Source organism: Hypanus sabinus, chromosome 8 (genome assembly GCF_030144855.1).
Source record: "Hypanus sabinus isolate sHypSab1 chromosome 8, sHypSab1.hap1, whole genome shotgun sequence".
NCBI classification, from domain to species: Eukaryota; Metazoa; Chordata; class Chondrichthyes; order Myliobatiformes; family Dasyatidae; genus Hypanus; species Hypanus sabinus.
The window spans coordinates 91,230,961-91,375,139 of NC_082713.1; the positions used below are offsets into that span (position 1 = coordinate 91,230,961).

The 144,179-nt window shown below is 42.5% G+C and overlaps 1 protein-coding gene across 1 annotated transcript; it reads right to left on the reverse strand.

Annotated features, from left to right (window-relative positions):
* Window positions 1–12,316: 12,316 nt before the first annotated feature.
* LOC132398288 (integral membrane protein 2A-like) lies at window positions 12,317–58,375 on the reverse strand. The gene is made up of 6 exons (XM_059977486.1): window positions 58,215–58,375; window positions 35,938–36,072; window positions 21,418–21,615; window positions 16,672–16,782; window positions 15,401–15,551; window positions 12,317–13,151 (listed from the first exon to the last, which is right to left on the reverse strand). Exons 1-6 carry the CDS (start codon window positions 58,284–58,286, stop codon window positions 13,063–13,065), a joined length of 756 nt encoding a protein of 251 aa, XP_059833469.1. The 5' UTR covers window positions 58,287–58,375; the 3' UTR covers window positions 12,317–13,062.
* Between the last annotated feature and the right edge of the window lie 85,804 nt (window positions 58,376–144,179).

Consider the following 144,179-nt stretch of genomic DNA (forward strand, 5'->3'; position numbering starts at 1 on the left):
GCGTTCAGAAGGAGAGATGTTGGAATTGGAACAAGGTGTGGTGAAGTCGAGACTGTTGATGTCCTGTCAGCAATTAGCAATAAAGGGATACAGAGCAGGTAGAAGACCAGAGCGGGGTGTCCATGAAGAGGAGGAGGGTTGAAGACGGGAGAAGGGATCATCGGTGGGGGTAGGAGAGCCCTTGCCAAAGAAATAAGCTTGGAGACGGTGTCTGCAGAAGAAGAGTTCAGTGTCATGGTGTATGCAGAACTCACTGAGGTGTGGGCGAAGGGGGACAAAGGTGAGGCCCTTACTGAGGACAGAGCACTCTGCCTCAGAGAGTTGAAGGTCGGAGGGAATGGTAAAGACCCGGCACCGATAAGAGATGGGATCAGAGGGGGGAGGGAGGCTGGTAGTGTCAGTGGAGAGGGAAGGGTTGGGGTGAGAGGAAGATGGAGCCTCTGAGGGCCCAGGAGCTGACGATGGGATCTGAGGGAGAGGGGATTGCAGGGTGGTGGTGGGGGAAGGGGAGACGGGAGTTACAATCACAGCCTGTGAAGACCCGGCCTGGAGTTCAAGGCTGGAGTCACAGTCGGTGGTTGCGCAATCGCTTTGAAGCTGTCCATGGTCGTTGGAACAGACGTTGATGGTGCTGGAGTCCAGGTTTTGAATATGCCCTGGGTTGCTGGGGCAGCTGAGATCGACGGCTGGGCCCGGGGCTGTGATATGAAGTCCATGCCTGCTTGTGGTAGAGCCAGCAGGCTCTGGGGTCTGCGGATGGAAGATCTTGCAATCCTTGCAGGACGTGATAAAGTCAAAGAAACGGTGATTACACGCATGGATCTGACGGAGGATGAAATAATGGACAGGTCCATTACAAACGGAGAAAAAGGTGTCCCGGAGGCATGGAAGGGATTGTGATAGGGACGCCAGGTACCTTCTCATGGCGGGAAGTGTTGCCCTCAGAGCTTATGGGGTGTTAGCTTTCATAAGTGGAGGGATAGAGTTTAAAAGTCGCGAGGTAATGATGCAGCTCTATAAAACTCTGGTTAGGCCACACTTGGAGTACTGTGTCCAGTTCTGGTCGCCTCACTATAGGAAGGATGTGGAAGCATTGGAAAGGGTACAGAGGAGATTTACCAGGATGCTGCCTGGTTTAGAGAGTATGGATTATGATCAGAAATTAAGGGAGCTAGGGCTTTACTCTCTGGAGAGAAGGAGGATGAGAGGAGACATGATAGAGATGTACAAGATATTAAGAGGAACAGATAGAGTGGACAGCCAGCGCCTCTTCCCCAGGGCACGACTGCTCAGTACAAGAGGACATGGCTTTAAGGTCAGGGGAGGGAAGTTCAAGGGGGATATTAGAGGAAGGTTTTTCACTCAGAGAGTGGTTGGTGCATGGAATGCATATCCTGAGTCAATGGTGGAGGCAGATGCACTAGTGAAATTTAAGAGACTACTAGACAGGTATATGGAGGAATTTAAGGTGGGGAGTTATATGGGAGGCAGGGTTTAAGGGTTGGCGCAACATTGTGGGCTGTAGGGCCTGTACTGTGCTGTACTATTCTATGTTCTATTCTGGCTGGCTGCCGGTTACCAGAGGAGTTCCACAGGGGTTAGTGTTGGGACCACTGCTTTTTACAATGTATGTACTGTGGGATTAATGGATTTGTGGCTAAATTTGCTGATGATACAAAGATAGTCAGAGGAGCGGGTAGTGTTGAGTAAACAGAGAGCCTGTAGAGATACTTAGATAGTTTAGGGGAATGGGGAAAGAAGTGGCAAATGAAATACAATGTTGGAAAGTGTATGATCATGCACTTTGGTGGAAGAAATAAATGGGCAGACTATTATTTAGGTGGGGAGAGAATTCAAAATGCAAAGGGACTTGGGAGTCCTTGTGCAGGATACGCTACCGGTTAACCTCCAGGCTGAGTTGGTGATGAAGAAGGCAAATACAATGTTAGCACTCAGTTCTAGAGGTATAGAATATAAAATCAGGGAATTGATGCTCTATAAGTGCTCCATAAGGCTCTTGTGAGACCACACTTGGAGTATTGTGTGTAGTTTTGGGCTCCTTATTTTAGAAAGGATACATTGATATTGGAGAGGGTTCAGTGAAGATTTACGAGAATGATTCCAGGAATGAAAGGGTATGAGGAACATCTGGCAGCTCTTGGGTCGTATTCCCCAGAGTATTTCATAGAAACATTCTGAACGTTAAAAGGCCTGAACAGATTAGATATGGCAAAGTTATTTCCCATGGTAAGGGAGTCTTGGACAAGACGGCACGACTTCAGGATTGAAGGGCGTCATTTACAACAGAGATGCGGAGAAATTACTTCAGTCAGAGCATAGTAAATCTGTGGAATTTGTTGTCACGAGTGGCTGTGGAGGCGGTCATTGGGTGCATTTAAGGCAGAGATAGGTAGGTTCTTGATTAGCCAGGGCATCAAAGGGCATGGAGAGAAGGCAAGGGAGTGGGGATGACTGGAAAAATTGAATCAGCCGTGACTGAACAGTGGAGCAGACTCGATGAGCCAAATGGCCTATTTCTGCTCCTGTACCTTATGGACTTAAACAACTTGGGCCAGCTCTTCTCCTGTGTTTCTGTAATTCCCTTTACTCCACTGTATAACATATACCTCCGATTTCAGCTTCTCCTTCTCAAGTGGGGCAGACGCTTGTGGAACACACATAAAGCAGCAGTAGCCATGATCTATACCAAGGGCTGGAAGCAACGTCCTTTGAAAGGACACAATATAGCCATTGGAAATATGACTTCAGATCTGGCTATTGGAGGATGAACTTTACCTCAGCCAGCAGTCTACTGATTCCACACAACTGCAAACTGGATACAAGTTGCGGAGAAGGTAAGGGAGATAATGGATTAATGGATTGATGTTTTACTTAAAAAAATAATTGAAACTTGTTTAAAAATCAAATAAGGTAATACGTGACACAGAAGTTTGGAACACATTTTGGAATTGGAGATCTATTGTTCTAATGCATCTGTGGATAAGGATACAGTACTTTCTTATTCTGTTGGGATGCTAATTTTATGCACATTGACAGTTGTAGTGCTTAATGTATATCAGCTTAGAAGGTAAATGACTGAAATTGTGCAAAGGTTAAAAGATGATGCTCCAATAAACAATTGTTTGTATAAAAGAGAAGTGTGTGAACTCATTGGGTAATTTTTTAATATAATGCAAAAGTAGCATATTTGCTGGAGGCCTATTGCAGTTCCATGAGTAGTCAACTGAATGAGAAGAGAATAAGTGATCCAAAGATAAATATCCTTGGAACAAGAGTGGGGATATGTTGATCAGAAGAAAATTAAGTCTTCAGATCAGCAAAGTCGAATGAGTTAAGGAATGTGGAAGTAGACAAACTAAATGTCTTTGTTATTGCCAAATGGTCAAATGAATGCAGGCTGCCATTTTGTGAGTGTTCTTGCAGCCAGTTTGTGAACTATTTTCCAAATTGTTTCTTGCTCAGGGATAACTTAATCAGACCAATTGAAACTGGATACAGTAAGGTTCTACTAAACTTGAGATAATTTTCAAAGAGGAAATTGTTTATTAGGTTATATAAAAAGGACAGCCTATGACTTGCAATAGTGTGAGACCATTGCTTATCTGACCTAGCTAAACTGGTTTGAATTGGTCTGATTCAGATGGAACAATGAAAGGCACATGAATCATAAGTTTGGGGAAAGAAAAGTAATATACTTGTAATCTGGCACAAGCTAAGCAAATAAGCCTGGGCCAACAAAATCAAAACTAAGAAAGAGGATAAGAATGGAGTATTTTTGGAATACAGGCAGCAAAAGCTCTGGACAACAATCATCAAACAAATGGAGATTATATTAGGTTCAAGAGAACTGCATAGCCGGAATAAACTCCTATTCCTGGGCATCCATTTTCTATTCTTTGACTATTCAGGATGGTCAGAGAAACCTTCTGGGTAGCTGCACAGATATTTAGTTTTATATGACTTGCACGTTTGTTTTTAAACAAACTGCAATTGTCAGTTATTATAGATTCACTTTGTTGCAAGTCAATTATTGTTGTTGAGGGTGAATACCTGCAACAGAGTTAAATCAATAGAGATATTTGGGGCATGTTTTTTACACAGAGGTGTGTGTTGCTGAGGTGGTGGTGGATGTAGTTGCAATAGAGGTTTTTAAGAGGCTTAGACAGGCCCACAAATGTGCAGAGAATGGAGTGAAATAGATCCTGTGCAGGAATTGGTTTAACTAGGCATAACATAGCCAATTCCTGTTCCTTGTAGACAGAAATCTGAAACAAGAACAGCAAATGATTGAAATTCTCTGCATGCTCAAGCAGCATTGTGAAGAGAGCAAGAGAGAAAGAAGTTCAGTTCAATGGCTGTTGAACTGATTTTGATAGATGTACCATGGAGAGCATACTGATTGTTTGCATTGCTGCCTGGTGTGGAGGCTCCAGTGCACAGGACTGAGAAAAGCTGCAGAGGGTTGTAGACTCAGCACCTTCATGGGCACTAATCTCCTCAGCATCAAGGGCATCTGGATTGGGTGTTATGTAATGAACCGGAGGCGATCAGGGAGCTTAAGGTAAAAGAACCCTTAGGAACCAGTGATCACAATATGATTGAGTTCAACTTGAAATTTGATAGGGAGAAAGTAAAATCTGGTGCAGTAGTATTTCAGTGGAGTAATGAAAATTACAGTGGTATGAGAGAGGAGCTGGCCAAAGTAAATTGGAAGGAGATGCTGGCAGGGATGTCAGCAGAGCAGCAATAGCATGCATTTCTGGGAAAAATGAGGAAGGTGCAAGACAAAAATGAAGAAATACTCAAATGGTAAAGTAGTACAACCATGGCTGACAAGAAAAGTCAAAGCTAATGTAAAAGCAAAAGAAAGGGCATACCACAAAGTAAAAATTAGTAGAAAGATAAAGAATTGGTAAGTTTGGAGGGGCAGGTAGTGTTGAGGAAATAGGTAGGATGCAGAGGAACTTAGACAGATAAGGAGAATTGGTAAGAAAGTGGCAAATGAAATGCAATGTTGGAAAATGCATGGTCATGCACTTTGGTAGTAGAAATAAATGTGTGGACTATTTTCTAAATGGGGAGAAAATCCAGGAATCTGAGATGCAGAGTGACTTGGGATTCCTTGTGCAGAGCACCCTGAAGGTTAACTTGCAGGTTGAGTTGGTGATGAGGAAGGCAAATGCCATGTTAGCATTCATTTCAAGAGGTCTAGAATACAAGAGGGATGTGATAAGGTTTTATAAGGCACTGGTGAGGTCTCACCTTGAGTATTGTGAACAGTTTTGAGCCCCTCATCTTAGAAAAAATGTGCTGGCATTGGAGAGGGTCCAGAGGATGATTCCACATTAAAAGGGTTATCATACAAGGAACGTTTGATGGCTCCGGGTCTGTACTAGCTGGAATTCAGAAGGATGAGGGGGAATCTCATTTAAATTTTTCAAATGTTGAAAGGCCCAGACAGAGTAAATGTGGAAAGGATATTTCCCATGATGGGAGAGTCTAGGACAAGAGGGCACAGCCTCAGGATAGAGGGGTGCCCTTTCAAAACAGAGATGTGGAGAAATTTCTTTAGCCAAAGGGTGGTGAATTTGTGGAATTTGTTGCCACATGCAGCTGTGGAGGCCAGATCATTGGGTGCATTTGAAGCAGAGATTGATAGGTTCTTGATTGGACATGGCTTCAAAGGTTACAGGGAAAAGACCGGAAACTGGGGTTGAGGAGGAGATAGAAAAAGGATCAGCCACGATTGAAAGGTGGAGCAGACTTGATGGGCCAGATGGCCTAATTCTGCTCCTATGTTTTATGGTCTCATGGTCTATCTTCAAGAGATGGTGTTCAATAAGGTTCAGTAAGGACACGCACCAGCCAGCACATGCCCTCTTCTAATTACTATCAACAAGAAGGTGGTACAGGAGCCTGAAAATGCAGGGTCTCCCCCTCTACTGTCAGATTTCTGAACGGTACGTGAACCTATGAACATTCTTGCATTAATTCATCTATTCAGCTATTTATTTATTTATTCTAACTTATAGTACATTTTTCTGCATAGCACTGCATGCTGCAGCAAAACAATAAAATTCAGTAATAACAAACCTGATTCTGAAACATGGATGTGCATTGTATAAATAGTTTCAGTGCCGCCTCCTCATTCTACATGACTGTTACTAAATGGACTCTGGATGAATACTGGACTAAGTGACTGATAAAGAAAGCTTTTTAATTCTATTTTGAAATACTGCTTGCAACGTGTGCGTAGCAGCACATGTATTTGAACTTCATCTATTTTACCCATACTCCTTGTACAGCTGTTTTTTTTTATCCCTGTCTGAGGACTGTGAAGTGTGTTTAGGAAAGGGAAGGCAGGTAGGAGGAGGGAATTCTGAATGACGAAGGATATTGAGGCTCCTGACAGGATAAAAGAAATGTGGTAGCTGGGATCAATTGAATCTCTGTAGTAGCATAGAGGATGCAGGGTTATTCTTAAAAATGAAATTAGAAGGCAAAGTGGCTCCTGGAAAGGGTTACTGGGATATGGGCTAAATATGGGCAAATGGGACTTAATTTAGACGGGAATCTTGGTCTGCATAGATGGGTCAGGCTAAAGGACCTGTTTCCATTCTCTGGGAATTTTCTGAGGTGTCTGCACCATCATGTTAGGATGATGCTATTACAGCTCGGGGCATCGGAGCTCAGAGTTCAATTTCAAAGTAACCTGTAAGGAGCCTGCATTTCCTCCCCATGGAATGCATGGATTTCCTCTGGGTGCTCCAGTTTCTTCTCCCAGTCCAAAGGTAACTTGGTTAGAAGGTTAATCAGTCATTGTATATTGTCCTGATTATACTAGGGTTGAATCAGGGCATTACTGGATAGCGCAGCTTGAAGGACTGGAAGGTTGATTAAATAAAAAGTGAACTCTGATGGAAATAAGAAAATAGGAAGTGGAATTGCAATGATGTCTTTTCAATGTATTTTTTGTGTGTGTTGGTGTCTTTCTCCTAAATTCAGTATCAAGGGAGTGAATGGCTAATACTTTTTGGTTGGCCAGGTAGATTGCAGTCCCCTGTGGTTTTTGCTAAGAAACAAATGCCTTTCTAAAATTGGTAGAATAGTCCAAAGACAATTATCATAATGAAAATCAGAATCAGGTTTATTGTCACTGACATAAGTCATGAAATGTGTTGTTTTGTGGCAGCAGTACAGTGCAGGCAGAACAAATTATTATGTTACAATAAAATAAATAAGTAATGCAAAAGAGGAATAGTGAGGTAGTGTCATGGGTTCAAGGACTATTCAGAAATCAGATGGCAGAGAAGAAGCTGTTCTGAAAATGTTGTGGGTCTTCAGGCTCTTCTCTAATACTGGCAATGAGAAGATATATCCTGGAGAGTGAGGGTTCTTAATTATGGATGCCAGTTTCTTGAGGCACCTCCTTTAGAAGATGTCCTTGATAGTGGAGAACTTTGTGCCTATGATGGTGCGGGCTGAGTCTGCAGCCTTTTGATGCCTCCATACTAGACAGTGATGCAACCAGTCAAAATTCTTTTCACAGTACATCTAAAGAAATTTGCTTGAGACTTTGGTGAAATACTAAATCTCTTCAAACTCCTAATGAAGTATAGTTGTTGGTGAGCTTTTGTTGTGATTGCATCATTTTGATAGGCCCAGAGACAGAACTTCTCAGATGTTGACACTGGGAACTTGCAATTGCTCATCTTTTCCACCACTGACCGCTCAATGAGGATTGGTGTGTGTTTTCCGGCTTCCCCTCCCTGAAGTCTATAACCAATTCCCTAGTCTCCCTGACCTTGAATATAAGGTTGTTGTTGCGACACTACTCGATCAGCTAATCAATTTTGCTCCATGCACGAGATTCTGTCAGTTGCTGTCCTTGTCCTGTTCAAAGGTTGTAAAAACTGTGTGATGTTGCATCCAATGGAGGAATTTAGGGTGGGGGGTTATACGGGAGGCAGGGTTTAAGGGTCAGCACAACATTGTGGGCTGAAGGCCCTGTACTGTGCTGTATTGTTCTATGTTGTATTATAAAAATTGATCAAAGAAGCAATCTTCTTTAACAGATTCCAGAATTCATCAGTATTTTTTATGGTATTAAATCTTCATAGCCTATAAAACATAATCCTCTGTAAACAATGTGATTATTTCAAGTCGTGTTCCTTCTTCCTTTCTATCAGAAGTGATCTGAAGAACACAAATCCTTCCAGACCATAACTTACAGCTCTGCATAATTCAGAGCTGAACTCTTTATCCATGCTTTGCTAACCTCTGGACAAATGTTAGTTTAGTGCTCTCTTACTCAACCTTTCATCCTGCACTATACGGTTTGAGAAGAAATTATGTTGTATATTACAAAATATTGTAATATATGTTGGTCAGAAAAGTAAAACCCTGTGGGATCTAAATAAAAGATTAAAGATTGGTCAGCAGAAGTTTTGGTGGCTGAAGAGCTATTATCAGTGTGTTTCTGCAGTTCAATGTCTCTTGCTTTTTGAAACTTCAAAAATCTATTACATATATTAAAACATATTGAATTTAGAGTAGGTTAAAAGCTCAGCACATCTAATGGCCTACTGTCATGGCATGGAATGTGAAATGTTGCTTGAGAACCTGATAGTTACCAGTGAATGGCAAAGATAAAGATGTGATGTAAACTGCAATAGACTAACAGGGAAGGAGGTAACAAGCACTTGAACAATGAAGCTACATTTTAAAGACTCATTGACATTGAGAAGACAAATGTGTCCAAAAGGATGTAACTGGAAGAAGAGATCTGAATGAAGGGCATCTTCCCTGTCCTACTTAATTAGATCCTCAAAGTCTGGCCTGTCTAGAACAGCAAGGGGAGGGTATGTTGGGGTGTATTTTCGAGATATGTGAGCTTTTGAGCAGAGGCCAATCAGCGATCTGAAGCATGAAAAGGTGTAGCTTACTCAGGTTCACAAACTGAGTATGTAAGACATTGACTTGTGGCAGTTTCGCCTATCAGTGATAGGGATTTATTAGCAAGAACAAATTAAGATAAGGCAGGGATAAGCACAGCAGCCTTTGTTGGAGTGGACAGTGTTAGTGTGGGCATTTTGAGGCTTTAACTTTGAGGCTTCAGTGGGGATAGGCTTAAGTGAGAGAAGGTGAAAAGACTGTGTGTAGATTTTTTCCCCTCACAATTTATTTATTGTTTTTCCTTCTTTATATTTGCACAGTTAGAAGGGTAGGGATGACACAGGATAGTGGAATGCTCCCCTCAGGATGTGGGAAGGTAGAGGGACCTGATGACTTCACCAGCAAGAAGTGCATCCAGCTGCAGCTTCTAACACTCTGTTCAGGAGTTGGAGCTGGAACTGGATGAACTCTGGATCATTTGAGAGGCTGAGTGGATGATAGGAGATGTAAAGAGATAATTAATCTCGAGGTACAGGTTTTAGGGGACTGGAAAGAGGTTAAACAGCCAGCCAGAGTACTCCTGTGGCCACCCCCCCTAAACAATAGGTATAAAGCTTTGGATACTGTTGGAGTTGGGGTGGTTTGGGGGGCGGGGAGGAAGAGATTAACCTAGCAGAAGAAAGTCACAGTGGTCAAGTCTCTGGCTCTGGGAGGGGAGAAGAGGTGAGCTGTGGTGATATGGGGTTTGTTAGTTAGGGGAATATAAAGGGCATTGTCTTCACTTAGAGGGTTTGAGACTGGAATAAGCAGACATGCAAGGTTGATTTCAACGTTTAGGAGAAGTTTGGATAGGTACACAAACTGTAAGGGTATAGAGGGCTATGGTTCCGGTGCAGGTCGATGGGAGTAAGCAGTTTGAATTGAAATCTTAATCTAAATAAATACATACATATTAGAGAGAGGTTAATTTAGATTAAGATTTAATATAACAATACTTAAAACTATATAAAACTTAAGTCAGACAGCACTTATTAAACATGAGAAAGTCTGCAGATGCTAGAAATCTAAAGAATAGCCCTTAACTCAGCAGTGGAGTTATCGGGGCACTGTCATGACGGTGTTTCCATAGCAAGCTATCCTTGTTTTTACGAGGCTGAATTGCTAGCTCGACGCTCAACCCGACCTGGATTTGAACTCTGGAACCTTTGCTCCGGAGTCCGGTGCTGATATTATTATGCCACCAAGTGGGGAGAAATCTAAAGTAACACACACAAAACCCAGCAGGTCAGGTAGCATCCATGGAAATGAATAAACAGTCAATGTTTTGGGTTGGGACCCTTCTTCAGGACATATTTAGTGAAACAGTTCAAGATCAGAGAAACATCATCTGCTGAGTGGCCTGTCCAGTACTGTTCAATACATTGAACAACCATTATTTTTTTCTTAGTAAGCCTCTAGGAGAAATATTCATTAAAAATCTTACTGATCTATGTAGACAATCCTGCTAATCTCTAAGGAAACCTACTCTCTCCCTAGCCACCCCTTGTACTTTTAATATACCTATAGAACCTCTTGGGAGTTTCCTTAACCTTATGAGGTTTATAAAAAGATTAAATTTTTGCCAGAATAGTGGAATTTAAAACTAGAGGACATGGTGAGAGAAGAAACTTACTGGAGACTTGAGATGAAATTCTTCCCCCTACCCTCCCCCCCCCCCCCCACACACACACAAACGCACACAGGTAATGGATATATGAAACAGCTGCCACAGGAAGTGGGTGAGGCCAGAACATTTAAAAGACATACAGGCAGCAAGATTTAAATTTTTCACTGTCAGACGATGTATGGGATTCAGTTCTCAAGTTAGTTAACAACCGCTGTATGTGCCCACCACTACCTGTTATGGATCAAGGTTATACACAGGGCCCATATGTCTAAAACTAAATTATCTCACATTACCCAGATGTTAATCCCTGCTGTGACAAATGCAAAAGGTTGCGAGGTTTCCCTTATTCATATGTACTGGACATGCCCTAGCTTGGAAAAATACTGGAAAGATGTTTTCCAAACTCTTATCCCAAATATTTAATTACAATCTGGAACCTGACCCTTACAATGCTCTTTTCAGCACCTCCAGAGAGGGGGACACACACCTAAGTCCAACCAAATGTCACATACTGTTTTCTGCCTCTCTTTTGGGCAGGCACCCAGTCTTGCTCAGGTGGAGGGATGCTGCTCTGCCCACCCATACTCAGGGGCTTAGGGACATCATGTCCAGTCTATACCTTGAGAAGATCCATTATTCAATTGTCAATTCGGACATAAAAGTTCTAAAAGGTGTGCGGACTCTTTCTTGAATATTTTCAGAATTCCCAGCCAAACTAAATCCCTTCTTCCCTTCCTCTGAACACAACTCCCTGACTCTCAGCATTCTCCAGTAAAACTCTACGAACTCAGGCGTGTAAACATACAACGACTTATGTGTTAGGAAAATACACCTTCTCTATACCAATGCAGCTTTGTGGGGATATAGGTTCTGTTTAACCCTTTTTGTTAATGCAATGATGGCTTGGAGATGGGAATTGGGAGAGGTAGGTCGAGGCAGGGAGGCAACCAAAGCATGATTGTGCATCTCTTTCGTAGATGTGGATTGTACATTTGTTATGTACTGCACAAATCTCCTTTGCACTACGCTTTCTCGATTTAAAAAAACAATAAAAATATTGCTGAGAAAAAAGATAGACAGGCAGGTACATGGATAGGAAAGGTTTAGAAGGATGAGGACCAAACACAGGGAAATAAGACTAGCTTAGGACATTTTAGTCATTATGGACAAGAAAGAGGAATTCATGTAGAGAATAGATACCAACTCAAGTGACGTAAAGGAAACTATCATTGACATTCACACATTATAGTATGTAAAACTAACCAGATTTATACTTTTACCACGAGCCTATTTAGAACACTGCTAATTTCAAATGGCTTATTAACTAGTCTTTAAGTGGCTTCAAAAACATGAGAAAATCTACAGATGCTGGAAATCAAAGCAACAGGGTCTCGGCCTGAAACGTTAGTGGTTTACTCTTTTCCACAGATGCTGCCATGAGTTCCTCCAGCATTTTATGTGTGTTGCTTTAACTAGCCTTATTAGTTTTACTCACTGTCTCTGAATCCTTAAAGGATACGACATTTCAAATATGATTACCAAAACATGAAATTCAAAGCAAAACTTCCAGTAAGGTCCAAAGATTTATTGGACTAATTAGTGCTACTTGCTAGCTGTGTTTTTTGGAGCAGCACTTTCCAGTGTGCATATTACACACAATCGCACAACTTTATGTCATTAACAACCTGCTCTTATGATAAGACTGAAGTGGAATAAAGCAAAAACAGGCTGCAATAACTTTGTAGACATTTAATGAAGGTAAAAGTTAAATACTCCACAGGGTTAGTAATTTATATATCTATAACATTAGATAACCCCTAGGTTCAATAAACCTGCTAAATATACTATCAAAATGTTACAAAATTTGCTTATTTTTCCACAAATTTCCATACTATAACCAGGTCAGATGTAATCAGAGGATGGAGCTTATGGAGATACTAAACTTACGTTTGTTAAGATAAAGAAATGGTGACAGCCGTTGAGCACTTAAAGCAATTTTAGACCTGCATTTTAAGTAAGCAGATAATCAAATGTGCGAACATCAAACTATTCAATAATACATCAGAAACAGGGCATTTCACACAGTTCAAATTTTTACATTATAAATTGATAATTTCAATACAGTAGTTGCACAAATTCCAATCCCACGATGCTGGCACATACTAATTCTTAAAAGTACTTTAAAGAAAGCAATTACTATAAAAGATAACTTTGCATTACCCAACACCAATATTTTATTTAAATTCCTCTGAGCAGATCAAATACATCAGGAATATAAACTATGTTTGCAAAATTTGTAAGAATAATTGTTGTTAAATAAACAGTGCAAACAGAAGCTGCATTTTAAAAGCCTTTAGGGAAGCAACAGTATTTGCACTAGAATACAACTTGCAAAGCACAGCCAATAAGGCCTTTGATTGTCAAATAATGGCAAGAACACCACGAGTAAAGCATCCAAAGTCAGGGGAAAAAATAATTTCTCATGGTTCACAGATCAAAGTAGCAGTGACAAAGTTATTTGCAAAATGTTTAATCTGGTGACAGTTTCCAGCTGAACGTTTCTGGATTCCTATGAATGAAGAAGACAAGCTTCGTGAGTAAAGAAATAAGTACACATTATTTTATTACTTTTATACTTATGGCCGAAGCTGACATGTATGCAGCCTTATTTTATTCACTTGAAGATACCATTTCAGCTAAGTAAACAAGGGCATCTTTTCTAATAACAGTTGTGATTTTTTTTCAATTACAATAAATTAACTTCATCTATATACAATATGGATAAAAACAGAGAAACAGAAACTATAGTTTTATACTGCAAACCTGGAATGCAGTGGTCTGTAAAAACAGGAGCACTAGATAAGAAACTTTCACCTTTTTTTAAACAGCTTTAAAGTGGATGTAAAGGCAAGAGATTTCAAATTATGATAGATAGTGCTTCAGTGGGATAAAGCCCGCTCTGAAGTGCAATTCAACCTAATTAGTTATCTCCTTAATTTAGAGACAATAAGATCATTCCTCAGTGCTATCTGGGAAATCAGAAACACTTCCAGTATCTCTGGTGATCATGTTTGCAGGAAGTGTGTCCAGCTAGAGCTCTGACCGATTTATTGTGCAACTAGGGTAGTGGACGGATTCATAGTGGAGCATCCACAATACACAACATTTGGAGTTTAAACTGAACAACTGAGCTGTTGCATTTGAGGAAGTCAAATCCAAGGAGAGTAGCAGTTGACGGCAGGTCCCCGAACAGCACTAATGTACAGAGTGATATCAAGGTCCAAGTCCTTAGCCCACTGAAAGCAGCCATGCAAGTAGGCGGGTGGGTAAAGAAGGTATATGGTACGCTTACCCTAAATTGTTCAGGGTATTGAGTACTAAAGTCATGTTGTAGCTATATAAAACTTCAGTTAGGCTGCAATTAGAGTGTTCTGTGCAATCCTGCATACCCCGTTAAAGAAAGGATGTGAAATTGTTGGAAAGGGTGCAGAAGAGGTCACTATAATGTTGCCTGGATAAGAAGGTTTGAGCTTTAGGGAGAGGATGGACAAACTTCAGGATGTTTACTCTGTAGCATTGGAGGCCGAAGGGAGAACATAAATTCATAAAATTATGAGAAGCATTGATAGGATACAGAAAGGAAGTTTTGGATAAATGGAACAGGCTGCCTGGGGAAGTGTTGGAAGCAGATACAACAGCGGTGTACAAGAGGCTGTCAGATACATGAATGTGCAAAGTGGATCAGGTTCGGCAGGAGATACATGATCTAATTTAGCACTGGCACAGACATCGTGGGCTGAAGGGTCTTTTCTGTATTTTATGACATCCTTAATAGTGTATTTAATAAACAGGTCACCACAACATTCTTGACTGTTTCTAGGAAAGGTGGCAGGTGACAGAGCAGCTGTGCCTGAACCACAACTGGAGAGGCATCTTTGTAGGAAGATTTGTTCATGCTTATGGGGAGGGTTTAAATTAATTTTACAAAGTAATTGGATGCAGTTTATATGCAGCTGGAGGTAGTGGTGAGGGAATGGGAGTAAACAGTCAAATGGAAACTACAAGAGTAAAGAGCAGGCATAGTACATGGGAGGAATGAAAGGCCAAGCTGTCTATTTTAATGCAAAGAGCATGAGTACTTGGACAGATGAACTCTGTTATCAGCACATGGGAACATGATATTCACAAGACATTCTCCAGATGCTGAAAATCCAGATCAACATACACAAAATGCTGGAGGAACTCAGCAGGTTAGGCAGTACCTACAGAACTGAATAAACAGTGAACATTTTGGTCCAAGGCAAAACTAAAAGGAATGGGGGAGATGCCAGAATAAAAAGGTGGTGAGGGTTAGGACGATAGCTAGAAGGTGATAGGTGAAGCCAGGTGGGTGGGGAAGGTAAAAGTCTGGGAAGAAGGAATCTAATAGATCATATGATATTAGAGCAGATTTAGGCCATTTGGCCCGTCGCGCCTGCTCCGCCATTTCATCCTGGCTGATCCAATTTTCCTCTCAGCCCCAATCTCCTGCCTTCTCCCCATATACCTTCATGCCCTGACCAATCAAGAATCTATCAACCTCTGCCTTAAGTGTGTACTGCTGTTGGGTGGTGGAACCTGGCCCTTCACCACATTTAGATTATTTGCAGGAGCACAGATTGCTGTGGAGCAAGTGCTGGAGGGGCACTTTCTGTGCTCTAGGTTTTAACTAATGAGGCTATGCAGCTCGAAATGGAAGTTTATATGTAACAATCTGATTTGTATTTTGGCACAAAACTGGCACAAACTTGAGACGTCAAGTTGTAATTTAAACTGTACCTTTCACCATTTCTTTACGCTGCAGTCTGTAGGTGTTTTTCTCTGAACAGAGCCGGTGGATGAAATAACCCAGTTGATCAACATTATCAATACGTTCAGTTACCACCAAATCTTCATGAACAAGGTAGGTCTGAGGCAAGTAGGAACCAGTCTGTTGAGAACAGATATTCAAAATCCATTAATTCTAACCATATTACAACCTTTGAGTGGTCATATATAAAAAGGATCTTCCCTCAGTAAATGATTTCAAAATCCTGGGAAGTATCAGTGTTCAGTGAGCAAGGCCAAAATAAACAAATATAAAACTGTCAAAAGTACTGATCAACAATATCCATAAAATAACTGGTTGCATCACCGTTTGGCATGGAGGGGCCACTGCACAAGATCAAAACAAGCTGCAGAAACTTCCAGATTCAGCAGCTTCATCACTAGCCTACCCAGCATTGAGGACATCTTCAAAAGACAATGCCACAAAAAGCTGGCATCTATCATGAAGAACCCCAACCACACAGGACATGCCCTCTTCTCGTTGCTAACATCAAGGTGGTGGTACAGGAGTATGAAGGAACACACTCAGTGTTTTAGGAACAGCTTCTTCCTCTCCACCATCAGATATCTGAATGGACAATGAACCCACATACATTACCTGATTATTTTCCCCTTCTCTTTGCAGTAATTTAAATTTTTATATATTTCTTACTGTAATTTAGTGTTTTTATTATGCACTGTAATGTACTGCTGCTGCAAAACAGCAAATTTCCAGTGATATTATACCTGATTCTGATTCATTATTTTATTGCCTCTTGCTCCAAAATAGCTTATATGATATAGTTAATGATCTGGTTTCAACTACTTTGTGGTAGAGAACTAAACAGGATCCACACTCTTTAAGACATTTCTTCTAAATCTCAGTCTTAAATTACTTACCCCTTATCTATGACTAGCAGGAGATGCTCTCTGCATCTAATCAGTTTAGTACCTTTGAACAAAATTTCCTCATGATCATTCAAAAAAATTGGATGGGTGAATTCTCTGTTGACTATGATTTTCTTTTAACATTTCAACCACTTGTCTTAATAGCTGTAAACAATCCAGTTATTTTTACCATCTCATTCTGCTCTATCTTTTATGTAAAACAATATCAAAATTCAATGTTAAGATTGTTATCGTAGCAGATACAGAAGTACCAGTGAAAAACTCCATCCTGGATTAGCCAAAATTTAGGAATAATGTTCTTGATTTACAGTGAAAACGCATTTACTGATACTTACTGCAAGTTTCATGAACAGCTCCAGTAAGTTACGTGGAGGCATAACAATAGATGTATTCAGTGCAATCACATAGCAGTTATCCAAACTCAGATCGAGATATGCAGTCAAAAGCTAAAAGCAGAAAGCAGAACTTAAGAAAGCAGAAACACATCTGCAGCAATTTTAAAATGTTTAAAGAGCAAACACGAGGAAATCTGCAGATGCTGGAAATTCAAACAACACACACAAAATGCTGGTGGAACACAGCAGGCCAGGCGGCATCTATAGGGAGAAGCACTGTCGACGTTTCGGGCCGAAACTCTTCGTCAGGACTAACTGAAAGGAGAGATACTAAGAGATTTGAAAGGAGTGGGGGGAGGGAGAAATGCGAAATGATAGGAGAAGACCGGAGAGGGTGGGATGAAGCTAAGAGCTGGAAAGGTGATTGACGAAAGTGATACAGAGCTGGAGAAGGGAAAGGATCATGGGAAGGGAGGCCTCAGGAGAAAGAAAGGGGGAAGGTGGAGCACCAGAGGGAGATGGAGAACAAGCAGGGTGATGGGCAGAGAGAGAACAAACAACTAAATACGTCAGGGATGGGGTAAGAAGGGGAGGAGGGGCATTAACGGAAGTTAGAGAAGTCAATGTTCATGCCATCAGGTTGGAGGCTACCCAGCCGGTATATAAGGTGTTGTTCCTCCAACCTGAGTGTGGCTTCATCTTGACAGTAGAGGAGGCCATGGATAGACATATCAGAATGGGAATGGGACATGGAATTAAAATGTGTGGCCACTGGGAGATCCTGCTTTCTCTGGCAGACAGAGCGTAGGTGTTCAGCGAAATGGTCTCCCAGTCTGTGTCGGGTCTCACCAATATATAAAAAGCCACGCCGGGAGCACCGGACGCAGTATACCACACCAGCCGACTCACAGGTGAAGTATCGCCTCACCTGGAAGGACTGTCTGGGGCCCTGAATGGTGGTGATGGAGGAAGTGTAAGGGCAATGGTAGCACTTGTTCTGCTTACAAAAATAAGTGCCAGGAGGGAGATTGGTGGGAAGAGATGGTGGGGGGGGGTGATGAGTGGACAAGGAAGTTGCATAGAGAGCGATCCCTGCGGAAAGCAGAAAGGGGCGGGGGAGGGAAAGATGTGCTTGGTATTGGGATCCTATTGGAGGTGGCGGAAGTTACGGAGTTGGATCTGGAGGCCGGTGGGGTGGTAGGTGAGGACAAGGGGAACCCTATCCGGAGTGGGGTGGCAGGCGAATGGGGTGAGGGCAGATGTGTGGGAAATGGGAGAGATGCGTTTGAGAGCAGAGTTGATGGTGGAAGCAGGGAAGCCCCTTTGTTCAATAAAAGAAGACATCTCCTTCGTCCTGGAATGAAAAACCTCATCCTGAAAGCAGATGCGGCGGAGACGGAGGAATTGTGAGAAGGGGGATAGCATTTTTGCAAGAGACAGGATGGGAAGAGGAATAGTCCAGGTAGCTGTGAGAGTCTGTAGGCTTGCAGTAGATATCAGTAGATAGGCCGTCTTCAGAGATGGAGACAGAAAGATCAAGAAAGGGGAGGGAGGTATCAGAAATGGACCAGGTAAATTTGTGGGCAGGGTGAAAGTTGGAGGCAAAGTTAATGCACGCATGCTGAGCTCGTTGACTTCATTAACTTTGCCTCCAACTTTCACCCTGCCCTCAAATTTACCTGGTCCATTTCCGACACCTCCCTCCCCTTTCTTGATCTTTCTGTCTCCATCTCTGAAGACGGCCTATCTACTGATATCTACTATAAGCCTACAGACTCTCACAGCTACCTGGACTATTCCTCTTCCCATCCTGTCTCTTGCAAAGATGCTATCCCCCTTCTCACAATTCCTCCGTCTTCGCCGCATCTGCTCTCAGGATGAGGCTTTTCATTCCAGGACGAACGAGATGTCTTCCTTTTTTAAACATAGGGGCTTCCCCTCTTCCACCATCAACTCTGCTCTCAAACGCATCTCTCCCATTTCCTGCACATTTGCCCTCACCCCATCTGCCCACCACCCCACGAGGGATAGGGTTCCCCTTGTCCTCTCCTACCACCCCACCAGCCTCCAGGTCCAACATATAATTCTCCGTAACTTCCGCCACCTCCAACAGGATCCCACTACCAAGCACATCTTTCCCTCCCCCCCCTTTCTGCTTTCCGCAGGGATCGCTCCCTACGCAACTCCCTTGTCCACTCGTTCCCCCCCCCCCATCCCTTCCCACCGATCTCCCTCCTGGCACTTATCCTTGTAAGCGGAACAAGTGCTACACCTGCCCTTACACTTCCTCCCTCACGACCATTCAGGACCCCAGAGAGTCCTTCCAGGTGAGGCAACACTTCACCTGTGAGTCGGCTGGTGTGGTATACTGCGTCCGGTGCTCCTGGCGTGGCCTTTTATATATTGGTGAGACCCGACGCAAACTGGGAGACCATTTCGCTGAACACCTACGCTCTGTCTGCCAGAGAAAGCAGGATCTCCCAGTGGCCATACATTTTAATTCCATGTCCCATTCCCATTCTGATATGTCTATCCATGGCCTCCTCTACTGTCAATATGAAGCCACACTCAGGTTAGAGGAACAACACCTTATATACTGGCTGGGCAGCCTCCAACCTGATGGCATGAACATTGTCTTCTCTAATTTAAGTTAATGCCCCTCCTCCCCTTCTTACCCCATCCCTGACATATTTAGTTGCTTGTTCTCTCTCTACCCATCAACCTGCCTGTTCTCCATCTCCCTTTGGTGCTCCTCCCTCCCCCTTTCTTTCTCCTGAGGCCTCCCGTCCCATGATCATTTCCCTTCTCCAGCTCTGTATCACTTTTGCCAATCACCTTTCCAGCTCTTAGCTTCATCCCACCCCATCCGGTCTTCTCCTATCATATCGTATTTCCCCCTCCCCCCACTACTTTCAGATCTCTTAGTATCTCTCCTTTCAGTTAGTCCTGACAAAGGGTCTCGGCCCGAAACGTTGACAGTGCTTTTCCTTATAGATGCTGCCTGGCTTGCTGTGTTCCACCAGCATTTTGTGTGTGTTGTTAAAATGTTTAACTTGGGCATTTACATACAGCTTGATCAAACAAGCTGTGGCCCAGAGAACATTATTCTGAGTCTGGCCTAACATTTCAAATTCAAATCTCACTGTGGGAGCTATGGAAATTAAATTCACCTAATAACTCAAGGTCAGTATTAGTTTCATGGTTATCAATATTACATTCAAGTGATTTTAAAAGCTTATTCTGGTATGATTTTAAAAGCTTATTCTAGCAAGATATTTACACCAGAAGTAAAATGTGAACTTTTCCCAATCTACTCTCTGACATGAACATAAGGAATTCTGATTCACAGGACTCATGAAGTTACTGACATTTAGTCTGCATAGGTGAAGCAAACAATAGCTGATGCCAAACTAAAGTTATCCTCAGGGAGGAATCAGCGACCTTCATGCAGACTGATCTCAACGTTCAAAGTAAATTTATTATCAAAATACATATATGTCACCATATAAAATCCTGACTATCTTAGCATATATGATGGCAACCAAGGCCAATGGAATTTAAAAAATTGATCACCACTGGATACCTGAATTTGTAATCAAATTAAGACCACAGATTGGAAATCTGACTTCACATCAGGCTTTTTAGAAAATACCATAACAAAAATGTGGTACATATTGATGAAGAAATCAGAAACAATGTTTGAACAGATACCATATAGTTAACTTGGGACCACAATTAATTCACTGGACTTTTTGTTTTACCCCAAGTACAGTAATCTAATTTTGAAATCATAAGTGGAAACCTTAGACAAAAGTTGTTTGGCATTCATTCCGTACAACAGCAGCAATGAAAAAAACAGGTACAATTCTGACTAACTTTATCCAAAAGTCATAAATTATTACCAAGAAAAAGAAAAGTCAACACCCAATGATCGTTTTTTTTCTCTTTCCTTTCCTTGGAGTTTCTCCTTCACTTTCTTGGAAGTGAAGCACTAATATCTTGACACTAAGGAAGTTTATCATGTTTCACCCCACCCATCATACATAATGAATGGTGTAAAAGTCAATACTGTCTCTATACATATATCATTCAACTTGAAACTTCACAAAACATCAAAATACCATAACATTCTGCAGATCAGCAAGTAGGGTTCTGCCACAAAATCATTGTACTTAAGATGCAGTTTTATATAGGATGTTCATTTGCTGATTTAAGAAACAAATTTAATGACATTTTATAAAAAACATGGGCTGGCTGGTGGCGCAATGGCATCAGTGCCGGCCTCCGGGGTAAAGGTTCCCGAGTTCGAATCCAAGTTGGGCCAACCCCGAGCACACTTTCCATCCGTGCCGGGTTGAGCGTCGAGCGAGTCACTCTGCTTTGTAAAAAGTACAAGGGCCGGGTCAGGAACGTTCATACCATGACCTGGTTAATCTGAAAGGAGACCAATCCAGACACCATGCGCCAGACAAGCATGGCGGACTGTCTGGTGCAACATGCTAAAAAAAAAGTCTTTTTTTTAAATCACAAACTTCAATATCTTGTAAAATAATTCCAAGTTATTCAGCAGCATAAATGAAACAATCCTAAATCTTATATTTCCTCTAAAAATATAACTTATGGATGACATGCTCAAAGGAGTACATTGACACCATGGACTATACTGCATTACTATAAAACATTTGTACAGTTAAAGAGCATAACACTGCAACATATCAAAAATTTCGTTGCAAGATCTAACCATACCAACTCAAAATCATGAATGATGACTGCTGGATCATAATCTTCAAAATCTGGAACTGGAACATTGATTACTGCCACATTTTCATTATTTCCCAAGAACTGCGCATCTTCAAATGCAAGAAAGTAGGGAGCTTCCGTTTGTAGAGTATGTGGCTGAGTACTGGAATCCAAGTATCGCATTTCACCATGAAATACTTTGTTCTGGAGAAAAAAAGCACAATGGTAAAACCCATGTTAAACTCCACCCATGCAGGTTGTATAATTCTCATTTATACCATTGTGAGTACTCTTAACGTTTTCATAGGTTCACAACCCCACTTCATGAACGACTATTTAAATGACCATTGACTGAATTTTACATAGAAAGGCACAGCATAAAAAACAGACCTACTGAGGCCACCTTGTTTACAAACAAATGCTAATCCAATTTTCCCCACGATGTGTTCTCACCTCTATACAGGCAGTCCCCGGGTTACGAATGTCCGACTTATGGATAACTGGTACTTACTAATGGACTGCCATAAAGCCTGTATTAAAAATTTGAGTTAAATACAATGGTCCGTAGTAACAAACGCATGCAATACTTTGTGACGTTCATGAAAACATTGTGCAGCTTCAGCGGTTCATCGGCACGAGGAAGAACGCTGTCCGTCATTTTAAGCCGGATCACGTTGCTGTTAACACTGTGTTGAGTGTGTAACTTTGTTTTTGGCTTAAATTTTTCTTTTATTTACCTTTGTAACCATGCCTCCAAAGCATAAATCCAATGCAAGTGCTGGTGATGCATCAAAGAAAAAGAAAACAATCACAATTGAAAATAGAGTGGAAATAATAAAGCGATCAGAAAGAGGTGAAATGCCATCGATCACTGGAAAAGCGTTAGACTACAGCCGGTCAACTATCGGAACAATTTTAAAGGATAAAGTGTTGATAACAGAGAAGACTGGGATCTAAAAACTCCAGAACTGAAGAAGTTTTTGACAAAAGAGTTAGCTGAAGCCTTTCATCTCATTAAAGCAGGGATAGCAAAGTTAGAGGAGCAAGATCCTAATAAAGAGAGGTTCCTCAAAGTTTACTGTACAGTTACCGAGGGCTCAGCTGCTACAAGGCCACTTATGACGAGGAAAAGAAAAGCTCTGTACAAATTGTTTCTTAAGTGTTTTATATACATAGAAAGGTAAAATATATACTATATACTAAGACAAACATTTGACCAACTGACGCTAAATAAGAACCGTATGTACCTATTCTGACTTACCTACAAATTCGACTTAACGACAGCCTTAGGAAAGGATCTCGTTCATAACCCGGGGACTGCCTGTACTTCCTTGTGTGTTAAAGCACTCTTAAGCATTTAAATGCATGTTATCTACTTGAATCTTCACAAGAAACTCATTCCACATTACCATCTTATCCCTCAAGTCTCCATTAAATTTCTCCCCTTGCATGCAAAACTTGTGAAAGCTATTCAACTAAAGCTATTTAATCCAGGCAAAATCCAAGTGAATTTCTTCACTTCCAACTGTTTCATAAGAACATAAATAGGCCATCAGGCCCATCAAGCCTGCTCCGCCATTCAATTATATCATGGCCGATCTGACCATGGACTCACCTCTACCTACTGCCTTTTCCCCATAACCCTTAATTCCCTGACTCTGCAAAAAATCTATCCAACCTTGTCTTAAGTATATTTGGAGTTGGCCTCCATTGCTTCATTGGGCAGAGAATTCCAGATTCACCATCCTCTGGGAAAAGCAGTTCCTTCTCATCTCCATCCTAAATCTACTCCCCCAAATCTTGAGGATATGGCCCCTAGTTCCAGTCTCATCTAACAGTGGAAACAACTTTCCTGCCTCTATCTTATCTATCCCTTTCATAATTTTCTGTTTCTATAAGATCCCCTCCCATTCTTCTGAATTCCAGCGAGTACAATCCCATGCGACTCAATCTCTCCTTGTAGTACAACCCCTCATCTCTAGAATCAAGCTGATGAACCTCCTTTGCACTGCCTCCAATGCCAGTATATCCTTCCTCAAGTTAGGACACCAGAACTGCATGCAGTACGCCAGATGCGGTCTCACGAATACCCTGTATAGCTGCAGCATCCTCCCTGCTCTTAAATTCAATCCCTCTAGCAATGAAAGCCAACATTCCACTTGCCTTCCTGATAGCCTGCTGAACCTGTAAACCAACCTTTGAGATTTGTGCACAAGCACTCCTGTCCCTCTGCACAGCGGCATGCTGCAATCTTTTACCATTTAAGTAATAATATGCTCTTCCTTCCAAAGCGGAGGACCTCGCATTTACCATCTTCCAGACCCTTGCCCACTCACTTAACCTGTCAATATCTCTCTGCAGACTCTTTGTATCTTCTGCAGAATTTGCTAAATGACAATTTAGTGTCATCAGCAACTTAGATACACTACACTCAGTCCCCTCTTCCAAATTGTTAGGGCATATTGTAAACAGTTGTGGGACCAGCTCCGACCCATGACACACCGCTCACCACTGATCGCCAACCAGAGTAACACCCAGGTATCCCAACTCTGCTTTCTATTAGTTAACCTACCTGCAATCTATGCTAATACATTACCCCAACTCTATGCATCACTATCTCATGGATAAGTCTTCTATGCAGCATCTTATCGAAACAAGTATATGCTTCATTCAAAACAAACACGTACAATGCATTTTTCAGTAACCTATTTTTTTATGTCACCATTTTCAGGGAGACTTAAACCCATAGTCTATCTCAATGCTTCTCAGGTCCCTGCCATCAAACAAACTATTCCGACTTCCAGTCAAGATGCGCCTGCAAAACTACTTCAATTAATATCTTATGGATAGGATAGATCATGAAACCACATATTTCACTTCTTTTATGTCTTGTATGTTTGTTTTTTGTCTTGAATGTGATTCTGGAACAGTTGGAGCCTGGTATTTGCAGTTCGGAGATTGTATGGGTGTTTCAGCTCTCTGCATTCTCCAAGGAGGCAGAGGCAGAGGCAGCATGTGGGAACCTCATTGCGAGGAGGCTGCAAGCCGATATTTGACTCCATTTTGCCGATTAAAGCCTCCATTATTACCAATTAAAATGACGAGGGAGATTGAAATGCCAGCTGCCTGCCTTTTTAAAAAAAAAATCGCTGGGGGATTGCTCTGCTGCCACAGAGGGCAGACCGCCTCTTTATCACTGGTGAGGTTGCTCTTCACGGAGAGAGTAGACTGCCTTTTTATTGCTAGTGGGATCGCTCTTCAGGAGAGGGGAGACTGTCTTTTATCACTTTGCTACAGAGAGGGAGAAAGTCGCCCAGGTTTTCTGCATTTTGGATGTGGACTTGGGACTTTTTCAGTCTTAAGTTTTTTTTATATTCTGTGTGCAGGGAAGGGTTGATGTGCCTGTTACATCTTTGTTCTTTTTTTGTGCAGGGTGGGGGGATTTGGGAGTTGATTATCATGTTGCCTTTCTTTTCTTTTTGGTTTCATGACCATCTAGAGAAGAAGAAATTCAGAGCCGTATATTTTGATAATAAACGAACATTTGGATATATACCCTACCAGAACTTCATTTGTGCACAGTTATCTGGATTAAGTTCCATCTGTCACCATGTGTATGGCATGCTTTCTTTTATTAATCAAGGCACTGAATTCAAGAATCAGGAAATTACATTGCAGCTTTGTAAAACTCTGGTTACGTCATATTTGAGGTGCTGCATTCAATTCTGCTCAGCCCCTTAAATGAAAGATGCGGAGGCTACAGAGAGGGCGCAGAAAAAGTTTGCCGTGATGTTGCCACGATTAGGGTGTGTGAACTACAAGGACAGTCAGACAAACCAAGCATGCTTTCTCTGGAGCCAAAGAAGCTGAGGAGAGATCATGCCTATAAAGTTATGAAAGGCATGGATAGACAGATGGTATCTTCTCCCAAATTAGATATAAGGGCATGCATTTAAGGTTAAGGGGAAAGTTCAAAGGAACTGTGTATAGCAGGTTATTTCACACTGAGTGGTGGGCACCTGTGCTGACAGGATGGTGGTGGAGATACTCAATAGGCTCATGAACATGCAGGAAATGGACAGATATGGACCATGAGCAGGCAAAAAGAATTAGATATCATTAACGTGCAGCACAAAATGTTTAACTGAAAGGTCTGCTCCTGTGCTCAAATATGTTCCATTGAGCACCTCTCCACCCAAGTTCCATCTGATATTTTGCTGTATCCTTCATTAACTACAAATCTATGGTCTGATGAAACCAAAATTGAGCTTTTTGACCATCAGACTAAACGCCACGCTTGGTGTAAGCTAAACACTGTACATCATCATAAACACACCATCCCTACCGTGAAGCATGGTGGTGGCTGCATCATGCTATGGAGATAATTCACAATAGCAGGCTCTGGAAGGCTTGTGAAGGTAGAGGGTAAAATGAATGCAGCAAAATACAGGGAAATCCTGGAGAAAAACCTGATGCAGTCTGCAAGAAAACTCTAACTTGGGAGATTTGCTTTCTAGTGACAATGGCCCCAAGCATAAAGCCAAAGCTACATAGGAATGGCTTAAAAACAACTAAGTTGATTGAGAATCTGTGGCTGGACTTGAAAAGGGCTGTTCACTCACAATCCCCAAGCAAACTGACAGAACTTGAGCAGTTTTGTAAAGAAGAATAGGGAAAATTTTCAGCGTCCAGATGTCCAAAGCTAATAGAGATCTAAGCACACAGACTCAAGGCTATAATTGCTGCCAAAGGTGCATCTACTAAATACTGACTTGATGGGGATAAATACTTATGCAATCAATCATTTTGTGTTTTATATTTGTAATTAATTTAGATCGCTTTGTGAAGATCAGTTTCCACTTTGACACCAAAGAGTCTTTTTCTGTTGATCAGTATCAAAAAAGCCAAATTAAAACACTGTGACTCAATGTTGTAAAACTGTCAAACATGAAAACCTCCAAGGGAGAGTGAATATTTTTGATAGACACTGTGTAAAACCATGCTGACTCCTTCTGCCATTCCAGATGAACATAAATCCCAACCTATAGAATATTCTTCAACCACATTCATAATACTTATGCAAAGCTCCCCAGCCTATCTTTCCAGGCTTTTCCCTCCTGCTTTTTCTGAACATTTGCCTTGCTGCAAGGCTTACATTCCAGTAACACCTACAAAAAACAGACAAGCCCCGGAAATACACAGCAATCTTTAGAAGAGGTTTCGTTATTAAAATATGCGAAGTTTACCATAAGTTCTACTTCTGATATATGTGTTAGCGCAGGATTCTCCAGGAGGTGTTTTTCATCAATAATCATGAAATATTCGGATTGTACAAAAACTTACTGATGCAGAGTCATAGGATCATAAAGCACGGAAGCAATCCCTTCAGCCTGACCAGTCCCAAGATCCCTATTCATCAGGATTTGCCTCGCAGTATATGTAAACGTACCTGGCTCTACTTCCTCTGGCAGTTCACTCCACTAACATAACACACCATGTAATAAGATTAGACCTTAAGCTCCCATTAAAATCTTTCCCCTCTCACCCCTCTAAATGGGTGTCTCTCTATTCTGGGGCTGACTCCTCCAGGATACACCCTTTACACATCCACCTTATTGCTTTTCAACAAGGTTTCAGAGACCTCTTCTCATTCTCAATTCCAGTGGACAAGAGCTATCAAAGGCTTCTCATATGATAAGCCTTTCAATCCCGGAATCATTTTCGTAAATTTCCTTTGAATCTTCTCAGAAGTCAGCACATCCTTTCTTAATTAGGGGCCCAAAACTGTTCACAATACTTCAGCTGAGGCCTCACCAGTGCCTTATAAAGCCACAACATTACATCTACACTTTTATATTCCAGTCCTCTCAAAGTTAATCCTATCATTGTATTTGCCTTCCTCACCGGACTCAACCTGCAAACAAACCTTTAAGGCTCCCAAGTCCCTTTGCACCTCAGAATTTTGAATTTTCTCTCCATTTAGAAAATAGTCAATGTTTTTATTTATTCTACCAAAGTGCATGAGCTTACACTTCCCAACACTGTATTCCATCTGCCGCTTCTTTGCCCATTTTCTTAATCCGTCCTTCTGTAGCCTTCCTCAAAACCATCTGCCCCTCCACCTGTCTTCATATTGTCTGCAAACTTGACTACAAAGCCATCAATTTTGTCATCCAGATCATTCACATATAGCGATAAAAAAGCAGATCCAACACTGGCAACCAACTAGAAAAGGCTCACTTCTTTCCACTCTTTGCCTCCTGCCAATCAGCAAAATTCTATTCATGCCAGTATCCTTTCTGTAATGCCATCTGCACTTAAGCAACCTCATGGTACCTTGTCAAAGGCCTTCTGAAAATCCAAGTACACAATATCAACTGATTCTCCATCCTGCTTGTTATTTCTTCAAAGAATTCCAACAGATTTCTCAATCAAGATTTTCCCATAAGGAAACTGTGCTGACTGGCTTCTTTTATCATGTGCCTTCAAGTACCACAATACCCCACCCTTAACAATCAACTCCTTCACCTTCCCAACCACTGAGGTCAGCCTAACTGGCCTATAATTTCACTTCTGTTTTTATCCCTCCTTGAAGACTTTGCAATTTTCCAGTCCTACGGAACCATGCCAGAATCAATTGATTCTTGAATATCATTTCTAGTGCCTCCACAATTTCTTCAGCCACCTCTTTCAGAAAGCTGGGTGCATAGTATCTTGTACTGGTGACCTCTATACCTTCAGACCTTTCAGTTTCCCAAGCATCTTCTTCCTATTATTGGCAGCTTCATGAACTTCTGCCCACTGATGCTCTCAAACTTCTCACATACTGCTAGTGTCTTCCACAGGAAAGACTGATGCAAAATACTCATTCAGTTCACCCAGCTTTTCCTTTTCATATTCCTGCCCCTCCATCATCATTTTCCACTGGTCCAACATCGAATCTCATTTCTCTTTTACATTTTATATATCTGAAGAAGCTTTTGATATTAATATTATTGGTTAGCTTACCTTGGTATTCCATCTTTTCCTTTTTTTAAAAAAACTATTTTTAAGTTGCCTTCTGTTGGTTTTTAAAAGCTTTTCACAAGCTTTTCTAACTTTTCACAAATTTTTTGCTCTATTATATGCTCTCCCTTTGGCTTTTTGTTGGCTTTGACTTCTCGTCAGCCAGGGTTGTGTCATCCTTCCTTTAAAATTACAACTTCTTTTTTGAGATTTATCTCTCCTGTGCCTTCCCAATTGCTCTAGAAACTCCAGCCACTACCTCAATGCCGTCATCCCTGATAATGTTCCCTTCCAATCAGTTTTGGCCAGCTCCTCTCATGCCTCTGTAAAAACCTAGAAACATAGAAAACCTACAGCGCAATACAGGCCCTTCGGCCCACAAAGCTGTGAACATGTCCTTACCTTAGAACTACCTGGGCTTACCCATAGCCCTCTATTTTTCTAAACTCCATGTACCAATCCAGGAGTCTCTTAAAAGACCCTATCATGTCTGCCTCCACCACCATCACCAGCAGCCCATTCCATACACTCACCTCTCTGCGTAAAAAAACTTACCCCTGACATCTCCTTTAAACCTACTTCCAAGCATCTTAAAACTGTGCCCTGTCGTGCTAGCCATTTCAGCCCTAGGAAAAAGCCTCTGACTACCCACATGATCATTGCCTCTCATAATTTTGTATACCTTTATCAGGTCACCTTTTATCCCCCGTCGCTCCAAGGAGAAAAGGCCGAGTTCACTCAACCTATTTTCATAAGGCATGCTCCCCAATCCTGGCAACATCCTTGTAAATCTCCTCTATACCCTTTCTATGGTTTCCATGTCCTTCCTATAGTGAGGCGACCAGAACTGAGCACAGTACTCCAAGTGCGGTATGACCAGGGTCCTATATAACTGTAACATCACCCCTCGGCTCTTAAACTCAATCCCACGATTGATGAAGGCCAATGCACCGTATGCCTTCTTAACCAGAGTCAACCTGCATAGCAGCTTTGAGAGTCCTTTGGACTCAGACTCCAAGATCCCTCTGATCCTCCACACTGCCAAGAGTCTTACTATTAATGCTATGTTCTGCCATCATATTTGACCTACCAAGTGTAACCTCATATGTATTGGGGTTGAAATCCATCTGCCACTTCTCAGCCCAGTTTTGCATCCTATCAATGTCCCGCTGTAACATCTGACAGTCCTGCACACTGTCCACAACACCCCCAACCTTTGTGTCATCAGCAAATTTACTAACCCATCCCTCCACTTCCTCATCCAGGTCATTTATAAAAATTATGAAGAGTAAGGGTCCCAGAACAGATGCACACCACTGGTCACCGACCTCCATGTAGAATATCACCCATCTACAACCACTCTTTGTCTTCTGTGAGCAAGCCAGTTCTGGATCCACAAAGCAATTTCCCCTTGGATCCCATGCCTCCTTACTTTCTCAATAAGCCTTGCATGGGGTACCTTATCAAGTGCCTTGTTGGAATCCATCTACTGCTCTTCTTTCATCAATGTGTTTAGTCACATTCTCAAAAAAATTCAATCAGGCTCATGAGGCACGACCTGCCTTTCACAAAGCCATGCTGACTATTCCTAATCATATTATGCCTCTCCAAACGTTCATAAATCCTGCCTCTCAGGATCTTCTCCATCAACTCCATCAGTAAGGCCTTTGACAAGGTCCCGCATGGGAGGTTAGTTAGGAAGATTCAGTCGCTAGGTATACATGGAGAGGAAGTAAATTGGATTAGACATTGGCTCAAAGGAAGAAGCCAGTGAGTGGTAGTGGAGGATTACTACTCTGAGTGGAGGCCTGTGACTAGTGGTGTGCCACAGGGATCAGTGCTGGGTCCATTGTTATTTGTCATCTATACCAATGATGATAGTGTGGCAAATCGGATCAGCAAATTTGTTGATGATACAGACATACGTTATTGATCCTGAGGGAAATTGGGTTTCGTTACAGTCGCACCAACCAAGAATTGTGTAGAAATACAGCTATATAAAACCATAAATAATTGAATAATAATAAGTAAATAATGCCAAGTGGAAATTAGTCCAGGACCAGCCTTTTGGCTCAGGGTGTCTGACACCCCAAGAGAGGAGTTGTAAAGTTTGATGGCCACAGGCAGGAATAACTTCCTATGACGCTCAGTGTTGCATCTTGGTGGAATGTCGCTGGCTGAATGTACTCCTGTGCCTAACCAGTATATTATGGAGTGGATGGGAGACATTGTCCAAGATGGCATGCAACTTGGACAGCATCCTCTTTTCAGACACCACCTCTTTTCATACAAAGATTGGAGGTGTAGTGGACAGTGAGGAAGGTTTTCAAAGCTTGCAGAGGGATTTGGACCAGTTGGAGGAATGGGCAGAAAAATGGCAGATGGAGTTTAATGCGGACAAGTGTAAGGTATTGCACTTCGGAAGGTCAAACCAAGGTAGAACATACAAGGTAAATGGTAGGACACTGATGAGTGCAGTAGAACAGAGGGAGCTGGGAGTTCAGATACATAATTCCCTAAAAGTGGTGTCACAAGTAGATAGGATTGTAAAGAGAGCTTTTGGTACATTGGCCTTCATAAATCAAAGTACTGAGTATAAGAGTTCGAATGTAATGGTGATGTTGTATAAGACATTGGTGAGACCGAATTTGGAGTATTGTGTGCAGTTTTGGTCACCTAATTACAGGAAGGATATTAATAAGGTTGAAAGAATGCAGAGAAGCTTTACAAGGAAGTTGCCGGGACTTGAGAAAATGAGTTACAGAGAAAGGTTGAATAGGTTAGGACTTTATTCCCTGAAGCATAGGAGAATTATGGCAGGTATAGATAGAGTGAATGCAAGCAGGCTTTTTCCACTGAGGGCAGGGGAGAAAAAAACCCAGAGGTCATGGGTTAAGGGTGAAGGGGGAAAAGATTAAAGGGAACATTGGGGGGGGCTTCTTCATGCAAAGAATGGTGGGAGTGTGGAATGAGCTGCCAGATAAAATGGTTAATGCGGGTTCACTTTTGACATTTAAGAAAAACTTGTACAGGTATATGGATGAGAGGGGTTTGGAGGGATATGGCCCAGATGCAGGTCAGTGGGACTAGGGAGGAAAATGGTTCGGCATAGCCATGATGGGCCAAAAGGCCTGTTTCTGTGCTGTAATGTTCTATGGTAAATTACCAACCACTGAATAAGACTCCCTGGTCTGTAATTTTCTGAGCTATTTCTACTCCCTTTCTTGAATAATGGAACAACATCCGCAACACTCCAATCCTCCGGAACCTCTCCCATCCCCATTAATGATGCAAAGATCATCGCCTGGGGCTCAGCAATCTCCTCCCTCGCTTCCCACAGTAGGCTGGGGTACATCCTATTTGATCCCAGTGACTTATCCAACTTGATGCTTTCCAAAAGCTCCAGCACATCCTCTTCCTCAATATCTACATGCTCAGCTTTTCAGTCTGCTGCAAGTCATCCCTACCATCACCAAGATCCTTTTCCATTGTGAATACTGAAGCAAAGTATTCATTATGCACCTCTGCCATCTCCTCTGGTTCCATACACACTTTCCCACTGTCACAATTGATAGGTCCTATTCTTTCATGTCTTAGCCTCTTGCTCTTCACATACTTACAGAATGCTTTGGGGTTTTTCCTTAATCCTATCTGCCAAAGCCTTCTCATGGCCCCTTCTGGCTCTCCTAATTTCTTTCTTAAGCTCCTTCCTGCTAGCCTTATAATTTTCTACATCTCTATCATTACCTAGTTTTTTTGAACCTTTCATAAGTTCTTCTTTTCTTTCTGAGTAGACTTACAACCGCCTTTGTACACCCCAATTCCTGTACCCTACCATCCTTTCCCTGTCTCATTGGAATGTATCTATGCAGAACCCCATGCAAATATCCCCTGAACATTTGCCACATTTCTTCTGCACGTTTCCCTGAGAACATCTGTTTCCAATCTATGCTTGCAAGTTCCTGCCTGAATGCCTCGTATTTCCCCTTACTCCAATTAAATGTTTCCCTCACTTGTCTGTTCCTATCCCTCTCCAACACTATGGTAAAGGAGATAGAATTGTGATCACTATCTCCAAAGTGCTCTCCCACTGAGAGACGTGACACCTGACCAGGTTGATTTCCCAGTACCAGATCAAGTACAGCCTCTCCTCTTGTAGGCTTATTTACATATTGTGCCAAGAAAGCTTTTGAACACACCTAACAAACTCCACCCCATCTAAACCCCTCACTCTAGGGAGATGCCAATCAATATTTGGGAAATTAAAATCTCCCACCACAACCCTGTTATTATTACACCTTTGCAAAATCTGTCTCCCTAACTGCTCCTCGATGTCCCTGTTACTATTGGGTGGTTAGAATGAACCGCTGAATGAATCCCTTTGCTTCACTAAAATACTGATATCCTGACTTTAGATTCTCCTTCTCCAATTGTAGGGTTAATTTTACCTTACTATGATCACTGCATAAGGATTCCTCCCAATCTACCTCCCAAAGTTTTCCCCCAATCTACCCTGCATTTTGAAATTTCCCATGTCTATCATAACACTGTCAATAGACAATAGGTGCAGAAGTAGACCATTCGGCCCCTCGAGTCTGCACCGCCATTCTGAGATCATGGCTGATCATTCACTATCAATACCCAGTCCCTGCCTTGTCCCCATATCCCTTGATTCCCCTATTCATCAGATATCTATCTAGCTCCTTCTTGAAAGCATCCAGAGAATTGGCCTCCACTGTCTTCCGAGGCAGTGCATTCCACACCTCCACAACTCTGGGAGAAGTGCATCTTTTGAAGTCCTTTTGAAATGCTTCTATCTCCCATTGTAACTTGTAGACCACACCATTGCTATTGTTTGGCCATCAACTCCCACCAGCATATTTTTACCCTTAGCAATACCCAGAACATTCCAACCCCATGCCCCCTCCTTCTAATGATTTCATTTTTTTTACCAACAAAGCCAGGCCGATCTGCCTGTCCTTTGGATATAACGTGTATCTTTGGATGTTAAGCTCCCAGCCACAATTCACGATTCATCGTACATAGCAAACTGTAACTGTGTTACAAGTTCATCTACCTTACTCTGTATACTGCATGCATTCAAATATTACACCTTCAATCCTGTATTTATCACCCTTTTCCATTTTGTCCCCCTTTGCAATGCAACTCATCCGACTGACTCCAATCCCCATCATCAACCTTCTCCTTGCTTTGCTGCCCTTTCTTAAATAAAGCACAACATTCACTACCCTTCAGTCTACCAGCACCTCACCCCTGTCTAATAATGATGCAATTATCTAAGCCAAGGCTTCCACTTTTTTTTCCAGTCACCCAGTTTTCTTCAGTATATAAACTCCGTTAACTTACCTACCTTCTTCATACATTGGAACATTCAGCACCTCCTCTGCTGCAATATGGATAATCCATGAACTTTCCTTAGCTCCAATGTGAAGACTGGTGAAATTTCTAGGGACTGGAAATGGGCTAATGTTGCCCCAGTAAATAAGTGACCCTGGTAACTATAGGCCCGTAAGCTTAACATGTGTCATAGGTAAGATAATGTAAACAGTAATAAAGAATGAGATGGAAAAGCAGATAAGAACAGGCATGTTAGCAGAAAGCAAGCATGGGTTCAGAAAGGGGAAATCCTGTTTCACTAATATGTTGGAGTTCTATGAAAAGGCACCTAAAATTTATGCTAACAATAGGGTGGATAATATCATTTACTTGGACTTTCATAAGGCTTTTGACAAGGTACCCACAAGAGGTTAATATTCAAATTACAGGAGGTAGGATTCAGGGTAAGGTGTCCAAATAGGTGTAGAATTGGACTAAAAAACAAAAAACAAGTTACGGTGAGAGGATCATTTTCATACCTGTAAGTCATTAAAAGTGGGGTTCCACAGGGATCAGTTTTGGGGATGCTGCTGATATAATTACATTAATGATCTGGATAAGCACATAACAAATAAACTAGATGACATAAAATTAGGAGCAACAGGCTGATGACATTCAGGCAGCAGAATCAATACCGTTAGATCTAAAAATCCGGATGTGGGCAAATAAATGACAGGTGAAATTTAAGTAAATGTAAAGACTACACATAGGAAGCAGAAATATCAGATATAAATGTACAATGGGGGACCTGAGTTAGAAAGTGCACTGCATGAGGAGCTGGGTGTCTTGGTAGACTCATCACTATCAACATCTAGACAATGCTCAGATGCAATTAGGAAGGCTAATTAAATGTTGGGCTATATGATGCACTCAGTGGAGTTCAAGTCAAGAGATGTTCTCCTTAAGCTGTATAGTGTGCTTGTGAGGCCACACCTTGAAAACTGTGTACAGTTTTGGTCTCCATATTTTGTCAGGGATGTAAGTGTACTAAAGAGAGTTCAGAGAAGGGCAGCTAGACTCATTCCAGGTCTGCAGGGTATAAGCTTTGAAGAAAGATTGAAGTAATTTAATCTTTTTAGCCTAAATTGATGTAGAATGAGAGCAGACATGATAGAAGTGTTCAAAATAATTAAAGTGGATGCCAGCTGCTACTTCAAAATTAATCCATCATCAAGGACACGGGGTCATAGGTGGAGACTGGTTAAGGAGAGAATTCAGACTAACATCCGGAAGCATTTCTTTACAAAGCAAGTTGTGGACACATGGAATAAACTATCTAGTTGTGCAATTAAGAGGAAACTTTCAAATCTAAACTCAACAGTTAATTCAACACACTATGTGAATAGGAATTTGGCAAGCTTTATTGGGCCAAAAGGCCTGCTCTTGTCAAAAACTTTCTAACGTTTTAATGTTCAAAATCTTCATGCATTTCAGAGGAAAATTATTTAAGGGCCTCACCCATCTCTTCGAGCGCCAAATACAGGTCCACTTTAGTTTTTGAGGGCTCTCTTGCTCTCTCTAGTTGCTTCTTTTCCCTTAATATACTCACAAAATGTCTTTAGATTCTCCTCAAGCTTCTCTGCTAAACCTAACCAATGCCCCATTTTGCCCTCCAGACTTCCTCTGGACTACTCCTGCTGTATTCCCTGTACTCCACTAAGGTATTATATCCAGATGCCTGTACTTCACACCCATGCCTCCTTTTTCCTGGCTGATGCCTCAACATCTCTCACCGTCTAAGGTTCCCTACTCCTACCAGTCATATCCTTCATTCAAGCAGGAACATTCTCCTCCTATCTCACATTTAAAAGCCTCCCACTTGCTGGGTGCCCCTTTGCCCCCAACCAACCTCTGTAAACTTGTCTCAAACTGTCAAAATGTTAAAATAAAATGATGAACATGCTAGCCATTTTCCGTTGGCTAAGTATATCCTGTAAAAGAGATCAGCGCAGTCATGGTGGGCTGAAGGGCCTGCCCCACTCACAACTCGACCTCATAAAAAAAAACACTGCCACCTCCAGTTTAAATTCCCACGGGGAATATTGTGGTGTACCATCAATGAAATTCCTCTTAATAAAATCAATGCATTTTATGTTGCAAAATGCAACTACTTTGGCAAGTTACCTTTGGAACAATGAATCGATAAAGACAAGCTCCTCCAATTATTAAACCAGACAGTATGAAAGCCAGTCCAAGAAGTGTAAACAGACATCTTCCTGTGGCATTATCACCACCGCTTGCTACAGCAGACTCCGGATCCTATACAAGAGACAACATAATTAATACCATTCTAAACTCGTAAATAATCATTCAACAATACTTTTCCCATGGAATTCAGATAATATATTTTCAGTAATAAAAACGTGCTTGCTAGAATTAATGTTCATTTAATTTTTGAATTAGATACTATGATTTTTTCATAAATTTCTTTTAATAACCTACAGTCCAAGTATTTGTACTTGCCATTAAAATAATATAGACAAAAGGGTGTTTTTTCCAATTCCAATAGCTAGTTCAGTTGGTTCTACTTCTACTACAGTAACTAACAGAGCAATTTGCAGTTTAACATTATATAAACTATTTCAATAAAATGCACATCAGCTGCACTGAAACTTAATTATTTGCAGTGGCAGTGCTTAGCTTCAATATATCAATTTTATATACTTACCAGGCAAAAACAAACCACTGCACAAAAAACAAATTCTTCTGATTTGTACAGATCAAATCAAATTGTGAATGTAAAATAAAAATGAGCAATTCCTGAGCAGAAAATGAATATCAAATACAATATGTGTAGAAGATTTTTAACAGTATTTACCACTGGTTGCAATGAATAATTAAATGATATAAAAAATCCAGAAATCAAATGAACTTCTTCAATGGTGTAGTAATCAGTTGATTCATCAGTCAGCAAAGTCAGGTGTTTTATTTGTTATTTTACAATTGCACTGATATGAAAGCATATACAGAGTAAAACAGATCAAAAGATTCCACAGAGGGTGAAGCTCTAAATGCTTTGTTCTGTTTTTCAAGGAAGGAAATGGGGATTACGGGACCATAAGATATAGAAGCCATTTGGTCCATTGAGTCTGTTCCACCATTTCATCATGGCTAATCCATTTTCCTACTCAGCCCCAATCTCCTGATTTCTCCCCATATCCCTTCATACCCTGACCAATAAGGAACCTATCAACTTCTGCCTTAAGTATGCATAAAGATTTTCGGCCTCCACAAATGCACGTGGCAAAGAATTCTAGATTCACCATTCTCGGATTAAAGAAATTCCTCCTCATCTCCATTCTAAAAGGACACCCCTCTATTCTGAAGCTGTGTCCTCTGGTCTTAGACTCTCCCACCTTAGGAATCATCTTCTCCACATCAACACCTTTCACCATTTGATAGGTTTCAATTAGGTCACCACTCATTCTTCTGAATTCTAGTGAACACAGTCCATCAAACATTCATGACAAGCTATTCAAACCTGGAATAATTTTCATGACCCTCCTTTGAACCATCTCCAGTTTCAGCACATCCTTTCGAGGATTAGGGGCCCAAACCTTCTCACAATGCTCCAAATAAGGCCTCACAAGTGCTTTATAAAGTTTCAGTGTTATCCAAGAATCTATAAACTGGTGAGCCTTACATTAGTGGTAGAAATTAATGAAGAGGATAGAATTTACGAGCTTTTGGAAAACGATAGTATGATTTGTGTAGAGAAGGTCAAGTGATACTAAATTGACTGACTTTTTCGAGAACATGATAAAGGTGGCCGATGAGGGTAGAGCTGGAGCTCCATGACTAGTGCTGTTCTGCAAGAATCCGTTCTAGGAACTGTGCTTTTTATAAATGTAAAAACGTAGATGGGTGGGTTAGTAAGTTCATAGACAATGCAATTGTGGATAATGTAAAGGATAGGCAAAGACACACCAGGATATAAATTAGATATAGACAAGGGCAGAGAAATGGCAGATGGTTTTTAAATCCAACTATGTTCAAGCTGCTGCACCTTAGATCATCAAATGTAAGGGACAGTTGCTGTTGCCGTGTATAAACTCCAGCTAAGCTGCATCACCAATTCTGCATTCAATTCTAGTTACCTCAATACATATATAGGATGTGATGCTTTGGAGAAGATGCAGAAGAGGCTTACCAGGATGTTACCTGATTTGGAGGGCATATAGTCATAGAACAGTACAGGCAAAAACAGACTCTTCAGCTCATCTAATCTGTGCCAAACTATCAACTTTCTTAGTGCTATCAACCTGCCCTCCATAATCCATGTACATCAAATTTTATCTTCAATGTTGAAATTGACCCTATATCCACCACTTCAACTGGTAGCTCGCCCTATACTCTTGCCACCCTCTGAGTTAAGTTCCCCTCATGTTCTCCTTCAGCATTTCACTTTTCACTCCAACCCTAGTTCTGGTCTTACCCAACATAATTTACCCCTATCTATACCCCTCAAAACTTTGTGTACCTCTATCAAATCTCTCATTGTTCTTTGCTCTGGGAGTAAGTTCTACTCTATTCAACCCTTCCCTATAACTCACATCCTCAGGTCCTACCTACTCGCTTTTCAATTTTCTCTGCATATTTTCAATCTTATTGACATCTTTCCTGTAGGTAGAGGACCAAAAATTGATGAACCTGTTTTCACCAATGTCTATTTCAACTTTACCATGACATTCGGTTCTCAATATTTAGATTTACGAAGGCCAATCTGCCAAAAGGTTTCTTTACAACCTTATCTACCTGTGAGGCCACTTTCAAGAATTATGAATCTGTATTCCCAGATCCCTCAGTGCCTTACCACTCACTGTGCAAGTTTTACCCTGATCTGTCTTCCCAAAGTACAACATCTCACAATTGTCTCCATTAAATTCCATAAGACCACAAGAACACATTATCCCTCTCAACCTTAACCTCCAGCTTTCTCCCGTAACTTTTGACGCCCTGACTAACCAAGAACCCTCTGCTTTAAATATACTCAATGATCATTTGTGGCAATTAATTCCACAGATTCACAACCCTCTGGCTAAAGAAACTCCTTCCAGCAATGTTCTAAATGGATTTCTGTCTATTCTATTCTCTGGTCCTAGACTCACCCACTATAGGAAACATTCTCTCTACATCCACTCTGTCTAAGCATTTCATCTTACTCTTCTATACTCGAGCGATATAGACCCAGAGCCATTAAACGCTCTGCATGTTACCCCTTTCATTACCAAAATTATTCTCATGAATATCCTCTGGATCCTCTCCACCGCCAGCACATCTAACATAAGGGGTCCAAACCCACTCACAATATCCCAGTGTGATCTGACCAATTTTTGATAAAGCCCCAGCAACACATTATTGAAATTCTATTCTAGTTCTCTCGAAATGAATATTAACATGCATTTGCCTGCAAGTTAACCTTGAGGGAATTCTGCAAGTCCATTTAAACCTGTGATTTATGAATTTTTTCCCTGTTTAGAAAACAGTCTACACCTTTATTCTTTCTACTAAAGTATATCACCATGCACTTCACTGCACTATATTCCATTTATCACTTTTCTACCCATTCTCCCAATCTGACAAAGACCTCTGCAGACTCCATGTCTCTTCAACACTACCTGAACCACCCCCCCACCCCCAACCTACTTCCGTACTGTCAAAAAACTCGGCCACAAAGCCATCAAATTTGTGATACAGAATGTTGATATATAATGTAAAAGGCAGTCCCCTTAGCTTTTATTCTGACAAGCACATACAGGTAGTCTCCGAGTTACGAACATCCGGCTTACAGACAACTCGTACTTACGAACCAAGGACGGAGAACGTCATCCGCCATTTTAAGTCGGATCACGACACTGTCCACCATTTTAAGTCATTGCCGTTGACACTGTGTTGAGTGTTTAACTTTGAATTTGGCTTAAACTTTTCTTAGTAATATTCATCCTGACCCCACCCACCCCCGTTCCGGTCGGTGGTGGCGCAGTGAGATCAGCGCCGGGGTTCCTGAGTTCGATCCAGTGACAGACCACTCCCGTGCCGGACTGATGTCAATCCATTGACTCCCGTACTATCTGTGCCGGGTTGATATTCGGCAAAACTCATCATACCAAATCAAATGAGACAGGAAATGCTCAAAAGAATTCATGAGTCACACCTGGGGATAATGAAATGTAAAGAAAGAGCATGGGACATTCTCTATTGGCCAGACATGTCAACACAGATAGAGGACATTGTGTCTCAGTGTGCTGTTTGTAATGAAAATAAAAACAGCAATCCAAGAGAGCCTTTGCTTCCCCATCCACTACCAGGAAGACCATGGGAAAAGCTTGGCACAGATCTCTTTCACTACAATGGTGCAGAATATCTGCTTTGTGTAGACTACTATTCAAAATATCCGGAGATCACCAAATTAAGTGACACGTCCAGTCAAGGTGTCATTACCACAACGAAGTCGACATTCGCAAGACATGGTATTCCAGATATTGTCTTCAGGGACAATGGTCCACAATATGCCAGTAGTGAGTTCAGAGGGTTCTCAGAAAGCTGGGGATTTCAACATGTTACTTCCAGCCCAGGGCACGCTCAGTCTAATAGACAAGCAGAGAGAACTGTACGAAGTGTCAAGAACATGCTCAAGAAGGCACAAAGCAGCAACGGTGACCCGTACATTGCTCTGCTTGAACACCGCAACACACCGATTGAGGGTGTAGGGCTCTCTCCTCTGCAGCTGCTGATGGGACGTCGTCTGAAGCCCAAACTGCCAACATGCACAACTCTACTGACTCCTGAAGGTAATGCTCAAGTACATGACAAGCAAAAGTACAAGCAAATAAAGCAAAAGAACTACTATGACAGACATACAAGACAGTTGCCAGATCTGCATACAGGTGAAAATGTCAGAATACAGAGTGGAGATACTTGGCAACCAGCAGTGGTTGTGAACAAACATCAGCAACCAAGATCCTTCATAATTCGCACGCCAGATGGAAGAGTCCACAGGAGGAACAGGAAGCATCTGCTGAAGACAGGCGAGAGGGAGTTTCCAAGTACAGATGCACAGGACATTTCCACAGATACAGACATGGAAACAGATGACACCAAGAGTGAGGGGTGCAACGAAACCCCACGACGCAATGAAGGTGAAGGTTCGGCACAGACCGACAGAGGTGGAAATGCACACCGCAAAGACACAGAGGTCACTCGAGAGACTGACTCAGATGAAGGACAAGCACAGTCACAGTTGTATTGCACATGGTCTGGGAGACAAGTCAAACTTCCAGCTAGATACAGAGTCTCTCCTATAGTCTCTCACAGTTTGAGGCAAAGTCACACGTTATAAGTTCCAAGGTGTGAAATAAAACGTTTATTAGTCTATGTTAGTAAAAGAAAATATACTGCTGTTAGTATTGTAAGATACAATGTAAAATACAGTATAAGTTAAGATGTTTTTTAGTTTATGTCATGACTGTTGCAATGTAAGAAAGGCATTGTTTTGGTAATTCAATGTTGTAAAAAAATCTTGAGAAGGAGGATGGAATGTACTGTGTGAGTATTCATAGGGCGGAGTGCAGATGACGTCAGATTGGCGGTAATAGAAAATGGAAGTCTGGTGAATAAACGTGGTTGTTCAATATACTGCGGTGTCTGAGTCACATCAATACTACAAGAACGGTTGGTTTAGGCAATAATTTTATTAAGTGGGTGATGGTTCTTTGGTTGCGATTCTCATTAATGGTATTAGGTCGGATAATTTTAGTATTCTGAGGGACAGCCAGCAGGGCTTCCCTTTATCACCACTACTTTTCACATTCAATCAGAGCCATTCACACTAGTAGCTGAGGCTATTCAGCGAGACCCCAAAATATCTGCTCCAGACATAGAACTAAAGTCACATAAAATTACATTGTATGAAGATGATGTTCTAATTTTCTTATCAAACCCTGCTATATCAGTGCACCACCTTATACAATGCATCAAGTCATTTAGTGCCTTTTCAAGTTATAAAATCAATTTTACTAAATCAGAGACTATGCCTCTGGGGAATCTGCAGCAGGTACCTGACACTCAGGGTGTTTTCCCCTTTAAATGGTCGCAGACAGGTTTTGTTTACTTTGGCATATTTATCAATTGTTCAAAGCTAACTTCACACAGCTATTTGACAAAATCAAACAGGATCTTGAGCTGTTAGCATTCTTCCCATTTCTGAATATCCTTGCTCAAAATGAACATTCTTCCTCTTCTGCTCCACCCAATACGAATAATTCCAGTCATTTTTACCCAACAAATACTTTTTTAAAAAATGGCTGGTTTATTTCTTTCATCTGGGACAAAAAAAAAGACCCTGTATTAAAATGTCTAAGTTACAGCTTCCCAGTAGTCTAGGGGGCCTGGATTTTCCAGACATCAAAAAATATCTATTATGTTCCTTTTCTTCTTATGTGGTTGACTGGGCTTGCAGGGACCCCTCCTCAATTTGGCTAGACATTGAAGCTTCACAAACAAAATGCCCTCTTAATAATTTGCTTTTCCTCAATAAGATGCAACTAACTAAGGAATTGTCGCAATCTATTAAAAATTAATACAATCAGGGTATGGACGGCGGTGCGATAAATTGAGGGCAATGCAGTGAAATTATCACACTTTACTCCAATAACCGGCAGTCCAGATGTTCAGCCTGGCATAATAGATTCTGAATTTAAACTTTGGATTCCTAAGGATATTTTCCATCTCGGAGATTTGCTTGATAAAGGAAAGATGATGTCTTTTAGTCAAATAGTACAGAAATTTAACAAACTCAACAAGGATCTTTTTCGTTTCTTTCAGGTAAGAGATTATATACAGAAAAAAACATCATTGTTAACTGATTTCTATAGTTCTGGCATAGAAAAGAGGGTGTTTTGTTCTAAGGATGAAGTCCATTAGTACTTCTTACAGCATCCTGAGTTCTTGTGGAGAGGCTGAGCAGCTGGGAATGTTCTGGGAGGAAGAGCTGGGAGTAGAAATTACAGCTGAATCATGGGAAGACATCCATGATAGTGCAAAGAAGATTTCAGTTTGTAATAGAACTAAAGCATTGCAACTCAAAATTCTGCACAGAGAACATCTGACTCCAGATTGTCTCTGGAAATTTAAGACGGGGGTTTCTCCAATGTGTTCTAAATGTAAAGTAAATACTGGAACTTTCACCCACTGTTTTTGGACTTGTCCCAAACTTCAGGCATACTGGAGTGATATTGTGGGTGAAATTGAAAAGATTCTGAAGGTAGAGCTTGAACTGGACCCAGTGTCTTTTCTCTTAGGCTTACCCAGCAGTCCTATTATTAATGCACATCAGAAAAAACTTTTTAACATCCTGACTTTTTGTGCAAGGATGAACATTTTACTTTGTTGGTTATCCAATAAGCCCCCTGGACTTTTTGGTTGGTGTAAATTAATAATGGATACTGTTACGAATGTACCACAGCTCTGAGGGGCCGAAGGGTGCGGGGTAGCCCCCTCATTTGTGAGAATCGCAAGAGCATTATTGGGTTGGGTCAGAGGACCCAGGAAATGAGAGAGAGAGAGACATGGCCATTGTCTCCTGGAGACAACGTTTGTGGATTGGGGACTATGCTACGTGCAAGCCCTCGGGCAAAGTGGGCTGTTTGAGAGAGAGATTGCATCATCACAACCTGATTGACATCTGAGACCCCGTGAGGAAGTATAAAAGAGGGTCTGGGGGAACAACCCCTTCAGAAGCACCAGAACAAACGCTAGCGATCCCGTAATAGCGGGAAGCCATTTGAAGGAAGCCACGTGCGTTCTGTTCCCTTGCCTGGGGGCTGGTGGCTGGTACCACGGAAAACGACTTGGAACTAACAACAGGGAACCAACTCCCCCCGACTCAATGGATTGGCCTCATAAAGACCCGGGCAAGTTTCAAACCGTCTCTCTCTTAAACCCAAAGAGCTGCAGCTTGAAAGGACAGTGACTTTTATCTTTCCATTGGACAATACAATATCCCCTAGACCGGGGGTCGGCAACCTGCGGCTCCCGAGCCATTTGTGGCTCTTTCACCTCTGTGCTGCGGCTCCCTGTGGCTTTGGGAAATAATTGGTCAGTATTTAATTAAAATGTATTTTATGTTAGTTTGTTAGCTTTTGAAATGTAATTCTAAATTTGAAGATTATGGTGATCTTGTACAATCTAAGTGTGGCGACACATTTCCTGGCACATCCGAAACGGCTCACAATTAGCCAGCATTCCGGCTAAGGGAGATAGCCTACGGGGGTTTGTGAGTACGCGTCTTTTGCAGCATCTGCGTCCATGGGGGCTGGGTTGAGGGAGGCTTAAAAGCAAGGCTGTTTAGTTCGAATAAAGTTATTCGACTGCAGTTTACTGACTGCGTGAGCACACCGCTACAACGTGTTTTTATCGCTATTAATATACGTCACCACTGCCAATACCTGACACCCGCCAGTGCGCGATTTCTTTAATTTTTCGATCCAAGGTAAGCCAACTATGGAGAATTCTAAAAAAAGAAAAGTGACTGAAGAAAACAGAACATTTAATGATACGTGGACAGATTCATTTGCTTTCACTGTTGACGAGACTGGTTTACCGGTATGCTTAATATGCAATGAGAAACTAGCAAACAACAAAAAGTCAAATGTCGCAAGGCATTTCCAGAATAAACACGCAACCTTTGCTCAAAAATATCCGGATGGAGATGAGAGAAAAAAAGCCGTTTCGGAACTGATGCGGAAGGTTGATCTGAGCAAAAATCATTTCCAGAAATGGATGAAGTCTGGAAAATCAACGACATACGCCAGTTATATTGACGCTCAGGAAATAGTCAGGCACGGGAAGCAGTTTACAGATGGTGAATATATAAAAGAATCTTTCATTAAGATTTCAGAACATCTATTCATGGACTTTAAAAACAAGAGTGAAATTGTGCAGAAAATCAGGGATATGCCCCTCTCTGCAAAGACTGTCAAAGACAGAACCATAAAAATGGCAGAAGACATCACAAGACAGCAAATTAAAGACATCAATTCAGCTGTGGCCTACTCGATTGCCTGTGACGAGTCTAAAGACAAAGGTGATATTGAACAAATAGCGTTGTTCTGCCGGTATGTAAACTCTGCCGGGCCACAGGAAGAACTGATTGAGTTGATACCTCTAAAAGACCAAACACGGGGGGAGGACATCTGTGAGGTTGTCTTGAATTGTTTAAGAGCCAAAGGAATAAAGACCACCCATCTGGTGTCAGTAGCTACTGATGGGGCACCTGCTGCACAACAAAGTCCAGTGGCTGTCCAAAGGGGAGGTGCTGAAACGCTTTGTCGCGTGTCTGGAAGAAGTGAAAACTTTCCTGGGCAGCAAAGGGCTCAACTTTCCTGAGCTGGAACAGCCAGAGTGGCTGGAAAAGCTACACTTCATGACAGCTCACCTGAACACGCTGAACACAGCTCTTCAACGGGGTAAGGACGTACAGCCCTGCACATGTTGGAGGATGTTTTGGCATTCGAGCGCAAGTTGACGTTGCTTGCTAGAGATTTACAGAAAGGCACATTGTCTCACTTCCCCAATTTGAGAGAGTTCAAACAAGGTCACGACATGATAAATTCGGAGTATTTACATTCTGCAATCATCGCAATGCAAACATCGTTTGGGAAACGCTTTTGTGAGTTCAGAGAGGAAAAAAACACATTATCCTTCCCGGTCACTCCCCTAAGCATCGATCCATCCCTACTAAATACGACTGCATTGTCAGGTGTGAGTCAACCTGAACAAGTATGATAAATATTTTAATTGCCTATTATTTTACGTATATTCATATGTTTTCATTGTTCAGTGAAATAGTCCTTTTATTTTTCAGGTTGACAGCTGGCTGACGTTATTTTTGGTTTGCTGCTGGCGGCAAATTTAAGTTTGGCGTTTTTCATAAATACAAGGAGGACTCAAATAGACGTTGAGTATTTTACTTAAAAGTAACCTTCAACCCAACGTCTTTTTTTCGGAGTTCAAAATGTTTTTGTTGCATGCAGAAATGTAATTTCATTTTCTCTGCAGGAGTTCATCAATTTCATAAATGCAACACATTATAGTTTGTTTATACATAGCATAAAGGCAAAACAAAACGTTGTATGCAGTGTTATTTCATTTTAAATGTCAAGCGGGTTTTGCGGCTCCCAGTGTTTTCTTTTCTGTGGGAAACGGGTCCAAGTGGCTCTTTCAGTGGTAAAGGTTGCTGACCCCTGCCCTAGACAAATGATAGAGCTATTGCCTAATTGATGATTATTATTAAACCCGCGTTTTTAGATTGAGTATTGACGACGTATTTTATCTGAATGTCTGTATTAATCTTATTTTTGTGCCCCTTTATAAATAAAGACTTTTAAAAACAGTACCATCAGACTTCAACGGGCCTCTCTATCTTTGCTGGTAAGTGACCCAGATACAGGGTTCGTAACAACAATTGGGGTTCTCGTCTCGAGATTTGAAACCAAATTGGGGAGCCAGTGAATCGGGCTTGTAAGTCCAAACTTGGATCTGGTACACGGGTAGCCAGACGGGAAACCAGCAAAGATGGATGTGGATGAATTTATAGAAAACCCAACTCTGGAGGCGCTAGAGGCTGCCACCAAATCAGACTTGGTAAATTTGGTGAAGGGGTTAAACCTCGCAGAGGTGAGGTCGTCCATGAAAAAGCGGGAGGTACAAAGGGCAATAACCCAGTATTATATTGGGAAGAATGTGCTTGCAGCTGAGGTACTGGAAAATATCCCTGAAAAGGTACCAGCTAGTGGGACGGCTCAGTTAGAGTTGGAGAAATTAAGGCTGGAACATGAAATCAAGTTAAAGCAGCTGGAAGAGAGAGGGAGGGAGGGAGGGAGGGAGAGAGGGAGAGAGGGAGAGAGGGAGAGAGGGAGAGAGGGAGAGAGGGAGAGAGGGAGAGAGGGAGAGAGAGAGAGAGAGAGAAAGAGAGAGAGAGAGAGCCGACAAAGGGAGCATGCGTGCCAGCTAAAGGAGTTAGAGGTGAAACGGGATCAGAAGCTCCAGCTAAGGGCGTTAGAGGTGAAAAGGGAGCAGGAAAGAGATAAGAAGCAAAGAGAGCATGAACTTCAGTTAAAAAAGCTGGATGCAGCTGAGAGGGAGAGGGAGGCAGCGAGACAGAGGAAACATTACTTGGAGATGGAGAAGTTAAAGCAAGAGCAACGCGGTCAGGGGTCAGACCGAGAGGAATGGTTTGATGTTAGTCGGGCGTTGAGGTTAGTACCCCCGTTCAAGGAGACGGATGTTGATAGTTATTTCTTGCTTTTTGCAAAGGTGGCAGTGAATCAGGAGTGGCCCAGAGCACAGTGGGTGGCATTGTTACAAAGTGTGTTAAAAGGGAAGGCCCAGCGGGCATATGCGGCGTTGTCCATGGAGGAGAGTTATGACAAAGTAAAGGCAACCATTCTCCGGGGTTACTAGCTAGTACCTGAAGCCTATAGACAAAAGTTCAGAAATTTACGGAAAGGGTGGAATCAGACGTATACCGAGTTTGCCCATGAGAAGGGTGTGCTCTTGGACCGTTGGTGCACCACAGAAATAGTGGGCAAGGATTGTGGGCGTCTCAGGGAGTTAATTTTGATTGAGGAATTTAAAGGTTGTGTTCCGGAGGAGATCCGGATGTATTTGAATGAGAAGCCGAATAAGTCCATCTCAGAATTTGCTAGGTTCGCAGATGAATATGCCCTAACCCACAAGACAAAGTTTTCCTCGAATAAAAGTTCCCCGAGAGACTGCGGGAACGATCAAGAAAGTCCACTGGCTGAGGCAGAGGTCCCGCCGGGAGCTAGTGGTAAGGTTGAGGGGGAAAGGCCAGACGGCCAGAGATTTCAGGGCTTGACCTGTTTTAATTGTGGGAAGAGCGGTGCTTTGCTCTGAGGAGGGAGACGGGAAAAGGGAAAGCAGCAGTCCCTCTCGGATGTGCCGTGGTAATCAGTAAATCAACAAGAGAGCCCCGGGTAGACAGAGTACGAGAAGGGTCTGAGACTTGTCTGTCACACGGAACCGTATCTTTGAGGAAGGGGGACCCACCAATTCCTGTACGAATCTGGAGAGACACGGGGGCTGAGCTGTCGTTGATCAGCAGTAAGGTACTAGAATTTGGTCGGAAAACGGGAATGGTAGCGGTGAGGGGAATAAGTAAAAGGATAGAAATGGTGGCCTTACACGAAGTCATTATGGATTGTGAGCTGGTGTCTGGACCCGTTGAAATAGGGGTGCCATCAGAATTCCCGAGAACTGACGCGGACGTCCTTCTCGGTAACGATTTAGCAGGTGGTAAGGTTTGGGCAGCCATGACGAGGACTGGCCGGCCAGTGAGTGTTGAGGCTCCGCCCCTAGAGTCCCAGATCTATCCCGCATGCACGGTCACTCGCAGCATGTCGAGACAAGCAGCTGAGAACGAGAGCAGTTTAAATCTGGCCAGTTTTGATTTGGCCGAGACGTTTCTACCGACCCTGTACCACGAGGGTTTAGAGGGTGGTAAAATGAAGAGTAGTAAAGTGAAAGAAGGTAAGGGAGCGGAGGTAGATCTGCCCTTAGCGAGGAGAAAGGTCCTAGAGGCAGAAAATAAAGATGAGGAACTGATAGAGCGGTTAAGAGGTCCAGAGTTGGACAGGGATAATCTGTCTGGTTTGGCAGAACTGTTTGAGGAAGTTGAAACTTCTAAAGATGTTCCCGATAATGAAATGAGGGCAGCCCTAGATGAAAAGGGTGCCCTTACCTCGAAGAAGTCTGCTGGGTTGGCAGATGAGGTTGTTTCAGCCCGCGGGGTTGAGTTTACTCCGGAAGGGAGTTGCCCAGAGAGTACCTGGGAGAAACGGGGGAACTTAGAATTTGAAAAAGGTACGGGTATTGAAAGCCTGGAAGAGGCCGATGTCCCGTTTGAGTGTGTCCAAGATGGGGATGCACGTGGTACTGAACCTAGTAACGGAGCTCAGAAAAAGTCTGAGGTATTTGATTCAGTGGCTGTCCTTGTGGGTCAGATAGACTTGGTTCAGTGGGAAAAGGGTTAACCTTGGTAACAGTGGGAAGTGAGAGTTCCCAGGTGTTTGTGCTCGAAGGTGTGTTCAAAGTTAATGCAGAATTTAAGAATGGGGAGATAAGAATTATTATTGAAGGAAACAGAAAGTCTGTAGTTCCTAAGTCAAATGAGGAAATTTTAAACCCGGCAGATCGCTTACAGAGTAAGCCAGGAGATAGTGGGGCCCCCCACTCTATTGTTATGCCAGGATGTGGTGTGAAGAGGCCGAATTCGAAATGCTACTTGAACGGAAGAGTTCCAATTAAAAACCCATAGCCTGAAGGGACCTTACGAGAGGGTTAGCCACCTGTGTAAAATTAAAGAATTGGGTGGAAATGGTCTAAGTTTGGGACATGGTGTTGATAAAATAACCCATATGATAAAGGCGGGCGGGAGTTTAAGATAAAGGCCAGATTACTCAAGTTCCCCACTTGGGAACTCACCGGCAAAGAGGTGACGGTTAATGGGGATGCTATTTTAAATAGCAAAGCAGGTTGTACGGGATTTCGCCAAAGCCTGTTAATAATAAAGACAACCCCTCGGAAGCCTGCCTGTTAAGTGAAAACGACCGAAACGATTAGTATTCACATAAACTTTTGTAGATGCACATAAGCTAAGATCACAACTCCTTAGTTTTGTTGCTGGGAAAAAAAAATAGGTGGTTATTAAGTTGAAGTCTGATGCTACAAGACTTTAGTAAGGTACAAGATGTTAAAAAAATTAAAGGAAATGCCACTGTAATCATTAACCGTTTAGATGCTGAATTGAATGTATCACTGTATTGATCTGTAGAAAAAAAAAACTTTTGTATTGTGTTAGATTCTATAACCCTGTAAGACTCTGTACTACTTCATTTCACCGCTGGTGAAAACACTTTGAAGAAAGGGGGTGTTATGAATGTACCACAGCTCTGAGGGGCCGAAGGGTGCGGGATAGCCCCCTCATTTGTGAGAATCGCAAGAGCATTATTGGGTTGGGTCAGAGGACCCAGGAAATGAGAGAGAGAGACAAGGCCATTGTCTCCTGGAGACAACGTTTGTGGATTGGGGACTACACTATGTGCAAGCCCTCGGGCAAAGTGGGCTGTTTGAGAGAGAGATTGCATCATCCCAACCTGATTGACATCTGAGACCCTGTGAGGAAGTATAAAAGAGGGTCTGGGGGAACAACCCCTTCAGAAGCACCAGAACAAACGCTAGCGATCCCGTAATAGCGGGAAGCCATTTGAAGGAAGCCACGTGCGTTCGGTTCCCTTGCCTGGGGGCTGGTGACTGGTACCACGGAAAACGACTTGGAACTAACAACGGGGAACCAACTCCCCCCGACTCAACGGATTGGCCTCATAAAGACCCGGGCAAGTTTCAAACCGTCTCTCTCTTAAACCCAAAGAGCTGCAGCTTGAAAGGACAGTGACTTTTATCTTTCCATTGGACAATACAAAATCCCCTAGACAAACGATAAGAGCTATTGCTTAATTGATGATTATTATTATACCCGCGTTTTTAGATTGAGTATTGACAACGTATTGTATCTGAATGTCTGTATTAATCTTATTTTTGTGCCCCTTTATAAATAAAGACTTTTAAAAATAGTACCATCAGACTTCAACGGGCCTCTCTATCTTTGCTGGTAAGTGACCCAGTTACGGGGTTCGTAACAATACATTCCTTGGGACTTTTTGACATGAATGGTACACTCAAAAACAAATAGTTTTCATAAAACACACCAACCTTTTCTGCAGTATGTAGATGCAAACGTGTCTGCTATACTAATAAGGGCTTTTGAATAGGATGTTGTGTTGATGTCTATATTTTGATGTAAGTGTTCTGATATCTGTGAGGGGAAGAAAGGTAAATGTATCTGGAAATTGAAAGTTTTGTTAAGTTAAGCAAAAGAACCTACTATCACAACCTTATGTTCCTTGCAACAGTCTATGTTCTCTTTACAAATGTGTTCTTCTAAATCCCCCCGACTGTTTGGTGATCGATAATATAGCCCCATTAACGTGGTCTTACCTTTATTTCTCAGTTCCACCCATAAAGCTTCATTAGTCAAGTTCTCCAGTCTGTCCTGACAGAGCACTGCTGTAACATTTTCCCTGACTGGTAATGCCACCCCCCCCCCCCCCCCACCAATCCCTCACACTCTGTCGCATCTAAAACAATGTAACCTCAGGATACTGAGCTGCCAGTGCTGCCCTTACCATATAACCATATAACAATCACAGCACGGAAACAGGCCATCTCGGCCCTCCTAGTCCGTGCCGAACTCTTAATCTCACCTAGTCCCACCTACCCACACTCAGCCCATAACCCTCCACTCCTTTCCTGTCCATATACCTATCCAATTTTACCTTAAATGACACAACTGAACTGGCCTCTACTACTTCTACAGGAAGCTCATTCCACACAGCTATCACTCTCTGAGTAAAGAAATACCCCCTCGTGTTTCCCTTAAACTTCTGCCCCCTAACTCTCAAATCATGTCCCCTCGTTTGAATCTCCCCTACTCTCAATGGAAACAGCCTATTCATGTCAACTCTATCTATCCTTCTCAAAATTTTAAATACCTCGATCAAATCCCCCCTCAACCTTCTACGCTCCAATGAATAGAGACCTAACTTGTTCAACCTTTCTCTGTAACTTAAGTGCTGAAACCCAGGTAACATCCTAGTAAATTGTCTCTGCACTCTCTCTAATTTATTGATATCTTTCCTATAATTCGGTGACCAGAACTGTACACAATATTTCAAATTTGGCCTTACCAATGCCTTGTACAATTTTAACATTACATTCCAACTTCTGTACTCAATGCTTTGACTTATAAAGGCCAGCGTTCCAAAAGCCTTCTTCACCACCCTATCTACATGAGACTCCACCTTCAGGGAACTATGCACTGTTATTCCTAGATCTCTCTGTTCCTCTGCATTCCTCAATGCCCTACCATTTACCCTGTATGTTCTATTTGGATTATTCCTGCTAAAATGTAGAACCTCACACTTCACAGCATTAAACTCCATCTGCCAACGTTCAGCCCATTCTTCTAACCGGCATAAATCTCCCTGCAAGCTTTGAAAACCCACCTCATTATCCACAACACCTCCTACCTTAGTATCATCGGCATACTTACTAATCCAATTTACCACCCCTTCATCCAGATCATTTATGTATATTACAAACAACATTGGGCCCAAAACAGATCCCTGAGGCACCCCGCTAGTCACCGGCCTCCATCCCGATAAACAATTATCCACCACTACTCTCTGGCATCTCCCATCTAGCCACTGTTGAATCCATTTTATTACTCCACCATTAATACCTAACGACTGAACCTTCTTAACTAACCTTCCAAGTCTCACTAATGGCTACAATATCATAATTCCATGAGTTGATTCATGTCCTGAGCACCTTTCCTACAATATTTCTTGCATTGAAATAAACAACTCAGAAGATTAGTCGCACCATACTGAACCTTTTGATTGTTTGAGATCTTAACAAGTCTCCACAACCACTCCACTCTCTGTTCAGGCAGGCACTTAACTCCCTGAACTCACTTTGCATAATCTTGTCCCTCTTCCAACCTAGTACCTATAGGTGCTAGTGTTATATATGGGCCACGACCTCTAGCAAAGCTCACACTCCAAGTTAAGAAAGCTGAGCTTCAGGAGGGGAATTCATTCAGATCCAGTCCCCAAGTAGAAAAAGACAGCGGCAGATCGTGACAGCTTATTTCAGATCTGATCAGTGACTAATCAGCATTTGGGATTGATTAGCAAGAGCAAATTAAAGGAAGGAAGGGACAAGTGCAGCAGTCATCATGGGAGTGGGCAGAGTTAGAGTGGTAAATCTTGAGGCTTTAGCTCTTCTAGGCTTCAGCAAAGCGAGGCTTCAGTCAGAGAAAACAATAAAAAGAAAAGCTCAAGGTAAACTTCATCTGTTCAGTTAGGACAGTAGATACCAGGTAAGATCCTCTTGAGGAATGTGGGAAGGTAGGGAGACCTCTAGTGTCCCTAATGAATACAAACGCAAGAAGTGCATCCGCTGCAGTTTCTAACAATCTGCATTAAGGAGTTAAGGGGCTGAAAATGGATGAACCCCAAAGCATTCGGGAGGCTGAAGAGGTGATAGATAGGACATATAGAAAAGTAGTTACACCAAGGTGCAACAGATATACCACTTTGGATATTGCTGGGGGAGGTGGGATGACACAAAGGAAATTCACAGTGGTCGGGTCTCTGGCACTGAATCTATGCCTCAGAGAGAAGTGGGGAGAAGGGCACGTTCTGGTAATTCGTTAGCTGGGGAATGGACAAGAGGTTCCATGGGCGATAATGAGATTCCCAGATGGTACGTTGCCTCCTGGGTGCCAGGGTCCAGGACATTTCGGATCAAATTTTCAGCATTCTTAAGTGGAAAGGTGAATGGTCAGAGGTCATATTCCATGTAGGTACCAATAACATGAGAAGGCCAAATAATGAGGTTCTGCAAAGGGAGTTCAGGGAGGTAGGTGGTAAGTTGAAGGGCAGATCACCAGGGTTGTTATCTCAGAATTGCTATCCACAGCACATGTTAGTGAGGCCGGGACAAGCAAAATTATACAGTTTAACACGTGGCTAAGAAGTTGGTATAGGAGGGCATTTTTGGATCATTGGGCTCTCTTCCAGGGAAGGTGGGACCTCTACAGAAGGGATGGTGCACCTGAACTGGAGGGTGACTAATATCCAAGCAGGAAGGTTTGTTAATGCTGCAAAGTGGGGTTTAAACAAGAGTTGCAGGGGGATGGGAACCAGAGTGCCGTAACAGTTAGTGGAGAGATTGTGGAGGCAGATGTTGGTAAGACCTTAAACAAAGTCAGAAATCAAAAGGTTAAGCATGGTGTGACTAGTGTTTTGCGTTGCCAAACTTCAATGCAAGAAGTATCATAGGAAAGGCAAATGAACTCTGGGAATGGATCAACACTTGGAATTATGACATTATGGCCATAAGTTAGATTTGGTTGCAGGAGGGGCAGGACAGGCAGCTCAGTGCTCCGGGGTTCCGTTGTTTTGGACATGACAGAAAGGGAGGGATTAAAAGGAGGGTGGCATTACCAGTCAGGAAAAAATGTCATGGCAGTACACCGTGTGGACAGACTTCACTAGTGAGGCTTTATGGGTGGAACTGAGAAATGAGAAAGGTATGACTACATTAATGGGAATATTACAGACCACCCAGCAGCCCTAAGGATTGAGAGGAACAAATTTGTAAAGAGATCATAGACTGTTGCAAGAAACATAAGATTGTTATAGAAGGTGATTTTAACTTTCTACATACTGACTGGGAACCCCATACTATAAAAGACTAGATGGGATGGAGTTTGTCAAATGTGGTCAGGAAAGTTTCCTTCATCAATATGTAAAAGTCCCAATGAGAGAGAGCGTGTCACACAGTCGGCACTCCTTATCCGAGAGTTCCTCATCCACAAATTCAACCAACCGCGAATCCTGAAGTGCTTTTGCAGCACTTGTTGTTTGAGCATGTACAGATTTTTTTTTGTCATTATTCCCTAAACAATGCAGTATAACAACTATTTTACATAGCATTTACATTGGTTTAGGTATTATAAGTAATCTAGAGATGATTTAAAGTATACGGGAGGGTGTATACGGGAGGGTGTATGTGGGTTATCGTGGATCAGGATTGAAAAAAATTGATAGTTTTCTTACTTAGTAAGTCAGAACAGGTACATCTGGTATTATTTAGCATCAGTTAGTCAAATGTTTGTCTTAGTGTACAGTATACATTTTAGCTTTCTATGCATAGAAAACACTTAAGAACATATGTTTCAGCACCGGGCTCGGGAACAGAAGTTCCCAAGTTCTATGCAGTGAAAGACTGCTCCCGAGTGCACTCTCCATCCATGCCAGGTTGATGTGAAGGATCAAAAACTCAAAACCCCAAAACCCAACAATTAAACAACTGTGTTGCTTATTAATAATTGTAGCTTTCATTGGGGCAGGGCCTTCCTCACTTTATCCATTAAAATTGTTCCAATCGTTGACCGACGTAGCCTAATGCTTTTACAATGACCGATAGCATTTCACGTCTTTCCGATCGCTCTATCATTTCCACTTTATTTTCAATCCTGATTGTGATTATTTTCGTGAACAGAAATACTGCGGATTCAGAGCTCCGCCGCCAGGTCCTAATGTCCACCGCATTGAGACTGGTTGAATAAAGGACTTGAGCATCCGCGTTGTTTTGGTATCCGCGAGGGGTCCCGGAACCAATCCCTCGCGAATAAGGAGGGCCAACTGTATTAGATCTGCTATTAGGGAAGGAGACAAGACAGGTGACAGACATTTGTGTAGGAGAACACTTTGCATCCAATGACCACAATGCCACTAGTTTCAAAGTAAATATGCAAAAAAGATAGATCTGATCTGCAGGTTGAGATTCAAAATTGGAGAAAGGCCAATTTTGAAGGTATCAGAAATGATCTGGCAAGTGTGAACTGGGACAGGCTGTTTTCTGGCAAAGGTGAGTGGGAGGCTTTCAATAACAAAATTTTGAGAGTACAAAGCTTGTATGTGCTTGTCAGAGTAAAATCATAAAGATAACAAGTGTAAAGAAGAGATATTGAGGCCCTGATTAAGAGGAAAAAAGGAGGTGCACAGTAGGTATAGGTAAGTAAGAACAAATGAGGTACATATGGAGTACAAGAAATGCAAAAGAACACTTCAGGAAGAAATCAGGATGGTTAAAAGAGCGCATGAAGTTGCTCTAGCAGACAAGGTGAAAGAGAATCCTAAGGGATTCTACAGATGTGTTAAGAGCAAAACAGACAGACAGACATACTTTATTGATCCCGAGGGAAATTGGGATTTGAAAAAGGATTGCAAGGGACAAAATTGGTCCTCTGGAAGACCAAAATGGTAATGCATATGCAGAGCCAAAACAGATGGGGAATATCTTAACTGAATTATTTGAATCTGTATTTACTCAGGAGATGGACACAAAGTCTAAAAAGGCAAGGCAAAGCGGCATCAACTTCATGGACCCTGCACAGATTACAAAGGAGGGGGACACCCTGCTCTAGTCTTCTGCATCTCTGGATCTTTTTATTGAAACATCAATGACCCCCTTCTCCAATTCTCAACCCTCCTCCTCTTCTTGGACACCCCATTCTGGTCTTCTGCCTGATCTGAATCTTTTCATTGAAACCTTGACCAACAGAGGAGGAGGTGTTTGCTACACTGAGGCAAATCAAGATGGATAAATCCCTAGGGCCAGATAAGGCATTCCATCAGATCATACAGGAAGCAAGTGCAGAAATTGCTTGGGCAATAGCAGAGAGATTTAAATCATCCTTAGCAACAAGGGAGGTCCCAAAGGATTAGATGGTAGCCAATGTTGTTCTACAGTTTAAAAAAAAAGGGGTTCTAAAGATAAACCAGGAAATTATAGGCTGGTGAATCTGACATCAGTTGTGGGAAAGTTATTGCAAGATATTCTTAGGACCAGATATAATTATTTGGATAGACATGGAATATTAAGGATAGTCAGCATGGCTTCATGTGTGGTAAGTCATGTCTAACTAATCTTAGAGTTTTTTGAGGAAGTTACCAGGAAAGTGGATAAAGACAAGAAAGTAGATGTTGTCTACATAGATTTCAGTAAGGTATCTGACTAGGTCCTATGTGGGAGGCTCATCCAGAAAGTTCAGTTGCTTGGCATTCAAGGTGAGGTGGTAAATTAAATTAGACATTGGCTTTGTGGGGGGAAGCCTGAACGTGAATGTACAGGGTTGCGTCTCTGACTGGAAGCCTAGGACTACTGGTGTGCTGCAGAGATTGGTGCCGGGTCCTTTGTTGTCCGTCATCTATCTATAATCGATGCTCTGGAAGATAAAGTGGTTAACTGGATCAGCAAATTTACAGATGACACCAAAATTGGGGGTGTAGTGGACAGTGAGGAAGGTTATCATGGCTTGCAGAGGGATTTGCACCAGCTGGAAAAGAGGCAGATCAAATATAATGCAGACAATTGCAAGGTTTTACACTTCAGTAGGACCAGCCAGAGTAGGTCTTACACAGTGAACAGTAGGGCACTGAGGAGTGTGGATCTGGGAATACAGGTCTATAATTCATTGAAAGTGGCATCACAGTTAGATGTGATTGTAAAGAAAGCTTTTAGCACATTAGCCTTCTTAAATCAAAGCATTAAGTACAGGAGATGGATGTTATTTTGAAGTTGTAAATGGAGTATTGTGTGCAGTTTTGGTCACCTACCTACAGGAAAGATGTAAACAAGGTTGATTGAGTGCTGATATTTACAAGAATGTTGCCGGGTCTAGAGGACCTGAGTTATAAGGAAAGATTGAATATGTTAGAACTTTATTCTTTACAACATGGAAGATTGAGAGGAGATTTGATAGAGGTATACAAAATTATGAGAGGGTACAGATAGGGTAAATACAAGCAGGCCCTTTCCACTGAGGTCTGGTGGAATTATAACCAATAGACATGGGTTAAGGGTGAAAGGTGAGAAGTTTAAGGGGAACATGAGGGGAAACTTCCTTATTCAGAGGGTCATGAGAGTGTGGAATGAGCTGCCAGCACAAGTGATGCATGCAAGCTTGATTTAAGAGAAGTTTGGATAGATTCACGGATGGTATGGGGTATGGAGGGCTATGGTCCTGGTGCAGGTCGATGGGAGAGGGCAGTCTAAATGGTTTCAGAATGGATTAGATAGGCCAAAGGTCCTGTTTCTGTGCTGTACTTCTCTATAACTCTAAACCATTTAATAGTTAATATTCTAACTTAATATTCTAAGTTTGGAATATTAGGCTCAGAATTTACAAATTCTACTGGGGGCATACTAACTGGGGGCAATTACCAATCAAAATTCCTTTCTGCCTAAAGTACGTTAAAATAAAGATGTCGTATGTGTCGTTTTGAACTTGAAACTAAAGGGTTATTGCACATCAAGAAAACAGGAACTGAAGAGGCACTTCCGTTGTTTACCACAACTCTATTTCACTTCCGTGAATACAAAGCAAACTTGGCAGATCCGTGCAGCCTCCCCGTTCTTGGTTACATGTTTAATTGTGTTGGGATAGCGACTGTCTGTAACCCACTGTACCTAAGCGGCACCCAAGGGACGGCTAAGCCCTTTAGTTATAACGTTGTTACATATCTGCAGTGGGCAAAACGGTTGTAGTAATTTACAGAATTTACACAGCGCGCACATCCGGCCCTCAACAGTCGGAGGAAAGCCCCCCCCCCCCATACACCACACCGACACCCCCAATACTGTCCTGGCCCACGATCGTGCTGCCGGTGAGCACCCCACCCACTCACCAGCTCGGGAACCAGTAACGCTCCCTTGGCGTTTTTTTGAACGACAGGCGAGCTAAAGCCAATTTTCACCATCTTCAACCCCAACCCTTCAACGAAATCCGGCTAATGGCTTCCACTCGACTTCCCTTCAGCTGGGCGCGCGCTCCCGCTGGCAGCCGGCGCACGGCGCGCTCCCGGGCCCGGGCGCGTGCGCTCGCGGCCGCCTCCACTGGTGGGAAGCGGCAGCTGCAGGATCCGCAGTGTCTCCCAGCACGTGTCTGTGACACGACACACGTGTGCGCACTGGTGGCATATGGAGGGGGGCAGAGGTTGGGTGCGAGGGGCATAGGGGTGTCTAGCTAGGGAGAGGAGAGGGGAGGGGTGGAGCAAAGGAGGGGTTGGGGAGGACAGAGGAGGGAGGGAAGAAATGGGGGTAGGAGAGAGGGGGAGGGGTGGAGCAAAGGAGGGGTTGTGGAGGACAGAGGAGGGAGGGAAGAAATGGGGGTAGGAGAGAGGGGGAGGGAAGTGGAGGAAGGAGGGGAGGAGTGGTGGTTGATGAATGTTGTGGGGATATTAGGAAATAGTGTAGGTTCAGGTAGAGGGAGGATCCGGAAAAGGAGCTGCAAATGGAGGGTTTGGGTGAGTGTGTTAGTAGAAGGAGGTTTGAATCAAGTTGAATCTAGTCTGGAAAACAGAAAATATTGTAATGATTTGAATGAAGAGGAAGGCTGAGATATTTTTAAAAAAGGAGAGAAGACTTAAAGGTATTGCTTAAATTTGGCCCGGAACATCCACCCTCTATCCACCCCATTAAATTAACTTAGGGAATATAGGTTATACTTCCTAAGGAGAGAATGTGTTAATCGTTTGTAAGGATAAGAAACAGTGTGAGAAGGCATTATGATTGCAGACTTTGCTTAGCAAGAAGATAGTGTCTATGTTGCCAGATGAAAATAGAGGTGTTAGGGGTGTTATGACAGCTGTTCTGGTGGAGATTTCAATAGAAGAGATTAAGTTAGGAGGCAAGGCTAAGGAGATAAAGAGATTGCAAGTAGTCTGAAATGGGAAAAGGATGGATGGTTTATCTATAGTAATGTGTTACATATCACGGGAGTTCTCCAGGGTCATTTTGGTAGCAGTTTGCATTCCACCTCAGGCCAATGTCACTCAGGCTTTAGATAATCTGAACAATGGGATCAACATGCATGAAACAGCTCACCCTAGCACCTTCACCATTGTTTTGGGAGATTTTAACAAGCCAGTCTGAAAAGAAAACTAAGGAATTATAATCAAACGATCACTTGCAATACCAGAGGAAACAACACACTCTGGTATTGTTGAACCAATGTTACACCACCATCAAGTATGCCTAACTTGTTATTCCACACCCTCACTTTGGGAAGTCTGATCACTTGGCAGTACCTCTACTCCCTGAGTAAAGGCAGGGACCAACAGCACCAGTACTGAGGACCAAGAAGGTATGGACAAGGGAAGCACAGGAGTGCTTTCAGGACTGCTTTGAATCGGTGGACTGGACTGTATTTAGGGATTCACCTTTGAACCTGGATGAGTATGCTGCAGTTGTTACTGACTTCATTAAAACCTGTGTGGATGAGTGTGTGCCTACAAAGACTTACTGTACATTCCCAAACCAAAGCCGAGGATAAACCAGGAGGTACATCGTCTGCTGAAGGCTAGATCTGTGGCATTCGAGTCTGGTGACCCAGGTCTGTACAAGAAGAACAGATATGATTTGTGGAGGGCTATTTCAAGGGTGAAGAGATAATTTTGAATGAGGTTGGATGCAACATCGGATGTACATTAACTCTGGCAGGGTTTTCAAGACATTACTTACTTAAGCCATGGCAGCAATGCTTCACCACCAGATGAACTCAACGTCTTCTATGCCCACTTTGAAAGGGAGAACACAACTACAGCTGTGAAGATCCCTGCTGCACCTGATGACCCTATTATCTTTGTCTCAGAGGCCGATGTTAGACTGTCTTTAAAGAGAGTGAACCCTCGCAAGGCTCAAGCTCCCAATGGAGTACCTGGTGAGGCTTTGAAAACCTGTTCCAACCAACTAGCGGGAGTATTCAAGGACATTTTCAATCTCTCACTGCTATGGGCAGAAGTTCCCACTTGCTTCAGAATGGCAACAATTATACCATTGCCTAAGAAAAGTAATGTGAGCTACCTTAGTGACTATTGATGAAATGCTTTGAGAGGTTGGTCATGACTAGACTGAACTCCTGCCTCAGCAAGGACCTGGACCCATTGCAATTTGCCTATCGCCACAATAGGTCAACAGCAGTTGCAATCTCAATGGCTCTCCACATGGCTTTAGACCACCTGGACAACACAAACACCTACGTCAGGATTCTGTTCATTGACTATAGCTCAGCATTTAATACCAGGCTGTTCATCAACTATTGCTCAGCATCAAATAACATCATTCCCACAATCTTACTTGAGAAGTTGTAGAACCTGGGCCTCTGTACCTCTCCCTGCAACTGGATCTTCAACTTCCTAACCAGAAAACCACAGTCTGTGCAAATTGGTGATAACACCTCCTCCTTGCTGATGATCAACACTGGTGCATCTCAGGGGTATGTGCTTAGCCCACTGCTCTACTCTCTCTATATCCATGACTGTGTGGCTAGGCAGAGCTCGAATGCCATCTATAAATTTGTTGACAATACAACCATTGTTGGTAGAATCTCAGATGGAGACGAGAGGGCGTACAGGAGCGAGATATGCCAACTAGTGGAGTGGTGTCACAGCAACAACCTGAAACTCATCATCAGTAAGACGACAGAACTGATTGTGGACTTACAGAAGGGTAAGATGAAGGATCACGTACCAATCCTCATAGAGGGATCAAAAGTGGAGAGAGTGACCAGTTTCAAGTTCCTGGGTGTCAAGATCTCTGAGGACCTAACCTGGTCCCAACATGTTGATGCAGTTATAAAGAAGGCAAGACAGCAGCTTTACTTCATTAGGAGTTTGAAAATATTTGGTATGTCAACAAATACACTAAAAAACTTATATAGATGTACCATGGCGAGCATTATGGGGGAGGGGGCTATTGCACAGGACCGAAAGAAGCTGCAGAGTGTTGTAAATTTAGTCAGCTCATCTTGGGTACTGGCCTACAAAGTACTCAGGACATCTTCAGGGAGCAGTGTCTCAGAAAGGCAGCATCCATTATTGAGGACCTCCAGCACCCAGGGCATGCCCTTTTCTCACTGTTACCATCAGGATGGAGGTACAGAAGCCTGAAGGTACACACTCAGCAATTCAGGAGCAGCTTCTTCCCCATCCGATTACTAAATGGACACTACCTCACTTTTTTAATGTACATTATTTCTGTTTTTGCATGATTTTTAATCAATATATGTATACGACAATTGATTGACCTTACTTATTATTATTATTTTATTTATTTTTTCCTCTTCGATATTATGTATTGCATTGAACGGCTGCTTCTAAGTTAACAAATTTCACGGCACATGCTGGTGTCATGATTCTGATTCTGATGTTTTGATGAAGTGAAGTTCCCTGATAAAGTTAGTTTGGGGTATGTTAGTTATAATACGTATATGAGCTTATATTCCAGCCCCTGCTTAAATGTTACAAATGTCAGAGGTTTGGGCATGTTGCAGCAGTATGTCATGGGAAACTAAGATGTAGTAAATATGGTGGGGAGCATAAGTATGCAGATTGTGAAGGCATAAAGTTTAAATATTGTAAGTGTGACAGAAGACTTAGTGTAGTTTATAGAGGATGTGAAGTTTTTAAGAAGGCAGCTGAGGTTTAACAGGTTAGGTGTATCTTCTGCAGAGGCCTAGCAAAAGGTTAAACTGAGGCCTAAGCAACACTTACAAACAAGCTGGAGGAACTCAGCAGGTTGGGCAGCATCCGTCGAAATGAGCAGTCAACGTTTTGAGCCGAGACCCTGCTCGTTTCTGTGGTGAACTACATATACCTGTCTGGACACGCCCCCAGCTGACTGCTCCTGTGGCCCCTCCCACTGACCGTGGCTCCTCCCACAGACCCCGGTATAAAGGCAATTGAGGCCTGAGCCCAGCCCTCATTCTCCAGGATGTAGTATGGTGGTCACCTACTGCTTGTTCTTTCTTCCAGTCAATAAAAGCCGATATCTCGCCTTCACATCTCAGAGAGAGTTATTGATGGTGCATCAGTTTCCATGGATGCTGCCCAACCTGCTGAGTTCCTCCAGGTTGTTTGTATGTGTTGATTTGACCACAGCATCTGCAGTGTACTTTGTGTAAACTTAGGCCTACCTAGGGGGAAGCAACAGAGTCTGGCCCTGTGGCTCAGAAAGGTAGGGAAAGGAAGAAGGCAGGAGTGATAGGGGACTCTATAGGTAGGGGGCCAGACAGGTGATTTTGTGAGCGCAGGAAAGAAGCACGGATGGTAGTCTGCCTCCCAAGTGCTAGGGTCCAGGATGTTTCTGATCGCGTTCATGATATCCTGAAGTAGGAAGGTGAACAGCCAGAGGTCGTGGTACATATTGATACCAATGACACAAGTAGGAAAAGGGAGGAGGTCCCGAAATCAGACTACACGGAGTTAGGAAGGTTGAGAAGCAGGACCTCGAAGGTAGTAATCTCAGGATTACAGACTGTGTTACGCAACAGTGAGTATACAAATAGAATGTGGTGGATGATAAATGTGTGGCTGAGGGATTGGAGCAGGGGGCAGGGATTCAGAATTCTAGATCATTGGAACCTCTTTTGGGGCAGGCGTAACCTGTACAAAAAGGACAGATTGCACTTAAATCCGACAGAGCAATATCCTGGCAGGGAGGTTTGCTAAGGCTATTGGCGAGCATTTAAACTAGGATTGCTGGGGGGTGGGAACCAAACTGAAGAGATGGAGGAAGAGGCAGTTGGCTCACAAATAGAGAAAGCTTGGAGACAGTGCAAGAGGGAGGATAAGCAGTTGATATAGCAGGAATGCGTTCAAACTGATAGTTTGAGATGTGTCTAGTTCAATGCAAAAAGTATCATGAACAAAGTGGATTAGCTTAGAGCCTGGATCAGTACTTGGAGCTATGATGTTGTGGCCATTACAGAGACTTAGAGTGCCAGGCTTTAGATGTTTCAGAAAGGACAGAGAGGGAGGCAAAAGATGTGGGGGCATGGCACTGCTGATCAGAGATAGGGTTACGGCTGCAGAAAAGGAGGAAGTCATGGAGGGTTGTCTACTGAGTCTCTGTGGGTGGAAGTTAGAAACATGAAGGGGTCAATAACTCTACTAGGTGTTTTTTGTAGACCACCCAATAGTAACAGGGATATCGAGGAGCAGATAGGGATACTGATTCTGGAAAGGTGTAATAATAACAGGGTTGTCATGATGGGAGATTTTAATTTCCCAGATATCGCCTGGCATCTCCCTAGAACAGGAGGTTTAGATGGGGTGGAGTTTGTAGATGTGTTCAGGAAGGTTTCCTGATATAATATGTAGATAAGCTTACAAGGGAAGGAGTTGTACTTGGTATTGGGAAGTGAACCTGGTCAGGTGTCAGGTCTCTTAGCAGGAGAGTATTTTGGAGATAGTGCTCATAATTCTATCTCCTTTATCACACTGGAGAGTGATGGCAACAGACAAGTTAGGGAAATGTTTAATTGGCATAAGGAGAAAATATGAAGCTATCAGGCAGGAACTTGGAAACATAAATTGAGAACAGATGTTCTCAGGGAAATGTACCTCAGAAATATGGCAAATGTTCAGGGGATATTTGCATGGAGTTCTGCACAGGTATGTTCCAATGAGACAGGCAAAGGATGGTAGGGTACAGGAACTGTTGAACATCTAGTCAAGAAGAGAAGAAAATGTACAAAAGGTTCAAAAACTAGGTAATGATACAGATCTAGAAGATTATAAGGCTAGCAGGAAGTATCTTAAGAATAAAATTAAGAGAGCCAGAAGGGGCCATGAGAAGGCCTTGGTGAGCAGGATTAAGGAAAACCCCAAGGCGTTCTACAAGTATGTGTAGAGCAAGAGGATAAGACATAAGAGAATAGGACCAATCAAGTGTGACAGTGGAAAAGTGTGTATGGAACTGGAGGAAATGACAGAAGTACTTAATGAATACTTTGCTTCAGTATTCACTATAGAAAAGGATCTTGGCGATTGTAGAGATGACTTACAGTCAATTGAAAAGCTTGAGCACATAGATATTAAGAAAAAGGATGTGCTGGAGCTTTCCGAAAGCATCAAGTTGGATAAGTCTCTGGGACCAGATGAGATGTACCCCAGACTACTGTGGGAGGAGAGGGAGGAGATTGCTGAGTCTCTAGCAATGACCTTTGCATCATCAATGGGGATGGGAGAGGTTCCAAAGGATTGGAAGGTTGTAGATGTTGTTCCTTTATTTAAGAAAGGGAGTAGAGATAGCCCAGGAAATTATAGACCAGTGAATCTTACTGGTTAAGTTAATGGTAACTTACTGGTAAGTTAATGGAAAAGATCCTGAGAGGCAGGATTTATGAACATTTGGAGAGGTATAATATGATTAGGAATAGTCAGCATGGTTTTGTCAATGGCAGGACGTGCCTTATGAGCCTGATTTAGTTTTTTGAGCATGTGACAAAGCACATTGATGAAGGTAGAGCAGTAGATGTAGTGTATATGGATTTCGGCAAGGCATTTGATAAGGCTTCTTGAGAAAGTAAGGAGGCAATGGATCCAAGGGGACCTTACTTTGTGGATCCAGAATTGGCTTACCCACAGAAGGCAAAGAGTAGCTTTAAATGGGTCATATTCTGCGTGAAAGTTGGTGACCAGTGCTGTGCCTCACAGATCTGTTCTGGAAAACCCTCTCTTCGTGATTTTTATAAATGACCTGGATGAGGAAGTGGAGAGATGGGTTAGTAAATTTGCTGATGACACAAAGGTTGGGGGTGTTGTGGATAGTGTGGAGGGCTGTGAGTGGTTACAGCAGGACATCGATAGGATGCAAAACTGGGCTGAGAAGTGACAGATGAAGTTCAACCCACATAATGTGAGGTGGTTCATTTTGCAGGTCAAATATGATGGCAGAATACATCACCATCTCACTACAGGAAGGATGTGGAAACTATAGAAAGGGTGCAGAGGAGATTTACAAGGATGTTGCCTGGATTGGGGAGCATACCTTATGAGAATCAGTTGAGTGAACTGGGCCTTTTCTCCTTGGAGTGGCGGAGGATGAGAGGTGACTTGATAGAGGTGTTTAAGATGATGAGAGGCATTGATCATTTGGATAGCAAGAGGCTTTTTCCTAGGGCTGAAATGGCTCACATGAGAGGGCATAGTTTTAAGGTGCTTGGAAGTAGGTACAGAGGAAATGTCAGAGGTAAGTTTTTACACAGAGAGTGGTGAGTGCATGGAATAGGCTGCCAGCGATGGTGGTGGAGGCGGATACGATAGGGTCTTTTAAGAGACTCCTGGATTGGTACATGGAGCTTAGAAATATAGAGGGCTATGGGTAACCCTAGGTAATTTCTGAAGTAAGTATATGTTCGGCACAGCATTGTGGGCCGAAATGCCTGTATTGTGCTGTAAGTTTTCTGTGTTTCTATGAACATTGATAAAGTATTACCATTTAGAGAACACAATGTGAATTCAGAGGCTATATGTTGGCATCATACTTCTCTTACTAAAGATACTTTACTATGTGATAAAATGAAGTTTGTGATATTCATAATGGTGAATTATACAGCTCAGACATCTAGTCATACTGAGAAAATTAAAATTATTGTGATAGCTGCTGAAAAGTATTTTGGTAGAGCTGGAGCAGGAAGCTATAAATGAAGTTCTAATGGGTGGGGTATCTGTATTTCAGTCTTCTTGTGAATGCACATAATGGGATTAAGAATATTGCAGTGGAATGCAAGATGCCTGATTTCTAATGGTCATATTTCCAATTTATCAAATCCACCTGATATTATATGTATTCAGGAAACCTGGTTGTGACCACATTTAAGTTTTTTCTTGCAGGATTATGTTGTAGTTAAGCATGATATATTAGTTGGTAGAAGGGGTGGTGTTGCAAGTTTTATAAAGAAAGGGGTAGGACTTAGAGTTGTGGATGTAAATGAAGTATATCAGGCACTTGTAGTAGAAGTATTTGATTCAACAGGTAGGGGCATTAAAGTGGTAAATGATCCTTGTGGATAGCTCTCGCTTCATTTGCTGTAAATTATATGTCGCTCTAGCTCACTAAGGGTTGTATGGTGTGGGGATTTTAATGCACGTTATTCACTGTGGGGTTGTTCACAGTATGATGGTAATGGTTTGATTGTTGAAGAATTTTGAGATATTTCACATTTTGTGTGTCTTAATGATGGGAGGGGCATGAGATTTAGTGTTCATAATAGTTCTGAAACTGCTATAGATTAACTTTAGTTTTGAGCATTCTGGCTGGAGTGAGTGAGTGGGATGTCATGGGAGATGAAAGATTAGGGAGTGCTCATTTTCCTGTATTTATAAGCTTGGGTTTGGATTTGTATAGGAGGCCACTTTTAGGAAGTGGAATTTTGGTAGAGGTTTAAGGTTTTATGTGATGAATGTCTATCGAGGCCGAATGTTGAGGATGATGTGGATTTCTGCAATGAAAGATTATGTCACGTTGTTCATCAAACTGCGGTAGAAGTGATTGCTATTTAAAAAAAAGCATTAATAGGAGAAAGGCATACCATGTGGACTGAGGAGTGTACAGAGGCAATTAGGGAGAGAAATAAGCTATTCAGTAAAGTTAAGAAGCATCACCATATTAAGCATAAAAGGGCACAGGCCATGGTGAGGAAAGTGGTGGAGGTTGCAAATAAGGTTTACTGGAGGTCATATTGTGATAATATTGGAAGGGGCATTAAACTGGGAGATATTTGGGGTATTATGAATGCACCACAGCTCTGAGGGGCCGAAGGGGCAGGGGAGCCCCATCCTTTGTGAGAATCGCAAGATCACTATTGAGTCCGTTCAGGAGACTCAGGAAATGGGAGAGAGAGGCATGCCGAATACCTCGTTCCACCGCGATGCAAAATAATGCGACATTGACCATTGTCTCCTGGAGACCATGTTTGTGGATTGGGGACTATGCTACGTGCAAGCCCTCGGGCAAAGTGGGCTGGTTGAGAGAGAGATTGCATCATCCCAACCTGATTGACATCTGAGACCCCGTGAGGAAGTATAAAGGAGGGTCTGGGGGAACACTCCCTTGAGATGCACCAGAAGAAATGCTAACGATCCCGTAGTAGCGGGAAGCCATTTGAAGGCAGTCACGTGCGTTCGATTCTGTTGTTGGAATCGGTGACTGGAACCACGGAAACCAGCGTTTAGCTAACAACGGGGAAGCCCGCTCCCCTGACTCAACGGATTCGCTTCATAAAAGACCCGGGCAAGTTTCTTTTCTCACCAATCTCTCTCTCTCTCTCTCTCTCTCTCTCTCTCTCTCTCTCTCTCTCCAACAAGTGAAAACCCAGCGGTCCCCCCCAAAAGGCTGAAGCCTGCTGGAACTGAGTGACTTTTATATTTCCATCGGACAATATATTATCCCCCAGACAAACGATCGAGCTGTTTCTTATTGATGGTTATTATTAGACCCGAGCTTTTAGATTGAGTAGTGACGATGTATATTATCTGAATGTTTGTATTAATCTTATTTTTGTGCCTCTTCATAAATAAAGACTTTTAAAAATAGTACCATCAGACTTCAACGGACCTCTCTATCTTTGCTGGTAAGTGATCCAGTTACGGGATTTCATAACAGGGGAATGATTAAAAATGGTGGTGGGGGGGGAATTTATAGGGCTAATAACATTCCAGTATTGACTGAAGAAGGTAATACAATTGTTATTGAAATAGAGAAAGCTGAAATACTGGTTCAGTCATTTCTTCAATTCATAATCAAGATAATGGAAGTGAAGAGGCTGAACAATGTAGGTTCTAAGAGAATACTTTGATGTAGCTATTAGTGAAACATGGTTGCAGGAAGGGTGTGATTGGCAACTAAATATTCCTGGATTTAGTTGCTTCAGGTGTGATAGACTAGGAGGGGCCAGAGGAGGAGGTGTTGCATTGCTTGTCCGAGAAAATCTTATGGCGGTGCTTTGGAAGGATAGATTAGAGAGCTCCTCTAGGGAGGTTGTTTGGGTGGAATTGAGGAATGGGAAAGGTGTAGTAACACTGATAGGAGTGTATTATAGGCCACCTAATGGGGAGCGGAAGAGCAAATGTGTAAGGAGATAGCAGATATTTGTAGTAAACACAAGGTGGTGATTGTGGGAGATTTTAATTTTCCACACATAGACTGGGAAGCTCATTCTGTAAAAGGGCTGGATGGTTTAGAGTTTGTGAAATGTGTGCAGGATAGTTTTTTGCAACAATACATAGAAGTACCAACTAGAGATGGGGCAGTGTTGGATCTCCTGTTAGGGAATGTGATAGGTCAGCTGACAGATGTATGTGTTGGGGAGCACTTCGGGTCCAGTGATCACAATAGCATTAGCTTCAATATAATTATGGAGAAGGACAGGACCTAGAGTTGAGAGTTTTTGATTGAAGAAAGGCTAACTTTGAGAAGATGCGAAGGGATTTAGAGAGAGTGGATTGGGTCAAGTTGTTTTATGGGAAGGATGTAATAGAGAAATGGAGGTCATTTAAGGGTGAAATTATGAGGGTACAGAATCTTTATGTTCCTGTTAGGTTGAAAGGAAAGGTTAAAGGTTTGAAAGCACCATGGTTTTCAAGGGATATTAGAAATTTGGTTCGGAAAAAGAGGGATGTCTACAATAGATATAGGCAGCATGGAGTAAAGGAATTGCTCGAGGAATATAAAGAATGTAAAAGGAATCTTAAGAAAGAGATTAGAAAAGCTAAAAGAAGATACGAGGTTGGTTTGGCAAATAAGGTGAAAGTAAATCTGAAAGGTTTCTACAGTTATATTAAAAGCAAGAGGATAGTGAGGGATAAAATTGGCCCCTTAGAGAATCAGAGTGGTCAGCTATGTGTGGAGCCGAGGGAGATGGGAGAGATTTTGAACGATTTCTTCTCTTCGGTATTCACTAAGGAGAAGGATATTGAATTGTGTAAGGTGTGGGAAACAAGAAAGGAAGTTATGGAACCTATGACAATTAAAGAGGTGGAAGTACTGGTGCTTTTAAGAAATTTAAAAGTGGATAAATCTCCGGATCCTGACAGGATATTCCCCAGGACCTTGAGGGAAGTTTGTGTAGAAATAGCAGGAGCTCTGACGGAGATCTTTAAGATGTCATTAGAAACGGGGATTGTGCTGGAGGATTGGTGTATTGCTCATGTGATTCCATTGTTTAAAAAGGGTTCTAGAAGTAAGCCTAGCAATTATAGACCAGTCAGTTTGACATCAGTGGTGGGTAAATTAATGGAAAGTATTCTTAGAGATAGTATTAATAATTATCTGGATAGACAGGATCTGATTAGGAGTAGCCAGCATGGAATTGTGCATGGAAGGTCATGTTTGACAAACCTTATTGAATTTTTTGAAGAAGTTACGAGGAATGTTGACGAGGGTAAGGCAGTGGATGTAGTCTATATGGACTTCAGCAAAGCCTTTGACAAATTTCCGTATGGAAGGTTAGTTAAGAAGGTACAGTTGTTAGGTATTAATGCTGGAGTAATAAAATGGATTCAACAGTGGCTAGATGGGAGATGCCAGAGAGTAGTGGTGGATAATTGTTTATCGGGATGGAGGCCGGTGACTAGCGGGGTGCCTCAGGGATCTGTTTTGGGCCCAATGTTGTTTGTAATATACATAAATGATCTGGATGATGGGGTGGTAAATTGGATTAGTAAGTATGCCGATGATACTAAGGTAGGAGGTGTTGTGGATAATGAGGTGGGTTTTCAAAGCTTGCAGGGAGATTTATGCCGGTTAGAAGAATGGGCTGAACGTTGGCAGATGGAGTTTAATGCTGTGAAGTGTGAGGTTCTACATTTTGGCAGGAATAATCCAAATAGAACATACAGGGTAAATGGTAGGGCATTGAGGAATGCAGAGGAACAGAGAGATCTAGGAATAACAGTGCATAGTTCCCTGAAGGTGGAGTCTCATGTAGATAGGGTGGTGAAGAAGGCTTTTGGAACGCTGGCCTTTATAAATCAAAGCATTGAGTACAGAAGTTGGAATGTAATGTTAAAATTGTACAAGGCATTGGTAAGGCCAAATTTGAAATATTGTGTACAGTTCTGGTCACCGAATTATAGGAAAGATATCAATAAATTAGAGAGAGTGCAGAGACGATTTACTAGGATGTTACCTGGGTTTCAGCACTTAAGTTACAGAGAAAGGTTGAACAAGTTAGGTCTCTATTCATTGGAGCGTAGAAGGTTGAGGGGGGATTTGATCGAGGTATTTAAAATTTTGAGAGGGATAGATAGAGTTGACGTGAATAGGCTGTTTCCATTGAGAGTAGGGGAGATTCAAATGAGAGGACATGATTTGAGAGTTAGGGGGCAGAAGTTTAAGGGAAACACGAGGGGGTATTTCTTTACTCAGAGAGTGATAGCTGTGTGGAATGAGCTTCCTGTAGAAGTAGTAGAGGCCAGTTCAGTTGTGTCATTTAAGGTAAAATTGGATAGGTATATGGACAGGAAAGGAGTGGAGGGTTATGGGCTGAGTGCGGGTAGGTGGGACTAGGTGAGATTAAGAGTTCGGCACGGACTAGGAGGGCCGAGATGGCCTGTTTCCGTGCTGTGATTGTTATATGGTTATATGGTTATTGGAACCTAGCTACAGCAATGATAGTATTAGTGATGGAGAGTTTTCCTTGTGTGAATTTATGAAAGCTATTAATAGTACAAATCAGACGGCTCCAGCAAAGGATGACATATGGCATTGTGTGTTTAAACATATTGTTGACAAGTCTCTTGAGAAAATATTAAAATTTCTGGATCATATTTGAGTCTAGGCCATCTTCCCTCTTCACGGACAATGCCTATTCTAAAATCTGGAAATCCCCATTGGATCCTTCTAGTTATAGACCAATATCATTAATGTCTCATTTGTGTAAACATATGGAACATATGGTAATAGAGCGATTTAAATGTATTTTGGGAAAAAGAGGTGATGTAGCGTTTTATCAGAGCGGAATTCAGAAGGGTAGAATAACTGGATTCAATTTTACTGTATGTATCGAAGCTGATATTAGGAAAGCACAGGTAAATAAAGAGGTTGTAATAGCAGTACTTTTTTGATACAGAAAGAGCACATGATATGTGAGGGAGGGCCTTTTGATTAAATTATGGAAATTAGGAGTGAGAGGAAAGCATAAAATTTTTTTCTGAGATTTTACTGATTTTGAAAGGATTTTGAGCATAGCACTGAAATTGTACATCTCTGGATTCTCCAGGCATAGAAGAAACAATCTCTAATTAATATTTGGTTGCTCTTGTTTATAGGATAATATTGTATCCGTTCTATGATTCTGTTTAACCTTTGTCACGACAAGAATTCCCAAGAGATTGTTTCTATTTACAGGACCTCCTATCCTAAGCAGTAAGCATTACAATCCATTGATTTATTAGATGATTAGCTATGTATATACTGTAATTTATATGTTTGTACAATATATTCCAGATCTGTAATTTTCTCAGACACATGCTTGATTTTAGAATAAATTATACAGCAAAATTTCAGATTCCATTGTTGACCTCTTGGAAATAACCTACAAAATTTCTGCGTATCCTAACTTCCAGTCTCAAGATTATCTCCCACTTTTACTGCTCCATTGTGGCTAACTGCACATTTTGCTCCTAAACAACTAAGATTAGAATGCACATGCACAGTCCCTCTCTGCATCCCTACCTTTTCTCCTCTTTAAGATATTCCTGCTCCTTAATACCTATCTTGTTGATCATATGTTTTTTCTAACCAGCACCACAGGTAACCCTGTCATCTTTAAGGCTGACATTTGGGCATCCTTCAAGAACTCAGGAAAGGGGTTTAGCCCAGAAGATACACTGTACTTGGCCAAATGCTAAATATCTGTGTGGACCAACTGGCTGGAGTATTTTCAGACATTGTCAACCTCTCCTTTCTATAGTGTGAGGATCCCACTTATTTTTCTGTATCAGTGCCCAAGAAGAGCATGATGATCTGCCTCAGTGACTACAGCACTGTATTGTATTGAACTGAACTGAATTGAATTGACTTTATTTCTTACATCCTTCACGTATATGAGGAGTAAAAATCTTTACGTTATGTTTCTGTCTGAATGTGCAAATCATAGTGATTTGTAATAAATAGTATGCACAGGAAGATATACAACAACACAGTCACTAGGGCTTAGAAATACAATTGTATCAATGGGAATTAATCAGCTTGATGGCCTGGTGGAAGAGAGTGCCCCAGAGCCTGTTGGTCCTGCTTTTAATGCTCTGGTACCATTTCCCCAATGGTAACAGCTAGAACAGTTTGTGGCTGGGGTGACTCGGGTCCCCAATGATCCTTCGTAGCCTTTTTACACACATGTTGCTGTTAGTGTCCTGACTAGTGGGAAGTTCACATCCACAGATGCATTGAGCTGTCCACACCACTCTCTGCAGAGTGCTGCGATTAAGGGAGGTACAGTTCCCATACCAGGCAGTGATGCAGCCAGTCAGGATGCTCTCAATTGTGCCCCTGTAGAAAATCCTTAGGATTTGGGGACTCTTGCCAAACTTCTTCAACCGTCTGAGGCGAAAGAGGTGCTGTTGTGCCTTTTTCACCACACAGCCAGTATGCACAGACCACATGAGATCCTCAGTGATGTTTATGCCGAGGAACTTGAAGCTGTTCATCCTCTCAACCCCAGATCCATTGATGTCAATAGGGGTGAGCCTGTCTCTGTTCCTCCTGTAGTCCACAACCAGCTTCATTGCTTTTGGGACATTGAAGGAGAGGTTGATTTTTTGACACCACTGTGTTTCTTAGTACAAGAGGGCACAGTTTTAAGCTGCTTGGGAGTAGGTACAGAGGAGATGTCAGGGGTAAGTTTTTTATGCAGAGTGGTGAGTGCATGGAATGGGCTGCCACTGGCAGTGGTGGAGGTGGATACAATATGGTCTTTTAAGAGAATCCTGGATAGGTACATGGAGCTTAGAAAATGGAGGGCTATGGATAACCCGAGGTAATTTCTAAAATAAGTACATGCTCAGCACAACATTGTGGACTGAAGGGCCTATATTGTGCTGCAGGTTTTCTATGTTTCTATGTGTCAGAATGATGACTTCTTCTCTGTTGGCTGCCTTGTTATTATTTGAGATAAGGCCAATCAATGTACAAAGTGTAGCATCATTTGCAAATGTAATTAGCAGACTGGAGTCTGTGGGTGACCACACAGTCACGGAGAGTAAAGGAGGGAGCTTAGGACACAGCCCTGGGGGGTGTTCCTGTGTTGAGGGTCAGAGGTGAGAGGGCCCACTCTTACCAGCTGCCAGCGATCTGACAAAAAATCCAGGATTCAGCTGAACAAAGCAGTGTGTGCCACACAGGTATCCCGAGTACTTACCCTAGAATGCTGTCTGGTCCTGCAGCCTTGCGACAGTCCACTCATACAGGAAACACCTGTAACTTCAGCCTCAGAGATGACCATGGTGCAGGTCTCATCAGCAGCTCTCCTCAGGGGCTAGCTGTTGACAACATCGAACTGAGTGTTAAAAAAGATTTAGCTCATCTGGCAAAGAGGCAGCGATGTTGGCAGCACCACTGTGCTTAGCTTTGAAGTTGATGAAACCCTGTAGTGTTACATCAACTGTAATAAAGTGAGAGGTTGGTTATGGCACAGAATATTTCCTCTTAGTTGAACTGAATCAATTTCATTTCACCTGTTATCACAAAACGTCAGCAGCAGATGTGACTTATTTGGCTCTTTTCTCTGGTCTGGATCATCTAGACTACACATGTGTATACATCTGGATGCTGCTCAGTGATTACAGCTTTCTCTGCAACTGCCTCATTGATAGACACCAATTGGTGTAACGACATCTCCTTCTCATGGACCATCAACACACATGCACCAAAGCTGTATGACTTGCCCTTTACTTCACTCCCTATACACACATGACCACGTAGCTAAGCACAGCTCCAATGTCATATACAAGTTGTGCTAATGATGCCTCTGTGTTGGATGAATCACAGAAATATCAAAATGAGATAGGACACCTGCTTTACTGGTGTCTCAACAACAATCTTGCTCAATGCCAATAAAACTAAAGTGATACCTGTTCTTTTCAAGAAGGCGAAGGAAGGTGATCAAGCACGAGGCATCAGTGTTGGAGAAAGTCAAGTTTTAAACTCCTATCGGATGACCTGACCTGTGCCCAGTGTATAAATGCGATCACAAGACAAGTGTCTTTACTTTCATAGTAGGCCAAGAAGGTTCATCAGGTGACTGAGCACCTGCACAAACCTCTATAGACATACTGTTGACCGGTTGCATCAATGCATGGTACAACAATTCTAACATGCATGGACAAGAAAAACTGCAGGATAGTTCCATGGACACATCCATCACCACCAGAAAAAAATCTGCATGAGGCAGCATCCATCATCTGGGATCCCCAACATCTGGGCCTTGCTATCATTGGGCAGAATGTACAGAAAGCTGGTCTTGAACCTGAGGGGTGCATGGACCCAGTGGTCAAGAGCAGTTACATCCTTACATTTTTTGAACCAATCAGCACAACCCTAATCACTACATTGCTATAAATGGAAACTATTATGAAATCTAAGGCATTTTTTTCATGCTGTTCCCTTTGTTGTCAGGTAGAAGCTCTACTTCCTCATAATTTATCAGAAATTTAACTAGTACCTTGTATTTGCAGAATTTCAAGTGGCCAAACAACCATGCACATCTCTGAGACTAATGTCTTAAAAGGCAAGCTGATGGAATAAAAAATTGGGGATGAGCAAGGTCGAAATTAACCCTGAGCCTACATACAAAATTGAAGTCATTCTTATATTATGATAAGATTTGTTTCTGATAAGTATCTGCTGAAGAAGTCATTAGGGCACCATCATAAAATTCTTATCCTGTGTAAGCAGGCTGCTACTAATCCTGGAAACAAAACTTCTGTAGGTGACGTTATGGAAATCAACTGTAAACAAGTCAAGAATTGTGTGTATTGAGAACTGTTTCCTTTTGGAACTGTGTGGGCTCCCGGTGAATTGATGTAAGAAGATTCTCGAATAACTGTGTGTTCTTCACAGTCACTTTCAACAGATGTAATATTTGCTCATTTAAATGAGAAGACGTATTGTTAAAGTGGTGCATTTGATCAAGGGAATAAAACATTGTTCTGTGACCTGCTCAAGACGATTCAAGAAATTGGTGGCTGATCTGTTCTTGGCCTTGATTTCACTTCCCTGCCTGTTCCCATTAATGCTCAACTACCATGAGTACAAGAATCTATCTTTCTGCAGCTTTGAATGTAAACAAAAGCTCAGCCTACTCAGTTATCTGAGGTACAAAATTTACAAGATTTACATTTTTCCAAGAGAAGAAACTCATAGATTCACAGAAATTAGCCCTTTTGACCAACCTTGAACATGATACATAGTCCTATTTGCTCTTCTTAGAATTATATGATACTACACCATTTCTATTTACATACTTTTCCAAATGCTTTTCAACTATTGTTATGGTCTTTGACTCAATCACCTCCCCTGGAAGCTTGTTCCAGATCACATTGAACTTAGAACAGTACATCACAGGAAAAGGCCCTTCAGCCCACAATCTTATACTATATTAATTGTTAATGACACTAAATTACATGAATCCTTTCTGCCAGATCATGGTCTCTATCATATTTGCCTCCACCACCGCCATTGAACTTACCCCCTACCTTCAATGCACACTGTCTGGCGGTCTACCTTATTGATGCCCCTCATTGTGTTATAAACTTCTAATCCAGGTGGCATCCCTGGTAAAACTTTTCCACTCCTTCTCCAAAGTCTCCACATCATTCCTATAATGGGACGGCCCAAAATTAATACAATAATCGAGATGCAGCCTCATGAAGGTTTTATAAAGCTGTAGCATAACTTTTTGATTTTTGAACTCAATGATTCAGCCACCCTATCAACCTGTGAGGCCATTTTCAGGAAGGTACAGACTTGAACCCCAATAACCCTCTGCACATCAACACTGTTAGTCTCCACCCACCTCTGCGACTGACTGATATACTTCTCTATCTTTTGGCAATCTTCTACAACCTCCAGCTAGAATAAGCCCCATTGACCACTACTTTGACAAAGCAAATAGGCAAGTCACAATACATCCCATTCATCTTAGTATTCTGAGGGACATTAAGGAACCTTGTCAAAAATCTTACAAAAATCCATTTAGACAATATCCATAACATGATTTTCATCAATCAAAGTTCAAAGTAAATTTATTATCAAAGTACATATACACTTGATAGCCACTTTATTAGGTACAGGGGTCCCTAATAATACATTTTTTAATGTCCATGGTCTTCTGCTATAGCCCATCTTCTTCAAGGTTCAATATGTTGTGTATTTAGGGATGCTCTTCTGTACGTCACTATTGTAATGTGTTGTTATCGGATTTGCTGTCACCTTAAACCACTCTAGCTATTCTCCTCTGGTCTCTCTCATTGAAAGGCATTTTTGCCCACAAAATTGCCATTCACTGGATGTTTTTGGTTTTTTACACCATTCTCTGTAAACTCTAGAGACTACATGAAAATCCCAGAGATCAGCAGTTTCTGAGATATGCCAAACACCCTGTATAGCACCAATGTCAAAGTTACTTAGATCACATTTTTCCGTTATGTTTTGTAACTCCAAAACATTAAACTAATTAAAAAGAAAAGACATGAGTTGAAAATGTGAGCCTAATTTAGTCTTTCTTTAAACACAGTGCATATGTACCTCGTGGTAGCATCATGACGTGTCAATTCACTTATTTTTACATATAACCATAATAAACTAATTAAATGAACAAGAAAGTTTAATCAAACAACATTACTCAAAAACTACTGAAATATTAAATACATAAACCTCCCCCCCGCTGAGCTATAAACTCCAACTCAATATAGAATACTTATAAACTATCTGCACAGTATACTACATAATACAACTACTATACAGACATCCAGAGAATTGTAAAGTTTGAATTGTCCCATCCAGCCTTAAATATTTAATCACTGTGAAGGATTTCTTACTCTTGCGGGATAATGTCGTTCCTGACAAGGAAGGTCGCTCTGCTGTGAAAATAATCTCAGGTTCTGGGGCATCCTCCGTGGTGGTTGTAGGAGTTGACTCTGAGATTACAGTAGTTCTGACAACTCTGAGACTACAATAGTTCTGACAACTCTGTACATCTTTCTTCTCCTTCATTTCTCTTCTTCTAGTTTGTGCATCTTGATCTTGGCAAGATGCATTTAGTTCACTGGAGTATTCTCTGATTAATCCTATTGATCCCTTTACAAGCTAATCTCTCCTTGAGATTTCCTCATCCACAGTGCCATTCAACAAATCCTCTGTTTTTGTATCTCCATTGACTCCTTTTGCTTTGTCCTTCCGTTCATCCAGCTGGCCTATGGTCTCAGCATCTACTTTTACAAGGAGCTTTTTGTCTCCCACTTGAAGTATATGCAATAGCATTAATGTATACAGATTTGATTCTGGTTCTTTATACTCACAAAAAACAAATGCAACTTTCTAGAAGCTCCTTGAAATCTCTTCCACATTAAAACCAAGCCATATTTCAAATGTAGCTGCCTGATCAACATTGGCTTTCTCAGATATGTTACCTTCAAAGTCTGTTGCAGTTGGAACCCTACTTTCTTGACTTCCACGCTTCCTCTGAGCAGCATGGTCCTCCCTTGGTCCAATATGCTTTGCAATCAGAGGTGCAGGGTTTGGCACCAACAGCTGCTTGCTCTCTGTTGACAGCAACATGGACACCATGAAACAATTTTGGCATCATCCAGTACCTTTCTTAATTCGCTTTCATTTGACCCTATTACAGGGGATGTGGCATGCAAATGGTAGATGGATCTCCAATCAATTTGTAGTTGTCTCAGCCAATCATGCTCCAACAATGCAAGTGCTCCTGTTTTTACCACGTACAAGTCCAATGTTGCTTGTTGGTTGTTGTATTTCACTGATACAATTGTCATTCCCACGGGAGATACCTTTACTGCAGCACAAGTTCTCAGCTGGATATCTGTAGGTTTTAGTTCAATATCTTTGAAATGGCATTCAAACTAATTTTGTAGAATGACTGAAAGAGTCAAGCTAGAGTACAATTCCATTTTAATTAATTTGCTGTTCATTTCTGGTGTAAGTCATATTGCTTGTCTATTGTTAGTTTTCACATTGTAAATCTTAGGGCTACTCAGTCCAGTGCCACTCTCATCATCATCAGATTTTTCACAGATTAATGCTCTTTTTGAAACTGGAACTGAACTTCTATTCTTTTTCTCTTCCCTGTGTAGTCCTTCTATTTTTATCTGCTCAACATGCACTTTGCATGTGTCCTAATTTGTTTCATTTTCTGCAAATTTGAACCTGAATTGGTCTGGTGTATGTGAGCCCCTGCCACAATGGTAATGCAATTTGTTTGGCCAGGCAAGATTCTGTTTAGCCATTGCAGTTTTGTTCTCACTCACTTTCATTCTTGACTGTAACTCAAGTGCAGCTCTATCCGTGGTTTCCATTGATAGATCTACTTCAACTGTTCTTTTTAAGTTGTACTTCAGTTAGGAGCTGTTTTTGAAAGACTCTAAGATTCCTAAGATTCCACAAAGTGAAGTATCTCTCAGTGCAGCATAAAGCCCATTAATGGAATTTCCTGAAACAAACTGGAAGACGCAGGATTTACGTACACTGTACGTCCAATTTTGAAGGCACAGAAAGCATACATCCCAAAGAGGAAGAAGTATTCTAAAAGAAAGATGACACAGCTGTGGCTAAAAAGAGAAGTTAAATCCAACATAAAAACCAATGAGAGGGCATATAATAAAGCAAATCTTAGTGGGAAGTTAGAAGATTAGGAAGCTTTTAAAAAATGACAGAAGGTAAGTAAAAAAAATCATTAAGAAGCTAAACATAGATTATAAAAGTAAGTGAACCAATAATATCAAAGACGATACAAAAAGCTTCTTCAACTACATAAAGTGTAGAAGAGAGGCTAGAAAGGATATTGGACTGCTTGAAAACAATGCTTGAGAAGTAACAACGAGGGGCATTGAACTGGTGGACGGACTGAACAAATATTTTGTATCGGTCTTCACTGAGGAAGACACTAGCAGTATGGTGGAAATTCCAGGCATCAGGGGTCATGAATTGTGTGAAGTTACCATTACCAGAGAGGAGGATCTTGGGAAGATGAAAGGTCTGAAGTTGGATACTGTAAATCAGATGGTTCACACCAGGGTTCTGAAAGAGGTGACTGAGGAGATTGTGGAGGCATTAGAAATGATCTTTCAAGGATCACTGGATTCTGGAATGGTTCCAGAAGACAGGAAAATTGCAAATTCCACTCTTCAAGAAGGGAGAGAGACAGAAGAAAGGAATCTATAGGCCAGCTGGCCTGGCCTCAATGGTTTGGAAGATGTTGGAGCCCGTTATTAAGGATGAGGTCTCAGGGTATTTGGAGACACATGACAAAATAGGACATGGTTTCCTCAGGGAAAATCTTGTCTGACAAATCTGTTGGAATTCTTTGAAAAAATAACAAGCAGGATAGACAAGGGAGAATCGGTTGATGTGTACTTGGATTGTCAGAAGTCATTTGACAAGGTGCCACGCATGAGGCTGCTTAACAAGCTATGAGCCCATGGTATTACAGGAAAAATTCTAGCATGGATAAAACAGTCTTGATCAGCAGGAGACAAAGAGTGGGAATAAAGGGAGCCTCTTCTTGTTGGCTGCCAGTGACTAGTGGTGTTCCAGAGGGGTCTGTGTTGGGTCAGATTCTTTTTATGTTATATGTGAATGATTTGCATGATGGAATTGAAGGCTTTGTTGTAAAGTTTGCAGACAACATGAAAATAAGTGGAGGGGCAGGTAGTTTTGAGGAAGTAGGGAAGCTATAGAAGGACTTACACAGATTAGGATACTGGGAAAAGAAGTGACAGATGGAATACAGTGTTGTGCAATGTACACACTTTGCGAGAAGAAATGAAAGGGTGGACTATTTTCTAAATGGAGAGAAAATATAAAAAAAACTGAGGTGCAAAGGGACTTGGGAGTCTTTCTGCAGGTTTCCTTAACCATAGAACCATAGAACACTACAGCACAGTACAGGCCCTTCAGCCCTCCATGTTGTGCCAACCCATATAATCCTTACAAAAAGTACTAAACCCACACTACCCTATAACCGTCTATTTTTCTTTCATCCATGTGCCTGTCCAAGAGGTTCTTAAATACCCCTAATGTTTTAGCCTCCACCACCATCCCTGGCAAGTCATTCCAGGCACTTACAACTCTTTGTGTAAAAAACTTACCCCTGATGTCTCCCCTAAACTTCCCTCCCTTAATTTTGTACATATGCCCTCTTGTGTTTGCTATTGGTGCCCTGGGAAACAGGTACTGACTATCCACCCTATCTATGCCTCTCATAATCTTGTAGTCCTCTATCAAGTCCCCTCTCATTCTTCTACGCTCCAAAGTGAAAAGTCCCAGCTCTGCTAACCTTGCTTCATATGACTTGTTCTGCAAACCAGGCAGCATCCTGGTAAATCTCCTCTGCACCCTCTCCTTAGCTTCCACATCCAACTGAAGGTTAATTTGCAGGTTAAAACAACTGTAGTGAAGAAGGCAAATGCAATGATAGCATTCATTTTAAAAGACCTAGAATATAAAAGCAAAGATGCAATGCTAAGGCTTTATAAGCCATTGGTCAGACCCCATTTCGAGTATTGTGAGTAGTTTTGGTTGCATTATTTGAGAAGAGATTGCTGGCATTGCAGAGAGTCCAGAGGAGGTTCATGAGAATGATTCCCAGGTTAATATATGAGGAGCATTTGATAGTGCTGGAATTTAGAAATATGAGTGAGGAATCTCATTGAAACCTATCGAATATTGAAAGGCCTAGATAGAGTGGAGGTGGAGAAGGTGTCTCTGACAGTCAGTGATTCTAACACAAGAGGGCACAGCTTCAGAATGTATTTAGGACACATATAAGGAAGAATTTCTTTACCAGAGGGTGGAGAATCTGTGGAATTCATTCCCATGTATGGTTGTGCAGGCCAAGTCATTGGTATACTGTATGTATCTAAGGTGAAAGTTGAAAAGTTTTTGATTAATCAGTACCTCAAATGTTATGGGTACGGGTAAGAGAATGGGCTTGAGAGGGATAGTAAATCAGCCATGATGGAATGGCAGAGCAGACTCGATGGGCCAAATGGCCTAATTCTGTTCCTATGTCTTGTGGTCTTAATCAATGAAGAGGTCCGACAAGAGAATATGTGTTACTGGATCTCCTATTAGCGAACATGGCAGGGCAAGTGACAAAATTGTGCATAGGGGAATTAATCAGCTCTAGTGATCATAGTTCTATTAGTTTTAAAATAATAATGGAGAAAGATACATCTGGTCCTCAGGATAAGACTCAAAATTGGTGATATCAGCAAAGGTCTAGCAAATGTAGATTGGGAAAGGTTGTTTTCTGGCAAAGGCATGCTTGGTGACTGGGAAGCTTTTAAAACTGAAATGTTGAGAATATGAGTTTGCAAGAGAACACATAAGAGGGAAATCAGGTGGGTTAAAAAAGAGATAGGTCTGCTCTAGCAGACAAGGACAAGGAGAATCTCAAGGGATTTTAGGAACAAAACGATAACAAGGATCAAATTGATCATATTGAAGATTACCATTGTCATTTATACAAGGAACTGAAATAACTGGGGAGATCTTAAATAGATTTCTTGTATTAATTTGGGAGACAGAGTCTCTAGAACAGAGGCAAAACAGCAGAGATGAGGGACCTCATACAGATTACAGAACCATAGAACCATAGAACACTACAGCACAGTACAGGCCCTTCAGCCCTCCATGTTGTGCCGACCCATATAATCCTTACAAAAAGTACTAAACCCACACTACCCTATAACCCTCTATTTTTCTTTCATCCATGTGCCTGTCCAAGAGGTTCTTAAATACCCCTGATGTTTTAACCTCCACCACCATCCCTGGCAAGTCATTCCAGGCACTCACAACCCTCTGTGTAAAAGACTTAACCCTGATGTCTCCCCTAAACTTCCCTCCCTTAATTTTGTACATGTGCCTTCTGCTATTTGCTATTGGTGCCCAGAGAAACCCGTGCTGAGTATCCACCCTATCTATGCCTCCCATAATCTTGTAGACCTCTATCATGTCCCCTCTCATTTTTCTACGCTCCAAAGAGAGAAGTCCCAGCTCTGCTAACATTGCTTCATATGACTTGTTCTCCAAACCAGGCAACATCCTGGTAAATCTCCTCTGCACCCTCTCAATAGATTCCACATCCTTCCTATAATGAGGTGAGCAGAATTGAACACAATACTCTAAGTGCAGTCTCACCAGAGATTTGTAGAGTTGCAACATGACCTCTCTACTTTTGAACTCAATCCCCCTGTTTATGAAGCCTAGCATCCCATAAGCCTTCTTAACTACCCTATCAACCTGCGTGGTGACCTTGAGGGATGTATGGATTTGAACCCCAAGGTCCCTTTGTTCATCCACACTCTTAAGTAACTGACCATTAATCCTGTATTCAGTCTTCTGGTTTGTCCTTCCAAAATGCATCACCTCACACTTATCCGGATTGAACTCCATCTGCCATTTTTCTGCCCAACTCTGCAGCCTGTCTATATCCTCTTGTAACCTTCAACAACCTACAGCTCCATCCACAACTCCACCATTCTTAGTGTCATCCACAAACTTACTAACCCATCCTTCCATCCAGGTCATTTATAGAAATCACAAATAGCTGGGGTCCCAGGACAGATCCCTGCGGCACTCCACTAGTCACCGACCTCCAGGCAGAATACTTTCCTTCCACAACTACCCTCTGCTTTCTTCCTTTAAGCCAAACAGCCAAGATTCCACTTACCCCATGCCTCATGACTTTCTGAATGAGTCTCTCAGGAGGGACCTTGTCAAATGCTTTGCTAAAGTCCATGTAGACCACATCCACTGCCCTACCCTCATCAATTTCTTTTGTTACCTCTTCAGAAAACTCTATCAGGTTCGTGAGGCACGATCTTCCCTTCACAAAGCCATGTTGACTATCCATGAGTAGACTGTACTTCTCCAAATGCTCGTAGATCCTATCCTTAAGAATCCTTCTAGTAGTTTGCATACCACTGATGTAAAACTCACCGATCTATAGTTCCCAGGTTTTTCCCTATTACCTTTTTTTAAACAAGGGAACTACATTTGCCATTCTCCAGTCCTCCGGCACTTCCCCTGCAGCCAAAGAGGATTCATAAAACATAGAACATAGAATAGTACAGCACATTACAGGCCCTTCGGCCCACAAAGTTGTGCGGACCCTCAAACCCAGCCTCCCAGATAACCCCCCACCTTAAATTCCTCCATATACCTGTCCAGTAGTCTCTTAAACTTCGCTAGTGTATCTGCCTCCACCACTGACTCAGGCAGTGCATTCTAAGCACCAACCACTCTCTGAGTGAAAAACCTTCCTCTAATATCCCCCTTGAACTTCCCTTAAAACCATGTCCTCTTGTATTGAGCAGTGGTGCCCTGGGGAAGAAGTGCTGGCTGTCCACTCTGTCTATTCTTCTTAATATCTTGTACACCTCTATCATGTCTCCTCTCATCCTCCTTCTCTTCAAAGAGTAAAGCCCTAGCTCCTTTAATCTCTGATCATAATCCATACTCTCTAAACCAGGCAGCATCCTGGTAAATCTCCTCTGTACCCTTTCCAATGCTTCCACATCCTTCCTATAGTGAGGCAACCAGAACAGGACACAATACTCCAAGTGTGGCCTAACTAGAGTTTTATAGAGCTGCATCATTACATCACATCTCTTAAACTCTATCCCTCAACTTATGAAAGCTAACACCCCATAAGCTTTCTTAACTACCCTATCTACCTGTGAGGCAACTTTCAGGGATTTGTGGACATGTATCCCCAGATCCCTCTGCTCCTCCACACTACCAAGTATCCTGCCATTTACTTTGTACTCTGTCTTGGAGTTTGTCCTTCCAAAGTGTACCACCTCACACTTCTCTGGGCTGAACTCAATCTGCCACTTCTCAGCCCACTTCTGCATCCTATCAATGTCTCTCTGCAATCTTCGACAATCCTCTACACTATCTACAACACCACCAACAATGTCATCTGCAAACTTGCCAACCCACCCTTCTACCCTCACATCCAGGTTGTTAATAAAAATCACGAAAAGTAGAGGTCTCAGAACAGATCCTTGTGGGACACCACTAGTCACAACCCTCCAATCTGAATGTACTCCCTCCACCACAACCCTCTGCCTTCTGCAGGCAAGCCAATTCTGAATCCACCTGGCCAAACTTCCCTGGATCCCATGCCTTCTGACTTTCTGAATAAGCCTACTGTGTGGGACCTTGTCAAATGCCTTACAAAAATCCATGTAGATCACATCCACTACACTACCCTCTTCTATATGCCTGGTCACCTCCTCAACTAACTCTATCAGGCTTGTTAGGCACTATCTGCCCTTCACAAAGCCATGCTGACTGTCCATGATCAGACCATGAATCTCTAAATGCCCATAGATCCTATCTCTAAGAATCTTTTCTAACAACTTTCCCACCACAGACTTAAGGCTCACTGGCCTATAATTACCCGGACTATCCCTAATACCTTTTTTGAACAAGGGGACAACATTCGCCTCCCTCCAATCCTCCAGTGCCATTCCCATGGACACCGAGGACATAAAGATCCTCGCCAGAAGTTCAGCAATCTCTTCCCTTGCCTTGCGGAGCAGCCTGGGGAATATTCAAAGATCATAGCTAATGCTCCTGCGATCTCTTCTCTCAATTCCCACAACAACCTGGGGTGTATCATATCCAGCCCTGGGATTTATTAATCTTAATATTTTTAAGAAGATCCAGCACTTCTTCTTCCTTAATCTATATATTGTCCAGCACACAGGCCTGCTCTACTTCAACCTCATCCTGATCAAGATCCTTTTCACTTGTGAATACTGAAGCAAAGTATTCATTTAGGACCTCCCCAACCTCCTCCACTTCCAGGCACATGTTGCCCTCTTTATCCTTTAGCGGTCCCATCTTCGTTCTCGTCATCCTCCTATTCTTCACATATGCATAGAAGAGGAAGTGTTTGCTATCTTGAGGCAAATTAGGTGGTAAATCCATTGGGTCTAACAAGACGTCCCTTCAAAACTTTTAAGAGGTTAGTGCAAAAACTTCAGGGGCCCCAGCAGAGATATTTAAAACACCCTAACCACAGTGAGAAGCTAGAGGATTAAAGGATAGCTAATGATAAGAAAGGTTCTGATAACAAGCCAAGTGCAAAGGGTCTTGGGCGTCCCTCTGCAAGATTCCATAAAGGTTAATGTGCTGCCTTTATGGCAGTTATTTAGTTTATAATATTTTCACTTAGTAATTCGTTTGTTAGCATTCTAGTTAAAGTTAGAATTGTTTAAAGTTGTCTGTGAGATATCGCAGCATGCGATGACGTCACATCCGGTTTTGCCGCGTCCCGTGGGAAAATACCAGTTTGGAGAAACGGCAAGGTGGGAAAGAGAAAAGAATATGTTTTAAGTGCTGTTCCTCAACCTCTCACTTTGCTAGAGAGTGTATGATTGCCGTGAAGTGTCCGGAATGTGATAGCACTAATCACGATGGGGCCATGCATCCCGGCCCATTACCGCAAACCGACAAAGCCCCTTCACCTTCACAACAAGACGGCGGGGAGGGAGAGGCTCACTCCAGGACAACTGTTGTCAGCTTGAGCTGTACAGAAGTTTGCGGTCAAGCTCAGTCAAGCCGTTCTTGTTCAAAGATCTGCCTCACTAAGGTGTACCCTAAAGGAGCCAAAGACAAGGCCATCAAAGCCTATGTAATTCTGGATGATCAGAGCAATCGCTCACTAGTCAGTCTAGAGTTCTTTAAATTGTTCAACATTGAGAGCGAGCAGTTCCCATACTACCTTAGAACTTGCTCAGGCAACGCGGAAACTCATGGAAGGAAGGCAGAAGGCTTCCAGATCGAGTCCCTGGATGGTAAAGTCGTCATCTGTCTCCCTCCACTCTTAGAGTGCAATGAACTTTTGAATAACCGCACTGAGATCCCGACGCCAAGTGCGGTGTTACACCAGCCACATCTCCGCCACATCGCCAAACACATCCCAGAACTGGATCCAAAAGCAGAAATACTCCTGCTACTAGGAAGAGATGTTCTTTGGGTGCACAAGGTTAGGCAGCAGGTCAATGGACCACACGATGCCCCCTTTGCGCAACGCCTGGATCTGGGCTGGGTGGTGATAGGAGAGGTGTGCCCTGGCAATGTACACAAACCGACGGTTAGCACACTCAAGACCAATGTGCTAGAGAGTGGCCGCCATTCAATTTTTCAACCCCGCACAACCGTCACGTGTATTAAGGAAGCACGACAAGGCTTTAACAGACGTAAAGTAACTGACAAGACGTTGGGTCAGTCAGTCTTCGTTCAAACTGAGCATGATAATAAACTTGCTCCATTAGCTTAAGACGCCATTTTCTTAAAAACAAAAGACACCAAGGGCTTCAGAGATGAAGCAAATAATGGGGTCGCCTCATTGCCTTTCAGAGAACCACACCAGTCCTTGCCAAACTACAAAGAGCAGGCAGTCAAGCGGTTCACGCCCTTGCAAAAAACCCCGAAAAGGAAACCTGAGATGCAGCAATGCACCCGATTGACCCACGAGGTACTGTGCACGCTAATGGCAGAGGTCACAGCCATTATAAATGCACGACCACTTCTACCCGTGTCTCCTGACCCGGAAAACCCCTTCATACTCTCGCCATCAATGCTCCTTACGCAGAAGGCAGGAGCTCCCCCTCCACCAGGAGACTTCTCTGATAAGGATTTGTACTTAAAGCAGTGGAGACAGGTCCAGGCTCTGGCAAATCGGTTCTGGTCTCACTACATTCCCTAGCAGGGACGGACATGTCAGGAAGGTTAAGCTGAAAACTACTGACCAAGGTGATGTGAAAATATACCAAAGGCCTGTTACAGAAGTCATTCTACTTCTACCTAAGGACTGATTAGAGACTGAAGTTTTGTATTCTGTTCATTGTGACCTTACGAAGGTCAAGCGGGGAGTGTGTTGCCTTTATGGCATTGGTTTAGTTTATAATATTTTCGCTTAGTAATTCGTTTGTTAGCATTCTAGTTAAAGTTAGGATTGTTTAAAGTTGTCTGTGAGATATCGCGGCATGTGATGACGTCACATCCGGTTTTGCCGCGTCCCGTGGGAAAATACCGGTTTGGAGAAACAGGAAGGTGGGGGGTCATGACATGTGTGAGCGCAAGCAGCAGCAAAGTTTTCTCTCTACGCACCAGAAACATTGTGAAAGCAACGCTGTGAGTTATGAGATAATCGATATGTTGAATTAAAATGTTAACGCCAATCCTGTTAAAAGTAACAACGGTCGATAATGTTTATGTTTTCATTAGTTAAAGAGTTGTGGATAGATTATGTTGAAGTGTATTTAAAGCAGTCAATGGCGTAGGTAGATTCTGACTGTATGCTGTACTTTAATGTAATGTAGTTGTTGTAGTTTTACTTTTGCAAGTATTTACGATGTAATTGTAATATCAAGAAGGAAACAAATGCTGCACAAATCTTGTATTGTTTTGTCAACAGTTTTCACCATACGTCAATGTGGAAGAGTGAACAGTAAACGGTTAATCTTACTGTGATCCTGTCGTTATTGACAAAGGTTTAACTCGGTGTTTAGCTCAGCGTTCTGTTACACCCGAGCGAGAACACTACAGTTAATTTGCAAGTTGAGATGGTGAGGAAAGCAAATATAATGTTAGCACTTGCTTCAAGTGCACTAGAATATAAAAGCAAGGATGTAATATTGAGAATTTATAAAGCACTGGTGAGGCCACACTTGGAGAATTGTGAGCAGTTTTGTGCCCCTTATCTTAGAAAGGATGTGCTGAAACTGAAGAGGGTTCAAAAGAGGTTAATGAAAATGATTCCATGATTGAATGGCTTGTCATATGAAGAGCGTTTGATATCTCTGGGCCTGTATTTACAGAGATTCAGAAGAATGAGGGGTGTCCTCATTGAAACCTATCAAATGGTGAAAGGTTTTGATGGAATGGATGTGGAGAAGATCTTTCCTATGGTACGAGATTCTAAAACCATGTGACCCAGACTCCAAATAGAGGGCATCCTCTATCTGAATGGAGATGAGGAGGAATTTCTTTAGCCAGAGAGTGATGAATCTGGAATTCTTTACCACAGGAAGCCGTGGAGACCAAGTGTTTAAGACAGAGGTTGATAGTTTCTTGATTGGTCAGGGCATGAAGGGATACAAGGAGAAGGCAGGAGATTTTGGTTGAGGGGAAAATTGGATCAAACACGATGAAATGGCAGAGTAGGCTCGATGTACCGAATGGCTTAATTTTGCTCCTATATCTTATAGACTTATTATTGGACAGGCAATTCTCTGACAGCTTCTTCAATTCAGCCATGTACGTTGAAATGGACACCATGTGGCGACCCACTTCCTAGCACACTCGAACCGGCTCACAAATAGCCAGCGCGCCGACACAAAAGCCAGTCCCAAAAGGGCGCCAGGTCTGCTTCACCAACAAAGGGAAAAGCCTGCGGGGGATTGTGAGTACGTGCCCCTACAGCATCCGCGCCCGGGGAGGACAGGATCAGGGAGGCTTTAAAGCAAGGCTGTGAAGTTCGAATAAAATCTTTCTTTAACTGCAGTTTACTGACTCCGTGTCGTTATTTTAGTGCTGCGCTACAATTTAGTGCACACCGCTACAATTGGTGACCCCAACGGTCCAAACGATTTTTGGACCGGAGATGAACGACGCCGCACCTGTTCATGCCGTTTCGTTGAAACTGCCAAGCTTCTGGATGCTGCGACCTCACCTATGGTTCCAGCAAGCAGAAGCCCAGTTCCACGTTTGGCAGATAACCTCAGAGGACACGCGTTACTACTATGTGGTGAGCTCCCTCGACCAGGACACAGCGGCCCAGGTTGAGGAGTTCGTACAGTCTCCCCCAGCAGACGGCAAGTATACGGAATTCAAAGCCCTGCTCATAAGGACTTTCGGAGTCTCACAGCGTGAGCGGGCTGCCCGTCTACTGCACCTGGATGGTTTGGGAGACAGACCTCCATCGGCTTTAATGAATGAGATGTTGTCTCTGGCCGGTGGACACAAGCCCTGCCTCATGTTTGAGCAGGCATCCCTGGAGCAGCTGTCTGAGGACATACGCCTGCTGCTGTCTGACATGGATTTCAGCAACCCCCGGAAGGTGGCAGCCCGGGCGGACTTGCTGTGGAAAGCCAAGAAGGAGAGTGGGGCGTCTGTCGCACAGATCACCAGGCCACGCTCCCAGCAGCAAACCAGACCAGGCCCGGCCACAGAGCCCGCTAACCCCAGAGGCAGGGGTGAGGAGACCAACGAACAATGGTGCTTCTACCACCAGCGGTGGGGCACAGAAGCCCGCCGCTGTAGCCCGCCCTGCAAGTTCCCGGGAAACGCCAGGACCAGCCGCCGCTGATGGCTACGGCGGCTGGCCATTGGGATAGCCTCCTGTATGTGTGGGACAAGAGGTTGGGACGCCGTTTTTTGGTCGACACCAGTGCCGAGATCAGCGTTTTACCTCCGATGAGTTACGACACCCGCAACAGGGCACCGGGTCCCCCCTGAGGGCCGTGAACGGCAGCACAGTAAGGACCTACGGCACCCGTACAGTGCAGCTACAGTTCGGCTCCAGCAAGTTCATGTGGGAATTCACACTGGCCACTGTAGCCCAACCGCTTCTGGGTGCCGATTTTTTGCGAGCTCACAGCCTACTGGTCGACCTGCTGAGTCAGAAACTGGTCCACGCCGAGACCTTTCAGACGTTCTCCCTGGGTGAAGCCCAGTTGCCAGCCCCTCACCGCGACTCCATCACGCTGTCCGACAACGACTTCACCAGAGTCCTGGTGGATTTCCCATCAGTTCTGGCACCGCAGTTCACGGCAGCCATGCCCCGACACGGCATACAGCACCACTTCCTGACCCAGGGACCACCCCTCCATGCCCATGCTCGGCGGCTTCCCCCAGACAAGCTCTGACTGGCGAAGGAGGAGTTCAAGAGGATGGAGGAATTGGGGATCATCTGGCGGTCCGACAGCCCATGGGCCTCCCCCCTGCACATGGTGCCCAAAGCGACAGGGGGCTGGAGACCATGCGGCGACTACCGCAGGCTGAACGAGGCTACCACACCGGACCGCTACCCTGTGCCGCACACTCAGGACTTTGCAGCAAACCTGCACGGTGCACGGATCTTCTCCAAGGTAGACCTCGTCCAGGGATACCATCAAATCCCGATGCATCCGGACGACGTCCCCAAAACGGCTCTCATCACCCCGTTCGGCCTTTTCAAGTTCCTACGCATGCCATTTGGCCTAAAGAATGCCGCACAGACGTTCCAGTGGCTCATGGACACGATGGGACGCAACCTGGACTTCGCATTCATCTATTTGGACGACATCCTCATAGCCAGCAGCAGTCGTCAGGAGCATCTGTCCCACCTCCGTCAACTCTACGCCCGACTGAGTGAGTACGGTCTAACAATCAACCCGACCAAATGCCAGTTCGGGCTCGACACCATTGACTTCCTGGGCCACAGGATTACTAAAGATTACTAAAACCCCTCTGCCCGCTAAGGTAGACGCGGTCCGCCATTTTCCCCGACCCACCACAATCAAAGGCCTTCAGGAATTCGTAGGTATGGTCAATTTCTACCACCGCTTCCTCCCTTCAGCTGCCCGAATCATGCCCTGATCATGAATCATGTTCGCCCTGATGTCAGGTCTGGGCAAGGACATTACCTGGGACGAGGAGTCCGCTGCTGCTTTCATTAAAACGAAAGAAGCCTTGGCAAACGCCACGATGCTAGTGCACCCCAGAATGGACGTCCCTACCGCCCTCACAGTGGACGCCTCTAACACGGCAGTCAGTGGGGTACTGGAGCAACTCATCACGGGTCGCTGGCAACCCCTGGCGTTTTTCAGCAAACACCTGCGGCCACCCGAGCTCAAATACAGTGCTTTTGACCGGGAACTGTTGGCGCTATACCTGGCAATCCGGCATTTCAGGTATTTCTTGGAAGGTAGGCCCTTCACCGCATTCACGGACCACAAGCCGCTTACCTTTATGTTCAAAAAGGTGTCCGATCCCTGGTCGTCCCGCCAGCAACCCCATCTGTCCTACATCTCTGAATACACGATGGATGTCTGGCACGTCTTGGGTAAGGAGAATGTCGTGGCAGACGTGCTTTCTCGCCCTAACATTCATGCCCTTTCCCAAGGGGTAGACTTTGAGGCGCTGGCAGAGGCCCAACAGGCAGAGGGGAAGATCTCGAGTTACAGAACCACAGTCTCCGGTTTGCAGCTCCAGGACCTCCCCATAGGCCCAGGTGAGAGGACCCTACTCTGTGATGTCGCCACCAGCCAGACCTGTCCCGTCGTCCCAGCACCTTGGCGGCGACGTGTTTTCGACTCCATTCATAACTCAGCGCACCCCTCCATCAGGACAACCATCCGGATAGTCTCCAGCAGGTTCGTTTGGCATGGACTCCGCGAGCAGGTCAGTGAATGGGCCAGAACGTGCATGCACTGCCAGACGGCCAAGGTGCAGTGGCACACCAAAGCTCTGCCGCAGCAGTTCCACCCCACCCACTGGCATTTCGACCACATTCATGTGGATATCGTGCGCCCCCTGCCAGTGTCGCACGGAGCATGGCACCTCCTGACTATCGTGGACCGGTTCACAAGATGGCCAGAGGCGATCCCGCTAACCGACACCACCTCCGAATCTTGCGCCCGGGCACTGATCGTCACCTGGGTGTCCCGCTTTGGTGTACCGGCCCACATTACCTCCGACAGAGGTGCTCAGTTCACCTCCAGCCTGTGGTCAGCTATAGCCAGCTTTTTGGGGACACAGCTGCACCACACCAATGCCTACAACCCACAGTCGAATGGCCTGGTGGAGTGTTTCCACCGTCACCTAAAGTCGGCTCTCATGGCCCGCCTGAGAGGAGCTTACTGGGTGGACGAGCTTCCCTGGGTCCTGCTCAGCATCCGCACGGCGCCCAAAGACGATTTGCACGCCTCGTCGGCCGAGTTGGTGTACGGCGCACCCCTGGTCGTCCCCGGGGAGTTCCTACCAGCCCCATGGGGGCAAGAGGAAGAACCCGCAGCAGTCCTGGACAGACTACGCGAGAGGCTCGGTGACCTGGCCCCCATACCCACTTCGCAGCATGGGCAGAACCCGACCTGCGTATCCCAAGACCTACAGAACTGTAAGTTTGTGTTTGTACGAAGGGGCGGGCATCGGCCACTGCTGCAACGGCCCTACGAGGGGCCATTTATGGTGCTCAGGAACAACGGGTCCACATTCGTGCTGGACGTTGGGGGGAGAGAGGAGGTTTTCACGGTGGACAGACTCAAACTGGCCCATGTGGACTTGGCGCAACCGGTCGAGTTCCCAGCACCGCGGCGCAGAGGCCATCCTCCCAAACAGGGTCCGGCCCAGACTGTGGATATTGGGGGGTGTATCACACTCAAACTGGCTCACAAATAGCCAGCGCGCCGGCACAAAGGTCAGTCCCAAAAGGGCGCCAGGTCAGCTTCACCAACAAAGGGAAAAGCCTGCAGGGGATTGTGAGTATGTGCCCCTACGGCATCTGCGCCCTGGGAGAACGGGATCAGGGAGGCTTTAAAGCAAGGCTGTGAAGTTCGAATAAAATCTTTCTTTAACTGCAGTTCACCGACTCTATGTCGTTATTTTGGCGCTGCGTGTAGCACACCGCTACAACCCCTTCTTTTTAATTCCACTTATGAAACCTGCAATCAACAATGGTATCATATCTAATTCTTAGAACATAGAAACATAGCAAACCTACAGCACAATACAGCCCCTTCGGCCCACAAAGTTGTGCCAAACATGTCCCTACCTTAGAAATTACTAGGCTTTCCCATAGCCCTCTATTTTTCTAAGCTCCATGTACCTATCCACACAACCTATTCTCATAAGGCATGCTCCCCGCTCCAGGCAACATCCTTGTAAATCTCCTCTGCACTCTTTCTATGGCTTCCACATCCTTCCTGTATGTAGTGAGGCAACCAGAACTGAGCACAGTATTCCAAAAGGAGTTTGACCAGTGCCCTATATAGCTGCAACATTTCCTCTCGGCACCTAAATTCAATTCCACAATTGATGAAGGGCAATACACCATATGCCTTCTTAACCACAGAGTCAACCTGCTTTGAGCATCCTATAGACTCAGACCCCAAGATCCCTCTAATCCTCAACTCTGCCAAGAGTCTTACCATTAATACTATATTCTGCCATCATACTTGACCTACCAAATTGAACCACTTCACACTTATCTGGGTTGAACATCTGCCATTTCTCAGCCCAGTTTTGCATCCTATCAATGTCATGCTGTAACCTCTGACAGTCCTCCACACTAGCCACAACACCTCCAACCTTTGTGTCATCAGCAAACTTACTGACCAATCTCTCCACTTCCTCATCCAGGTCATTTATAAAAATCACGAAGAGTAAGGGTCCCAGAACAGTCCTGAGGGACTCTACTGGTCACCAAACTCCATGCAGAATATGACCCGTCTACAATCACTCTTTGCCTTCTGTGGGCAAGCCAATTCTGGATCCACCAAGCAATGTCCCCTTGGAACCCATGTCTCCTTACTTTCTCAATAAGCCTTGCATGGGGTAGCTTATCAAATGCCTTGCTGAAATCCATATACACTACATCTACTGCTCTTCCTTCATCAATGTGTTTAGTTATATCCTCAAAAAATTCAATCAGGCAAGTAAGGCACGACCTTCCCTTGACAAAGCCATGCTGACTATTCCTAATCATATTATACCTCTCGAAATGTTCATAAAACCTGCCTCTCAGTAATCACTCACTGGTCTATAATTTCTTGGGCTATCTCTACTCCCTTTCTTCAATAAAGGAATAACATCCGCAACCCTCCGATCCTCCGGAACCTCTCCCATCCCCATCGATGATGCAAAGATCATTGCCAGAGGCTCAGCAATCTCCTCCCTCGCCTCCCACATTAGCCTGTCAACTTATCCAACTTGATGCTTTCCAAAAGCTCCAGCACATTCTCTTTCTTAATATCTACATGCTCAAGCTTTTCAGTCTGCTGCAAGTCATCACTACAATCACTAAGATCCTTTTCCATAGTGAATACTGAAGTAAAGTATTCAATAAGTACCTCTGCTATTTCCTTCGGTTCCATACACACTTTCCCACCATCAGACTTGTTTGGTCCTATTCTTTCATGGCTTATCCTCTTGCTCCTCACATACTTGTAGAATGCCTTGGGGTTTTCCTTAATCCTGCTCACCAAGGCCTTCTCATGGCCCCTTCTGGCTCTCCTAATTTCCCTCTTAAGCTCCTTTCTAGTAGCCTTATAATCTTCTAGATCTCTAACATTACCTAGCTCTCTGAACCTTTTGTAAGCTTTTCTTCTTGACTAGATTTATTACAGCCTTTGTACACCACAGTACCTGTACCCTACCATAACTTCCCTGTCTCATTGGAATGTACCTACGCAGAACTCCACACAAATATCCCATGAACATTTGCCACATTTCTTCCATACTTTTCCCTGAGAACATCTGTTTCCAATTTCCTGCCTGATAGCCTCATAATTCCCCTTACTCCAATTAATCGCTTTTCTAACTTGTCTGTTCCTATCTCTCTCCAACACTATTGTAAAGGAGATAGAATTATGATCACAATCTACAAAATGCTCTCCATTGAGAGATCTGACACCTGACCAGGTTCATTTCCCAATACCAAGTCAAGTACAGCCTCCCCTCTTGTAGGCTCACCTACATATTGTGTCAAGAAAGCTTTTGAATACACCTAACAAACTCTACCCCATCTAAACCCTTTGCTCTAGGGAGATGTCAATCGATATTTGGGAAATTAAAAACATCCATCACGACAACTCTGTTATTATTACACCTTTCCAGGATCTGTTTCCCAATCCACTCCTCAATATCCTTGTTACTATTGAGCGGCCTATAAAAAACACCCAGTAAAGTTATTGACCCCTTCCCGTTCCTAACCTCCACTCACAGATACTCCATAGACAACCCCTCCATGGCGTCCACCTTTTCTGCAGCTGTGACACTATCTCTGATCAACAGTGCCACACCCCCACCTCTTTTGCCTCCCTCCCTGTCCTTTCTGAAACATCTAAAACCCGGCACGAAGTAATCATTCCTGTCGCTGAGCCATCCAAATCCCTGTAATGACCACCACATCATATCTCCAAGTACTGATCCACGCTGTAATCTCATCCACTTTGTTCACAACACTCCTTGCGTTAAAATAGACACAATTGAAAAATAGATGCTCTTCATAAAGACCAATCTCCTTACTTAACATTGATACTAAAATCCTATACAAAGTTCTGGCTCATAGGATTGAAAATACTTTACCATCTATCATTTCTGATGATCAGACTGGATTTATTAAAAATTGATATTCCCACTTTAATATTTGTCATTTATAAAATATTATCTATTCTCCTTCTAGGGCAGGGGTCGGCAACCTTTACCACTGAAAGAGCCATATGGACCCGTTTCCCACAGAAAAGAAAACACTGGGAGCCACAAAACCCGTTTGACATTTAAAATGAAATAACACTGCATACAACGTTGTTTTTGCCTTTAGGCTATGTATAAACAAACTATAATGTCTTGCATTTATGAAATTGATGAACTCCTGCAGAGAAAACAAAATTACATTTCTGCATGCAACAAAAACATTTTGAACTCTGAAAAAAAGACGTTGGGTTGAAGGTTACTTTTAAGTAAAATACTCAATGTCTATTTGAGTCCTTCTTGTATTTATGAAAAATGCTGAACTTAAATTGTCCGCCAGCAGCAAACCAAAAATAACGTCAGCCAGCTGTCAACCTGAAAAATAAAAGGACTATTTCACTGAACCATGAAAAAATATGAATATATGTAAAATAATAGGCAATTAAAATATTTATCATACTTGGTTAATGGGATTTCTGCTCCTGGACCTCAGCGCACAGCGTCTGCACATCAGGGCTGTATGACATCACCTTCATCTTTACACAGGATCGCAGGCTGTCATCTGTGAGGCGTGCGCGATGTTTGTTTTTAATAAAGTTCATGTTGGAGAACACCTGCTCACATACATATGTGGATCCAAAGATCAACAGGACTCCAAGCGCATACTTTTTAATGTTTACATAAATGTCGGGGATAGCATTCCATGTTTCAAATACAAGTTTGTGCGGTTTGGGGAGGTTTTCAATATCATTTGTGATTCTGAGCAAGAACGGCTTTCTGACGGGCACCATCTTCAAGGTCTGCTGTCAAGCGTCTAAACTTGGACATCCATATGTCTTTGTCAGCTGTGTCGGCCAGTTCCATCTCAAGATCAGGTTGACTCACACCTGCCAATGCAGTCGTATTCAGTAGGGATGGATCGATGTTATGGGTGTGGCGGGTGTCAGGCATTGGCAGTGGTGACATATTAATAGCGATAAAAAACACGTTGTAGCGGTGTGCTACACGCAGCGCTAAAATAACGACACGGAGTCGGTAAACTGCAGTCAAAGATAACTTTATTCGAACTAAACAGCCTTGCTTTTAAGCCTCCCTCAACCCCCCCCCCCCGTGGGCACGGATGCTCCAAAAGACACGTACTCACAAACCCCTGTAGGCTATCTCCCTTAGCCTGAACGCTGGCTAATTGTGAGCCGGTTCAGATGTGCCAGGAAATGGGTCGCCACAATGTTTTATTTAGATTGTACAAGATCACCATAATCTTCAAATTTAGAATTACATTTCAAAAACTAACAAACTAACATAAAATACATTTTAATTAAATACTCATCATTTATTTTCCAAAGCCACAGGGAGCCGCAGCACAGAGATGAAAGAGTCGATGTGGCTCATGAGCCGCGGGTTGCCGACCCCTGTTTTAAGGAGATTTCAGAATGTGTGATATCCTTAGTCACTGAGAAGGCTTTCAATTGGGTTGAATGAAATTATTTATTTAAAACCTGAGAAAAATTTAATTTTGGGCCCAATTTCATTCAATGGATTAAATTACTTTATTTATCTCCCCCTGCTTGGGTTCTTACTAATTTCCAGAATTCCAAACCATTTAAACTTCAGCGTGGAACCAGACAAGGCTGTGCTTTGAACTCTTTGCTCTTTGATCCGGCTTTAGAACCCTTAGCGTTGCTTTTTGAGTATCTAATGATATCACTGGTATTTTAAGGAGAGGTACTACCCACAAAGTTTCACTCTATGCTGATGACATATTGCTTTTTATTTCTAATGTCGAGACTTTGTTATCTCCTGCACTTTCTTTACTCTCCTGTTTCAGCCAGTTTTCAGGATATAGACTAAATTTTACATAAGAGTGAACTTTTTCCTTTGAATAATTTGGTATCCTTTTTAACCTTCCTTTTAAAATTGTAAGAAATCAATTTACTGATTTGGGTGTAACAATTACTAAGGATTATAAACACCTACTTAAAAAATTTTCTTACCCTACTGAATTATGTAAAAAGGGCACAGTCAAACTGGTCACGCCTCTAGTTATCACTGACTGGCTGAACTAATTTGTATTAAAATAAATATCTTACCTAAATTTATATACCTTTTTCAGGCCTTACCAGTTTTTATTCCTAAATCCTGTTTTGATTCTCTTGATTCTATTCTATCTTCTTATATATGGAAAAACAAACATTCGCAACTAAACAAAGTTCATCTTCAAAAAGCTAAAAAGAATGGAGGGTTAGCTTTACCAAATTTAGGTTTTATTACTGGGCAGTCAATATACAAAACCTTACGTTTTGGTCATACGATATTAACCGTGAGGACTGTCCGGTATGAGTTTCTTCAGAAGCTCTGTTAATAATTTTCTATCATTTCTCTTCTTGGAAACTCACTTCCCTTATCTTTAAGTAAACTAATTGACAATTTGGTAGTTAAACATACTTTGAGGATCTGGGTACAATTTAGAAAATACTTTGGTTTATTGAGATTTTCTCTTTCAAGTCCCATTTTTTTCTAATTATTTTTAAAAAACTTCTATGATCGGTCTAGTTTTTAAAGATAAATGTTTCCAGGATCTCTTTGTTGGAGGAGGTCTCTTTTCGTTTGAGCAATTGTCAGCTAAATATAGCTTACCAAAGACCCACTTTTCTCGATATCTACAAATTAGACTTTCTGCGATATCAATTATATACAGTGTATTTCCTAGAAGTCCCAATAAGAACTTATTAGATGTAGTTTCTAATTTGAAACCTTTTCATAATGGTTCACTATCCAATTTTTATGGCATGTTACTGGGAATGAGAAATCGGCCTTTGGACAAAATTAAAAATCTTTGGGAACAAGATTTACAGATTTCAATTTCTGAGGAAACTTGGAATGAAATTTTTAAATTGGTTGACACTTCATCGTTATGTGGCTGCCACTCCCTCCTACAATTCAAAGTGGTTCATTGGGCTTATGTGACCAAGGATAAGCTATCTTATTTTTATTCAGATACTGTACATCTCCCTATTGTGATAGATGTAACAATGGAGAAGCTTCACTAATTCATATGTTTTGGACATGTCCGAGTCTTGAAAAATACTGGGAGCAAGTATTCCAATCTTTCTCTGTACTTTTCAAAGTAAATTTTAAGCCTAACCCTTTGACTGCCTTCTTCAGTATTGTTGTAGGAAAAGATATTATTTTGGAGACATCTGATTTGCACATTTTGGATTCTATTTCTCTTATAGCTAGGAGGGCACTCTTGCTTAAATGGAAGGACGTCATTCCACCTACTCATGCTTAATGGTTACGTGATGCCATGTCATGCTTAAATTTAGAGAAGATCCGTTGTTCAGTTTCTGAATCTAGTTAAGACTTTCAAACATTGTGGGGACCATTTTTGAACTATATTCAAAACCTTTGCTTTGCTCTTAAAGTACAGATGTTGGCTAATAACATATTTCACTATATGGTAAGGATTTTTTTTCCTTTTTTTCTTTCTTTACCAAACAGCTTCATTCTTGGTAGTGGGATTAGATTCTTTTTTTGTATAATAAAATTATCACATGTCAATATTATGATTTAATTTAAATTACATGAATATAGATTCCAAGTGTAATTCAATTATAATGTATTTGATCATTTTAATCCTTTTTTGACTTATAATATATATAATATATATCTTACTGTACTCTGTATTCTTCTATGTAGAAAATTAATAAAAATATTGAAAGAGATATTGATTGCTAGCTTGCTTTCATAATTCATCTCTTCCTTCTTAATGATTCTTTTAGTTGCACTCTGTAGGTTTTTAAAATCTTCCCATTGGTCTGTCTTCCCACTAATTATTGCTTTGTTGGAATCCCTCTCCTTTGCTTTTATATAAGCTTGTCAGCCATGGTTGTATTATTTTGCCATTTGACTATTTCTTTGTTTTTGGGATACATCTACCCTGCACCTTCCTCATTTCTCCCAGAAACTCACACCATTGCTGCTCTGCTGTCATCCCTGCCAGCATTACAAAGCATCCAATCCAGTATAGCTGATCCCCTTATAAGCTCAACAACAAACTGCTCTGAAAAGCCATCTTGTAGGCATTCAACAAATTCACTCTCTTGAGATCCATTCTCTACCCGATTTTCCCAATCAACCTGCATGTTGAAATCTCCCATGACTACCATAACATTGCCCTCCTCTCTTCTCCTTCTTTCCCTTCTAAACCACGGACAGTCCCCAGAACAATATCCAAAATGGTATACTTATTATTGAGAGGAATGGCCACAGGGGTGCTCTACACTAACCACCTATTCAGTTCCTGACAGTCACCCAGTTACTTGCCTCCTGCAAGTTAGGGGTACTACTTCCTTATAACTCTGATCAATGATCGCCTCACTCTCCTGTACAAGCCAAAGGTCATCCTGTTGCTGCTCCAGATCCCTAACACGGTCTTCAAGGAGTTGCAGCTGATGCATTTCATACAGATGTAGATTCCTGGGAGATCCTGTGTCTTCCAGGACTCCAGCATCCATCATAAAGGTGACACAACAGCCATTTACTACAGTAGGCACAGTAAGAGAAAACAAAAAGGGAACCTCATCGGAAACTTACCCAGAGCCAACCCTTCTTTCGAGACAAAGCCTCCTTTGAGCTAAAGCCTGACACTCCTACTCTCACCACTGGCCCACTCCAACAATGGCTGACCTGCTTGTCCCTTCCGTACTTTTAAACAAGCATCGCTGACCTATGAGAAACCTCAACATTGTGACCTGCTCCTGCCGCTGATTGGGCCGTCAGAATGGCTAAGGCTGTCAAAAGGCCAGGATTGACTGATGGATGTTTCAGCTTTTAGATGTTTCTAAACCTTTGTGTAAAAGAAGCCAAAGTGTACAAATTCAAAAATAATCAAATAATAATATTAATCATACACACTTAAATAATATTAAAAACACAAGTTGGAGAATCCATAGTTTGTGTTCTGATCATTTTAGTGTTGTGGTGAGGGAAGTTATCCACCATGGACCAGGAGACTGAACCTAGTAACAGTAGTAACTGTTCCTGAACCTAGTGATATAGGACCTCCTTCCTGATGGTAGCTGTGAGAGAGCAGGAGCTGAATGGGTGGTCCTTGATGATGGTTGCTGCTTTCTTGTGGCAGCACTCTATGTAAGGGTGCTAAATGGAGGGGAGAGCTTTTCCTGTGATGGGCTGGGCTGTATTCACCATTTTTTGAATGCCTTTCTTTTCTCGGGCATCAGTGTTTCCATTCCATGCTGTGATGCAACTAGTCAGGATACTCTTCACTCTGCATCTATAGATGTTCTGATGTCCCGAAATGTCGACCATTTATTCCTTCCCAGAGATGCTGCCTGACCTGCTGAGTTCCTCCAGGATTTTGTGTGAATTTCCAGCATCGACAAATCTCTTGTGTTTGTGCATCTGTAGAAGTTTGCCAAAGTTTTCGATGACATGCTGAATCTGCACAAACTTCTAAGAACATAGAGATGCTGTTGTACCTTATTTGAAGTGGTAATTATGTGCTGGTCCCAGGACAGATCCTCTGATAACACCCAGGAACTTAAAGTTACTGACACTCGCCACATCTGATTCATCAATGTGTCATTGGCTCATGGGCTCCCAATTTCTTCCTCCTGTCACCAATAATCAGATACTTAATTTTGCAGATGTTGAGTGAGAGGTTTTTGTTGTGGCACCATCAATATGATTGCCAATGTCCCTCCTCTATGCCTGTTTGTCACCACCCTTGATTCAGCCAACAACACTAGTGCTGTCAGCAAACGTAAATATGGCATTGGAGCTATAGTTATTTATTTATAGAGTTCTTCTTATACAAACAATATATATTCAGACCCCACTTAACACTGAGGATGCACTCCTCAGAGTTGGAATGCTACATATTTCAGCACTTTGGGGGGAGGATCATCATAACATTTCATAACTGAACATGTGTGCCTGATTTAAAAAAATCAAGCACGAGATATATGATGTATCATTTTATGCATACACAGTAATCCATGCAGTAACAAACACACAAATTGGCCTCATCTGTACAGCCATGAGCAGCAACACATCACAGCAGCAGAGGAGGGAAGCAGGAGGTGGCTACATCTCAGAGGAGGGACCAGGTTGTGGGCCCTCCTCTAACTTTGCCTTCTTCTTCAAGTAGGCTTCGAGATTTGACTGCCTTTCCTCTCATGAAGCAGTTCTTGATAGCAGGAAATCATGTGGAGAACACCTCTCTTTGCCTTATTGCTTTGCTCCAGTGAGGGTCATTATCAACAAACTGCTCCATGATTTGTATCATCATGGTGATTCTAGTGCTGTGGAGTTCTGTGGTGAGGTTTTTTGCTGGTGTTTCTTCTTATAAATCTATGTCCTCAGATTCACCCAGGTTGTGTTGTTCTGCCAATTCTTAAAGCTTTTTGTTATTAAGGCTCTCAGCATGAGAATGTAGTAGCTCTTCAGCATCATTAAAATATATTTAGTCATTGTTTTATTTTTTCAAACAAGTGGCTCCTTGAACAAGTCACCTTCGTTGATGACAGCTTTGAGGTAGTCATTGCAGAAGCTTTTATCTTGTCTGCATTTTTATTAATTGTTCTGATCATCGATGTAGCTAATTTCAAAGAGGCACAAGCATCCAGCTGACACTCACCACCAGCTTCCAAACGCTGTATCACTTGCAGTTTCACATCCATGCTAATGTTTTTCCTAGACATCTTAGATGTACTCCCCTCACTGGAAGTTGCAAGCCGTTTTCCAGACAAAAAACTGGAATAAGTTGGTGAGGGAGCAAGAATGTTTAAACATGCGAGGGATACAGAGTGTAAACAAATGTGTGATTGGCTGTGTGTGGCTCAGAGCCTATGTAAAACCCTCTCATTGGCTGACTGAATGTTTACTGTAATGGTAGCTGCTCTTGAGAAGTGTTGTTTAGAATGAATTTTTGTCATTTTTAGAAATTTCAACAAAGGATTGAATAACCACATTGTAATGAATCAGTGTTATGCAGGGTCTGAGTGTACAGTGATTTAAAATGGGATAAAGTGCAAACACAAAAATAAAAGACAAAATTGTGTTTATTAAAAGCAAGGTTAAATAAATAGGTTTTAGTTGGCATTCAAAAGTGTCAGCTGAATCTGTATCTGATGCACCATCAATAACTCACACTGAGACGTAAGGCGAGATATCGGCTTTTATTGACTGGAAGAAGGAACCAGGAGTGAGTGTCTATCATACAATGTCTTGGAGACTGAGGCCGAGCGTCAGGCCTCAGATCTCCTTTATACAGGGGCCTGTGGGAGGAGCCACAGGAGCAGTCAGCAGGGGGCGTGTCCCGACAGGCACATAGTTCACCACAGTATCCCTTATAGATTTAGGCATTGAGTTCCACAGTTTAGAAGCATAGTTCAAAAAAGCTGAACTGCCAGTTTTCTTTTGTGGGAGTTTGTTTAAATTTAAGAGACCAGTGGAAGAAGACCTGAGAGCTCGAGCAGGATTATAACATGAACACAGTTCTGTGATGTATTCCAGTCCCAGACCATTAAGAGCTTTAAAAACAAGTAAGAGAATTTTAAAATCAATTTTTAAAATACAGGAAGTCAATACAGAGAAGTTAGGATGGCAGCAATATGCTTCCTCATCCTGGTTTTAGTTTGAAAATCCAGCAGTGCATTGCAGTAATCTACTCTAGTGGATATAATAGTGTGAATCTGTTTTCCAGCATCATTACGACTGAAACAGACGTCCATTTGCAATATTTCTTCAGTCTAAGAAATGGTACTGGTCCTCTGATCAAGGATGAACACCCGAGATTGTTACTTCTGATTTTATGCGAGAAGCCAAGTTCCCAAGTCTATGAAGAAGTTTTTGACTTTGAGGCCACTTTAAAGTATTTCAGTTTTATCTTCATTCAGTTTTAGGAGATTATAGTTCGTCCATTTGCTTCTTGCAGCCAACCAGAAGACAAAGAAAATAGAGCAATTGTGCCAATCAATTCTCTACCATGTTGTTGCCAATCAATGCTGTCTGGGGTCTTTAAGTGTGGGAATTGAGGATCCATTTGTACAAGGAAATATTGAAGACTAAGTTTTGGATGTTATTGATTACTTTTGAGGGGATGATAGTGTTGAATGCTGAGCTGTAGTCAATGAAGAACACCCTGATGTCTGCGACAACGCTGGCCAGGTGTTCCAGCACTGAGTGAAAGGGCAAACAAAATGGCATTTGCTGTTAATGTGTTGTAATCGGAAAGGATCCAGGTCAAAACTCAGGCAGGAATTGATCTACTTTATGATTAACTTCTCAAAACATTTCATCACTGTGGATGTAAGTGCTACTGGATGATGAATTGAAGTGTAACATGGGGTAAGAATTGAAAAAGGTGATGAATACAGAATTAAAGGTCTTATATAAGATGCAGCCTCAGAATAGAGGAGCATTCTTTTAGAACAGAGATAAAGATGAATTTCTTTTGCCAGAGAGTGGTGAATCTATGGAATTCTTTGCCACAAGCAGCTGAGGAGGCCAAGTCCTTATGTATATTTAAGGCAGAGGTTGATAGATTTTTGATTGGTCAAGGCATGAAGGGATGCGAGGAAAAGGCAGGAGATTGGGGTTGAGGGGAAAATTGGATCAGCCATGATGAAGTGGCGGAGCAGACTCAATGGGCCAAATGGTTTAATTCTGCTCCTATATTGTATGGTCTTATATTTGAATGCACATCGTATACAAAATAAGATAGGTTATCATGTAGCATGGTTGAAGATTGGCAGATTGGTAGGTATGATGTTGTAGGCATCACTGAGTCATAGTTAAATGAAGATCATAGTTGGGAGCTTGACATCAAAGGATTCATATTGTATTGAAAGGGCAGATATATAGGCAAAGGAGGTGAGATGGTACTGTTGGTAAATAATGAAATCAAATCATTAGAAAGAGGTGACAAAGGATCAGAAGGTGTAGAATCATTGTGAGTAGAGTTAAAAAACTGCAAGGATAAAAAGACCCTGATGGGAGTTATAAACAGTGCACAGGATGTGAAATATAAATTACAATGAGAGATAAAAAAGGCATATAAAAAGGGCAATGTTACCTTAGTCAGGAGAAATTTCATTATGCAGGTAGATTGGGAAAATCAGATTGCTGCTGGATCCCAAGAGAGGGAATTTGTAGAATGCCTATGCGATGGCTTTATAGATCAGCTTGTGATTGAGCCCACTAGGGGAAAGGCAATTCTGGATTTGATGTTGTGTAATGAACCAGATTTGATTAGGGAGCTTAAGGTAAAGGAATACTTTGGAGGCAGTGATTATATGATAGAATTCACCCTACAGTTTGAGAGAGAGAAGTTAAAGTCAAATGTATAAGTATTACAGTGGACCAAAGGGAATTACAGAGGCATGAGAGAGGAGCTGGCCAAAATTGATTGGAAGGGGCACCATCAGGGATAATGACAGAGCAGCAAGGGATGGAGTTTCTGGGGGCAATTTGGAAGACACAGGATAGATATATCCCAAACACAAAAAAAATTCTGAACGGAGGATGAGGCAACTGTCGCTGACAAGGGAAGTCAAAGACAGTGAAACATCAAAAGAAAAGGCACATAATATAGCAAAAAATAGTGGATTAGGAAGCTTTTAAGAATCAACAAAAGGGAACTGAAAAAGCCATAAAAAGAGAAATAAGCTAGACAATGGAAGTGAGACCCTGAAGAGGTAATAATGGGGAATAAAGAAATGATAGATGAACAGCTTGGCCAAAGCTAACAGGTTTTTTTTCTGTTCACAGGAGGAGAACTTGTATCTCTCAAATGCGATGTTTTTACTTGGGACAAAATACTCCTTAAATTCTGTCATCAGAGTGTTTAATATAAGGTCTGACTCACTCAATATGAAAGCTGTTGTGAATGTCCAAAGCAACTTTGCCAATTACGTGTAGAAAGATAGAATTTTACCTCTGCCGCACCGGCTCTGCTCGCCCCTAAATATATATTGAATCACTGTTTGAAGTGTTCCCAATTATCAGCTAGAATGCCAGTAAACTTCATAACTGCAGGAGGACTTGGGTTATCCACTGAGAGGATTTTTAGGCTCTCACCTCAATTTCTGTGAACTTCAAGAGAGAGTGCTAGTGCTGTCTTGCCAGCAGTTTCTCTCCATCAGAACCTAGCCTCTCATTCTTCGTCACTCATGGTATTCAGATACGTTTCATATTTAGACATCACGCCGACTTCTGACACCATGTTATGATTGTTCTTTAACAAAGACAAAGTTTGCATAGGTTTAAACACGAGCATATTTATTAACAGGAGACAGTCTAGCTCCATATGTTTGCCTACGCTTCCAGTTCACTCCAAGATCACATCTGGTTCCAGGTGAACTGCCCACTTTGCACACTGGCATCATAATGTACACACAAAATAACACCGGGAGGTTGTTTCTTGGACTCGCTAGGCTCATTGTTGTTTGTCATCTATATCATACTTTGGATGGAATGTACAAGGCATGGTTAATAAGTTTGCAGATGACACTAAAATATGTGGTGTCATTGACAGTAAGGATGGTTATCAGGTTTATTGAAGGGACTTTGATCAGCTGAGTGGGCCAGATAATGATAAATGGATTTTAATCAGTTGAGTGTGAAGTGTTACATTTTGAGAAAACAACTGAGGTTAGGATTTTCACGGTATACATTCGGGTCTGGGGAGTGAACACGGGACCTGAAGTACAAGTACGTAGTTCACTGAAAGTGACATCACGGGTAGAGGGGTGAAGAAGATATTTGCCACACTGTCCTTGATCAGTCAGGGTATGTGTAGAAGTTGGGATGTTTATTGCAGTGGGACAAGTTGGTGAGGCAGCATTTGGAATATTGTGTTCCGTTTTAGTCAGCCTGCTATTGGAAAGATGCCATTAAGCTGGAAAGGATGTTGCCAGGACTTGAGGGACTAGGTTATGGAGAGAGTTTGTGCCGGATGGGACTTTAATCAATACAGTTTATGAGAAAGTGAGATGATTTTATAGAGATATATAAAATCATGAGGGGCAAAGACACAGTAAATAAACATGGTCTTTTTTTCCCCCCAAGGTCAGTGATAAAGGACAGAGTTTAAAGGTCACAGATGAAAAAGGGAAGATTTAATAGGAACCTGAGGGGCACAATTTTCACCCAGGGAGTGGCCAGTACAAAGAGGAGGAGTTAGAACAGGTAAATTAACAACATTTAGAAATTACGTGGATAGATACATGGCTACAAAAATGTTAGAGGGATTTGAATTAGGCACATATAAATGAGACCAGCTTAGAGGGAATCTTTTCATAATGAGGCAGCCACCAATGAATGAAATACCTAAACGTGGCCTAATCAAAGTTTTGTAAGCTGTTACATATCTTGCTGACTCTTGAACTCAATGCCTCAACAAATAAAGGCAAGTAGGCCAGATGCCTTCTTTACCACCCTATCCGACTGTGTGGACAGTTTTAGGGAGCCATGTACCCAGGTGCCTCAGTTCATCCAGAGAGTCAAGGATCCTATTATTCTCTGTGTAGTCTCTTGCCCAAATTAAACTCCATCAGCCACTTCTGTTTCCATAGCTGTAATTGATCTCTATCCCTCTGTCTTTTGACAATCTTCCATGCAATCCATGTCACTAACCTTTGCTGACTTACTCAGCCACCCTATCACACTTTCACCCAAGTTAATTGTTGTACATAAATGATGAACAGCAGGGATCCTAGTACAGGTCCCTGCAGAATACCACTAGCCACAAACCTCCACCCATTGGCTACTAACCAATGGGAAAGGCAGTTTTGAATTCAATCAGCTGGGTCACCCTGGATCCCATGTGTACTAATTTCCTGGTTGAGCCTACTGAGTTGGGCCTTGTCGAATGCATTGCTAGAATTCATGTAGACTGCATCCACTGGGCTATCCTGAGTCACATGATATGACATCATCTAATTGTCATATCATGGTTTTTCATATAAAACTGCATTTCCTATTGGTTGTCGACTTCATTGACATTTAAAAAGCAGAATGTTTAGCAATGGAAGAAAAATTAAAAGGAGTTGTTTATAAGTGATACACCATGCATATTAAAATTGCATACTTTTATGAAAACAAGCCTATTTATAGTATGCCCTTGTTCATTATCCATCCAGACATCAGGTGAGCAGTCCATGTTGTTAAGTACAGCAGCAACAAAGAACCTAAAATTAGGCAACAAGGATAGGCCAAAGCTTTAAAGGATGGTATTGTTTCAAACATCCAGTTTGAGACTTGCATCTTAATAAGTATGAAGTTAAAAGGAGAAAAATAAAAATGTTAGAATACATAGGTCACAATGCAGAAAAGGCTTACACTCTGGGTACTTGGAAATTGTTGGAGTACCGTGAGCAGTTTTGGGTGCATCTCTATGAAAACATGCTGACATTGTAGAGGGTCCAGAGGATGTTCACAAAAATGATTCTGGGAATGAAATAGTTAATGTATGGGGAGTGTTTGATGGCTCTGGGCCTGTACTTGCTGCAGTTTAGAAGATTGAGGGGGTATCTCATTGAAACCCATTGAATATTGATAAACCTAGACAGTAGATGCAGAGAGAATGTTTCTCTCTATGGTGGAGGGGGTCTAAGACCGGAGGACACAGCTTCAGAATAGAAGGATGTCCATTTAAGAACAGCAATAACAGCAATAATTTCTTTTGCTAGAGGGTGATGAATCTGTGGAATTCATTGCCACAGACAGCTGTGGAGGCCAAGTCATTAGGTTTATTTAAAGTGGAGCTTGATAGGTTCTTGGTTAGTAAGGGTGTCAAAGGTTACAGGAAGAAGGCAGGAGAATGGGGTTGAGAGGGATAATAAATGAGACATGATGGAGTAGACACAATGCACCAAATTCTGCTCCTGTCTTCAGGTATATGGGTAAGCAGCATTGTCAGCATTCTTTTAAATTAGGTTGATCATTTCCTTGTTAAACCACGTTTGCAGAAGTTACAGTTAAAGATCTTGAGCAAGTTCAACAGCGCTCCAAAAGTATGAAAGAAGTGTGGCTGATTTTCTTCAAAAATAATAAACAGAATTGATGACGTGTTCTGAAACTGTATGTGTTTACAAGTAGTTTACAGAGATGAGCAGAAAATATATAGGGTGTGTAATTTATTTTCATACCACAAATACTGATACAAGAAACAAGACATTTTATGCAAAGCAAGAACACAGACGGTGAGCAGAATGTTTTGAGAGCCAATGGAAAATGGGAATTCCTTTGCATACCCTCACACCTAAAATGGTGGCCAGAGAAAATGGTGTCTGTAAACTTGTGACAGTTATACAGCACCATCTTGTGGGATATGAGTGATACCAAGAGAACCTTTCAGTAGTAATTTGATTAATCCTCGGCACTTTATTTCTTCTTCTAAAACTCCATTACGGATCTATGTTTGTTCCCATGTGAGCATATGTAGTACCCCTGGAAAAAGATAAGGCAAAGGACACAGACCCCATGTTGATGCATCAGTCACTTTGTGGGACGTGTATGGCGTGCACTGCCCCTCCACAGGCATGAGCAATCAGTTATATGCTGAACATCGAATGCAGTTCTTACAAGTCGATATCACATTCAGTGCTCAATGCTATACCTTACACACAGATTCTCAGAATTTTCAACTAAACACATTTGCATGTATTTCAAGTAATTGCCCTTTTCTCAACATGAAGTGAAATTCATATGAAATACATTTTAACTCATTTTAAAAATATTTGAACAGTTATTTACAACTAAGTTGAACAGATTTTAACTTCGTGACACCCCCCCCTAAAACGTAGCTGTTGTCCTGACATGATGGGTTGCACCTGAACTCGAGGGGGAGCAATATCCTTGCTGGTAGGTTTGCTAGCATGGCTCAGGAGGGTTTAAACTAATTTGCAAGGGGGATGGGACCCAGAGCGATAGAGCAGTGAAAGAAGTGCATGGAGTAAAGCCAAATCTAACATATAGAGAGGCTTTGAGGAAAGAGCAGCAGAATAAAGGGCATTAAGGTAGAAGGGCTAAAGTGTGTGTACTTCAAGGCAAGAAGCATCAGGAACAAAGGTGATGAACTGAGAGCTTGGATACATACATGGAATTATGATGTAGTGGCCATTACGGAGACTTGGCTGGCACCAGGGCAGGAATGGATTCTCAATATTCCTGGATTTCAGTGCTTTAGAAGGGATGGGGGGGGGGGGGAAGGGGAGGAGGGGTGGCATTACTAGTCAGGGATACTATTACAGCTGCAGAAAGGGTGGATAATGTAGCAGGTATCCTCTTTTGAGGCAGTATGGGTAGGTCAGGAACAAGAAGGGAGCAGTTACTCTACTGGGGGTATTCTACAGGCCCCCTGGTAGCAGCAGAGATACCAAGGAGCAGATTGGGAGGCAGATTTTGGAAAAGTGCAAAAATAACAGGGTTGTTAACATGGGCGAGTTTAACTTCCCTAATATTGATTGGCACTTGATTAGTTCCAAGGGTTTAGATGGGGCAGAGTTTGTTAAGTGTGTCCAGGATGGATTCCTGTCACAGTATGTTGACAGGCAGACTACGGGGAATGCCATACTAGATCTAGTATTAGGTAATGAACCAGGTCAGGTCACAGATCTGTCAGAAGGTGAGCATCTGGGGGACAGTGATCACTGCTCCCTGACCTTTAGCATTATCATGGAAAAGGATAGAATCAGAGAGGACAGGAAAATTTTTAATTGGGGAAGGGCAAATTACAAGGCTAGAACTTGCGGGTGTGAATTGGAATGATGTTTTTGCAGGGAAATGTACTATAGACATGTGGTCGATGTTTAGGGATGTTAGGGATAAATTTGTCCCGGTGAGGAAGATAAAGAATGGTAGGGTGAAGGAACCATGGGTGACAAGTGAAGTGGAAAATCTAGTCAAGTGGAAGAAGGCAGCATACATGAGGTTTAGGAAGCAAGGATCAGATGGGTCTATTGAGGAATATAGGGTAGCAAGAAAGGTGCTTAAGGGGCTGAGAAGAGCAAGAAGGGGGCATGAGAAGGCCTTGGCAAGTAGGGTAAAGGAAAACCTCAAGGCATTCTTCAATTATGTGAAGAACAAAAGGATGACAGGAGTAAAGGTCGGTCCGATTAGAGATAAAAGTGGGAAGATGTGCCTGGAGGCTGTGGAAGTGAGCGAGGTCCTCAATGAATACTTCTCTTCAGTATTCACCAATGAGAGGGAATTTGATGATGGAGAGGACAATATGAGTGAGGTTGATGTTCTGGAGCATGTTGATATTAAGGGATGTTACACCTGTGCCCCTCACTGCTTTTTGAGAATCGCAAGATCATTATTAAATGATCAGGAAATGAGAGAGAGAGATGTTTGGAATGTCCTGGCCCCAGCGATACAAAGCCACAGAACAGGTCATTGTTCCTTGGAGACAATTGTGTATTGAATACTGTACTTCATGGAAGCCTTCAGGCAACGTGGGCTGATTGGAGGATGGCATCATCCCACCCTGGTTGACATCTGAGACCCTGTGAGTCAGGATAAAAGAGGGTCTGGGGAACAGCCCTTGAGATGCACCAGAAAAAACGCTAGAAATCCTGTAACAGCGTAATAGCGAAAGCCGGTGGAAAAGCCCACGTGCGTCCTTTTCCCATTTGCCTCGGAATTGGTGGGCCTTGCCACAGAAGAACGGCTTTAGCTAACAGCAAAGGAGAAATCAGCCCCAACGACTCTCGAAGGATCGACATCATAAAAGGAATGGGCAAGTTTCAATCCATCTCTCTCTCCAACCAAAAGCAGCAGCTTGAATGAACTAAAGTGACTTTTATATTTCCATTGGACAATACATTATCTCCTAGACAACAATAGAGCTATTTCTTATTGATTATTATTATACCCGCACTTTTAGATTTGGTATTGACGACATATATTATCTGTATGTTTGCATTGATATTATTTTTGTGTCTTTTTATAAATAAATACTGTTAAAAATAGTACCATCAGACTTCAATGGACCTCTCCATCTTTGCTGGTAAGTGACCCAGTTATGGGGTTTGTAACAGGGAGAGGAGGTGTTGGAGTTGTTAAAATACATTAGGACGGACATGTCCCCAGGTCCTGACGGAATATTCCCCGGACTGCTCCACGAGGCAAGGGAAGAGATTGCTGAGCCCCTGGCTAGGATCTTTATATCCTCATTGTCCACAGGAATGGTATCGGAGGATTGGAGGGAGGCAAATGTTGTCCCCTTGTTCAAAAAAGGTAGTAGGGATAGTCTGGGTAATTATAGACCAGTGAACCTTACATCTGTGGTGGGAAAGCTGTTGGAAAAGATTCTTAGAGATAGGATCTATGGGCATTTAGAGAATCATGGTCTGATCAGGGACAGTCAGCATGGCTTTGTGAAGGGCAGATTGTGTCTAACAAGCCTAATAGAGTTCTTTGAGGTGGTGACCAGGCATATAGATGAGGGTAGGGCAGTGGATGTGATCTACATGAATTTTAGTAAGGCATTTGACAAGGTTCCACATGGTAGGCTTATTCAGAAAGTCAGAAGGCATGGGATCCAGGGAAGTTTGGCCAGGTGGATTCAGAATTGGCTTGCCTGCAGAAGGCAGAGGGTTGTGGTGGAGGGAGTACATTCAGATTGGAGGGTTGTGACTAGTGGTGTCCCCCAAGGATCTGTTCTGGGACCTCTACTTTGTGATTTTTATTGATGACCTGGATGTGGGGGTAGAAGGGTGGTTTGGCAAGTTTGCAGATGACAAAGGTTGGTGGTGTTGTAGATAGTGTAGAAGATTGTTGAAGATTGCAGAGAGACATTGGTAGGATGCAGAAGTGGGCTGAGCAGTGGCAGATGGAGTTCAACCCGGAGAAGTGTGAGGTGGTACACTTTGGAAGGACAAACTCCAAGGCAGAATACAAAGTAAATGGCAGGATACTTGGTAGTGTGGAGGAGCAGAGGGATCTGGGGGTACATGTCCACAGATCCCTGAAAGTTGCCTCACAGGTAGATAGGGTAGTTAAGAAAGCTTATGGGGTGTTAGCTTTCATAAGTCGAGGGACAGAGTTTAAGAGACACGATGTAATGATGCAGCTGTATAAAACTCTAGTTAGGCCACACTTGGAGTATTGTGTCCAGTTCTGGTTGCCTCACTATAGGAAGGATGTGGAAGCATTGGAAAGGGTACAGAGGAGATTTACCAGGATGCTGTCTAGTTTAGAGAGTATGGATTATGATCAGAGATTAAGGGAGCTAGGGCTTTACTCTTTGGAGAGAAGGAGGATGAGAGGAGACATGATAGAGGTGTACAAGATATTAAGAGGAATAGACAGTTGTCAGCCAGCACCTCTTCCCCAGGGCACCACTGCTCAATACAAGAGGACATGGCTTTAAGTTAAGGGGAGGGAAATTCAAGAGGGATATTAGAGGAAGGTTTTTCATTCAGAGAGTGGTTGGTGCATGGAATGCACTGCCTGAGTCAGTGGTGGAGGCAGATACACAAGTGAAATTTAAGAGACTACTAGACAGGTATATGGAGGAATTTAAGGTGGGGGGTTATATGGGAGGCAGGTTTTTTGAGGGTTGGCACAACATTGTGGGCCAAATGGCCTGTAATGTGCTGTACTATTCTAAGTTCTATCTCCTCCCTGCGTTAGACGTGAAATCACTATTCTCCCAGTATGAAACATTTCTTTGGTTTCCAGTAGGGTAGTTGATATAGGAACTGGGGCACAGGGAGCCATGAACTCATTGCTGTTACACAATTATCAGGTCTGTTACTGATGTGGCCTACAGTCTGCAATCTGTAGGTCAAGGCATGTGGGGAGTCCCTGCCCTGTCATGAAAAATACGTTTTGGTGGTCATCACTCTGAGGAAGCTTTGAGCTCCCTTGTCTTTGCTCCATCTAGTTGTCTGGCTCATCATTCGCTGGAGTAAGTACAGGGACTGGTGCTGGCTCACACGCAGGAAAAATCACTTGGGTCATGGTTCGGATGAAGATACAGGGACAGGTATTGCCTCACACACAGGACACTTGTTCCCGTTCCATTCTGTACGATCTTATGCTGTACCATAATATAGTGCACTGGTTCCCGCGCCGTGCCACAGTACAGTACAGTGCAACGGTTCCCGTGCCGTTCTGTACCATCTTCCAGCCTCCCATTTGCCTCTCTGCCGATTTGGATCCGACTCCCTTGCCAATCTAGTTTGAATCCTCTTTTGTAGCAATAACAAATTTGCCTGCCAGAATATTGGACCACTCCAGTTCAGGTGCAGCCAACCCTTAAGAAGTCACCTCAGATGCAGAAGATATCCCAATGATCCAAAATTCTGAATCAAAGCTTCCTGCACAGTCTCTTCTGCTTTGTATTCTTATCTTCCTCTTCTTACCCTTACAGGATTGTGGCATAAGGAGTAATCCAAAGACCTGTGCCCTCAAGGTCTTGCTTTTTTACCTCGTTCCTGACTCCAGATACTCACTCTGCAGAACCCCAGCTCCTTGTGTTACGACCGTAGCCCCCTCCTTTGTGAGAATCGCAAGATCACTGTTGGGTTGGGTCAAGGGGCCCAGGAAATGAGAGAGATGTACAGAATGCCTCGTTTCCCAGGCGATGTAAAGCTACGGGACATGGCCATTGTCTCTGGAAGACAAAGTTGTGGATTGAGTTGCTCTGCTACGTGAACACCCTCAGGCAAAGTGGGCTGGTTGAGGGAGAGATTGCATCACCCCTAACCTGATTGACATCTACGACCCTGCGAGTCAGGATAAAAGAGGGTCTATAGGAACATCCCCTCAGACGCACCAGAAGAAACGTTAAGTGACCACATAACAGCAGGAAGTCATCTGAAGGAGGCCACATGCGTTTGGTTCCGTGGCTGGAATTGGTGGCTGGAACCACGGAAAACAGCTTTTAGCTAACAACGGGAAACCCACTCCCCTGACTCAATGGATTGGCATCATAAACGACCTGGGCAAGTTTAAACCGCATCGCTCTTAAACCCAAAAATGCTGTAGCTTGAATGAACTAACAGTGACTGTTATCTTTCCATCGGACAATACATCATCCCCTAGACAATGATAGAGCTATTTCTTATTGGTTATTATTATACCCGTGCTTTAGATTTAGTATTGACGACGTATATTATCTGTATGTTTGCATTAATCTTATTTTTGTGCCCTTTATCAATAAATACTTTTAAAAATAGTACCATCAGACTTCAACGGACCTCTCTATCTTTGCTGGTAAGTGATCCAGTTATGGAATTTCGTAACAACTGGCATCAGTCTTCACTGTAGAAGACACTAATAGTGTGCCAGAAGTTTCAGGGTATGAAGGCATAGAAGTGCGTGCAGTTGCGATTACTAGGGAGATGGAGCTTGAGAATGTGAAAAGTAGGTGGACCTGATGGACCCCTCCAGAGTTCTAAAAGAGATATGGTGGCATTAGTAATAACCTTTCAAGAATCACTTGACTCTGGAATAGTTCTGGAAGATTGCAAAATTGCAAATGTTACTGCAGTCTTCGAGAAGGTAGGGAGGCAGAAGAAAGGAAGCTATAGACCAGTGGGTCAGTAGCTGGGAAGATGTTAGAGTTGAACCTGTTTCACCGCAGACATCAAGTTTCCTCGATCCTTCAGCTTCCTGCACTTCAATAAATCTTCACTCTCCACTGGACTGAACTGGCAGTATTGTCGCAAAACTACTGGCAATAACCTTCGAGACTCAAGGCAGAAAGTGAAACTCCACTTTAAAACAAAACTGCATCATAGCATCGAATATGCAGCAGAATGGAGTCACTGAATGAATTCAACCACGAACTACCCCACCTCACAGGAGTGCTTCTCCCTTTATAACCTTTTGAGAAAAACTATCACATGACCTCTCACTGGCAGAAAAATTACGTCACTCCACCATCACAAGGCCATTACATTGAGCCCAGCATAGCCTCATTTACATCATGGTCATGTGACAGGCAAAAGATACCCACGGGTACAGAACAATGGAAATAGAGCTGTTTCTGAAGATGCAAGCAAAGGGGTCGCCATTAGGTGCCATTATCAACAAAATTATCTACCTGCCTTTGGTCTATATCCCTTGAAACGTGTCGTATCCATGATGAAATATCTTTTAAAATTGTAATGATACCCACTTAAATCACTTCCTCTGGCAATTCATTCCGCACACTGTACCCATCCCTCAAATCACCATTCAATCTTTCCCCTCACTTTAAATCTACAGCCTCTAGTATCAACTCTTCAAATCTGGGAAAAGATTCAACTTATGTCCCTCTTGATTTTATAACTCTTTAGAAAATCACCCTTCAGCCTCCTCCATAAACCTAGACTATTACTTAAATACAACCCTGTATTCCAAGTAATAATCTGGAGATTCTGTTCTACACTATAATGCTAAGAAATTCTCTCTGCAGTGTGCTGTACATAATGCAGAAGTGCAGTTCTCATTGTGCAATGCAGCCAGTTCACTTGGAACCAGTGAGCTGGAGAGCTGGTTGCACGTGCTGACATCGTGCTGAAGCCATATCTGGAGTGTCCTGAATAAAGATGTGTTAGCATTTTTACCCACGCTAAGTTTGTCTTCACTACGAATGAATGTAACAGAGCACTCCTGACCAATATTTTGTAGAGCTGCTACGTTCGACACTGAAGGCAAGCATACCCAATGTCATTGTCACTAGCTGCTTCACTGCTGTCAGTGAGCCAAGAGCTTGCACTCAAAGATCTCCCTACAAATTAGCAACAGACAGTGCAGCACAGGAAGAGGCCTCTTAAATTTCCCCCAGAGTTTAAAATGTTTTCATATTTCCACCTGTAAAAACTTACAATATACATCATTCATGTCTCTGTCTTATGTACATTACCAGATTATATTTGAGCCTTACACGCCAGAGAAAAGAATCAGATATTGTCCATCTCTCTTTAAAGCTAATGTCAAAACAGGGTCTGGAAGTGTTGTCCGAGTTTATCTGGAGTCATGTGACCAGTGATGTGCAACAGATAACATCTGAGTGATAGTCACTGAGCTCTGTAGCACAGGAACAGGCCATTTGGCTCACCTAGTCCATGCCGAACGCTTACTCTCACCTAGTCCCACTGACCCGCACTCAGCCCATAACCCTCCATTCCTTTCCTGTCCAAATACCTATCGAATTTTACTTTAAATGACAATACCAAACCTGCTTCTACCACTTCTACTGGAAGCTCGTTCCACACAGCTACCACTGAGTAAAGAAATTCCCCCTCATGTTACGCTTAAACTTTTTCCCCTTAACTCTCAACTCATGTCCTCTTGTTTGAATCTCCCCTACTCTCGATGGAAAAAACATGTCAACTCTATCTATCCCCGTCATAATTTTAAATACCTCTATCAAGTCCCCCCTCAACCTACTACGCTTCAAAGAATAAAGAGCTAACTTGTTCAATATTTCCCTGTAGCTTAGGTGCTGAAACCCAGGTAACATTCTCGTAAATCTTCTCTGTACTCTATTTTGTTGACATCTTTCCTATAATTCAGTGAACAGAACTGTACACAATACTCCAAATTTGGCCTTACCAATACCTTGTACAATTTTAACATTACATCCCAACTCCTATACTCAATGCTCTGATTTATAAAGGCCAACATACCAAAATATTTCTTAACCACCCTATCCACATGAGATTCCACCTTCAGGGAACTATGCACCATTATTCCTAGATCACTCTGTTCTACTGCATTCTTCAATGCCCTACCATTTACCATGCATGTCCTATTTTGATTAGTCCTACCAAAATGTAGCACCTCACACTTATCAGCATTAAACTCCATCTGCCATCGTTCAGCCCAGTCTTATAACTGGCCTAAATCTCTCTGCAAGCTTTGAAAACCTACTTTGTTATCCACAACGCCACCTATCTTAGTATCATCTGCATACTTACTAATCCAATTTACCACCCCATCATCCAGATCATTAACATATATGACAAACAACATTGGACCCAGTACAGATCCCCAAGGCACACCACTAGTCATTGGCCTCTAACCTGACAAACAGTTATCCACCACTACTCTCTGGCATCTCCCATCCAGCTACTGTTGAATCCATTTTACTACTTCAATATTAATACCTAACGATTGAACCTTCCTAACTAACCTTCCGTGTGGAACCTTGTCAAAGACCTTACTGAAATTCATATAGACAACATCCACTGCTTTACCCTTGTCAACTTTCCTCGTAACCTCTTCAAAAAATTCAATAAGATTTGTCAAACATGACCTTCCATGCACAAATCCATGTTAACTGCTCCTAATCAGACCCTGTCTATCCAGGTAATTATATATACCATCTCTAAGAATACTTCCCATTAATTTACCCACCACTGATGTCCAATTGACAGGCCTATAATTGCTAGGTTTACTCTTAGAACCTTTTAAACTAAAGAACCACATGAGCAGTATGCCAATCCTCTGCACCATCCCCATTTCTAGTGACATTTGAAATATTTCTGTCAGAGCCCCTGCTATTTCTACACTAACCTCCCTCAAGTTCCTAGGGAATAACCTGTCAGGATCTGGAGATTTATCCACTTTTATACTCCTTAAAAGCACCAGTACTTCCTCTTCTTTAATCGTCATATTTTCCATAACTTCCCTACTTGTTTCCCTTACCTTACAAAATTCAATATCCTTCTCCTTAGTGAATACCAAAGAAAAGAAATTGTTCAAAATCTCTCCCATCTTTCAGCTCCACACATAGCTGTCCACTCTGATTCTCTAAGGGACCAATTTTATCCCTCACTGTCCTTTTGCTATTAATATAACTGTAGAAACCCTTCTGATTTATTTTCATCTTACTTGCCAAAGCAACCTCGTATCTTTTAGCTTTTCTAATTTCTTTCTTAAGATTTATCTTACATTTATATTCCTCGAGAACCTCATTTACTCCATGCTGCCTATTTATTGTAGACATCTTTTTTCCTAACCAAGTTTCCAATATCCCTTGAAAACCATGGCTCTCTCAAACTTTTTACCTTTCTTTTCAACCTAAAAGGAACATAAAGTTTCTGTACCCTCAAAATTTCACCTTTAAATGACCTCCATTTCTGTATTACATCCTTCCCATAAAACAAATTACCCCAATCCACTCCTTCTAAATCCTTTCACATCTCCTCAAAGTTAGCCTTTCTCCAATCAAAAATCTCAACCCTGGGTTCAGTCCTATCCTTCTCCACAATTATATTGAAGCTAATGGCATTGTGATCACTGGACCCGAAGTGCTCCCCAACACATACATCTGTCAGCTGACCTATCACATTCCCTAACAGAAGATCCAACACTGCCCCTTCTCTAGTTGGTACCTCCATGTATTGCTGCAAAAAACTATCCTGCACACATTTTACAAACTCCAAACCATCCATCCCTTTTACAGTATGGGCTTCCCAGTCTATGTGTGGAAAATTAAAATCTCCCACAATCACAACCTTGTGCTTACTACAAATATCTGCTATCTCCTTGCAAATTTGATCCTCCAATTCTCGCTCCCCATTAGGTGGTCTATAATACACCCCTTTAAGTGTTACTACACCTTTTCCATTCTTTAATTCCACCCAAATAGTCTCCCTAGATGACCCCTCTAATTTATCCTGCCAGAACACCGCTATAATATTTTCTCTGACAAGCAACGCAACACCTCCCCCTCTTGTCCCTCCAATTCTATCACACCTGAAGCAACAAAATCCAGGAATATTTAGTTGCCAATCACACCTCTCCTGCAACCATGCTTCACTAATGGCTACAACATCATATTTCCAGATATCAATGCATGCTCTAAGCTCATCCACCTTTCTTACAATGTTGCCTAGTCCCACCGAAACACACCTAGATCATAACCCTCCACATGTCTCCCAACTATGTCCTCATCAAAACCTCAAACCCACATCCACCACTTCTACTGGCAACTCATACACCCTCACCCTCATGTTCCCTCCTAAATATTTCACCTTTCACCTTCAACCTATGACCTCTAGTTTTAGTCTGACCCAACCTCAGTGGAAAACCCTGCTTATACTTACCCTGTCTATATTCCTCTTAATCCTTACAAATTTTGTTTGTTCTTTCAAAGTAGAACATTTTCAATGTCACCACAAATTTTCTTTGCAGAGGAACAAAGAAACACAACAGAATTAATGAAAAACCAAATGCAAAGACTGACAAACAGCCAATGAGGAAAAGACAAACTGCAAATACAATAAAATTTATTAATAATAAAAAAATAAGAAAATACTGAAAACACGAGTTGTAGAAAGTGATTCCACTAGTGGTGGAGTTGGTGTAGAGGTAACTGAAGTTATTGCTGGTACAGGGGCGATACGGCTGAAAGGTGAACTTACTGCTCTCTTTCCTTTTGGTACTTGTCCAGAACTGCACAAAGTACTTCAAATTTATTGTCACTAATATCATGTACAATATCAATTAACATCCCAACTCCTGTACCCAATACTTTCACTTATGAAGCCCAATATCACTACAGCTCTATTTATGACACTATCTACCAGTGATGGAATTATGGATCTGCATTCCCAGATCTTTGTTCTTCCCCACTGTCATCGCCCTACAGTTTGCCAAATATTTCCTACCTGAAATGCTCCACATTAAATTCCATCCATCATTTTTCAGCCCATTTTTCCATCTGGTTCTGATCCTCCTGCAAACTTTGATCAGAGCAAGATCTGTTTATTATTTACATTAGTAATTTGGATGACAAATTTGTGGACAGCACCAGTATTGGTGTTGTAGTGGACAGTCAAGAAGGTATCTAAGGTTGCATGGTAATGTAGAGCAAGTGGGGAAATGGGCTAGGGAACATCAGATCAATCATTATTCAGAGGTGCAAGCTGTTGCACCTTAAACTGGATCAGATCTTAGTAAATGGTAGGGCACTGGTGAGTATTGTAGACAGAGGGACCTAGAGGTATAGCTCCCTAAAGGTGGAGGCACAGGTGGATAGGGAGGTGAAGGTGGCATTTTGGCACATTTCTCATAGTCAGTCAGGAAACTGAATACAAGAGCTGGGACATTATGGTACAGCAGTACAAGCCATTGGTGAGAGCACTCAGATCATTGTGTGAAGTTCTGGTCACCTGGGTATAGGAAAAAAATCATTAAGTTGGAAATGTGCAGATTAGTTTCAAGGTGTTATCAGGACGAGGGAGGATTCATAAGAATCATGATAGGCTGGAACTTTTTCTCTGGAGCAAAGGACTCTGAGGGAGGGCCAAAGCCAAAGGAGCAGTATTAGACTATCGAGTCTGCTTTGCCATTCTATCATCCCTGTCAACCACTTCCTTCTGCCTTCTCCCCGTCACCTTTGATGCTATTAACCTCCGGATTATATAATCAATGATTTGACACCCACAGCCATCTGTGGTGATGAATTCCACAGATACGCTACCTTCTGATTAAAGCAATTCTACCTCATCTCTACTCTAAAGGGACATGCTTGTATTCAGGGACAGGTCCTAGACTTGTCCACTATAGGAAACATCCTCTCTATTCAGGCCTTTCAGTGAGCTCTCCCCTTGTTCTTGTAAATACCAGTGAGTACAGGTCCAGGGTCATCAAATGTTCCTCATACATTAACCCTTTCTTTCCCAGGATCATTCTTGTGAACCTTGTCTGGAAGCTCTCCCATATCAGCTCATCCTTTCTTAGACAAGGGGTCAAAATAAATACTGCTTCAAGTCTTGTCTGACCAATGCCTCAGCATTGTTTTCATTTTCTGAGTCCTCTCAAACTGAATTCTAACATTGCATCTGCCTTCCTTAGCACTGACCCAGCCTGCATGTTAACTTCTAGCGAATCCTGCACAAGGACTCCCAAGTCCCCTTTGCATCTGATTTCTGAATGTTCTCCCCATTTAGAAAATAGTCTACGACTTCATTCCTTCTACCAAAGAGTATGACCTTACACTTCCAAGTGTATTCCATCTGCTACTTCTTTGCCCTTCTCCTAATCCATTTAAATCCTCAGTAGCCTCTCTACTTCTTCAGAACTACCTGCCCCTCCACCTGTCTCAGCATCATCTGCAAACTTTGCCACGAAACAATCAATTCCATCAACAGCTGTGTAAAAAGGGCCTGAAGGATCATCGGGGACCCAAGTCACCTCAACCACAAACTGTTCTAGCTGCTACCATCTGGGAAATGGTACCAGAGCATAAAAGCCAGGACCAACAGGCTCTGGGACAGCTTCTTCCACCAGGCCATCAGACTGATTAATTCATGCTGATACATTTGTATTTCTGTGATATATTGACTGCCCTGTTGTACATATTATTTATTATAGGTTACTATAAATTGCACATTTAGATGGAGACATAACAGAAAGATTTTTACTCCTCACGTATGTGAAGGATTTAAGTAATAAAATCAATTCAATTCTGTCATCCATATCATTGGCATATAACATGAAAGGAAGCAATCCCAACATTAACCCCTGCAGACTGCCACTAGTCACTAGCAGCCAAATAGAAAAGGTCCCCTTTATTCCCACTCTTTGCCTTCTGCCAGTCAACCAATTCATTGTCCCTGCTGGTGTCTTTCCTGTAGTCAATGAAGAGCATGCTGATGGATGCATCTTCACTGTCTGGATGTTCCTGGGCAGCATGAAGTAGTCAGGTAACTACAGGTTGGTCAGTCTGATATGAATAGTGGGAGAGTTACTGGAAGTAATTTTGAGGGATAGGATCTACCAGCATTTGGATAGACAGAAACTGATAAGCAGGCATCAGCATAGTTTTGTTAATGGTGATTCATCCTAATCATAGAATCACAGTCATAGAGAAGTACAGCATAGAAACAGGCCCTTCAGCCCATCTAGTCCATGTTGGAACCATTTAACCAGCCTAATCCCATCAACATGCACCAGAACCATAGGCCTCCATCAAACTTCTCACAAACGTTGAGATCAAGCTCACATGCATCACTTGTTCAGACAGCTCATTCCATACTCTTATGACCCTGAGTGAAGAAGATTCCTTTCATGTTCCCCTTAAACTTCTAACCTTTCACCTTAACCCAACCTCAGTAGAAAAAGCCTGCTTGCATTTACCCTATCTATACCCCTCATGATTTGGGCAATGAAAGGGTCATCATAAAAGAACATTTGATAGCTCTGGGTCTGTACTCACTGGAATTAGAAGGATGGGTGGGGATCTCTTTGAAACCTTTTGAATGGTGAAAGACCCAGACATGGTAGATGTGGAAAGGATGTTTCCTATGGTGAGGGAGTTAAGGAAAAGAGGGCGCAGCCTCAGGAGAGGGAGACATTCATTTAAAATAGAGATGCAGAGAAATTTCTTCAGTCAAATTTGAGGAATTTATTACCACAGGCAACTGTGGAAGCCAGGTTATTGGGTGTATTTAAGGCAGAGCTTGATAAGTTCTTGACTGGACACAGCATCAATGGTCATGGGAAGAAGGCCGAGAACTGGAACTGAAGGCGGGGAGAAATGAATCAACCATGATTGAATGACAGACCAGACTCAATGGGCTGAATGGCCTAATTTTGCCCCTATGTCTTATGATTTTGATCAGTTTGTGAAGAGGGTCAAAGAGTGGCAGATGGCTTTCAATGCAGGTAAGTGTGAGGTCATACATCTCAGAAAGGTAAACCCGAGGAGGGATTACTCTATAGTAATCTAGACACTAGATAGGCACTAGAGGGTGTACTGAAACAGGAAGACCTAGCAGAACAGGTGCTTGTTATTGTTATGGTTGCATTATTTTTCTGAGGGAGCAGGATGGGGCTTTGAGGTTATTACTAGGGATGGGCAATAAATGCTGGCAACACTCACATCCTGTAATAAATATTTTGTGTTTTGCTGTTTTTTTGCATGGGAGGTTTAATGTTATTGTTGCTATTTTTTGTGTGGTGAGGGTTTGGGGGCTTGATTTTATTGTCTCTTTTTTGTGTGGGGGGTTGGGGGTTTGATGTTACTGTCACTGTTCTTTATGTTAGCTGAGTATTCAGACAAGTCGAATGTGCCTTTCTGTCTATTGCACTTATCTCTCTATTTTCAGTCTTTCAAATTATACCTGACAGTTACTATCAATTGTTTGAAAAATTGAAAACCAATCCTCTTGTGTTGTTTAGGACACTGTCCAACATGTGACAACATTCAATTATGAGAGCAATAGCAGGTATTAGTACAAATAAGAACCAATCTTCAAAAGTAGATTTCAATTGCATGTTTAAATGTAAAGCAAAAGCAGGAACCAAGTTACAGAGCATAGGATACTAGCTTAGGATGCTGGGGGGCTGGCTTTTCAAGACAAGATTTTTTAAACTGACATGACCATGAGATATCCTCATCTGAATTAGCAAAACACAAGACAGTGGTTCTACATTAACTGACTTACATCAAATAGGGCACCTACAAATAAGTTATTCTGGAGGAACTCAACAGGTTGGGCAGCATCATGGAAATGATTAACTAGCTGATGTTTCTGGCTGAGACCCTTCTTCAGGACTTAAGAGGAAGGACAAAGATCCCCTAATAAAAGGTGGGGGGAGGGGAAGGAGGATAGATAGAATGTAATAGATGCAGCCTGGTGGCTGGAGTGGAAGGAATGTGATTGGAGAGGCGAATGGACCATAGGAGAAAGGGAATGAGGAGGGAATCCAAGGAGCGATAATAGACAGTTGAGAAGAGGTATACGGCCAGTGTGGAGAATAGAAGAGATGTGGGAGAAGGAATTTTGAAATCAAAATGCATGCCATCAGGTTGGAGGCTACCCAGGCAGAATATAAAGTGTTGCTCCTCCACTCAGAGGGCAGGCTCATCATGGAGAAAGTGGAAGCCATGGACCTACATGACCGAATAAAAGTGGAAATCAGAATTAAAATGTTTACCTATCGGGAAGTTCTGCTTTTGGTGTTTGACATTGCGTCTCAATGTAATAGAGGCTGCTTTGGGAGTACTGGACACAATAGATGACCCCGGTGGATTTGTTGGTGGTCTTGTTTCGCCTAGGAGGACTGTTTGGACATGAGGGAGGGGGTGAATGGGCAGCTGCTTGCAGGGATAAGTGCTGGGAAGAAGATTAGTGGGAGGGACAAATAGACAAGAGGAGAGAGAAATCCCTGCTGAAGTTGGGGGAGTTGGTAAAGGTGTGTTTGATGATAGGATCCCTTTGGAGATGGTGGAAGTTGCAGAGAATGATGTGTCAGATGCAGAGATTCATGGGGTGGTAGGTAGGGACAAGAGGAACTCCATCACTGCTACAGCAGCAGGAAGATGTGGAGAGTGTGGATGTTCAGGCAATGGAGGAGATTGGATAAAGGCAGAATGGTGGAGGAAGCAAAACCCCATTCTCCGAAGAGGGACTCTGATGTCCTGAAAATTCTTCCTGGGAACAGAGTGGGAAGAGGTATAGTCAATAACTGTGGGGATTGGTAGTTTTATAAAAGATATTGGTCAACAGCTTGTCTCCAGAGATGGAGACAGAGGTTCGGGGGGAGGGAAGTGTCAGAAATAGACCAAGTGAAGTTAAGGGCAGGGTGGAAGTTGGAGGAAAAGTTGATGAAATTGACGGGCTCAGTGTGGGTGCATGAAGCAGCATAAATGCAATTGTCAATGTAGCAGAGGAAGAGTTGGGGAAGACTTGGAACATGGCCTGTTCTATGTAGCCAATGAAAAGGCAGATATAGTTGGGGCCCATGGCTACTCCTAGAGTCTGGAGAGAGTGGGAGTAGCCCAGGGAAAAATTGTTGAGGGTGAGGACGAGTTCTACCAGATGGAGGAGAGTGATGGGGAAGAGAACTGGTTAGTTCTTCTGTTGAAGGAGGAAGCAGAGATTTTTTAAGGCCTTCATGATGGGGATAGAAATGTACAGGGACTGAACATCCATGGTGAAAATAAGGCAGTCAGGGCCAGGGAACTGAAAGTTAATGAGCAGATTGAAATAGATGGAAGGACTGAACCAAGAGGAATAGAATGGAGTTGAGGTATGCGAACATGAGTGCAGGGGGGGCAGGAGCAGGCAGAGACAATAGGCGTACCTGGACAGTGAGGTTTGTTGATCTTGGGTAAAATGTAGAGGTGAGTGTGGGGTAAGGGAACAATGAGTCTGGTGGAAGTGTTGATGAGGTCAGTGATGGTGTCAGACTGGGGTCCTCTTCAAGGGATAGGTATGAGGGGATGTCGGAGAGTTACTGCCTGGCCTCAGCAAGGGAGAGATCAGTCTGCCGAGGGAGAGGTCAGTTTGCCAGAATACAACAGCATTCTCTTTGTCTGCGGGTTTGATGGTTTCTTTACAAGATCAAGAAGGTCTGCCAGACCAGACTAAATTGTCATTTCCATAATCAAACATCAGAGAAGTATTTGCTCCATCTATATCTGAGACAATTGAGTACTCAGAGTTAACCTTCATAGCATGAATTCTGTCCTTGGGAGATTTTCGGCCATCAGTGTGAACTTGTCCAGAGAAAAGTGCTTGAATCTTCTGTCATGTCATATCAATAGATACAAACTTCAAATGAAGTATTTGTCAGACACAAAATATTGAAGTAAATTGTGTCATTGTAGTTTTATTGTAACCGACTGTCGGCAATGTTCTTGATAATATAAAATAGTATATGTTCTTGATTTTGAGTTTGAGATGCTATCAAGAGGGTCCACAGGAGAATATCTGCTTGTTCTAATGAATAAAGACTTGTACACTGTCCAGTTTCTCCGATTTCTACAGAGACATAATCACAGTCACCATAATATCAATATCTAAATAGCCAACATAAATATGAAATAGGTCAAATGCAGGTTCCTTTAACATACTATTCCCAAGAATACAAGTCATCTAGTGCTATGGTTTTAAGTGGCACATAGTACAATATCATTGTTTTTGTTAGTTGTAAGTTTTGCTTTGTTTAGGTAGCTGTTAAAATACAGTTCATGCAATTTACAGAACTCAATGTGACACTTTCACTGTGAAAGTATATACCAGATATTTCCTTTGATATCCAAGATTGAACATTGGACAGCACAGGAACAGGACCTACAGCCCATAATGTCAGTACTGAATATGATGCCAAGTTAAACCATTCCCTTCTGCCTGTACATGATCAATATCCCTCAATTTCCTGCATATTCATATATCTGTTTTAAAGCCAATTCAGCCTCTATCCCTGTAACCCATTCCAGGGACTCTTCACACTCTGTATAAAACACTTCCCCGTATTATCTCCTTGAAACTTCCCCTTTCACTTAAAATACACATCCTCCAGTACTTGACATTTCAACCACAGGAAAAATATTCAGATTTTCCAACCTATCTAAAACTTTCATAATTTTACAAACTTCCTTTAAATCACCTCTCGACCTCTGATACTGCAGAGAAAACAACCCTCTTCTTATTGCTCATACCCTCTGATCTAGGCAGCAGCCTAGCAAATCTCTTCTGCACTGTTGAAATCAGTTCTTTTTATACTCTTAGCAAAATCTATGATTTTATTTTTACAGTAATTCAACTCAAATTTTTCAAAGCTGATGAATTTCACATCACATGCCAGTGATAATAAACCTGATTCTGATAACAAACTCTTGTATTTTTCCACAGTATGTAATGTTTTGCCCCCAGTTACTGGTGGAAAGCACTACAACCGTTACATAAGTTTATCTTTTCTTTTCATTTGTAATTGGCCAAGTGTTAACATATTATACACCTGTTACAATTGTCTAGTCTTTTTATTGGTTTATCTTTATCCAAGGGATTTTTGTTATCTGGACTAAAAAGGTATAGATTTTTTCAAAAGCACCATATTGAATATTTTTAATTTATCTTCTTCTCATCTGCTTTGTATCATCATTACTTTGTCTGCTTAGCTTTGTTTAAACTTTAAAATAAATGATCATGAAGAATTAAAATCATTCTCGAACTCCTAAAAGAACCCATGAATTGAAAATCCGACAGTGTTTGGCATCCGAACAGGGACCGTTATGTGAAGAAAAAGAATTTGAAGAATTAATTGGATGAAGAAAGGAATTTTAGTGCATATCGGGGAGGCAAAAGCTTCCTCATTCCTTAATTGTTTGAGAAATTCTCCTCAGTACACCACTTAAAGGGAGTTTAAGAGTGAGAAGGAAATTGGTATTTACTTTGTTTGTGGTGGATCCACACTGAAAGTTTTGGGGTTGCAACTCTAACATGCCAAGAATAAACCTTGATAAATTCAGGGTCTAAGAATAAATCCTAATGAATTCCTGGGGCAGCTGGCTGTAAGCCCTACTTAACATTCAAGCCCCAATTTTAAAAGTTCTATGTTTGTACTGTCTAATGACTGATGTCTAAATGTGAAGAGTACAGTACACATTAGGATTGAACTTAAAACAATGGCTCAATCTCAAACAAAATCCAAAATTCCCAACTCTAACAGAACAACTAACTGAGATTTTAAGTACTTACTTGAATAAAGTATATAAACTTTAAGTGATTACTGAAAAAATCCAGAAGAAATGTGCTATCAATGCCAATTCTAGTTAGGATTGGCTTACAAGTGAAGTTGAATTTATTTCTTACATCCAATTCGTTGTCCATGGGAATGATACCAGAGGACTGGAGGGAGGTGAATGTTGTCCCCTTGTTCAAAAAAGGTAGTAGGGATAGTCCGGGTAATTATAGACCAGTGAACCTTACGTCTGTGGTGGGAAAGCTGTTGGAAAAGATTCTTAGAGATAGGATCTATGGACATTTAGAGAATCATGGTCTGATCAGGGACAGTCAGCATGGCTTTGTGAAGGGCAGATCGTGTCTAACAAGCCTAATAGAGTTCTTTGAGGAGGTGACCAGGCATATAGATGAGGGTAGTGCAGTGGATGTGATCTACATGGATTTAGTAAGGCATTTGACAAGGTTCCACACGATAGGCTTATTCAGAAAGTCAGAAGGCATATGATCCAGGGAAGTTTGGCCAGGTGGATTCAGAATTGGCTTGCCTGCAGAAGGCAGAGGGTCATGGTGGAGGGAGTACATTCAGATTGGAGGGTTCTGACTAGGTGTCCCACAAGGATCTGTGCTGGGACCTCTACTTTGTGATTTTTATTAATGACCTGGATGTGGGGGTAGAAAGGTGGGTTGGCAAGTTTGCAGATGACAAAGGTTGGTGGTGTTGAGGATTGTTGAAGATTGCAGAGAGACATTGATAGGATGCAGAAGTGGGCTGAGAAGTGGCAGATGGAGTTCAGCCCAGAGAAGTGTGAGGTGGTACACTTTGGAAGGACTAATTCCAAAGCAGAGTACAAAGTAAATGGCAGGATACTTGGTAGTGTGGAGGAGCAGAGGGATCTGGAGGTACATGTCCACAGATCCTTGAAAGTTGCCTCACAGGTAGATAGGGTAGTTAAGAAAGCTTATGGGGTGTTAGCTTTCATAAGTCGAGGGATAGAGTTTAAGAGACATGATGTAATGATGCAGCTGGTTAGGCCACACTTGGAGTACTGTGTCCAGTTCTGGTCGCCTCACTATAGGAAGGATGTGGAAGCATTGGAAAGGGTACAGAGGAGATTTACCAGGATGCTGCCTGGTTTAGAGAGTATGCATTATGATCAGAGCTAGGGCTTTATTCTCTGGAGAGAAGGAGGATGAGAGGAGACATGATAGAGATGTACAAGATATTAAAAGGAATAGATAGAGTGGACAGCCAGCACCTCTTCCCCAGGGCACCACTGCTCAGTACAAGAGGACTTGGCTTTAAGGTACAGGGAGGAAAGTTCAAGAGGGATATTAGATGAAGGTTTTTTACTCAGAGAGTGGTTGGTGCGTGGAATGCACTGCCTGAGTCAGTGGTGGAGGCAGATACACTAGTGAAATTTAAGAGACTACTAGACAGGTATATGGAGGAATTTAACATGGAGGGTTATATGGGAGGCAGGGTTTAAGGGTTGGCACAACATTGTCGGCTGAAGGGCCTGTACTGTGCTGTATTGCTCTATGTTCTATGTTAACTCACAACATGAGGGAGTAAAAATCGTTATGTTGTGTACAAGTAATAAGGGAAATTGCCTAAGCACTAAGACTATATACACAATTGTTTTGTGCACATACATGCATGAACAGTTAGATATACAATCAGATCAATGTGTATTGATCAGTCTGACGGCCTGGTAAAAGAAGCTGTCCCAGAGCCTGTTGGTCCAGGTCTTAATGCTACAGTGCTGTTTACCAGACAGAACCGTTGAAACAGTTTGTGGTTGGGGTGGCCTGTGTCCCTGATGATCCTTTGGGCCCTTTTTTATGCAGTTGCTGCTGCAAGTCCTGAATAGAGGACAGTTCACTTCCACAGACATGCTGGGGTGTCCACACTGCTGTCTGCAGTGCCCTGTGATTGAGGATAGTACAGTTCATAATAAAAAAAACAGCTGCTGGGAGCTTCTTTGGAAGTCAGTCTCAAAGTTGAAAAAAATAAACATTCCATCTGGAACAGCCACAAAATTCAAGAATTTAACTGTGAAAGTGCTGAATTACAAAAACAGTGTGAATTGGATCAGCCAGCCCTCAACAGGCAGATAATTTAACTAATCCATTAGGGAAGAAGCAAGAAATGTGTAACATGCTGAACATAGGTTGTGATAAAGAAATTAAGTCTAACAAACAAATCTCTTTGTTAGCTGAATGTATCCTTATGTTACAGAATTGTCTGACACAGATTCGTGCTGGGCATCAACAACCCCCAAGTTAGCTCTGGCAACCTAGTGGGCAGTGTTAATAGTGATGTCAATCATGTTGAAATGCAGCCAACACTGACTAATCCCCAAATACAGACGCCTCGGGAGCTCCAATGAATGGCAGAATGTAAACAGTATAACACTGACTCAGAGACCTCTAAGGGCTTAAGTGATAATGATTATGATGCAGTAATTGTTCTAACAGTAATATCTCAACTTGCCCCAATAAAAACTAGGAGTAAAAATGTGCAAGAATGAAAATGGAAATTATGTAAAGTGACATTAGGTTTACTATCAACCACCAGAACCAAGAAAAATTTACAAATAGGACAATTTGTTTAAAGAAATGTAATGGCTTGCAAAAGGAAACTTAACATTGTGTGCTGAATCTCAACAAATTACAAACATATAGAAATTGCATCCATATGATAGCATTGAAATTTTAACCACCATGCTGTCTTTGAAACAAATCAGACAGACGACACTTCAAGTTAAAGACAGTCCAGGAGAGAAGCAGAACTTACCAGATAGTTGGGGCACATTTAAAAAAAAATGGTTAAGAACAATCCCCAACACAGACTGATTGGAAGAAAGTAAATGGATGTAAGAAAAAGGTTTTAGATGATGTTTCTGAATAAGACGACCAATATTGGACAGCTTGAACCAGCTACTCAGGAGATTCACTGAAGATAATATGAAAGAAACCACAGATGGCTCTCTAGTCAACTTTCATGGATGGTTTGAAACCAGATGCCACCAAAAAGGTGAAGCTTACAAAAGCAAATTGGAGTGAAACTGTCATTTCCTACAGTGAACTGATGTAAACTGCCAAACTGATGGAGCAAGATATCAAAGTGCGAATAAGATCAATAAGATCTGTACCTGCGAGCCAGCAGTACGAGTGGAACTGGAATCCACAGCAATATGTTAATTTACCAGTTGAAAATGAACGCAATGTACCTTATTTGCTTAATTATCCAGCCTTCAACAGACACGTAGCAAATTGGACAAGGCACATTTGCAAGAGGAAATAATTGACTTGGGACAGAAAATTTCCCAAAGCAAGCACGAAACAACTGAAAATCATACCTAGGCCACTAACTTGGCAAAACCACTCACAACAGTCCAACAACTTTAATCATTTCTGGGTTTGAGCAACAACAGAGCATGGGTCAATGATGTGCAATTTTCTTTGCCCAACTCCTCTCTCATACCACTAATTTCCCTTACTCCACTGAAATACTGCTACATCACATTTTACTATGTTCTGATCAAATTTCAAGTTGAACTCAGTCATATTGTGAACATTTCCTCTTCCAGTTATCTTACCTGAACCTCCCTAATCACCTCTGGTTCATTACATAACACTCAATTCAATATAGCAGATCCCCTAGTAGGCTCAATGACAAATTGCTCTTAAAAAGCCATCTCTTAAGCATTCAACAAACTTACTCACCTGAGATCCATTTCCAGCCTGATTTTCCCCAATCAACCTACATGTTGAAATGTCCCATGACCATCATAACATTGCCCTTTTGACATACCTTTTCTATTTCCTGTTGTAATCTGTGGTCCACCTCCCAGCCACTGTTGGGAGGCCTGTATATAATTGTCATCAGGGTCCATTTACCTTTGCAGTTTCTTAACTCAACCCACAAGGATTCAACATTTTCTGATCCTATGTCACATCTTTCTAATGATTTGATGCCATTCTTTACCAGCAGAGCCACGCCACCCCCTCTGCCTTCCTATCCCTCCAATACCTTGGACATTCAACTCCCAACTATAACCATCTATCAGCCACTGATGGATGTTAGTGATCCATCAGTTCAGCGATGGCCACAATATAGAACCATAGATCCAGAGAACATTACAGCACAGAAACAGGCCTTTTGGCCCTTCTTGGTTGTGCTGAACCATTTTTCAGCCTAGTCCCACTGACCTGCACCTGGACCATATCCCTCGCATCTATATACCTGTCCAAGTTTTTCTTAAATGTTAAAAGTGAGCCCACATTTACCACTTCAACTGACAACTTATTCCACACTCCCCCCACTCTGTGTGAAGAAGTCCCCCCACAAATGTTCCCTTTAAACTTTCCCCCCCTCACCCTTATCCCATGTCCTCTTCTTTTTTCCTCCCCTGCCCTCAGTGGAAAAAGCCTGCTTGCATTCACTATCTATACCCATCATAATTTTATACACCTCTATCAAATCACCCCTCATTCTCCTATGCTCCAGGGAATAAAGTCCTAACCTATTCGGCATGGACTAGAAGGGCCGAGATAGCCTGTTTCCATGCTGTAATTGTTATATAGTTATAGACAATAAACAATAGGTGCAGAAGTAGACCATTCGGCCCTTCAAGCCTGCACCGCCATTTTGAGATCATGGCTGATCATCTACTATCAATACCCGGTTCCTGCCTTGTCCCCATATCCCTTGATTCCCCTATCCATAAGACACCTATCTAGCTCCTTCTTGAAAGCATCCAGAGAATTGGCCTCCACTCCCTTATGAGGCAGTGCATTCCAGACCCCCACAACTCTCTGGGAGAAGTTTTTCCTTAACTCTGTCCTAAATGACCTACCCCTTATTCTCAAACCATGCCCTCTGGTACTGGACTCTCCCAGCATCTGGAACACATTTCATGCCTCTATCTTGTCCAATCCCTTAATAATCTTATGTTGCAATCAGATCCCCTCTCAATCTCCTTAATTCCAGCATGTACAAGCCCAGTCTCTCTAACCTCTGTAAGACAGTCCTGACATCCCAGGAATTAACCTTGTGAATTTACGTTGCACTTCCTCTACAGCCAGGATGTCCTTCCTTAACCCTGGAGACCAAAACTGTACACAATATTCCAGGTGTGGTCTCACCAGGGCTCTGTACAAATGCAAGAGGATTTCCTTGCTCTTGTACTCAATTCCCTTTGTAATAAAGGCCAACATTCCATTAGCCTTCTTCACTGCCTGCTGCACTTGCTCATTCACCTTCAGTGACTGATGAACAAGGACTCCTAGATCTCTTTGTATTTCTCCCTTACCTAACTCTACACCATTCAGATAATAATCTGCCTTCCTGTTTTTACTCCCAAAGTGGATAACCTCACACTTATTCACATTAAACGTCATCTGCCAAGTATCTGCCCGCTCACCCAGCCTATCCAAGTCACCCTGAATTCTCCTAACATCCTCATCACGTCACACTGCCACCCAGCTTAATATCAGCAAACTTGCTGATGTAATTCTCAATGCCTTCATCTAAATCGTTGACATAAATCGTAAACAGCTGTGGTCCCAATACCGAGCCCTGTGGCACCCCACTAGTCACCACCTGCCATTCTGAGAAACACCCATTCACCCTTTGCTTTCTATCTGCCAACCAGTTTTCTATCCATGTCAATGTTTCCCCCCCCCCCCCCAATGCCATGAGCTTTGATTTTACCCACCAATCTCCTATGTGAGACCTTATCAAATGCCTTCTGAAAATCGAGGTACACTACATCCACGGGATCTCCCTTGTCTAACTTCCCGGTTACATCTTCGAAAAACTCCAATAGAAGAGTCAAGCATGATTTACCCTTGGTAAATCCATGCTGGCTCAGCCCAATCCTATCACTGCTATCTAGATATGCCACTATTTCATCTTTAGTAATGGACTCTAGCATCTTCCCCACTACTGATGTTAGGCTGACAGGTCGATAGTTCTGTTTTCTCCCTCCCTCCTTTCTTAAAAAGTGGGATAACATTAGCCATTCTCCAATCCTCAGGAACTGATCCTGTATCTAAGGAACATTGGAAAATGATTACCAATGCATCCGCTATTTCCAGGGCCACCTCCTTTAGTACCCTAGGATGCAGACCATCTGGACCTGAGGATTTGTCAGCCTTCAGTCCCATCAGTCTACTCATCACCGTTTCCTTCCTAATGTCAATCTGTGTCATTTCCTCTGTTACCCTATGTCCTTGGCCCATCCATACATCTGGGAGATTGCTTGTGTCTTCCTTAGTGAAGACAGATCTAAAGTACTTATTAAATCCTTCTGCCATCTCTGTTTCCCATAACAATTTCACCCAATTCATTCTTCAAGGGCCCAACATTGTTCTTGACTATCTTCTTTCTCTTCACATACCTAAAAAAGCTTTTGCTATCCTCCTTTATATTCCTGGCTAGCTTGCGTTCGTACCTCATTTTTTCTCCCCGTATTGCCTTTTTAGTTAAGTTCTGTTGTTCCTTAAAAATTTCCCAATCATCTGTCATATTCAACCTTTCTCTGTTACTCAGTTTCTCAAGTCCCAGCAACATCCTTGTAAACCTTCTCTGCACTCTTTCAATGTTATTAATATCCTTCCTCTAATTCAGTGACCAAAACTGCACACAATACTCCAAATTCGGCCTCACCAATGCCTTACACAACCTCACCATAACATTCCAACTCTTATATACAATACTTGATTTATAAAGGCCAATGTACCAAAAGCTCTCATTACGACCCTATCAACCTGTGATGCCACTTTTAGGGAATGGTGTATCTGTATTCCCAGATCCCTCTGTTCTACTGCACTCCTCAGTGCCCTACCATTTACCTTGTATGTTCTACCTCAGTTTGTCCTTCCAAAGTGCAATACCTCACACTTGTCTGTATTAAACTTTATCTGACATTTTTCAGCTCATTTTCCCAGCTGGTCCAAATCCCTCTGCAAGCTTTGAAAACTTTCCTCAGTGTCCACTACACCTCCAATCTTTGTATCATCAGCAAATTTGCTGATCCAATTTACCACATTATCATCCAGATCATTGATATAGATGACAAATAACAATGGACCCAGCACTGATCCCTTTGGCACACCACTAGTCACAGGCCTCCACTCAGTAGCAATCCTCCACTACCACTCTCTGGCTTCTTCCATTGAGCCAATGTCTAATCCAATTTACTACCTCTCCATGTATACCTAGCGACTGAATCTGCCTAACTAACCAACACACTTTTTGTCCCACTTCCCTCCAGGAGAAGGTTCAGGAGTATGGCCACATCTGGGAACAGCTTCTTTCCAACTGTGGAAAGACTGCTGAACAGATCCTGATCCGAATCTGGGCTGCACCTTCCAAATATCTGGACCTGACTTGCACTACCATACTTTCCCTTTTCTATTTACTAATTATGATTTATAATTTAAATTCTTATTATATTTTCTTCGATTTGTACTTCAGGGAGTGCGAAGTGCAGAAACAAATATCACTGATGATTCTACGCTCTAGTATCAATTGTTTGGTGACAAAGTATTTGTATTTGTAACCTCCCATGCAGGACCTTGTCAAAGGCCTTACTGAAATCCATGTAGACAACATCCACTGCCTTCCCTTCCTCCACTTTCCTTGTAACCTCCTGGAAAAACTCTAATAGATTTGCTAAACATGACCTACCACGCAAAAAGCCATGTTGACTCTCCCCAATAAGTCCCTGTCTATCCAAATATTTGTAGATCCTACCTCTTAGTACTCCTCCCAATAATTTACCTACTACTGACATCAAACTTACCGGCCTATAATTTCCTGGATTACTTTCAGAGCCTTTTTTTTTTAAAAAACAGAACAACACAAACTATCCTCCAATGCTCTGGCACCCGTAGATATTGACATTTTAAATAATATCTGCCAGGACCCCTGCAAATTCAATACTAGTCTCCTTCAAGGTCCAAGGGAATACCCTGTTAGGTCCTGGGGATTTATCTACTCTGATATGCCTCAAGATAGCAAGGCTATTGCAGTTACTTGGAAATCAGATACATACTTAAGTACAGATCGTTGGAAGAAGGAAATTTATGGTTGTATTCCACTTGAAAAAATTACTTACAATTTGAAATAAATATGAAACATTTTTGAAAATTTGGCACCCTTATTTACAAAAGACAGGATTAAATATATAGGTGCTCCGAAGATGAAATAATTGGTTATTTGGGGAAATAAATAAATATATATACTAAAGTTATTACGAAATCCATGGAGCATGTGGGAATCTTCCGATATCCAGGCACTCTTTCTTTCTTTTCCTTTCTTTTTTATATAGGGATGTTAGGGGGGAGGGGTTAAGGGGAGGGGGTAGGGTATATATATTTTTTTTTCTCTCATATTTTCTTTTATTTCTGTAATTATCTGAAAACTCAATAAAAAAAGTTAAAAAAAAAGATAGCAAACACCTCCTCTTCTTCAGTCTGTATGGGTTCCATGACCTTGCTACCTGTTTGCCTTATTTCCATTGACTCCATGTTAGTTTCCTTAGTAAATAGAGAAGCAAAAAACCCATTTAAGATCGCCACCATTTATTTGGTTCCATACATAGACCACTCTGATCTTCAAGAGAACCAATTTTATCCCTTACTATCCTTTTGCTCTTAATATACCTGTAGAAGCTCTTTGTATTATCCTTCACCTTGACTGCCAAAGCTATCTCATGTCTTCTTTTAGCCCTCCTGATTTCTTTCATAAGTATATTTTTTGCACTTTTTATACTCCTCAAGCACCTTATTTGTTCCCTTTTTCCTATACATCTCTCTTCTTCTTTATTAGAGTTCCAATATCCCTTGAGAACCAAGCTTCCTTCTTCCTGTTCACGTTGCCTTTAATGCTGACAGGAACATACAAACTCTGCACTCCCAAAATTTCTCCTTTGAAGGTCTCCCACTTAACAATCACATCCTTGCCAGAGGACAACCTGTCCCAATCCATGCTTTTTAGATCCTTTCTCATTTCTTCAAATTGGCCTTTTTCCACTTTAGAAACTCAACCCAAGGACCAGATCCATCTTTATCCATGATCAAGTTGAAACTAATGGTGTTATAATCACTGGAATCAAAGTGTTCCCCTACACACACTTACATCATCTGTCCTAACTCATTTCCTAATAGAATATCTAATATTGTATCCTCTCTAGTTGGTACCTCTATACGAGTTAGAAAACTTCCCTGAACGCAGTTTACAAACTCTAACCTGTCTAGACCTTTAACAGTATGGGAGTCCCAATCAATATGTGGAAAATTAAAATCCCCTACTATCACAACTTTGTTTCCTGCAGTTACCTGCTATCTCTCTGCAGATTTGCTCCTCCAGTTCTCTGACTATTGGATGGTCTATAATATGACTCCATTAATGTGGTCAAACCTTTCCTGTTTCTCAGCTCCACCCATATGGCCTCAGTAGACAAGACCTCTAATCTGTCCTGCCTGAGCACTGCTGTAACATTTTCCCTGAGTAACAATGCCACCCCCCACCCCACCCTTCATCTGAAACATTAAGCTGCCAGTCCTGCCCCTCCTGTAGCCAAGTTTCAGTAATGGCTATGATGTCATAATTCCATGTGTCAATACACACCCTCAGCTCGTCTGCCTTTCCCACAATACTCCTTGCATTGAAATAGATGCACTTCAGAAGATTATTACCACCACACAAAACCCTTCTATTTTGTGACTTGGCATGAACTTTTAACATAATTTATTTTTGCCCTGCTCCACTATCTGCTCTGGCACTCTGGTTCCCATCCTCCTGCAAATCTAGTTTAAACCCTCCCCAATAGCACTAACAAACCTCTCTGCAAAGATATTGGTCCCTCTGTAGTTCAGGTGTAACCCATCTCTCTAGTACAGGTCCCACCTGTCCCAGAAGAGGTCCCAATGATCCTGAAATCCAAAACTTTGCCCCCCTACACCAGTTCCTCAGCCACATGTTCAACCTCCAGAGCATCCTACTCTTACCCTCACTGGCACGTGGCACAGGTAGCAATCCTGAGATTACCACCCTCAAGGTCCTGCTTTTTAACTTCCTACTAAGCTCTCCATACTCACTGTTCAGGAGCTCCTCACTCTTCCTACATTATTGGTACCAATGTGTACCATGACATCTGGCTGCTCACCCTCCCACTTCAGAATGCTGTGCATGCAATCAGACATCCCTGACCCAGACACCCAGGAGGCAACAAACCCTCTGGAGTCTCTGTCATGACCACAGAATCTCCTGTCTGTACCTCTAACTATCGAGTCCCCTATCACTACCACTCTTCTTCTACCACCATCCCTTCTTCTACCACCCTCCCTTCTCCACTGCAGAATGAGACTCAATGCCAGAGATCTGGCTGCCGCAGCTTGTCCCAAGTAAGTCATCCCCCCCCCCACCCCAACAGTATCCAAATCAGTATACTTGTTGTTGAGGGGAATGGCCACAGGGGAGCCCTGCTCTGCCTGCCCTTTCCCCTTCCCTCACCTGACAGTAACCCAATTACCTGTGTTCTGCTCCTTTGGCGTAACTGCCTCCCTGAAACTACTATCTATAAACTCCTCATTCTCCCGAATGATCCAGATGTCATCCAGCTCCTGCTCCAGTTCCCTAACGCGGTTTGTAAGGAGCTGCAGCTGGATGTACTTCTAGCAGGTGTCGTTGTCTTCCCACATCCTGCAAGAGGAGCATTCCAACATCCTGCCTGGCATTCTCTCTAAAGAAACAAAACTCACTGGAACCAACCCTCAGCTATGCCTGTTCACGCCAAAGCCTGTTGAGTCAAAGCCGTCCCACTCTGCTCCCTCTCATTCTGCTGCCTGTTGTATATGGTGGTCCTTTAAAAAGGAAGGACCTTTGATGCTCTACATTACGCACCTGTGCAGTCTAGCCTCTCTTCCGAGCGGTGTAAAAAAAAATGACTTCTCTGAGATTCCTTTACTCCTTCACTCAGCTTCTTGCTTGGATCATACCCGACAATCTGTAATAGTGCAACAAGATCATCCACCTTATTTCTTATACTCCGTGCATTGAGATATAACACTTTGAATACTTTGCTCCCCTTTTTGATTCTGCATCCCTAACACACTGATACTCACCATGTCCTATCATCTGTCTGCCCTTCCTGACAGTGACTGCACGCCATCTTTGCTTTTTTAATCATCTGTCCAATCCCAAGCCCCTTTTCTCTAGCTCCCATCTCCCTGCTGAATTAGTTTAAACCCTCACCAACAGCTCTTGCCCACAAGAATACTGGCATATCTCAGGTTCAGGTGCAACCTGGCACTTTTGTAAAGGTCAAACCTTCCCCAGAAGGTATCCCCCCTCCTGGTTCCAGGGACCTAGTATCCTGTTTATTGGAGTTCCTGGTACTGCATTCTCAACTCTCATGAGCAGTCTTAAGTCCAGCTGCTCCAGAATAGCCAAGTATCCCATCATACACTAGCTTTAACAATTTCTACCACACCTATCCCCCGCACCAGCTTCTCAGCTACGTGCTAATTTGCCAAATCATCCTGTTTCTACCCTCACTGGCATGTGTCACAGGCAGCAATCCGCAAATTACACCCAGGAGGCCCTGCTTCTCAGCCTTCTACCAAGCTCTCCAAATTCTCTTTTCAAGACCTCTTTGCTTTTCCTACTTATCATCACTTGCTCCCAAGGGTTCTTTTGCTCTTTAATCAATTCAGTTCATCACACAACACCCAGTCCAGAATAACTGATCCACTAGTGGGTTCAACCATGACCTGCTTTTATTGTAGTAATTTTATTGCAATCCAGCACCAACCTGATTTTCCCAATTTACCTGCATATTGAAATCTCCCATGACTTTTGCAACATTGCTGTGGTGCAGAAGGGAAAGAGGGAGAAGAGGGGAGCAGAAGTGATAGAGGACTCAGTAGTCAGGGGAACAAACAGGAGATTCTGTGGATGTGAACGGGACACCCAGATAGTACGTTGTCTCCCAGGTGCCAGGGTCAGGGATGTCTTGGATCATGTCCACAGCAGTTTGGAGAGGGAAAGGAGAGCAGCCAGATGTCTTGGTACGTATCAGTACCAATAACATAGGAAGGAAAAGCAAAGAGGTCCTGAAGAGAGTATTTAGAGATCTAGGCAGAAAGCTGAAAAGCAGGACCACCAGGGTAGTAATTTCTAGATTGTCGTCTGTGCCATGTGCCAGTGAGGGTAGAAACAGGATGATTTGGCAGATAAATGTGTCGCTCAGAAGCTGGTGCAGGAGGCAGGGCTTCAGGTTCTTGGATCATTGGGATCTCTTCTGGGGGAGGGATGACCTGTACAAAAGGGATGGGTTGCACCAGAGGGGGTCCAATATTCTTGTGGGTAGGATTGTTAGAGCTGTTGGGAAGTGTTTAAAATAATTTGGCAGGGAGATGAGAACCAGAGTGAAGGGACTCAGAAGAGGGCGAGTGATAAAAAAGCAAAGATAGCCTGCAGTCACACTATCAAGAAGGGCAGGTAAGTGATAGGAAAAATTTGCAGTCAGCAGGGAGAGTACCAGTGCATTAGGGATGCAGAATCAAAATGGGAAGCAAATACAGTACTCAAAGTGTTATATCTCAATGCACAGAGTATAAGAAATAAGGTGATCTTGTTGCACTTTTACAGATCGTCTGTCAGATATGATGTTGTGGCCATCACTGAATTGTGGCTGAAGGATGGTTGTAGTTGGGAGCTAAATGTCCAGAGGTTACACATTGTATCGGAGGGATAGGAAGGTAGGCAGAGGGGGTGGCTTGGCTCTGCTGGTAAAGAATGGCATCAAATCATTAGAAGGATGTGACATAGAATCAGAAATATTTTAAATCCTTGAGGGGTGATTTAAGAAACTGAAGTGTAAAAGGACCCTGATGGCAGTTAATTCCAGGCCTCAACAGTATCTGGAATATGGACTAGATATTATAATCAAAAATAGAAAAGGCAAATCAAAAGGACAATGTTATGACAATCATGGGAAATTTCAACATGCAAGGAGATCGGGAAGTCAGGTTGGAGATCGATCTCAAGATATCGAATTTGTTGAATGCCTACGAGACTATTTATTTATTATTATCATTTTTATTTATTTTTTTAATTTTAAATTAAAAGAGCAGGTTATTGCTGAGCCTACTAGGGAATCAGCAATCCCGGAGGAACTGGAAGTGATTAGGGAGCTGAAAGTAAAGGTATCCTTAGGGCACTAGGATTGCAATATGATGGAGCTCAACTTGAAATTTGATAGGGAGAAAGTAAAGTCTAACATAGCCATATTTCAGTGGAGTAAAGGAAATTAAGGTGGTATGAGAGAGGAGTTGGCCAAAGTAAATTGGAAGGAGATGCTGGCAGGGATGACAGCAGAGCAGCAATGGTGTGAGTTTCTTGGAAAAAGGAGGAAGGTGCAGGATAGATGTATTACAAAATCAGAAAAATACAGAAACGACAAAATAGTCGAACCATGTCTCACCTTGGAGATGATTCAGAGGAGGTTCACAAGGATGATAATGGAAATGAAAGGGTCATCATATGAGGAATGTTTGATAGCTCTGGGTTTGAACTTGCTGGAATGTAGAAAGATGGGGGGGGGGGGGGAGAATCTCATTGAAACCTTCCAAATGTTGAAAGGCCAAGACAGTAGATATGGAAAGAATGTATTCCGGGATCAAGATAGAGGGGTGTCCATTTAAAAAGAAGTGGAGAAATTTCTTTAGTCAGAGGGTGGTGAATTTGTGGAATTAGTTATAGCAGGCAACTGTGGAGACCAGGTTGTTAGGTGTATTTAAAGCAAAGATTGATAAGTCTTGATTGGCCATGGCATCAAAGGTTACAGGGAGAAGGCCAGAGTTTGGTTGAGAAGGTGAAGGACCAGTCATGATTGAATGGCACAGCAGATCTGATGGGCCAAATGGCCTAATACTGCTCTTATGCCTTATGGACACAAGAAACTGTGTGACAGTTAGGAAGAAGAAAGGTGATATGCAGAGTACCCCTATGGCCATCCCCCTCAACAAGAGGCTTATCTCTTTGGGTACTGTTAGGAGTGGGTGGTGGAATCCAGTAGCAGAGGAAAGTCACAGCAGTCAGGTATCAGGCACTGAGTCTGGCTTTGTGGCTCAGAATGCAGGAGAAGAGGTGAGCTGTGGAGATAAGGGAACAGAAAGGTGTTTCTGTGGATGAGAATGAGGTTCTCTGATGGAATGTTGCCTCCCAGGGTCTGGGACATCTCAAATAAAGTTCTCAATGTTCTTAAGTGGGAGGGTGAACAGCCAGAGGCTGTGATCCATATAGTTACCAATGACATAGGTAAGATGAGGGACAAGGTTCTGCAAAGTGAATTCCATAAACTAGGTACAAAGGACAGGACCTCAAAAGAATTGCTATCCATGCCATGTGCTAGTGACACCAGAAACAGGAAGATCATACAGTTTAACATGTGGCTAAGGAGTTGGTATAGGAGGGAGGGCATCAGATTTTTGGATCATTGGGTCCTCTTACAGGAAAGGTGGGACCTGTACAGAAGGGACAGTTTGCACCTGAACTGGATCAGGACTAATATCCTAGCTCATATTGCACAGAGGGGTTTAAACTAGAGTTGCTGGGGGTTGGGGGGGGGGGTGGGAACTAGATGCCAGAACAGAGAGTAGAGTGTTTGTGAAGACAGATGTTAAGACCTCAGACAAAATGTGGTGGGTCTAATGTCCTGTACTGCATTTACTTCAATGCAAGAAGTATCCCATTAGCAAACATAGGATAAAGCTCGGGTATCACAGCCATGCTTTGCCAGTTCGTTGGTTGACTCTAGTTTGAATAAATCTTGTTTCCTGATTCATTGGGACTGTCAGTTCTAAGCTCCGCATCATTTCCTGGTACTCTACGTAAACCTTGTCTCCGTGTAAAGACTCTCCTGGATACTGGTTTCCCGTTTGTGACTGTGCTAACGCCTCACAACACTGCCTCTGCGCCTGTGTCCTGCACTGTGGTTTATCCTCAGCCTCGTCCTTGCAGCAGAACGAACACAACGGATACAGATCCCGTGCAACAGGTCCTCTCCAGGCCGGGGTACCTACTGGGCACTCAAGGCCAACTGCTCAGAGAGGTCACCGAAAACCTTTGTGTGCTGTCCACGAATGTGAGGAAGGTCAGTGAGCAGGTGGACCAGGTATCTGATTCCCTTACTCTGTCCCTTCCAAGAACCCCGACTGACCAAACCACAGTGTGGGATGGCTACACCCCTTGGGTTGGCAATACAGTCCCCTCGAGAGCCGTACGTATCCGAACCGGAACCCTACACTGGAAACCTAGGGAAGTGCCGGGCCTTATTACAATGCTCTTTGATTTTTGAGCAACAGCCATGCACGTACACTTCGTACAGATCAAAGATTGCATATATCATGGGGCTGTTACAAGGAATGCCTTGGCATGGGCCACCCGACCGGAGGTCTGTTACTCCTTTATCTCCGAAATGAGGAAAGTCTTTGAACAGCCCATTCGTGGTAAGGACACCACTAAGTGCTTGCTAACTCTGTCAGGGTTCGTGAAACATAGCAAAATACTCCATTGAGTTCCAAACATTAGCAGCTGACGCTGGGTGGAATGACAAGGCTCTACAGGAGGAGTTTCGACAAGTCCTCTCAGATAAGAGAGAAGATGAACAGGCAGCAAGGGAT

Excerpts from the sequence above, each read along its gene's own strand:
- LOC132398288 (XM_059977486.1), bottom strand. The coding sequence starts at position 58,286 with ATGGTGAAAATTGGCTTTAGCTCGCCTGTCGTTCAAAAAAACGCCAAG. Across the intron at positions 36,073-58,214 it reads CGTTACTGGTTCCCGAGCTG|GATCCGGAGTCTGCTGTAGC; the intron begins GTGAGTGGGTGG and ends TCTCTTGTATAG. Across the intron at positions 15,552-16,671 it reads AGCTGTTCATGAAACTTGCA|ACTGGTTCCTACTTGCCTCA; the intron begins GTAAGTATCAGT and ends TGTTCTCAACAG.